The sequence below is a fragment of the Plodia interpunctella genome, chromosome 2 (assembly GCF_027563975.2).
Source record: "Plodia interpunctella isolate USDA-ARS_2022_Savannah chromosome 2, ilPloInte3.2, whole genome shotgun sequence".
Taxonomy (NCBI): Eukaryota; Metazoa; Arthropoda; class Insecta; order Lepidoptera; family Pyralidae; genus Plodia; species Plodia interpunctella.
Genome location: NC_071295.1, coordinates 8,103,979 through 8,225,874, shown reverse-complemented (window position 1 = coordinate 8,225,874; position 121,896 = coordinate 8,103,979). Strand labels below are relative to the sequence as shown.

General features: G+C 34.2%; 1 protein-coding gene and 1 non-coding gene across 3 annotated transcripts; one reads left to right on the top strand and one right to left on the bottom strand.

Moving 5' to 3' along the window:
* The first annotated feature begins 356 nt into the window (after positions 1-356).
* Positions 357-61,137, top strand: LOC128678173 (protein artichoke-like). Of its 2 annotated transcripts, XM_053759544.2 has the most exons (4): positions 357-561; positions 22,108-22,148; positions 38,737-38,822; positions 58,428-61,137. In XM_053759544.2, the coding sequence occupies exon 4, from the start codon at positions 58,456-58,458 to the stop codon at positions 60,184-60,186; it is 1,731 nt and encodes a 576-aa protein (XP_053615519.1). In that variant the 5' UTR covers positions 357-561; positions 22,108-22,148; positions 38,737-38,822; positions 58,428-58,455; the 3' UTR covers positions 60,187-61,137. The 2 variants fall into 2 exon arrangements, with proteins under 2 accessions (XP_053615519.1, XP_053615508.1); XM_053759533.2 differs by lacking the exon at positions 22,108-22,148 and having other exon boundaries at positions 411-561.
* A 50,000-nt stretch (positions 61,138-111,137) lies between these two features.
* On the bottom strand, positions 111,138-111,209 carry TRNAC-GCA (transfer RNA cysteine (anticodon GCA)). Its single transcript has one exon. It is a non-coding gene; the product is annotated as a tRNA-Cys (tRNA).
* Between the last annotated feature and the right edge of the window lie 10,687 nt (positions 111,210-121,896).

Here is a 121,896-nt window from a genome sequence, read left to right as displayed (position 1 = left end):
TTAACCTACGAACATTTAAGTACTATTTAAACTATTACCCAAGTATGTATACTACCCAAGTATGTATACTATATGTATAAATAACCCAAGTAAAATGAAAAAAATACTGGATAAAAATTATTATTATTTCTAACATTAATTAAAAAAGCGCGTCCATATTACAGATAATTCAATTACAGCGTGCGCGCGTAAAGTTTTCATTGAAAACCAGCTTTTGACAGTGCGATTTCAGAGCTTATGCGAAAATTTATAGAAAATTGCATGGGTACACGCGGCCGTAGGGTGCGCGAGGCGCTTTGAGGCTCGGGGGGTGTATATTTAGAAATACTAAAGCCAGCGGCCATCAGTTGCCGGCTGGCTCCCGACGAGAGTGCACGCGTGTCTTCCCCGCACCGGCCGTGACGTGAACGATCGCGTAATTAACATAAATTACAAAAAACAATTAACAATAACCAAGTGTTGTGCCAGAACTGGATTACAAGTGCTTTGTGGAAACTCTTATGTGACTGCCGCCATTTATATTGGACTATTATTATTTTATTAATTTCATGAGAATATAAGGTACGTATTCCAATAATTAACACTTTTATTTGTGTAATAATTTGGATAGAGAGGAGATACAAGACAATAATGGATGTAAACGGTCGACTATATCAATAATATTTGAATTATGACTTTCGATAAAGTCAGTTATTTTTTGTTTGTGTTATCGCTTCCCGGCTTTATAGATAGTTTACTTGTTGGGTTGTGTAAGTTGTACTTGAGTATTAACTTACACGTGCTTATTGTGAAATCGTAAGTCATAAATTAGAGTGTATATGACAACGACACCAGGAATATGTTAAAGTTTAACGTATTTGTATTTCAACATATTGAAAATATTAACGATATTTTATTATGCAATGTATGGAAAACGTATTTATAAATTATCGGTGACGGAAGCAATAAATTGCTGTTTAAACAGGAAATGAACAGTGGTATTTAATAGTAGAACATTGCAAATTTAAACAAACATTTTAAATATGTAAATATAAGTATTGGAGTTTAAGTAATCAAGTATTGGATTTGTTTATTAGAATAGATACCTACAAAATATCGGAAAATTATATGTTGTAAGATCAAAAATATATATTATAAATTAAATACAGTTATGTTATGATAATATGTTTTTGTTGCATTTATTTCTTTGGGGTTACGACTCGTAGCACAGAGCTATTTGCCTTTGTAGAGCCAATTTTTAATATTTTATAATCTTAACATAATGAAATTTATGAATAATAACGTAATGAATATATTTAAAATGAACGTAAGGAAAATAATTCTAAATATTTCATTTCAAGTTAATATACATTTTAATAGTTTAAATAGTTTTTTAACAAAATGCAAAATCATCATTACATTATATCCCGATGTGTAGAAAATAAAATAAAAATAGGTATTATATAAACAGAGATTTGTTGATTCTTTTAGGCAAAAGCTTCCAGTTACTTCCTTCTGAGAAATAGATAAATTAAATACTCGATAGGTGTTTATTATTTCGTATATATCAAATAAACGAGTTTCTAAGAAATTATCCCGAAAATCCCAAGGAAATGAAGCGTCTGTGTGCGGCTAGTTCCATCCAAAGTCCAATGATATTACTCCATCTGATTTATGTCTAGCTTTACATAAAATATACCCGAAAAAACTTCCCAACTTTAATGACTAACCATCCGTGGAATTGGTTTTTGTTCCATTTTCCCATTTTTTGTGATTTCTTTCTCACAAACTTTTTCATTTCAAGTAATTTATATCTTTCGCAAATGGTCTAGTTATGGAATTGATACCTTTATCATATTAACATGAGCAGAGTGGTGAAATGGTATACTTAGCTTCAAGGAAAATGGTTTTATGTACTGTAAAATGTCATAGCAAGATACGCACCCAGGGGGTAAGTGGTTACCTCAGCCTATATAATCAAAATATTATTTATGCCTCCTTTATTTTGTTACCTATAGGTACCATATATTACTGCAGATAATTGTTAACATGATTTGTGGCATAGCACGGATACCACTCCAATTTTGAGCAATAAATCTTAAAAGTTGATGGTTCATCATAAATCCTCCACCGCAATTTTACCAATTCTATGGTAAGAAATACTATTTGATAATTAAAGTTGTGGTAACAATTGGTTTCCATCAGACAGGAATAAACGTTTTAGGGTCAGTATTCCAGCCAGAGGCTTTATAATTATAAAACGATATTTCATGTTTTTGAAATAAGAATATCACTTAACTTTTTTTTAATCACCAGTATTTCCAAAAATTTGGTAAGATCTTATGTTGAACAGCTTATAAACAAGTTTAATTGTGAGACAAATTAAAAAATTCCCGACTTTCTAAATTCATTTCGCTACAACTTTTGAACGCCTGAACTGGTTTTCGTGAAACATGGCTAAGAACACTCGGGATAAAATAATCCATGACACAAAAAAAAATTGAACGAAAATCGGTTCATCCGTTTCGGAACAGATACTCAGACAGACACGTTAAACTTATTAACACCCCTCTTATTGCGTCGGGGGTTAACAATGGGACTAATGATTCGATTTTTGAATATTTACTTACTACATTATATTCCATTTTTCAATCAGCACAGTTTAAAAATAGAATACCAAGTTTAAGCTGCTCCATCCCTATATAAAACCCACTACCTGTATGTATAAACGTGGTCGTAACCTGATAGATAGCCTGTACAGAGCGTGTCGTCGAAACAGCTATGCTATAAGCCAGCGTCCGCATCAGGAATTCCACTTTGGTCGTGATCCTAGATATAGCACATACTGCCCTCTTACACGCTCCACTGAGCACTACGAAGATCCGTTATGTCATGTACTACGAGTTTTTGATGTCCTGCTCAAATTGTTTTAGCGATATTGTTGGCTATTGGAATTTTAAGCTAAGTATGACCAGAGATAGTTTTACGCACAGATACAAGATTTCAATTCAGAACTAATTTTCCAATTAAAATTTCAGCGAGTATGAATTAAGTGTTGCCGCTAAGTAGCAATAGAAAATAAAAAATTAAAAGAGACATTATATTATATTTATTATTGTTTGTAATCATGAGTAAATATGCACATTAGATAACAAGCCGGGATCAGAAAAATACATAACAAGGTCAGAATTACATGATCAAATTCAGCATAAATCTTCTAGCGTTCATGAATATTCAAGAAAACAATGTCGGGAAATGTGACCTGCGAACTTTGTCAGTGAGTCCATTTATTTGCAGGAAATATTGGTAACGGGTGTATCGAGGAGGCCGGGCCCCTCCGACCTTCCGTCTTGTTTTCCAAATTACTGCTGGGCGCTTTTCAAGAGAATTTCTCGAGCAAAAAATCTTCTGAAGTACCTATCTTTCCCGTATTATATTTGCTGCCGATGCGTACATAATTTAATTCAGAAATGATTTTGAGAGTATTTTTTTTACGATTTACCTAATTTTTGAAAGCAATTTCATGTTTTAGGTCATGCAGAAATGATAGGTGTGTAAATTAAACAAACGATATTGAAGAATATGACGAAAAGTGACGAAAGAGACCTTCCAAAGCGATTTTAAAGTTTGTATGGAATAATAAATCATTCAACCTCGGAAAAAAAGTTCGGTTCGATAGTTCTACTTATTCGGTCAGACGCGGTTTGATCACTCGTCCGCCTCCGTACGCAAATTACGAAGAAAAACATCTTAAACATGAAGTTTTGTTTTTAAGTAAAAGCGTGTTTCGTTTAAGAACATTTTTACCGTTGAGAAACTTTGTAAAACTACGGCAATACTCGGTTCCTACTCGCTGAAATTTTAATTGGAAAACTAGGTAGTTGTTGTGTTGACTTTACAGCAAAGTGAGACGCGGCAGCCGTAAACGTGGGGGATTTTGTATATGTGCTCGCACTGGACAGTAGCCGTTAAGTTTATAACGCAATGATTATTGAAAAAAAAAAGTTTTATACGAGCTCCTTCGTGCTTCGGAAAGAATTTTCCGTTGGTCCAACTTGCAGTCATTAAATGATGGCTCATGTCTCGCACACTTTGTCTATCATAAGGAAAGCCGTAGTGATATTCAAATAATTATGACAATTAAATATTATACAACACATTCGACACAAAGTTCCTAAGTGCATACTATGTGTATCATCAAAGGCGTACCTTTAATAAGTAGTTCATTATTACTTTGAAGTTTCAATTGCTCTAATTATCATTTATAAAATATGATCTAGAAGCAATGTGCATTAACTGGGTCATCATATTTTGATTTATAGTCGTTGTACAGTTCTTTTTCTATTCCTCAAAAGGAAAGTAAAAAAATATATGCCGTTGCGTCTACACCTAAGTCGATTTTTTGTTTTAAAATAGTTTAGGCGGAAACGATGTTTAATAATTTGACAAACTTCGTTAAGATACAACAATTTCGAGGTAGGGTTTGCTAGATACAGTTAAGCATCGAGTTGGAGCCGAATAATTTACATAGCTAATGGATAGATTTAGATCGATCATCGTCGAAGGAAGCTAATCAAGTTTACTAGCTACTAATTTGTCATCATTCAACTATAAAGTTTCAGCTATATATAGCAAAACGGTAAACTTTTGATTACAGGGACATTATTGACATATTGATTGACTGCTCAAATAAAATTTTGATTATAGGAAGGTATTCTTGATATATTGATTGTCAGGCCGAGAAGCGGCCAGGGCGGTCCGTCGTCAGATCAATGTTCTTTTATAACCAAGCCATCAAAGTCGGCCGACCGGTCTTCTAATTGGTGGTAATAGAAGACTAAAACCTTTGAGTGGCGTGCGTAAGATGGTAACGTTTTTGTACAACATGGCGTGGGTCGGCTTGGCTACAGAATTGAAATATGGTCAAATTTCTATTTTTTTTTCACTTTTGAGCTTATAGCTCCTTATATATAGCGCCTTCAAGTGGTCATCAGCGAAAAGCGTGTAGTTCATTTTAGCAATTACTAACTTATATTTGGCTACAAGCAATGTATTGTATAGTGAAAGAAAATACAAAATTGTAATAAAAATATATAAAAATGAGGTGAAAGCTTATTAAAAATGAATTTGATTAAAAATTAATAAGCTATCCTTAAAGAAAAATGTTGTAGGGCTGATAAAATAATTTTTGTTGCAGAATATAAATTACGTTGAGATTTTTGCGCGAATACTATTCAACGAAATGGTTTAAATGTAAAACACAGCTTAAATACATGTGGAATCTATTAAAATATTAAATTTAATTATTTCGACGATTCATATTTTATCGTAATTAACTACTGTACCAATAATGTATTGTTCTATAAGGCAAATACAATGTTATACGTACATTTATTTTAAATATATGTATCTCAACAGGATATTTTTTGTCCTAAATATAAATACACTTTAATAGCATATAACGGTATTAAAATGTAGGACAAATATTAATACATTTGTGACAAATTATATTGATTAGTAGATGGAATTATAAATAAATAAATATTTTTATAACAAAGATTAGGAATAATTTACAACGTTGATTTAGTGAATGATCCAGTGCAATAAACCAAGCCAGTAACGAAAAGTTCACTTTGTGCGATCTTAAAAGGTGAGTTGAATGACTAGTGTAATGGTTAGTTAAAGTAAAAAAAAAATATCTATCAATGTTAAATGCATCTTGACTGGTAATAAAATTGAATGCAGGCGCCAAAAAAGAAGGCGACATTAATAAATAGAATGCAATTGCAATATAGTATGTTTGAATACATAATGCCGTGACATTTTGCTAAAGATTACACTTTGTAAATGACGAAGCAAAGCCTATTTAGTAGGAACTTAAACACCACGGAAATATATCAGAATTAGATTTATCATAACATGTTTTTTATACACTAGCAACGTGTAGACCAACTCCAAAGTGAGACAAGTTACTAGTCACTATAGTAACTCGACTGGTCTCGTCAAATGTGAACGAATTAACATCTTTATGATGGCGTCACTGGACCAGAAACCGGAGTCGGTGGCCTGCGGCAGGTGAAACAAATACCAGCTATTTTTTACTGGCAAGTAGTTTTTAACCAACGTTTCCAATTATTACGATTAATTGGAACCCAGTCTGACGATCTATTTTTGTTAAATCCGTGTTCTAAGGGCTCGTGTATTAAAAATATATATTTTTTAAAATTTATCACTTAAATATGGAATGCTAGTTTTATAAATATTATGAACATAAAAAAAAACAAAAAAACAACAAAATTTATTTAAAAATAAGGATATTACTTGTTTTTAAAAGTACTATGAAAGCACAACAGCAGGAATATAATTATGCTGAATGATTCTAATGTGGATTTTGGTCCATGATTCAGATACATCATGTTGATAATGTATTTTCTTACATAATAAGTTGGTATAAACTTTTAAGTAGGCACTTGTGCCAAACCAAACCAAAACTGCCGGAAGCTGTTACTCTCGACTGAGAAAATGCGGTATTTCCGGCAAGCTACTCGTTTGGAAGATCCAATACTAATTATTTTTAGCCCCATACATGTAAATGAAACATGTTCTGGCTTTATGAAATTTAGCATGCAATTTTATTTGGTTTTGGTATTCGGAGATTTTCCGAAAAGAAAAGAAGTATTTGCTTATCATATATATAATTGAGATAAATGGTTAATTACAGTAGTAATTAACAATTTATCTCAATTCAATGAAATAAAATCATATAATGAGCTAGTGCTAAACAGTTAAACTCTAGTTATAATTATAATATCACTAATGTTGGTAATTCTCTCATTTTTCTCTCAAATTTGGTCATTAAATATGGCATAACAGATTAACCTTTTTCGTAATTGAATAGTCCTTAGCCTAATTGCTGCTTAAATATTTTGGTAGGTAAATCTGAAAACCTAAACCACGAAACAGTAAGTAATTTACTAAATGAAATTTATAAATATGAATCTTTTCAATCCTATTCAGAGTCAATATCGCATGAAGGAAAAATTATATCAAGGAAATTGCAACTTCATCACTATTCTATTCCGGTCACATGACGTCGGTGACACGAGCGATCGCTCAAAACGTCAAAAAATTAATGCCGCGTAAAAAGTTCACAATTTTATTCCATTATCGCTCATTCCGCTCACTTCGCTCAGTCTGAGCGGTTGACCTAACGCAGTTTCCGTGTAATCCCCGCTCCGGGGAAAGGCGTTAAAAGTTGGCGAACCCGAACTTTCTTATTACATTCATAAACATTTTACTTCAGAAGAAAGGAGTGTTATATATTTTGAATGTGAAAGAGGTATTGGTAGAAAAGTGAATAGGAGTATTTAAAAAAAACATATCTAAAACTTAAACTACAATACTTGTAGTATCATAAATATGACAGAAATACGAGTTTTGAACATTGGTAGTGGTATAATCTTCCCCGTTACAATTGCCGACAAGAACGTTTAGATATCACACAGCCACACAAATTAGCAGCTTGCAGGCAGTTACCGTATGACCTATTCGAGTCGCTAAACTATAAGAATTTTATGGAGTCACAAAATTAATTGTATGAAAAAAGTAATTATGATAAAAGCTCAGAAAGCTCAGCCGAAAAATACATTCATTCGTGGGATTGAGTCGAGACTATTTAAAAGTATTTACTTAGCAAAGGTCAAAACCACAATTAGTAATACATGCGTGAGAGTAGATTTACTAAAGTGTCGCATACCTACGTATTCGTTAATCTTAAATGAATTAGCGTCCATCGGCTCCCAGATCTCGAACTCGGATTAAAGTGTTTGACGTCTTCATGTCGCCTCAAGATGTTACGGCGAACAGCTGCATAAGTCAAAGCATACAAAGTATTAATAACAGAGGTTAGCTGTTACTTTGTTTAGAAAACTTCTAGTTTGTTGATACACATACCTATCTATATTGAATTTGAAATATACAATGTACTAAAATCGCTGGAAGTTGTCACTTCACTCAACTTTATGACACGTTTCAACTTCGGCACTTAAATCACGGTGCCAGTTTCGTTTAGTTTTATGTTTACTAAGAGCCACAATATAATTTTAATGATGCGTTTTACAACCGCTAATGTAAGACAATTTATACTTTCCTCGGCTACAACTTTCGAAACTTTTGTTTGGAATTCTTATAAAATATTTATTGAAAAGCATATTGTATTTCGGATAGGGGTGCGTAACACGCGGAGAAAAACAAGAGGCTTCAGGGGAAACGCAAGTCACGTACATACACATGGTAGATATGAATAAGTTATTTGCACACAGGCCTAGCCTAGTGCGCTTTGTAGGTTATGCTTACTTCCAAACAGATCTGAATAGTTAATAGTTTCCATAGGTTGGAGCCGCGGTAACGAACGCTCGACATTAACACGACCAAATGACAATCATTTTCGCTGTGGATCCTATTCTGTCGTTGTTATTTATTCATCCAATAAAATATGTAGTTTGACAATTCCTGAGAAATTACGATACAACGTGTTTAACTAATTGGCGTCGTAAACCGCATTTGGTTCGATCGAGATTGACATCGAATATCGAATTTTTAGGTCATTATCGAGCAATCGTCGGCGGTGAGAAAATTGGGATCTTCGGTGATGTTGTGTTTTTTACCGAACACAATTGAATAATCGGCAAATATCCCTTTATCGTCCCTGGAGGGCCGGTAACGACCGCCGATACATCAGGGTTAAGGGTGTGCGATCAATATTCAATATCCGGCTAGAATTCGCCTCTTCCGATCGCCGGGTATTCCGGATATACCAACTACTTCTACGGTCGGATTTATGACCGCAGCTTGTTTAAATTAAAACGGTTGATCAAATTGTTGATCGAATATTTCTTTACCGGTTTTGTTAGCAGCTCAACAATTTGAGCAAATAATAATAATAATAATCTATTTTTGTCATTTTTTAAATCTTCAAGAGTCATATTAAATACAATACCATGGTTATCCTTATCGTTATTTGTCAGGTTTGCAATTTACTCTTATTAAGGGCAACTAATTATATCGTTTCTCTCCAACCATCACAATCTGTAATAGCTTTTGTAATTTATCGTTTGAGAAAGATCGAGCGTGTATGAAATATGTCTGGAGAAACTTGACTGCCTATCTCCGTGGAGAGGACTATCAAACTGCAGGACAACGTTATTATGCTATAAAAGTGATTTTTAATTCGAAAACCACTCATTATTTTGTATAATATATGGGAAAATGTTTCATTTTTTATTTTTGTTTGATTGCATTTGACTTCATTTAGTCATTTAGTCTTTAGCTTTTTAAGTAATAAAGGGCCAAATAAAATGTGTTATAGGTTTAGTCTGGAAGTCTATATTTGGTTTTGTAGGAAAGATTAACGAGTTAAGCTGTAACAAACAAGCAATCAAATTATGCTCCTGGCGATCTTAGCTCACACAACATACGTCAGTTCTTGTAATTTATATCTATTCTGAAGAATAGTTTGTTGGCGTTAGGTCTTATTAATACTGCTAGGAATGCTCGACTTACAATAAAAGATCAAAGTATGCTCAACGCTCATCTATCTCTGTCATTTTATAAGATTCGACTCGTTAAAGCAATAAAATATATTTTTCTACAAGCGCGTTTCGTTATGCACCGATGAACACAAACGTCTATTCAAGTGTGATGTAATAAATTATAGATATTAATTGTTTCTCTTTATGATAAGTAAATTATGTATATGTAGATTTCTGCTTAAACTTTATATAACTAGGTACCAGCATACAATAAATTATGTTATTCATTCAATTCACATGAATATAGATTTGAAAAATTACAAATGGAGATGGGAGGATATCTGGCTACAAGTTGCAGTATGCATTTTGCGACTATAGTTTTTTAATGATCATTGAACCAATGACTGTGACAATGAGGTGTGTTCGTGGGCAACATTGTTTTAAAAAGCTATAATTCATATTATTTCAGGTTCAACACCCAAGAAACAAACATTACATATTGTATATTATTGAGTACAGCCACAGATTAAATAGTAATTCTGTAATCTAAGAATACTGCGTACCAAAACGTAATATTATTATTACAACAAACTATTAAGATTTCCTTAAAGTACTTTATACTTCGTACTTCCTTATCAATTCGTGCATGTTGTCAATTGCATGTTCTCAGGGCGATATCTTGTTTATGCAAATTTGCAAGAGAAATTGAACAGATACTATTGGCTACTATTAACAGGACTACTAGTCACTGTTCTAAATAATTGATTTGATAGCATGTTAACATAAGCATTTGGTAATAACAAGTCGCTAATAGAAATAGAAACGCAGCATTATTTAGTCGCATATTATTTCAATGACTAGACAATGGTTGACGCCCTAAAACAACTGGATGGAGTTTGAAATATTAATGATGATCAGATTAATGTAGACGCTATAATTCCCGGTTCTGCTTAGCATAATAATGGTACGTAGTGGGTTCGTTTAGATAGGGAATGGTGATTGATAGATAGACTTGTTTTAGTTGTATAAACCTTTACTGATGATAATGCTGCATCCGGCATTTCAAATGCTTTGTTTGGACTTTAATTAAAGAGAACGTTGCTCTGTGAATTGTCAGTGGACGTTAGATTTAGGAAGGTATTTAAATTCGGTACAAATTTGGATGCCTTATCTTGTTGAAAGAAGATTTAAAATATCAAAATAACGAATCGAAAAAACGTGTTAATAAACAACGTTCAACAAGAGAAAACATTGTAGTTCTTGTATAGATCAGCTATTACATACATGTTGTAAAGTCTCTACAAGCTTATTCGATTGTACATAATATCTTGAATTTTTATTTTATTACTGCACTCACTATAAACTGGGCAATAGATTCGCCGCAAAACTTCGTCACGATTTTCCAATCAGGACCACCGATCTAGAAATGTTAGGTCTACAAATAATCCCTTTTACATTTCCACATGGCCTATCACTGTTAATTTATGTAGTATTGGAAACAGAATTATGTGGACGGCTTTATCTATGTAGAGATACTCGTCCGGTCGTCGTACCCACGATCGCATCTTGCTCGACCGCGCCGCAGGTGGACGCATTGCACCTGCCCGTCTCGCCAACTTACCATAAAATGCGATTCAAACCTACCCTGACTGAAACAACATGCCCTCTCACTCCCACGCATCCCAACAAAAAGGGACAGTAGGACAATCACGACCGACATTAACTCAATATACGGCGGACAGAACGCGACCGAACGGAATATCGTTTTTACTGGCGCAAAAACTATCGGAATTCCAAGTCTGGGTTAGCTGCCGAGCCGTAATCACCCGCCCGGGACTTACTTTTAAAACAATATCTCCTCTTTATATTTCATCGAGGCAGGTGTAATTTATGGGTTATTCTCTTTTCTTTTTTGCTTGAAGTTTGATTTTAGTTCACCCTTAGTAGCGCTGATCGAGTCGCAAGTTTTGTTTTTCTTCTGTCTACGCTGCGTCTCGCTTCTTCCGCGGTGTTTGCTTAGGACTTTAGATTGAATTCCGCCCGTCTCTTTTTAACGCTATTTCGTATTTTGCTTACAGCTAATCTGGTAGTCGACAAATAAAAAATCAATTATATACAACAATGTAAAGTGCGAGATGGAAAACATGGCGCGGGTTCGGGAACGCTATTGTTGTGAGAATTAATAGGCATTCTAATGGATCGCAATATCACAACATCGAATCAATAAAAAAAGGTATCTGACTCTTTCATTCCGAGAATAACGGTATACTATTTTTAATCAAGCAAGTTAGTTAGTCCTGAGTTATATGAAAGTTGTGAAACAGCATTACAGGAATAAATATTTATTTACAATAAAATTTTGCATACCGCTTTTTTGACACTATTTTACTGACATGTACCTACTTGAAACTACTAAAATGTTACGTCACACATTCAATCAACGTTTACGGCTTTCCAATAGGTAGATAAACTGACATTCATTACATATAGGTATACATACAAACATTAATAATTGCATAAAAACTATAATTAAAACAGATTTTATTAGGAAAGTTCATGCATTACTTCGAGTTACTACAGACCTGCAAACCCAAAAAGTTAAAGAAACAAAAACAGAGCATATGCACGTTGGGTTGAGTGATTCTCGCTCGGAGGCCGACTTTTAAAAGCGAAGTCACGCTTGGGTTCAGCGGACAATACGTCTTAATTAAACCATTCGTTGGAAGAAAGTTACTCTTACAACGCATAATTGTTTAATTATATACAGCACAGGACAATATATTAAACTGGAGTTATTTATTCTATGGTTACGATATCAAGTTTTCCTTGAATGGAATATATTTGAGCGTTTATTTACTAAATGCTATTGCAAATAAAACTTGAAAAAAAGATTGGTCCTCTTCGCGTGTCACGACCCAACTCGCGTAGCCATTACTATCAGACAAAGCGTGGCCAATGATAAGCATTTAAATTAATTTGTTGTCGCTCCGCACGTAACTTTCCAATGTTTTCGGTCTAATTTCTGCGTAGAGGCTCTTATTTATTGCATAATTATATGAAATAATTATATTGCAGAGATGGAGAGCGTAGTTTGTGTGGAATTTACAGCGGTGTATCACGCCAACAATAGGCCGTGCAGAGACTGCTCGCATCGCATCTCACTGCGCTGTTGTTTTGCTCTAAAGACGTTCTTCCCAGTCTAGACGCAATATGTCTGATTCAAATATGTATCAAGTATAATGACGGTACGGAAGTAATTTATATGGCTCCGAATCATTATCTTTTGTGCTAGTATTTGGTGTCATCTCTATCTATCTAATGTAATTATCTAATATAGTAACATAGTTACTTTTAATTTTGATCTTAATTTTGATTTAATGTTGAATGTTGCCTTTATATTTTGGAGTTTATTACAGAATGTTCATGATGTTACAATGAACCTTTTCGTTGGAATTTGTTTTCGCCACAAATAAATAGGTAAACGGAAACAATCTGAATTGCTCCAATGCTTTGTTGGCCAATAAAAGGGCCAATTGTATTCAACGAGTATTTGAAACTCAAACCCAACTTTGCGTTTTGCGAATGGCAAACTTCCGACCCCTAATCGCTGTAACTGGAACTCGTTTGGGAGAACAAATCAAATAAAAAGCTCTTACTTTGAAGGAAAATATGTGAGTTTATTAAAATAAAACATAAACCGCACTCATTTCCAATTCCAGAGGGAGCGCGCCTTCTCTTAGAATTCAGCGGGCACCGGGGCCGGAGCAGGATGTATTTAATCTGAATTATTCCAAACTGACTGACAGAATGTCTAAGCGACACCCCGAAAAAGAAACAATATGCACCTAAAGGGAAAAGTTTCCAGAGAATTCTTTGTTTCGTGGAGAATATTAAAATGGCGGATGTCTTGAGCCGTGCCGTGGCGTGCGGTCGTGCCGCGTCGGGAACCTCGCGAATATTAACTGCTTGACTCACTTCTGATTAAAAAGCTATTTTGGACAGGATGAATGATGTCAACGTGATTCAAAATCCTAATGTTGTTATTAAATATAAGCGGATGTTGTAATTTCGTGATAGGATGGACTGCTCAGCTCCCTGCATACAAATTAAGACGTTTAAAAACCTATAAAATTTCCAATAAAATTATATTGAATTAATCCTTGAATATTGGATAGAGCTCGAAGAAAGTAAACAGTGCAGTATCCACTTTGAATAAATTCGATCGAAACATCGCGAACACATTTCAAAGTCTCAATAAATTTTGCTGGCCTACGTTCGCGTTTGTTGGAATTGTAATTATCTCGAATTAAGCCAGTCATTACCGAGGCGGCTAACGAAGTCGTCCTGCGATACAGATACTGCCTCATAACCGGAAGGTTCAGTTTCGCCCCCGAATGCGATCCACAATCATTAACGTTGTTTTGTAGTTAACAGTAGACGATTTAGTCTTTACGTCGTCGTACGTTTAATTTCGTTCACTCTCATAATGATATTGTTTTATTTCAGACTATTTACTAATTAGGTTCTTGGCGGGCCGTGAACACGTGAACACACATTTTCCTCGAAGCAGCCACACAGTAATCTGTATCGAATTAAAAATACAAATCTGAAGCGTGTGGACATCTTGCACCTTGCAACAATCCAGTTCTTGACTCTTCTAAATATAGAAAAGTTTGTATGTGTATAGAGATGATTGCTCTGCAAACGAGTTTGCGGTTTGGTCGCCTTTTCAGTGGTTGCACGTTTTTGTTCACACCTGCGGTTAACAGCAGTTATGAGGTCGGACGCCATTTGTACGTTGGAAAGTATCTGTTGATATAACTATGTACTTTATTTACACCCACCTCAGGAACGCCCAGTCTAGCTTCTGATTTGAAAGCTACGTGACAAGGGATAGGATAAAGGTGAATATTATTTATATTTTGTGATTCGACAAAGTCCTCGCATTTATCTTTCTTAGCATTAGCGCGTTAACATCGCGTCGTGCTTCTGTCGCCATAAATCATTATCATCAAACTGTTCTCGGGTGAACGTCGGCTTTCATCGGACGCTTTCAATCTGGTCGCTTTTATTTCATTACAATAAGTAATTCACTCGCCCCCTATTCACTCACTTTTTGGTAAACATTCCTTGAAATTGGCAATAAATTCACGTCTAAAATATCGCTTCGGCGACGGGAACGTAACCTTTTGTAACAATGGAGTAGACTGAGACGTCGTTTTATGAAGATGTTCACTTGAATGTTTTGTTAGGCGCAACAATAGTTTTATTTAGCTGCGAGCCCACTGCCCACACGCCTCGGTTAATGGCCAGGATTGTATGAAGATGTATAAAAATGAATGGCCTATCTTATGAAGGGCTAATAATAAGTTCTCATGCGGCTGCGATCGAACTATTGTTGGGATTTTTTTCTGTAGATGGGATAGGTGTCAATCGCGGCGAGGCGAACCGGGCCGGCAGGTGTAGCTGCGGCCGGCCTCGCCGGATAAAAATGCTCATAATTTCATTCTGCAGCTGCCCGTCGAGCGGCCATCGATTCGAGCCGCGACTCGTCCTTTTGTAGCTCCGAATTCCATAAAAATATTACACCGACAGTCATTATTTTTAATTTGTATTCGGTTACGCTCCACGTATTCTGATGGTTGGGTAATTAGAAGCCATTTTCTAAGATGTGTAAGATCGCTGGTTTTCATAAAATGAAGATTTATAACCTGTAATGTTTTGGTAAAGTTAAATGATACAAAACATTGAGTAAGTTTTGGTTATGAAGTAAGGGAAAGTAGCTATGAAATTGATATATTTACAATATGATAAATAATATTTGTCTTCTTCGAAGTGTGGTACGTTACTCATTTCTTTAGAAACAATAGGTAAACGACAGATATTAAACGCGCGTTTAATACCTGTCATTTAATATGATTCAATATCCGATTTAAAATTTCATCCATGTCAAAGATATCATCCCTATATGAAATAGATATAGATGTTTGAGTTAATTTGCAATATAAATATTATTGAATAAACAAATAATAAATTGAAGCGGTAAGAGGCGAATGCTCCCGAAATCAATTCAAGGTTTAATTAATCATCAGACACTTTAATAATTTTATTTCAAACAGTCGCGGCGGCCCGGCTTAGCAACCCCGCTGAGTTTGATTCGAGCCGATTTTTATATTGAAATACTTTTCGGATATTAACATTAAGACAAATCCTACGGCACGCACCCACCGCGCCCACCTCTAATCTTCTTTGAATAATACATAAGATGTTCGATAACGTGCTATTAGGGTTAAGGAACATTTAATACAGCTTATTCAGCTTTATATTCTGAGCAATATATGGCTTGTTCAACTCTGGCAACGTAATCCCAACGCGACTGACGCATTGCGCTCCTCGCTCACTTAATTATATTCTAATAAATATACTGCTACCGAAACCATGTGCATTGTGTGCTTATAATAAAAGGGTGAATGTTTAATCTTTTGATAAAGGAAAAGATATGCCCCCTCTCATTTCATGACTGGTGTTGAGAAAACGCTCTGGGCTACAACGAGATATGGGGAAGTAAGGAAATTACAACTCATTCACTGTTCAAACATGATTATATTGATTTTAAAGCAGATCTCAATGTTTAAGACAACAATGAATATTTGATACCGCTTGTGTGCATATATAATAGGAATTATTACTTAAGTATAATCAAACATTATCCTGCCCAGGTTTCATTGTTCCAACAACCTGTGCTCGGGCTTAACTGAATAATTATGCATTAGGCCTCTAAACAGTGATGTTAAATATTAATATATGAGCGGCGTCGTTCGCACAATCTCACCGTATCAATTAAACCCACCCACGTATCTCGTAAACCTTCCAAAACCCTGGTCTCTATTCCTCGATCAATTTGTTTTATATGAATATGGCTCTTATCGTCGAATAAAATATTTACAGCACAATAAAGGCGTCCCCCGAAATAATAAAGCTAATAACGATAACGTGAGTAAAGACACCAACGCAACTAAGATGGAACATTTTATTTTCTTTAGGGGTATCTATAGGAAAGGAGATTGTATAGAGTATCTGCTTTGTGTATTAACATAATTTAATAAATTTGAAACTTACCTATATCTATCAATGTTAAATTGATGATACATTACGTATGTATCAGATAGGTAAGTTATGTCAGATAACATCGAATAACTAAGATCAATGTGAAGTTGAGGAGCAATAATCAAATTCCGTAGCTGTATATCAACGTCAAAGATAGTGTAACAGTAATAAACATGTATTTCGTGAGTATTTCATTTCTAGTTTACACCTCTTATTGGTATTCAGTGCGCGTCGACTGAGATATCAGCGAGTGGGTATAAAACTTAGTGGGGATAAAGTTATGGCTAGAACAACAGCGAGTAGCTAACTGCGGAAATTGATATTGATCGCTTGCTAATACAAATATTTGTCAAATGAATCCTCTTGGATTTGTTCACAGATTTTCATCAGTTTAAATGGGCTTCTCTTATTTGAACTCATTAATATTTCAACAGTAAATATTAATTTAAATACATATTTAGATTTATTAAAACTAACTTAAAGGATAATAACCACGATTTAAATTTAAAATAAAATAATTTGAATGTTCACAGCGTTCATTGTTTTATATTTAGATGACATATTCGTGAAGTCATTACCATAGTTACGGGTCTTATTTTACGATTGTTAATTTATGCGTTGACTGGAGCCCCACGTTTTCTTGCAGTAGGCAGTGCCCATCACGACTCTGGCTGGGCGTAGCCCCGTCGACAAGGGTGGCCTACAACTATTGTTTGCCTAACATTTTCTGTTCGCGAACTTTACGTAACAAATGTATTATTTATATGGAAACTGTATTTTAATTAAATTATTGAATAGTATGTTATTTTTTTAGAAGAAGAAGTATATTTAAAACAAAAAAAAACTTGGTACCCACTTTAAATACATTTATGTTTCTATGACCAATCAATTTTTGCGCAAGGTAACCTAATATCAGCACGGTATAGGTTGATGACTAAAATTAATTAAAGATATTTATGTTAGGTATTAATAAAAGATAGCTTAATACGTATATTAAATATATTTTTATAACTTTGAATAACGTAATACGTATTACGTTACACACAGTGTCATATAGCAACTATTACTATGAACGACTCTCTACGAACCTAATAATACATATTTTACGAAGCTTTGCTTTTCCTATTATTTCTACACAAAGCTGACAAGTGAACAAAAGTTTAAGCGTGGGCTTCTCATCAATACTTGCTTGTTCTAGAACTATAACTGTCTTTTACAAAACGCGATGTTTGTAATTTAAACGATGTCTGGTTGGCATTAATTTGTTAGGTTCTCGTAGCTTTGCCTTTGTTCGTGCATTTCTTAAAATATTTTAAAAAATGTCTTACTTATCTTCTTTTCACAAGTTTTCAGGACAGCAGGTTAATGTAAAGATGAAGATAAAAGACATTTTATTTGCAGAACATGTAATTTATAGATTTCTAGTAAGTTATTAATTAGTTATATTATTACCCATAAAAGTTAATATCCTCCTATCGCAACAAGTATTTGCAGATATTGCTTGAGGTGGATATCCGGCGTCAGTGTCTATAAATAATGTACCTACCTAATGATGAACTGTTACTAAGAAAATTTACGGCTAAAAATAAAAATAATAATGAATCAATAAAACCGATCGCACCGGATCTAATGCTAAAGAAGGAGTTATTGTGTGTATGTCTCTGGAAATTGTATGTAAATAGGGGACACCTGTCGCATATATTTGTTGTGCGTTAGTCCACAAGGCGTGTTTGAGAATGTTCAATGGAGTGCACTTGACTATGTAAACCTATTAATATTGCCAGGCCACTATGGTGCATAGGTGTTATGTAAATTAATGCAACTAGTTATAAAACTTGTTTGCGTCCAAATCTTATGAGTTACCACGCCTCTGATGACGAAGGTTTTGAGCGTTCGTTACACAACAGTCCATTTTTTACAGTATGAGGAAATAGGGGAGGAATACATGATTGGTTCCAAACGGAGCATTTGGCGCCACCAATAACCAAAGAGGACAAAAAATAAGTCATTTAACATCTTTCGTCATCTTAGCGGATTTTTTTTTTCAAATCCTGGATATGGCTATGCGATAGTGTTGAGTTTAAAACGTTTTTGCATAATATTCATAATTAATAACATTTAACAGTTTATTTTAAAAGCATCTTATACAAATTGCTGTAAAGTAGCTCATAAGATATAGTTTAAAGAAAAAAGTTAAGCAAGGGGCATTAAGATATTTGAGCTATAAAACTAACATAAATGGATACTTAAGCGAACATAAAATAAAGGTGGATGAAAGTTTTAATTAAATTGTCTTCTTCTTGATTTCCAAATACGTTTGATACTAAAATAAGTCTGATAAGAAATGTTTATGTAACTTCAATAATAAACTGTAACTAAGTTAAACAATACTCATCATTAGTTTGAACGTTATTTTATAACTTTGTAGCGAACGGTCTGTTTGTGATTATCGTTACATAACTTCATTTATCTTTTTTAGTTTACTAACATATCTGCTGTCACAATTATATTCTGTTTCAAATTAATATCCATAAATGTATATATAGCTTGTTAAGTGGATTAAGCTTCACTTAGCTCACTAGAGTTGAAATAATGTCCTACTGTACTAACTATAATACCTACCATTGATTATATAATATTATAGTTATCCGATTGAAACGTATAATTATGTTTCCCTACAAGTTAACTATGCTTGAACAAGGCAATATGAAAGGAACAAATATCAATACAAATATTATTTAACAGAATTGGCTTATTGGAAATAACAGAAATGGGGTTGAGTAATAAGATAATATATATTTTGTAATCCCACCAACAGCAAAATCAATATTTATTAATATTAGGTATCCGAAATTAATCAGGAAAGCGTACTCCCAACAAACGAGTTACAAGACGCGTTCGTGTAAAACATCTACAGATAAAAACACTCATTACTCGAAAGTAGCTCGGCTTGTTAAGAGCCCGTGTTGGCCAGCCGTAATGATATTGACATGGCCTTATCACGCTCTCCCATCGGGCCGCGCGATTATAGTAATACAAGAAAAAAGTTTTAACTTATCGTTGCTGTCAATGTTCCTAATCTTCCATCTCACGGAATGTCCGTGTGGTGACGTTTCGAAATCGTCACCGACGAATTATTAGCCGTTAATGCACGTCGTAACGTTTTAGTGGTTTACAACCGCCAGTTAGGAGCAAAGCTCGAATTACCTCGGAAACGTCCAAACATTTGATTGTTTGAATTTTCGTTCTCAAGTTGTAGTGTTCTTTGGGATGGAACAATTTTATGATGATGCTTATTATTTGGATATCGTCGTTGATATTAATTCAGCTGTATTGTGGATCAATGACAATGACTAACCACACCATCAAAATTTTCAGGAAAGTCGACGTCGACGACGTGCACACGTACATACGTATGTAATGTCGACCACTTTGAAGAATAATGAAGAGGGATAAAAAGTACATGCTTTATTAAAGTATTTGTTAGATATTTCTTCGTATATTTTGTACGTACCGGACTATCACTTCGTTTAGTTCCTTGGTCATATATCGTACTAATTTACACAAATTAATTTAGATTTCTTACAAAAACGCTTGCATTAAGTACATACTATCATCATTAATATCAATTTCAAAAAGCAAACTTCGCGCGATACCTCATTTATATTCCTCATATCATATATGTTAATTTACTAAAAAAAAAATCAAATTGCCGGCTCTGTATAATCCGAAATAGCTTCGATATCAATCTTAACCATTAATTCTCTCATTAGTATCTAGTTCGTACAAAAAATACTATGTATAAAAACGTTACCGTCTAAGCTTGCTGTTGAGCTGCTACATATCGATATTTCAATGCGAGTCTCAATAATTTGTTACTCATATCATTGGGCCGACAAAATGACTGAGATTACCGTTACCAGATTCAGATGATGACCAGATAGAAATCTATTAATAACATTCGACCAACGCCGACGGACAGATCTATAAATGATGAGTTTCATTTCAGATAAGATCATATACGATATCTTGGATGATTGATGGAACTTGCTTAATATTACTTAGGGATTCTATTACCCACCGACTGGACTATTGTTTTTGACCCATTATAGTCACATTAGCATACTTTGCTACATATCTGTGCGATGCAACACGATTTTAGTTGTGTGTAATTTGCGTATGTTGTTTAATTTATCAGTTTGGCTTGTTTCATTTTGGCCCCATGCTAAGAGATGCTTTGACATTATTGATTTCTGACAATATGAAATTACATTTTTGCTATATCCGAATTGAAACGAAAGTATGTTCAAAATTAATTATTTTTTACATTTGTTCTTAATCGATCGATTCAGTCAATAATTATGTCATCTAAATATTATAGGTACAGAATATAAATCCAATTCTGTAACACTGTATTTCCACTAAACGTGCGAATACTCATTATATACCTACCCATTCAGTAAGCTCATAAATTTATTTAATAGCTGTTTTAAAAATGTGTATATTAACATTGTTTTTAATATTTTAGGTGTCAGTTATTCCAGTTTTAAAAAGTTTAACGTGTGTCCGAATGTCGTGTAAATGTTTACATTCACTCACGTCATGTTGGCGTGGAGCCAGGTGTACGAAATCAATGAACAATGCTCGTTCTAATCGTGAAACAGATATTGTTTAACCGCCAAGTCATTGCATCAGTATAGTCGCTGTTATTGTTAAAATTGTACTATATACTTACCTTCTATTATGCCAATGCAATTTGAACTCTCTGCATAAAATTTATTAAATATCATTTCAAGTGTCTTTTCTCTTTACTACTTTACTAAATTAGGAGGCTTTTTATTAAGTGTAAAATCATGTATTTATTTTATTGCAATAATGTTACGTTTCTGTCCCGGACTGATTAAATAAGATATTGTATTACAGTTACTTACTTTACATATCCACATTATGTAGAAAGTACGGTACGAATTTTGTTTTTTGTAATTAAAATTTTTTTAGAAGTTTTCTCTGGTAATTTAATCTATATTTACAGAAATAAAGCAATAAACACAGCAATGAAGTAAACTAATAACGTATAGGTATCATTTTCCATAAAAATAAAACTCGAAATAAGTAAAGCACAAAAAGCTTAATAACAACAATTTGGTTTAATAGCTTTTAATTAATTAGAGGTTCAAAACTCAACCTTCTAATGATCCAAATGACTCTAATGCTCTTACATGCGTTGAGGTTAAACCATTAATTGATACCAATAACTTTTTTTCATAAAAAAAAAAGAATGGCTTTTCTATGGACCACACTAGACGACTTGTTAGTGTAATGATATGCACATTTATTTGAAGGCTTATGTTTGAACGTGTTTGTGATACCGTATAAGGATGTATTATGTGATTTTATGTGTGGGTTTAATTTTTTTCTTGTATTTTTAGCAGAGATTGTCTTAACGATGCTGTAGGATCAACCTATTTAACAAAACTTTCATATGTTTCAGGTATACTATCAACGGTTTTGAAATCTCCTTACATTGATTCGGTAAGCGTTAAACATTAAAAATAAAATAAAAACCATAAACTTTTAAATTAATTAATGTTTATTTTGTATTGTCTTAATAGAGGACATGTTTTGAAGATCGACAGGTCTTACAATTTTGTAGTCGGAACACCAAATTCACCCTCATCATTATGCTAAACATTCCAGCGTAGCCCAAGTTTGCTGCTCGCTGCAAAACTCATATGTACATAGAAATTTCTACATTAGACTGTGCGTGTGTTCCGTAGGATGGCAGGGCGTAGACGGGGTATCCGTTGTCTAATCTGCATACTAAATACGCCAGACTTTACACTCATACGGCCAAATAAATCACTCTATATTAAACTCTATTCCGAGCCATTAAGGATTACTTAAGTCATACTTAGGCAACAATCCTGGTTTTCTTGTTAAACGCCCTTGTCGCTTGTTCTGATCTCCAGAAACAAAGACTGAGGCTCATATGCATAAACAATGGATTGTTTTATTCAGACATTTAAATTCAATAAAAAACTATGGTAAGAGTCGGGTTGGAGCACTGATATCGCGATTACATAGCTATCATGGGGAGTGTATCTCTTATAATACGTGTAAATGTAAAACGCTGTAATTGATTGTTATTTTACGCTAAAACATTTTTAGTAGGTAAGTAGGTATTCTAAATAATCATGATAATTCATGATCATACATTATGGCACAGTTTTTCTTTCTATTATATTTTGGATAAAAAAAAACGGTTTTGCTTATATTATTGTTCCCGAAAAATTAAATTCTTCCAAAAGGAAATAAAGTATTTTTTCGTCATTTGGTGTTGGTATTTCTATAAAATTTAAAGCCAAATGCTCTAAAGGTATGTGTCAGTTTGACTTTATTTACTCGCTGTAACACAATGTTTGCAAATAAAGTTATATTTTACAACGTTCCAGGAAGGCTAATAAAAACGGACAATAATTTCTCGTTATGACGCGTGATGGATGGTCTGCGATGCCAGGTAGACGGCTGTTTAGAACTTGGTAAAAAATAACCCAAACATAAACACTTCTATTATTCCCGATACAATAGCCTACTGCCGAACCGAATTCCAATCAGTTACGGCAGTTTAACACACTTAATCGTTATTTTTATTCACTGTGCCCACCGTTATTAACAATTTCATCTCATTAATAAGCAGTGGACCGAGAGAGAACACATTTTATAGCTGCCCGTATTACAGCAATGAGAGGCGTTTATAATGCTCAACGTATGTATACGTATTATGTCCCTTTCATATAATAACTGCTTGCGTAATACCCTTGATTTATTTTCCGAAGTATATTTATGATTTATTTTAACAGTCATATGGCTCTAATGATAATTTAGTTAACATAAATACTATTCCATGCTGTATGTACGAAGCCACTTTGGACCCCATCAACTTTCATATAACTTTCTGATCGCCTAAGGTTTATTTTTGGTATTCATTAATTGGACTAATTTTTGTTCTTTCTGTATCTTTCCCAATTATTTGGAGTCGGCCCTCCTTGATCTTTCATAAGTCCTCGGTCGAATTATTAAATTAATTAAAATTATAATTATAAACGTTCGTACTTTATTTTAGTAACCCTTTATTAAATATTTGCGTCTATATCACAGACATTCTCAAGGCCAGTTTTGATGGAACTGCCAAATAAATCAGAAGACAAATTAATTTTCCAAATTCAAAACCTCTCGTTCCATTGTCAGAACTATACCCCTGACCGGCAGCAAATATTTGTCGAACATTACACAGCTCTATGATTTCTATAGCACAATAGAATCACTTAAGCAATTACCTATATATTTTTACGAAATGTAGATGATGTTAATTCATTTGGATTGCAGGCAACCATCATTCGTTACCAGTGTGGAAAAATTAAGCAATTCATTCGAGTTGAAAGGGTACTGCGTCTGACGTTGAACAAAAAAAATGTTATAGAGCTATCAGTTGAAATGGTGCGCTTCGCTGCTTTCCGTAGCTCCCTGTGCTTCGTTTACTACTCGCCTACCGATGCTAGATAAACATTAATAACTCCCCTGCTATTCTCTATCGTATGTAATAGCGGTTAGCAAGTTAAATTGTTTCCGGAAAACGAGTTATGTATCACAGTTGAAGCTTAAACGATGTGAAAGAATGTTAATTCATTACGTTTGTATATGTATATTTTATTCCGTTTGTTTGTTTACGGGTGTATTTGTGAAATAAGTTTATGCTAATGCAACCATATTAATGCATAGCGCAGTATCCCAAATTTTTATATTCCATCAAAATTCAATTCGTGTTTAGGAATGGTAGAATGGCCAGTCCCGCATACATAGATTGTTGATTTGTGAGAAAGACCCTTTTGCGCATAACTTATAGCTCGCTATTGTAAAGCATAATCTTTATATTTCCTCGCTTTCCTCATTTTCCCAACTAAAGGTTTATAAATATAAACCTTTAGTTGGGAAAATGAGGAATTTGCTCGATTTTGTAATGTTCGAGTATCCAAGTATGCGATCGCCACATAAGTGTTGAGTAAGCACTGAGCGCTAAGTAGCTGCTTAGCCGTCGCTAATGAAGATATGCAAGTGCGCTCGACCGTTTAAACAACCCACTCCCAGGCTCTGCTTCTGTGTACTCCCGCGAGATTAGTAATTTAAAAGTCAATGCGGACACTCAAAAGGGTCAATCGCACATCGCCCTCAGTATTGAAAACAGATACCCTTTTCTGTATTCCGGTGGTAGCCCATGAAAGTTATAAGGGCTGAGTTGTTGAACTATGTAATTGACTTGGTTCTGCGGTCACAGGCTTTGTTCTCCGGAGGGCAGATAATCGAAAACGCCTCTGGTTAGCCCGAATGATGGGAGAGAAACAATGCGAAGTTGATATGTGAATTCGGCAGGCAGTCCCTTGTTTGATTTGCAAAGAGCTATTTGCTCGAAGACTGCGGGCCGGGCAGGAAATTGGACCTCGCCGCAGACTCGCTAACACTTGTCCAATTATCTCCCTTTCAGCTAATAAATGCGTTAAACTGTTTTTATTACTATGGAGCGCGAATTAGAAAATGTGCCCGAAATATTTTCGGGTGAATTTAACATCTGTCAGAAAAACTAATATGTAACTCGAATGGAGGAGAAGCGTTATAAAATAGACAAAAGCATTTAGCTGCAACACGAATAGTGTGCTATTTAAGTCCGGCTCCGTGCGCCATCAATTTTATTTTCTCGCACAAAACATGTCGGCTGTCGCTACGCGTTATGCCAGGAGCGCCACACACCGCCACGCCACGCAACATTCGTATACAGTTTTATTTCGGGCAAACGTGGACGTTTCCAATGATTGACTTATCCGGGGTAATTTGAGAGGCCCTCCTCGCCTACCAGTAACTCTATACTAGTCACTCTCACGGGACAAACATTACTCAGACCATGACAGGTATCTTAAGTCTTTTATGTGATACACACACCGCTTTCATAACTCAGAATAGATTGTAGTCGTCAGCTCTTTAAGTGTGTAAACTTGTTCTAACGTCGTCGTTTATTTTAAGCAGATATGTAATTTAGGGGTGGAACAAACATCATAACGTACTCGTACATATAAAATGGATGTTGAAATGCTCATGACATTTTTCTACGTTAACGGTCTTTGTTTTGTCATTAGAGTATGTACGAATCAGTTATAGATAATCGATACCTTAGGCATATATTACGAGCAATATCCCCTTGTTCGCCAGCAAAGCAAGCAAACAGGCCGTTTCTCAAACAGACTGGTACATAATCCGGCCGGTGTCGTGTTGTCCGCTGCTCAGCGATGCACTAATCTATCTTAGTTTAAAACCGCCCTCTCTAGACGCTTTTGTTTTACTTGGAAACGGAATATTGACGGTCCCTAGCGATTTAAATGTTTTCCGTTTTAAGAGAAAGACAATACCGAGGTGCCGCGTTTCTTTGAGAAGTAAGTTGTAAGTAACTTGATACTCAATTCCGTGAGCGTGTAACAGAATGGACTTGTACTGCATTGGTATGAGCCATTTCCGAGAATATTGAATGATACAAATGTAATATAATGGCACAGAGCGCGAAATGAAAAGGAAATAAAAAGGCTGATTCCCGAACCGTCTGCAGGCTTAGCGCATCACCATAATTCAATCCCGGATGGCCCGTTTCTTGCTACCAAAAGAGCATCGAATTTATTACAAAGCGCTTGGTTGGAACCCCTCTACCTATTATTTATGGCACTCTGTTGGTCTGTCACAAAAAACGGACGGGTGCCACGAATATCTCAGCGGGCGACTTCGAAACATAAGCTGCAATAACACGCACTTCCTCCACCGTGAAAGCACAATACTCGCACATTTAAAACTAATCCCCGATTAATTTTAGACTGTGCTACAAGGAAATAAAACTCAAATTCAGTATTGTAGTCCTCGTCACGATGTTGTGTACTCAAATAAATGATAATCCGGATTTATTGAAAGTAGCAGAGACATGTTTCAATGCGAGCCATGTGGTGGCAAATGTGGGAACCCCGCCAAGACTTTGTCCTACTAATGATTTCGTTACTTCATTGTTGTTAGAATACGTTGGTATAAATTTAGATACAAATTCTGTATTAATCTCAATCTACTGGTTACCAACATACATAAAATAAATATGTTTTAAAAAGCAATGAGAGCATCTTTAAAAATCTTTTTTTACTAAATGATTGCTAATGATTCTTTATATAAGTACTCACCTATCTTATAAAAAGAGGCTCTAAGACCTTTTAAGCTTTTCAATCTATTTAAAATCCATGTTGTGTAGTACCAATTTCTTTATCCTGTTTGCTAGTAATTCATCGGAATCTTCTTTTAATTGAACCGGATACGTATAAAAACTTTGCCTTGTTCAAAATGCAATATCGCTTGAGATGTCATTGAAGCGTTTTGGAATTAACCCAAGTTCCCTTCCTGCAGGCTGATATAAGGCCTCTTTTGTCATTCAAGAACACTTCAAACGCGGAGCCATTTTGAACCAGTCTAATTATACAAGATACTCCTTAAATCCATAAACCTACGATATTTATTGTAAAGACAGTCTCAACAAACTGAAGAGGTCGTTCCGCTGCGATCACATTTTAATCTCCAAAATGAGACAAATATCACGAACCGGGTCAAACTGCTCTCTTCTCACGTTTGTTGACGACTTACAGTGTGATAATATTTATTAAACGGTTCACTCAAAACGACCGACGACTATAAATAAGCTCTTAAGACCATTACGCGTCACGCGAGATTTACTATGTATGGTAACGATTTTTTTTAAAGTTGCCAACGAGGTATTGCCGCATTATAATGCTAAGAATTTTGGTTGCGATGTTATCGTGTTATTTTACCAGTAATTAGTATTTATTACTAACAGGTTTTCTGGTTTAACGAAGCCGGAGCGAACTTTGGTGTGAAAGCGGTCCCAGGTGAATTATGCGGCTACGCGACGGATGAGTTAAGCAATTAAAGCTGTTTTTATGTGAATAACACCGACTTTTAAGATGTGGCACGCGATAATCACAGAATTTATGGTTTTATAATAGCGCCAAGGAAAATTTGTATGTTAAAATCGTTCGGACACAGAACATGGGTAGTGTCGGTGACACTATATATTTTATGTGCTCGACTTCATTACCATATCAACGACTTGTTCTCGATGTGTCGATAGAAATCGATTTTATTATGCTAAGCTTTGAGTTCGTTCCACACGATTTGAAACACACCCAGGGAATTAGCAAGATTGTAGCTTTAAATATTCTGCGTCGTCAAAATTCCATCGCTGAGGTCCTCGGCCCACACAAATCGGTAGCGTGTCAAGTATGTGAGCAAAAAAAAAACATGTTGCTACCGTTTTCATGAGATGCCTGCCATCTGCCGGGAACGAGATCTTTTCGTAAATTAATGTGATAGTTAACGCTTAAATAAACTGCGCAACCCGCCGCCCCGCGCTCCGCACATCCGACCCTTCACTAAGAATAAATCATATGATAATTGAATCATATGCTGCATGTCAAAAGTAATTAACAAACGCTGCGATACACATCTCGGGCCACATGTGCTTTTTTAATAACGTCCCAGCTCGGTTTCCTCTCGCACACGCGACTCACGCTTCAGATAACATCAACATAGAATTTCTTTAATACTCATACATGAAAATTATTACTCTCCGACGACTTTATATTAAGGTCATTGTGAGAGTAAATTGATCCGTGGGTCTTTCTGATGGGCGCGGGCGCAGTCATTACACCGCAACGACATTTTTCTTCCAATATGACGCCATGATGATGACTTTAGATATTTCAAAAAGCTAGAGATTAGCGTAACTCAGACAGTTATTAATATTTACGATTAAAGATTACACAGTTGCCCGCTTATATGTTGCAAAGGATCGTAAATAGCGGCCTCTTCATTTAAATACACACATTCGGCAGTTTGTTGTTCTATAAATCTTGAAAGCCAATTTATCCGTGGGATACTTAAATTTGTTCCATTAACATCGTATCCCGTATTAAATTCAGCCGGCGGCAAAGACTGACAATGATTGGGCTAGCGTAGCCCCAAACGGCCGCCGCTATGGGCTATAAAACTGTTTCGCAGCCGTACACCAATTACCTAAATGTAACTACCATCAAAACAACCTTTTTAGCGAATCGCTCTTCCGCTAGTTCCCACGAAAGGTTTCCTACTAATGAAATGAAGAGTAAATATACAAAGAATGCCTTCGCGAAACACCATCAAGAATTTCAGGAAAATGAGAAAACTTGGAGGAATTTTGCATATCTTTTTAGCCGATGTTTCGCTGAGTAGCGTTTCGTCTTATCGTGGCCCTTCCTATAGGGATGAAATATTAGAGGTGTCGCGACTCGCCCTGTAATGAGGCCCATAGGAATACGAAGCAATATCTTAATACCTCGGCGCGGGTGACAAATACACAGCATTCGCGTGGAAACTGTAAATAATTTATAACTGCCTCGCTTTACGATATTTCCAGGCGGTGCGATGACAAGACGGGGGCACGGAATATTGCCAAAATATGCTGGAGTTAAGTAGAATTATTGCTGACGAGGTAGTGAGCCCTTCGGCTTTACAGTTACTTACAGGGCGCGTAAATAACGATATTTCGCCACTAAGTAAATAATTTACCTCTAAAGAGAAGTTTGCGTTCGCAAAATGTATTTCGGGTCGCATATCAGAGTTAATATCGGAAGGATCAAAGGTACGGAAAGCGGGAACTTCAAAGAACAATAACCGAGGATGTCGCTAGACAGTGTAAAATAAACACGAACCGGTATTAATTTTGTCGTGGAAACAATCGCTGGCACCCTCACTAGGTATTATGACGGAGAGTTGAATATGAAAGTGCTCGTAAAACGGTAATAAAACGGGAGGACGTGAAGTCTGTTGGAGTGGTGGTTCCTTTGATTTGTGTTGAACAGCTGTCTGGAGCGTTAATAACTTAATTCGTCAGAGTTGAGTTGGAGGGTTTGGTGGCGTGCGCGCAGGCGCCGCGGAAATGGCGGCTAATGCGCGGGAGTGTCGTAGATGTCGCTCTGTCGAGTGCCCTCGCTGAGCGATTTGTGGCCATCGACTTCTTAAGCCTCTTCAGTTAATCGACGGCTGGTCATGTTTACGAATAATCAACCCGTCAGCCGGTTATAGATGTTTTAATCTTTTGAAGTGATAATTTTAGACTTGACTTTTTGTATTTTGGAGTGTTTATTTTGTAAGACTACATTAGGTATTTAGTTTTGGTAGGATTACAAAATTATAAAATAATATAATATATAATGTAAATAAAAGGCAATTAAAGAATACCGGCACAACTGCATGCAAAATTTTGCAAATAATAAATTGAGAAATTCATAAAGTGATTTTAATATGCTCAAGATATCGTCTAAATTCTTATTTCAAAGTGTGTACATATACTATCACAATGTTGTATCAAAACGTTCAAACATTTCATAGACAAACATCGGCAAATTGTCTTCTGTCATTCGTTAGTTTGGGGGCCCTTAGCCCTCTATCTCCACAACTCACATATTAATTGTACTCTTGGCCGCCTCCGCACTTGTCAGGTACCCTCAGGTCAGGTTCCTGTGTGAGCTGTCGTAATTACAGTACACATGATCAAATAATATACAAATAATTACAGAATATTAAATTCATTGGTTTTTTATTTCAATATTTATCGTTGGTTTGAGCTTAGTGACCTTAAACTTCGTCTTATCAGTCTTATCAACTTCGTCTTGTCCATGAATCACGCAATTGGAAAAGTAGCCAGACGCTGGTATTGAGTCTACTTAAAGTGCAAAGAATTAGCAATCAGCAATAGATTCGATAATTGATTCGCACTAGCAATTGTGAAATCATTATAACATATAAGGATAAACCTCAGAGTTTAAACATTTGTTATTATGTTCTTAATTTGGTGTAATACTGTTGTATTTTTATCTGATAAATAAAAATTATATATATATATATATATGTATTTATTTACTTAATCCATTAAATGCTATAGACACATTTAGGCGTCCGTCGGAAACAATCCTGAAACGCCAAGCACTTCTTAAGTTTTAAGCGTTCCTAACGTATTCTGCCATTTAAGATAGAAGAAGTGTCACGGCGGCGTTCAGAGGGTTAAATTTGAAAGTTGCACTTCTGTTTCTCTACGCCTACTATAGTTGCATTTACACTATTCAGAGTGAAAACACTACAAGTTTAAGATATTCCTCACAATCATTTATACGTGGACGATGTGGTAGCCACTTCAGCGTTCGAGGACCGATGCGATGTTGTTTTAAAGTGACAGGTTCTTTCTAGTGCCCAAGATAAATAAATGTCTAGTGTGAAAGATTTGTGGGAATGTGAATAATGTTTGTTTTGTTGATATTCTTCTTATAACTTACTAACTTACATCACTACGTGGTATATAAAAACAATGTCGCTTCCCGCTGTCTGTCCTTATGTATGCTTAGATCTTTAAAACTACGCTCAGGATTTTGATGCAGGTCTTGTAATAGATAGTGTGATCTCTGGGGAAGGTTTAGGTATATAATTTATTACGTATCAGAACACTTGCGCTCAAAAAATTGCGCTCTCGTTGCGTTGCGTTGCGTTGCGTTGCAAAATTCTCAATTACGATAGGTACCTATTTATGGTACTCGTTAAATCAGAAATACTCTCTATGATCTATTTTTATTTTATTTTTTGTAACGAGGGTCAACGAATTGTAACTCCATTAAAACTTACCTTGTTTTCAAAGAAAACAACCGCCACTCAAAGGAAGTGCTTAAATATTAATGGGGATATCCTAATTACTATGAAAATCCAAAATTATACACCGTTTCTATTTTTACATCTGTTTCTGGCACGTTTACTTTAATCTTTTCAAATTTCTTAATATAACCAGTTTTTTATTTAAAAACCTCATACTTAATATCTATCTATGTAAGCGTAGAATTGGATAAATAATAAAAAAGCGATATTGTGACTGTCACTTATATTGTACAGTTTATATCTGAATCCAACAAAGGTGAATAAAGTGGCAATATTTAAAAAAAGGCCTATAAAGGTAGCGTGTCAGATTATGAGCATAAATTTATTGGGTTCTTTTGTTCAAGACGCGGCGCGGGGACTCAAGTCATTCAATTACTAAGCCCGGCCGTACAAGGAGTGTCGGTACCGACTCTTTTTCAGATGTTTGTGTAAGGGATTAGTTCGGGATATCTGTGTGCCGGTATCTTCGTGAGATAAGTACGAATATACGTCAACGTCGGACGGCTAAGCCGATTATTTTAAATGTATTCACTTCCTTAATGGCCGTCGTTTTTCACGGCAACCTGGCCCCTCTGACTTTCTGGAGATATTCGGGCATGATCCGGTCAGTGACTGGTATTACTTTCATCCAACGGTTGTTGTAGTCGACTCTGGATGGTGATGGATAAGTCCATGTCCTTGCTTCCGTAACGCTTTGTAGAATGCCGCAAATATGGGCGATCCATCATGTGACTGCTTGTTGGATTGTGATAAGTTCTTAAGAGATACTCGTATCATTCGTGTTATGAATTGCTTATTAATAGTCAGTTCTGAACCTCATTTTTAAACAGATAATCTATCAATATTCACATATTTGTAATCGTAAAAGGTTTGCAACCTTTTACATTGCATTCGATCATAAATATGGTAAACAATATACCTACGTCGAAAATTTCCGTACCACGTACAAGTGTTAAAAAATTACCAGACCACACACGCAAACGAGGTGTACGTAAGAAAAAATGGCTTCACATTCCCCACACATTCATAGGTAGCTGTTATAGAAATGAACCAAAAAATAGAGTAATAAGAGGGCCACAGGAGGCCGCCGCCCACCTGTTCAGTCACTCACAAATGTTGCTCTCACTTGAAGCTCCCAGGGCGCCTCGCTTTGGGACCCAAATTATATACATATCATTATTTCGCTTCAAGCTCACATAAATATTAGGAACAAATTCGCTCTTCCAACGAGGCAGCGAACGGCAGCCATTTTTCAAGGAAATAAAGCTAAAATGGAGCAGTTATGGCGACAACCCGCGAATAGGTCTCGACATGCAATGATGCATAATTTATTTCATTTGTTTGCTTTGTAAATGTTGAATTAAACGTGTTACGTTTCGAATAATTAATAATACTTACAAAGTTTAACAGACTTTAGCATGTTGAAATTGAGGGTTTCCAAGACAATTCTATGGTAATTGAGGTATCCTTCTTAATTAATAGTTCGTTTTTGTACATGTGGTGAGTTAATTTACATGCTCGCAATATGTAATTACCTTTTGTGTATCAACTTAACCGCAACTATTCTAGTACCTTAAAACTTACTGCTTTAGCAGATGCTTCATCGTTTCATGAAACGGAAGTTAGTGTCATTAAAATAATTTAATTGCATATCATAAATTGGTATTTACGGTCAGATCACACAACCACAGTTGGGTGGAAAATAGCGAGAGAACAAAATTGAAACTCCTGTGATAATGTAATTTTGGGCTTTGTATGTTTGTAATTGTAGATCTTAATCACTAATTTACATACAAAAGTCTTATGTCACTTTTATAAGTATAAATAAGTTACTTTACATGGGCGTCATTTCTTCTCAGCCATTTCCAGATTCCTTTTCAGTCATACATTTTCGGATCGTGAGTTACAGTTATTGTTATCCTTATATTAATTTATACAAGCTAATTAAGATAGCTATATCATATTACTTTAGCTTAAAGTAAAAATTTAAATTAATTTTTGGATTTTTTTGCTACTGTGTAAATGCATCTTCTGTGTCGTCAATACTTTATGACAAGGGTGTTTCGCGTCGCAGGTGATGTCTAATTAATTAGTGGGTACCAACCCCATTGGGGGCGAAACTATGTACTTTGCATTTTTACCAACAACCGCTGCGTGCCGTAATTAATAATAATCTAAAACGCTACCAGTAATGTCAACAAGAAAAACGTTTTAGTATAATTTGAGTGAAAATGATAAACCTAATTGTGACCTTTTTTATGTGGAGTTTGTTCTGTTTATGTTTTTAATATGTAACATTACTAAAAATGTATTTTTAACTAGCTATTGACCGCGGTTTCGCTACTATAAGTAGCATATAATGTTTTCACACTTCCAACTATCACCACACAAAATAAAGGAGGACAAACAAACAACTACACTTTCACATTATAATATCATCAGTTAAGCGCCAATATTAGCGCTTAAAAGTGTCAAAAATATTTACTATAAATTGGTAAAGTATGTTAATGTTAGAGAAATCATTGGTAATGGCTCAATATCAACAACAATAATACTACACAGCAAAAAAATTATTCCTCAATAGCATTTTATCTTTTTTACTTATTCCTAAAAACGCAACAGCTAACCTACTTAATCAGGTTAAGCAAATATTTCCGCCCTATTCCTCATCGGTGACCTCTTGGGAGTCCAAATGAATAGTTTATCAGTAAACACTTGACTACACAGTTGTACCGTCACGAATCGCGTGTGTGAACTATCGTAGAGGGTCGTTAGGTCACTTGTCCGCGTAACATTACCTCCTCGTTACATAAAATGTACAATATGGAAATGAGAATGAAGTCATTTAATAAATGAAGTAAGAAAATTAAAAATTAAAAGATCTTTTACTGTAAAAACTGATGAATAAGAAGCTTTAATTCATGTCTCAAATATTTTTAATTCACTCATAACAACAAACACTTTTCATAAGACGAAGAATCACCGAAACACACACAAACATAACCTATCGGAAGTTACTAATACTAATTATACTAAGTTACTAATTATCTTATCATTATAAAAATTCTGAAATTGTCGAGTGTCCGCTAAATATTTCAAGACTCTTGACGTACTAAACGACTACTTATACTCAGACATAATTAGATATATGCGAGCCAAATAATTAATCTAGCCACGATAATACCAGCCTCTGTATTCTAAAAAGAAAATGAGCTGTTAATATTAACAAAACAAGACCCGAGGCAGCTGTAGTCATTACACAATCAAATTGGTATGTACTGGCTACACCTGGTGATGCGAGCTCGTAAACATTGAAAAAATGGCAGTTTAGAAATTGGGTTCCGTATGCTGATTTGCGTATGCTTTCAGAATTGGTTATTCTCCAACTAGTCAAATCAAATACTTTTGTCTAATGTCAAAAACACAATTTTATATGGAGCTTGTGTGTATTGTGACGTCACGGATTTTGGAGTTATAAAGCATTTTTTAATGAGGCCGAAATATTGAAAATCTCATAATTAATAAACATGATCAATTAAACCGACATTTGATTATTTAAATACCTTCATACGTTTTATTTTTTACCCAGTTAAATAGCCAATTGGTGAATATGCATTACACTTTTTGATCTCCATTTGAGATTTCGTACAAAAAATAATATATTGGCTAGCCTGTGAAACATATTTGCCCATTCAAAAGTATGTATTATTTTTAAGAAAATTAAGCAATTTTGTATTCCATATTTAAAACGAATAAATATAAAACTGGAAGTATTTTAATGAAGAAAAAAAAATATTAAACTTTGTTCTTAAAAATTGCAAAATTTGTGTTGAGGTCTTGATATTCTCTTGAGCAATCCTAAAATATAAAGCTAGCAACAAAAATACAGGTGCGTAATTATACCGCATGCTCTGAGAGCCATCAACTTGACTTGAGACATGTTCTTAGAAGCCTAAGCTTATTCCGTCTTCCCGGAATAATCTGGATATTTTGATATATGTAAACGACTTTTTATGCTACCATTACACAGTGTTGCCGCGTGTAATTAATTTATTTTAAAATTTTCTGGAATTAATCTTCATTTCCTCTTGGTTAACTTGTTACACATGTTAAGATTTGAACTTAAAATTTGGGTAGAAACGCAAAGATAATAAAACTTAGGAATCGACATTTTCTTAAAGTATATGGCGGCCGTGATCAAGTAACAATTCAATATCGTATGCACTTATTAGGTACATATATAGTATATATATAGGCTATTTCTATTCCTTCTAAAGATAACACTATAATTCAATGTGGCATTATCTTATAAGTAATAATTTCGCATAAGGCTTTTTACTTACAGTTGGTTCCATATCCAGCCTTGAATACTGGTTAGCAACACCAATAAAAGTCACTTATCGTTGGTACACATCTTATTCTATTTGAACGTGTAAATATGTTCCATACGAGCAATAAAGCGAGTCTCGTCGATACAATCGGTGAAAAACAACCTGTTTCGAGTGGAACGACTGGACACAGGTCCGAACATAAACCCATCTTTAATCCGTGTGAATAAATAACTACCCACACCATCCCACGAACTACAAAACACTTAATACGACTAGATAAATCTGTAGAAATACAACCTAATATAAAGCTTTGAATACTACTAATACTATTTCCCCTGCTCAGTTAAAGCTCAAGGCTGTAACTTGGGTATTTAGTGAATTGTAAATATTCGGTTTATTGGATTTTCTATCTTAGCAAAATGTTAAGTACTCAATGCAGTAGTAATGGTGACTTTTAGATTTGAGTGAGTTGTCGTTTCAATCACTTTTAAATGTATTTGTTGAAGATTTGTATCACAACTTCCTCAAATGTATGATACGTACTAATTAATAATTGTTATACCTAATCGTTTTGGAGCACTGAAACATGATGTCGTTTAATGAAATCTCCAGCTACATCGTTTCTCAGAGCAAAGCATTTCACAGACACGAATCTTAAAGCGATGGGGAATTTAAATAGGTTTCAAAAGAAAATTAAGGAGCCTGCAGATTTTGAAACTCGTTGCATCGCAACTTTATTGGGCGCTTTACCTCGTTAACTCACGAAAATATCACAAAGTTGAACTAACTAATCTGCGATAATTTTTTACGATAGGGACAGGAATTTTCAACGTTAATGAGCTAGATTGTTAGAAGCGGAGCGCTTGCTTTGAGCGAGCACTGTACAAACTGTTTACCTCTCCCAGTGCCAGCTTGACGTTCTTTCTAGTTATAGTGATGTATCAATTTTACTCAACGCCCGTCAGTTACCCTTGGATGATTTATACTATTGTTACAGTGTAATAAAGACATAAAACCCCATGGCGGTCCCCTAACCGAGTTGAGCTTATCTAACGATCGATTGAGCAGCTGTATCGGCCCATACTAATGCAATTAATCGCGTGCTATGAGGGTGGTCGGTATATGGAATTTAAACTATCGTTTAGTAGTAGTCACCGCATATTTGTATGCAGGGCAGGTGTCTCACGTATTTTTTTCTAACTGTCACATCTATTCACCTTTAAAAATAAATTGTTCGTCCGAGCTAAATAAGTATAAGTTAAATTTAAAACAATGTATCAAAGGGTTTTGAGTCTTGATTTAAATTTAACTTTTTAGTTCTTTACGACAGGGTCCGTGCAAAATAGTATTACCTGGAGCGGAATGAAATAGAAACTATTTTTAAATACTTTTTTGATTTTTGATGGGTACTGCCTTCGTTTTAACCAGCGCTTGTATTAAAATAGATGCCCGTCGGCCGCCCCGCGCGATACACGGCTCAGATAAATTCCCCCCATTTTTCTCCCGCTCACGAGCCGTCACCGTATAAATGCTTCGAGTGTCTTTTTTGTACGCTCAACTGGAGGAATTACAACATTAATCAGCCGAAATGAACCTTTTAGCGAAACGTCAAAAGGTTTACGAAGATCTTTGTGGTAACGAGCCGCTGTTACACGTAATGAAAACAAAAGAATGTTCGGTGTTATCCGACCATCATCGGCTCGCGTTTTGCGCTTCCGACTGACTATAGCTGGCTTTCTCTCTGATAAGCTGGACGCTCTTTGTCTGCCCAGTACATTAATTTGAGATCATGATGCAATCCCGCATTGTTTAATTGATTGTAAGAGCGGAGTACTTTTTGTTACCTTTTGTTCTGTTTTATCTTATCTAGTTTTTAAGTAACCCGTCGGGTTGATATCGGGATAATAACAAAAATCTAAATTTCCCGTCGAGGGAATGTGAATTCGATTCAGATTCCGGATAGTCGCGTTCAGGTGCGTCGGACCTGGATCAGGTCCGGTCGGACGATCGGCCGGACCGGCAGAGCGCACATTTCCGCTTGATTAGGAGACGTGTAGTTGCTGAGGACACCTGCGCCATCTGGGACTATTTTCTGCGTTTTGTTTCAGAATTCAACCTGTTTCCGAAGTTTTATCGTTTACATCCGACTGATGCGGGCTTTTGCTATTCTGTCATGGTTCGATTCGATTCCCAGTCACATTTCTGAGTTACATGAAAAAATATTATACAAAAAAGATGCTTACGCATTTTTTTCGTGCAAACATTTTATGCAGTCTTTTCATTTAAAAGGAATGAAGAAGAAATCGAAATATGAGGACCTATAAAGAATACTGCTTTTTTATGTTTGAATATAGTAAGAGCAATACATTTTTATCGTAATTTTATAATGACGGTTATACTGACTGACTGATATGCAGTAAACTCCGTGGGTAAATTAAATATTTACATTAGCTTTCTTTATTACTTTACAGCCTTGGGAAGCTGGGTTTTATCTATGTTTTAAGACATACTTTTTATACTTACAACTGCAATTTTCTTGTACTGATTACTTGGTACTATAATCATTATTATACAGTATCTATGAATAAAATTTAATTATAGTAGTTTTAAGCTATTAAAATATTTTATTTTATTTTATTTTATTTTATTTTATTTTTAATAAGTTAGTCTTCCTCTTCTTCTTCTTGACCTTATTCCATTCATGTGGAGACGGCACAGTATTTAAGTTCCTTCCATTTCGTTGTGTCATTTGCCATATCCATTGATAAACCTTTCCTGTTCATACTATCCTTGACACACTCCATCCATTTCTTCTTAGGTCTTCCTCTATTCCTGGAACCCTTTACTTCCATCTTTAATGCCCTTAATAAGTTAGTAAGCTGTATAATTATAATAAAAAATACTAGATGTTTATTTTAAATGTCATTACACTTTGTCTTTAATTTTTGTTTCTCTTGTTTCAGGATTATTTTGTGGTGCATATAGAAACTGAATCACATGGTTGCCACTATAAGAAGATTATAACATCACGCTACCCGCCTATTATTAGGTATGTGCATATGTCAATTATTTTATTACCAGATAATAACTAATATTATAAATACGAAAGTTTGTTTGTTACCTCTTAAGGCGCTATTTACTCGATCAATCTTCTTGAAATTTTGTATATATATATATGTAGTTTGAAGTATGGAGTAGGGTTTTCATTGATATTTATGACTATTAATGTTAAATTCTTTTAGTTTCTCGTAAAAGGAACGAGGAACTAAATCTCCGTGTACGAAACATAACCTGTGTGTATAATTATTCCCACCGACCGGGTACCTCGCCAATCCTTTCGGAGCTTTGATCGTAAGGTGGAGACATAAATAGAATGTTCCATATAAACCGATATGGACGAAAATTCTCATGTACTGTAGATAATTACGGTCAATTTAAATTTAGATTTTAACCTCGTATGTGTATAAATGCTTGTAGCTGGTTTAATTTAGAAAGCGAAAATATTTTATAAAGTTATTCGCAATGTATTCTGAGTTATTTCGAAGTATGTTCAAAATACATCGTTGTATTGATGAATTCATACTCTTAATTTGAAACCTTAACTTTTTTTATACTATAAAAAGACGTGCGACCTACCTCATGCTTTCTCTTTCTTCTGTTATTAATTTTATATCTCTTAAACATAAGTAGTAAAAAGGCCCTAATCATAAAACATAATGTTTGGCACATATAAAACCTATATTTTCTTTTATTTATGCATTACGTACGTATTGTAAAACTACACATTTTTTATGGTGACTGCGCTCCGCAAATATGCAGTTTAGGAACAAAAGATTTTGCATGCAGATTTTTATGTCCTGCATTTAATATGAATTATTTTTACATGCGCACTCTTTTGTTTTTATGTTTACCAAAAGATGAAAGTAAATGTTGTGCATGGAGGCAAAATCGACATAATTTTTTTGAAACTACTTTTATTCTAATAATTTAAACAACTAGCGCCCACTCGTGACTTCCTTCGAGAATATATTACTAAAACATAACTTTGTTGCAAATATTCTCGAAGGATAATATAAGCTATGCAGGATTTCCTAGAAATAGATCCAGTAGTGTTTGGAGCTTATCCGTTACAAATATTAAAAAAAGTTTCTTTTTGTCTTTCTGTTTAATTGTTCATGAATTAATATTGAAATGAATAATATGTATTATAAACTTCGGAATAAATTACCTGATATTTATAGGTATCTAACTTTAAAATATAAAAATTGACGAGAAAAAGGTCTAATTTCTGAACAAATTATTTGAATTTAGTCACAATAATTGCAAGGATGTCGCAAATAATCTGTTTCCCATTGGTCCAGTAAATCCGCCATGAAATCATAGTGAAAGGGGGTAATTTGTATCTTTTTTCAATAAAACACCACCTGTGCCCCGCCATTTGTGCCCCGTTCCTCTAAGCCCGAGCTTTGTAAATGGGAAACATTTGTATGTTTCACCGAGATTGAAAAACAGTGCTTCCTGCAACAGTTTGTTTCACTATTTCACTGCTTTCAAGGAAACAAAACAAGCTGACGGGCAACAGAACTATTCATAATAATTAAATCTTATTTGATTTCAATTAACATGTGTGTCAGTATAAATTAATTGATCTGATTTGTAAGAAAACTGGCGGCCCGTCCCGGCTTCGCTCGGTTAAAATCATAATAAATCGTACACCTAAACCTTTCACCGTAATCACACTATCTGTTGGTGAAAACCGCATGAGAATCCGTGCAGTAGTTTTAAGTTTATCGCGAACAGACAGACAGACGCGGCAGAGAACTTTAATTTATATTATGTAAGGATAATAAAACAAGTTAGAAGTCTGAAAGAAGCTGTTCATAGCGATATGGTCGCATTTTGCGCGTATAGTTAAGATTGTAAATATAGTACATATATTTTTATTATATACTAAAAAGGGTTATTTATTGTACTATATTCCTAATTTTTTCTAGAATTTTAGAGATTCATATACATATATTTTTAAAGAGCTACAACATGTCCAGCTGCCAGGCAAAATTAAAAAAAAAACAAATAAAATATAATTTATTTTTAAATTATCCCCCAAACCCACATCACCAATGAATTTATTAACATCACCAGCTGTGTAAAAGATTTGAATATTTTATTTCGGAATAAAGATGTTCATATTCATTGCTCAAAAAAAAATCATCTGTTTCCATAAAAGGCAACAAATCATACGAATGAAAATAAATCAATCAGTAAATATCGCAATACAATGCTGGACGTAATGGCAGTACACATCGGGGTGGAAAAAATGACCAACAATTTTTCAATGACACTCCCCATGGACGTATTAAAGCGGTATGCGAGAGGCTTTCAATATGTCAATCATACGACGGAATGTTCGGGATGAGGCTAAGCTGCGATTTGATAAACATTCATTCCATGTAAAATGTATGATGCAAAATTCATCGAATTCGCTGTCTGGTATTGCCAAGTTATTGTTAGTATTATTATTTGATTAATAGTATTATTTAATATTCATGATAATAATTAATATACCTACTAATGAACATTATTTTACAACTATCAGAAAACAAAGTCCTTCGCCGCGCCTGTTCGCGATAAACTAGAAAAAAAAATGCGCCGTTGTTCATGCTGTTTTACCAATAGATAGTGTGATCTTGAGGAAGGTTAGGCGTATAATTTATTATGTTCCTACCCAACCAAAGCTGGGCAGGGCCCCTAGTCATTACATATTTAACACCAAAGCACAAAATAAAACTAGCTTTGTCCAGTAAAATAGTAACATTTTATCTCACTTAAAAATAATTACGCGTAATGGCTTCATAAAATATTTACTGAAAGAAATTTTGTACAATAAAAGTCTTTTAATTTCAAAGTCACAAATAAATGGCTCTATTGTAAAGGTCGATTTAACTTCAGAGGTTATTTATTTTCAGTTAATTTCATTAAATTAAAATCTAAAGTCATTTGAAACACAAAACAACAATTATATTAATGTAAATAAATATTTTAAGGCTTTTAATTTCATTGCAGACTTTAATCAATAAGTACATTCGCAATATTAGAAAGAAATACAGAAAAAATAGGGTACAATTTCATAAGAACGTAACAATCTTCTGTCAAATGTCAATCCGTCGATTGTATATCAAAATTGCATGGAAATGGCACGAAACCTCGCATGTAACACCTTCAGTCGGCATACTAGTTTTCACAGATTACTGAAAAGTTGAACTATGAAAATTATATATAATTGAGCAACAATGAAGCATTTTTCTTCAAAAAATAACCAAATCCATTTTCATATGTTGCAGAAACTGAAATAATAAAATTAAAACGAATAAAATTAATGCTAAATTGATCAACACATACAGTTTCATGTTGTTACTTATCACGAGGTCGAGAGCCAAAAATTTTATTTATGAAATGCGAAAATGAATTTGCTAATATAATTTTTATGACTTGATAAATGTCAAGTGTAATTTTTAGCCTTGTCAGGAAAATTAGTTATGCTATAGTATAAGGTACCTACTGGTATAATATTCTTTTTGATTATTTCCTTCCTACTATATGAGTACCCTCAACCTTGACGTTGGCAACAATTAGGCAAACGATGGAGCAACGAACACAAGAAAAGAAGTTATCTAGAAGAAAAAACACGAGCAACGCCGGCGCATATAAAATGTTAATTCTAATTGTGCTACGTTTACATAAAAAATCGAACAAATACGACCTTTTTTATAAAAGTCAACGTAACGTCTCTATTTGGGTCACCAAACATATATATACGGTTCAGAAACTCGTAGTTGTGCAGCAGATTGCAAATCTCCCACACTGGTGATTATAGGTCACTTGATATTCTCTGTGGTTTTATGCCCCTGTTGATACTAAGATAACTCCTAAAGGTCGTGTCATTTAATAAGATAGCGTGAAGTAAAACATCAAGAATATCAGCAACATAGAACATTGTTCCGTTGCGCACCGTCACGTTGACATTTGTTGACGGATTAACGCAGAACAAAGTAGAAATTGTATGAAGTTTCGATGTACGTCAAGTACGTCAATGTCAAAATCTATAGAAAACAACGGTGTGCAACGGAGCCATAATATGCTGCGTCGTCGTGCGCAACGGAGCACGATTGAGCAATGGGGCATGGCTCTAATTGTCAGTTGGTTTGTTTTTGATATGAACACAGAAACATTTACTTTGTATCTTAAAATGTTCCTTTGTGCTTTTTGTCCATTACGAACTCACTTTATTTTAAGCTTGTAAATTTCTGAAATGATGATATTGAATTTAGTTTAAAAACTTTCACAAAGTCAGTGTGAGTCCTTGGCTATTCTGTAAAAAAAAAAACTCAATTTTCAGGAATGCAAAGAATGTTTACGATGCAAAATCACCGTTCTTTTTACACGGAACCCTCGTAAATGCTACGTGCCAGTTACATTATCATACAAATTTTAGTTGAGCTCTATTACTTAGCAATTTCCCTGATTAGGGGTCTCGTATCGGTTCTATCCGAGGACCTACGAGTATGTGCAGTGGCGGCAACGCGGCAAATAGGACGATATCCGCAATGAATATTTATGCCCCTACCGAACTCAATAATTTGGATATGGTATGTTAATTACAATAAAATGTCTTTGCGCCTTAAGCGGGCACCCACACGGCATTTTATTACATTCAAATAATGTTATTAGCGTTGAAAACATCAAATTAGTATTCGAAAGCTTATGATCCGTATAATTATGAAGCAATCGTTTGAATAAAATAATACAAATTGGGTCAATGAGAGCAGAGCATTCCAAGTAAGATTACAAAACGCTTTTATCGTATTCTATAATCGTTTTATATTTTTTTGAACTGTTAGAATCGTATCTAGAAAGTGCAGTGCAATTATCGTGTATATTCTTTTAAATTCCGTTATAGCGATATTTATTATTAAAATGTTCGAACTGCGGCGCTAGTACGCGGTAACATAAAATGTTATGGGTCGTTCTAAGAATCGCTGGACGTAATTGGTTAACAGTTAGGTCATCCAGGCCACTCTAGATAATACACCATTCTTGCTTCGTTGTTTCTGGACTAGAACGGCCTGATGCGGGTCGTAAAATAAAAATTGCACAGATTTATATCTTTGTAAAATATGCAAGTTACATCAATACACGTTATCAAGTTACTAATATCACAATTTAACATCTCAAACACCGAGGAGACGTGAATAAATTTATTTAGACTATGAATTTTATTTTATATGAAAATCATAATAGTTGTATAATGTGCATGCCATGAAATTTTGAGAGACTGTAAATGAAAATATTAGTTTGATAGTAATGCCGATAAAGTAATGTTCTAAAATAGTTTTTTAATTTTTTAATATTTTTTTAAATAATTAGGCAGATAATATAGAATACATAGGTAATCTAATTTATTACGCTACGTAAGACATATTTAATTTTATATGCATAAATAGTGCACATAATAGTTAGGCAAGTTATACTTCTGTAAAACGTTAATTTATCACTATATTGAGGCTTGCCCGGCAGACATAATGTTCTAGCATCGACATGCTTTTGTCAGCCCATTCAATGGTGGTTATTCGAAAGTGGGTCAACTGGGATTTTGGACGTGTATTGGGTTCCCTAAAGCACTGTCGATATTGTTGCTAAAATTCAGTTTTGGCTGAAGGCCATTTTGAATCTGACATGGAGTGTTTGCTATACAAACGGAGAGGTCATAAAATAACCACGCTATAAACTACCTATTGAAGGAAAAAAACCGGTATTGAAATAAAATAAGTTTATTTATAAATATAGCTAAAATACTTCGTACTTTGTACAATGTATATGTGTAATTTTTTTCGAGCTATTGTGTCCCACAGGTGGGCAAAAGCTTCCTCTAACGTGTTTGGCATTTTACGTTAATTTCTTGACAAAATATTATTAATGGAGCTGGGAGAACAAAAAAAATAACTCTGAATATTTCAACAAAATCTGGCAGGTTAATGTAATATCGCTTCATAACAAGAACAATATTAACGAACGAGCTCATCCAAGTAACAAAAGAAAGTGGAATATCATATTCCAAAATTGAATGCGTGGGTGATAAAAAAGTTAATTTGATCATATATAATATTGAAATATGTGATGGCGAACGCAAAATTGGATAACGTTTCAAAGATCATAGCATAGATATCCAATTTTTGTTTATAGCAATAAAATTAGGCAATATACTTCATTCCATTTTGTAGGTTACACAGAGCGTTAACATAAATATATTTTGTAAATTATAAGAAATATTACGATCGTTAGGACTCAGGTACACTTGGATGGATGGGATGTGCTTGCTGTTATTTATTATTACTTCAATATTTAAAAAAATAAAACAAGTCCGTTGAAAATCCGCACCGTGCCGTCAAAACGAACGAGCGAAAACAGTGGCACATAAACAAAGCTTGTTTGGCATAGGACAGACTCATTTCTAGCGGATAAGCACCGGCGTAATCTGCCTGGGCCCGTGTAAATGCAAATTGTCCTATAAAGCCGGCCCTGTTCTAACACGTCCCCTTCGTAATGAACAGAACCTCTGAAACATTCGTCATCTTCGTAAAGAAAGGATTTATCTTACAGCTGATTTAGTTTAACCGCGCGCCGCATATCGACTAAAAATATCAGTTTTATTGTTCGCCGACACTGGCAGCTGATAAAAACTTTTATAAGAAAAAAAGTAAATGCAATGCGTGTACTATTTTGAAACATTATGTGGATTAAATAATCGAAAAATTTAAAGCTATTAAAAATGATATTTTTGACAATATAATTATGATCACAAATATAATTTTACCCATACTTTGTGTTTCAAAGTTTGTATAACCTTAATTTTTTTAGGTACTTACAACCGAGAGCGTTTTGAAGGTGATACTGTTGTTGTTATTGATTATTCTAAATTTGAAACAACAGTAATTGAGGGTAAAATCGTTACCAATTATCACAATTATTTTCAGTTATTTCAACCACAGAACTGTGTGCAAGAAAAATGTAAAATTTTCATAACCATTGCGCCTAGACTCCTGGATATAATGTCTGGATATAATGTGTTGTGTAAATTGTATAATTACTCTAATTTTGATCTAAAATTTTTTTTCACCTTCTAGCGTGTTGTCGCGTCTACATTAAATTTGTGAGTTAAAAACATCAATACACATTTTCTAATTTTTGAATTGATAATATTAGAAAGAAATTCATGTCAGTTTTAAATAACCAAATATAGCCTGACATTTATCGGGACGTAGTGAGCCAAAGTTTAGTACTCATTTTTATTTCATACCAATTGTTTCCAATTCCTGCCTCTGAGCGAATATATCAAAGGTTAAATTGATTTCGAACAGGACAATGGTACACATTTCAGTTTTCTGTCAACGCCCATTTGCTAGACATTCGCCTTTATTTAAAGGCGAAGTTACCTGACTCTGTTAAGAAAGTGATGACAATAAATTAGGGCACTGTCTACTGTGTTTATGAATCAGTCTTGACCATTCTATTTGGTATTGCAATGGCAAAAAAATGTAAAATCCGTTTTGTAAATATACTTTTTTTGTATACGTACAAATCTTGTTCAAACTTTCTTTTCAAACTTTCATTAATTTTAAAAACGATTTGTTTTAGTATATATTACCCGTGTCATATTCAATTATTTTGATAATAATTGCAATTTCTTTTGAAAATTGACAGTTTAAAAATTATGATTCAAATTAACAGTTGTCACTATCACACCAAAGCATTTCCGTGGACACCAATTCTGTCCCGATTGCTTTGGTTAAAACATTGAATATTTCCTTTTGCGTTGAGCGCTGAAAGGCAAATAATTAAGTTTGGACGAAATTATATATCAACATTTTGAATATTGACCAATCGACATGTCGTAACCGCACAATCTGAACTCAATTTTTTTCAAAATTGGGTCAATATTTACACTCAATAAATGATCTTGAAAATAATATATATATATTTTTTTTCTCCTACCTACGTTAAGGTTTCTTTTGTAAAATTTATTTCATAAGGTGCTAACGTTTTTATCTTTTATCCATCGTCTCATTTAAAATTAAAATGACACTTCAGACAAAAGCTTATAAATTCCAGCACATAAAACAAATATTTCAAACATGCACACAGGAAAGGTTCAAAGTGCAAAGGCGTAACTGCATAAACTTAAAGATGAAGGCACAAAGCGCTTGCCCTTAAGCAGTTGGTGAAACAATACGTGGGTATGGGACTTCGCGTTGAATTACAAATACGTTGACTTGACGTGAATTCGAATAGGGCGGGGCATTAGGGACGTCTAGTTACTTTGTTGTATGAATGCAGCGTGGTTGTAGCCTGTATTTGTACTAGTCATAGCCTGTTGTGAGCTTAGTAGCTACTAAGCTCATAACCTAAGACTGTGACTAGTAATTAGCTTGTGAAGAATTCTTTAAAACGTTGTGAATTATATACTCATTGGAGTTCATTGTTATATTAATAGCCCTAATTAATAGCATCAGTTAAATCGAATGCTATAGTTACCTAATATTATTTCTTCATTAACTAAATAGTTCACGTATGTCAATCAAGAAATAAATTTGGAACCAAATTAATATTAAATGGCTAATAAGTAAAGTGAAAGTGGAATGGGAACTGAAGGGTCAAGCTAAAGTATGTTTTGTCTTATTCTGTCAATATCAAATTATGTGTGACATGCACACTTTAGCTTAAAGTATTCTTTAACTATTTTATAAATAACACAGGACATGAGTCATTTTACATTTCGAGTTGTTAAATGTACTGTGAATTTAAAACTTGACCCAATTTATAAACCAGTGTTATAACTGAGCAGATTTACAACTACGGCCCATACATTAGCAATAAATAATGCTTCCACTGAAGACTGTTGTTCAAGACAGTTTGGGTCCGAATTTTCCGCATGGAGCTATCACTTTATCCTTAGCGACCTGCCCTAAATTCCCACAACACTGGCCGCAAAACAAAAAACATACGACAAAAAACTCAACCTCAAATAAACTTTTTGTTTTGTTTTCATAGTGTCCCGCGTTTATTGAAAGTTCAATCTCGTATTTTATATGAAACGGTTTGGTAAACCCATTACACGCTTTATTTGATATTTTGTCTGGATCTTACATTATTATTTAAAGATAATATTGGTGAGAATCTTAGTAGTTAGCATTTGTTGACGTAAAAAAAGTTATTTGTTTGTTTTGATGTGTTTTTGTTTGAAACTCTTACGTAGCCGCTATTTGAAGAACAAGAGTAGAGACTTATCAGCATAATTAAGAAAATATTTCATAATATAATATAACAGTCTATTCTAATTTTAATTTACTAGTTAGTAGTTGAATCTGTTTATTACAAGTAAGGGTGTGCGAGAATAACGAAATAATTTTATTTCCATCAAAAAGGCCAGTTGAAGCGATTTACCTGTTTTGATCAATTATATAGTAATAAAATCTTTCGTGCTCGTAATTAAATATCTATAGTTGATCGACCAGAGTCGTATCGAATCTCAAAACGATTATATTGGTAGTGTATGGGTATTCTTCATCGGCAATGAAGCGAGACGCTGAGAACTTTGTGTAATCTACATTTGAAACCGGACGCGTGTGGTGGTTTGCCGCAAGGTACGTTGTTAGAACCACCCTTTGTTTTGCGATTTCTGTTCTCATCAGTTTATTTTACACTAGCTGTTGCCCGCGGCTTCGCCCGCGTAAATTTTCCTTGATGATATGTCCTACTCCATATTTCAAACTACTTACCTATATGCAAAATTTCAAGAAGAATGTTTGAGTATATAAATCGTGAAGAGGTAACAAACAAACTTACTTTTGCATTTATAATATTAGTTAGGTCTATACACCATTTCATGTATTGGTACAGTTGGAATAAATGTCATTGATAGGAAATAAGTCGAGATTGTGGAACGATAGGATGATCCTCGCGCGAAATTGAATTAATTTCTAACAAATAAAATACAAAGACTTGTTTTTAAAACAGATGAGTTAACTAAAATGTCAAGAAAAACTTGTAAGGCCTACAATTCCATGAACTATATATAAATTGACATAACAATTTTAGATGCGGCATTTATTCACTGTATGGATCATCACACGCACCGAAACCGCACTTTCATGGTTGGGTTAACCTACCGGCATCTATTTAGAATACACTATGATGACGCTGGATATCCGATATTAGCGTGGGGCAATGCATCCCAAAGATTATATCGAATAACGGCCTGTGGCCACTGAAGTAGACATATTTCGTGGGAGTCTACAATTGGTGTTAGAATCACGTACAGTAATACTACTTTCTACTAATATTATTCAAAATTTTTGATGTGTCTATGTTTGTTACTCCATATGGAAAAATCTGCTAGATGTGCTGTGATGGAATTTGAAATGAGAATTGAATTAACTTATTAACCCTAAAAATATCAAGGCAATGGAGTTCTGGGCGCAGATGATTCATAAGTTACGAAGTAATGTTGATTTACATTTTGAAATAAAATGTTTGTTGTATTCTTTGCGTATTGAATTCAAAAGTCCTAATATAGCACAAAAATATATATCACATCCATTCATAATTAGATAAGGCATAGAATTAAAAATTGGCAGTGTATTGATTGAAAACCAGTCATCCTGATTCTGCATTCTGTCTATCTCATAAAATATTGTTTTATCAATATAAATGGTAGATGGGAGTAATAAAATAATTGCTTTACTTTATTATCCCAGCTCCAGATATGGACATGTATTGTGTTTACTATAAATCCGTGGGAAAGAGGTTTCGATTTCGACCGTGGTAATTCGAATCGGATCGTTTAATGTGTTTTACTACTGATAGTCACGGAATATTGTACTCCGTAGCTGCTAGAGATGGGTTTACGCCGGGAAAAAATGTTAACGCCTGGCGTAAATAGCTATAAGATGAGTTTAACACCAGACCGAATAGTTTAACGCCCGGCCGTCCGTTGCTCATTTCTCCTAAATAGAACTTCATTCCAACATTCGTTATTTACTTATTGCGTCTTGAGATTGCTGACCGTCTATTAATTTCCCATCTAGTTCTTCGCTCAGATTGAAATCGATGGCTATTAATGATTTTTCACATTATTAAACACCTGTATTAAGTATACCTACACAATTTCTGTCACTTTTCACTTTATATCTTGTTTCTTACTAAATGGAATAAATCCTGGTCGTAATTCATAGTCTGAGATTCCATTTATATTAAAATAATATTTAACATTTGCCGAACTTAACCCATAGTATATCACTTGTGATAACTCTGCTTGCTCACTTTCGGTTGTAAAACTTTTTTACTGGAATTTGCTATTTATTGTTTTTGTCTACTTGCTTGTAGTTTTGATTTTGATTGTTTTTTTTATGGGGTTGTTTTTTTTCCACAATAAACGTTCGTTCATTATTTTTTTCACAATTAAAAGTACAAGATTATGAAAGCATCCGCAGGAAACAGCTGTCAAGTACGCATCGTAAACATACTACACACTCGTGTTACGGTACTTGCGCAGACGCAGCATTCATCAGCAGAAAAACGGAAACCGTCAGTGATTTAAAGAATGTCTGAATGACAAGAATGCTATTCTTTGTCCTTTTCTATTAAAAGTTGAAGACATGGATTCATGCTTCTGTTTATATTGCGTAATAACTTAAGACAGAAGGTAGGTTAGGTCCCTTTAAGTAGGGTACAGAGGTACTAAATAAATTAATCGACTTGGTAACATGGATCTCACAACTTTTTACGGTAGAAAAACTGAGCTGACTTGGGTTTTGTACAGCATGTTTTTAATGGCATAAATTTTATTACTGCACATACAATCCTACATACAATCTTAAAAATATTTTTGAGGATACATGTACAATAAACAGCATTTTAATTACCTTACATACATATCATATTTTATGGTCTAATCCTTTGTTAATAGCGAAAAATTGAATTTACTATTAATCTGCTCACTTTACAAAATAGAAACATGCAGAATTAATTTCTTACCTGATAATGCATTGATTGTACATTAAAAAAATCAATAATTTGTTAATTACCTATTATTATATCTCTCAAATAAAATAGTTTAAATAAAATATTATAATTGAAACATTTCTGCCGTCGCCTGTCCAGATCTTATCAATAAATTAGAACGCGCAGAGAAAACACTTTTGGTCTTGCAATCGCAACGCAATCAAAGCGTCCATCCCAATCGAATTAATCTACTCGTCTAGCCTTTGACCATCTCGTTTGAAGGCCCACTGATTAATAAATGCCCAATACATTCAGCCTAAAACGGTTTGATTTCACATGAGCCCATTAAACCTTTAGTTTGTTTGGGTCGACTTTGGAGTTTCAGCTAGCATTCAATTTTAAATTAAAACGGTCACAATTCTGAACTCCTTTTCCTCCTCAAGTATTAGATAATAGATGTTAGAATTATTAATTCAATTTTGGACATGAAAAAGTACGTGAAGATGTATTTTTTGTAAACGGTATTTTATTTTCAGTAAATAACAACCTTTTCTGTTTTAGTATTTACTTGACTAGTACATTTTACAAGCTTATCAAGTTTATGAAGATAGCTGCTAGAAAGTTTTATAACCTGAAATAAAAGTGCAACAAAACAAATGATTCCTTGACACCACGCGAATTTCAACTACGAGACTACACGCTATATTCACATCAGCTTGCAGACGAAATGTTTTCTGCTTCTAGAATAATCTTCTAAAAGAATCATCATGAAACATCCAGTAAAACAACATTAACTTATAAGTTTAATCAAAACAACGGGATAAAATTGCTGAGGTGAGCACAACACTAAAGAAGGGATAAAGTTATCGCGCGCCGCAGTCAAAAGAGTTCTTTCAAAACGTCAGAGTGTAAAAAGAAACCGAATGCGCTTTTGCTCAAACCAATGGTTAGTCGGAAGTGAAATCCTCCCTTTCATTCGCTCATTCATTCATAAAACGCATTACGTCGCGGCGTAACCCCCGGTTCAAACCGGCTAGTGATGTGAAATATTGTCTCAAGTTTTAGCTCGTGCCTGAATTTCGCAGATTCTTCACGGAAGCATATTACAGTTACATCTGTTGCCTCCAAATCAGCAGCCATCTTTTGGATTGATAGTAAATTTACTAATAAATTAAGATATTGTTCTACTTTTCATGTGCTCGATAAAAACTAATATACTACTAGATTGCAATCTGCAAAGTATTATTAATAAAAAAATATCAAAGGATAATTAAAGATTATTCGCTGTGAAAGAACACAAACTATTAGATCTTATAATGCAATAATTTATAATTCTATATATATTTTTAATTCAACTCAAAAAGTCCAATTTTACTGACAGTCTTTTGCAATCACTATCGTTGCTCAGAATACGTTACGGCAGGCGAATCCCCGGCATGATGCAATATGGAATAAGAACGCAACGCAGGATTTGCTGCAAGTTGCACTTGCAGTCTCTACTGAGCTTAAATCTATATACTTCTGCACCGGGCTTTGTGCAAACGGATAAAGCCTGTGTTTTAGTTTTCTATAATATTTTATGCTCGTGTAATTTCATGAAACGTTGATTCTGAAATAAAAATGTTCTATTTACATTGAACGAGTTTTATAAAGCCTGGTAAATCCGGTTGGATTTAACACGCAACAAAACAAATTTATTTACCATTGTGTTATTACCAATTCGTTCTAGTGCTACAGTATACATTCAAGAAACCGTTCGGCATTATTAACTACTCTACCACAATTTCCCCTTATTGGCAATTCGTAAGAGCATGGATTTTATCTGTCCGAATAACGGTTCCGAGCTCACAACGCCTCAATGAAGACAATATATGAGCCCATATTACTTATCTACGGGTACTTTTTACTTACGAAAACAGATTTTTTTATCCCCGCGTGAATAATAGATTTATTCACCGACTCATTTCCCTAAAACCACTCCATCTAATAACCCTAAAAGAGCCTGTAGATATCTGAAGGAAGCCGTGGGATTTTCGCTTGGGCTGGCTGTTGAGTTCTAGTGGGCGCGGCCTCGATAGCGCCTATCCGCAGTTTCGACGAGCAATTTCATTATTCAGCCTCACCAACTTCGCAGGAGATTGCTGGGATAGGATTGACTAATTTCGCCGTATTCCTTAGACGAGCGCCGTCTTCATTTGCGCGGAGACCGTTCTGTGGGCTTAGCGGGCGATCCGCACGATATCACCGACGTAAGCACCTCATTTGCAGCTTTGCGACAATTTATCCGAAATAGAACGCCTCTTAACCTTATCCAGCCAAACTTAACTTACTCAGATGCAAATATCCCACTTTAAATATCATTATCGACCCCATTTCTCAAAGGATCTTAATACGGAAACAATTCACAGCAGCTGCTTACTTTTATTTTAGAGTAAAATCGGCGAAGTTTCAAACCCGTCTACAGCAAACCGTAGACGTGTGGTCTAGACTACGGCACGGAAAACTAACGTGTATTGCTGAAAGCTCTTGGGATAAAGCAACTTCATAAAGCGAATTTACCACTACATGTCGCTCCAGACTGGGCCGTCTGGATCGTAAAATATTATTAAAACAAAAAGTAACATTTCGCTATGAGCTTTTAATATTTACTTGTTACTTTGTTCTGTTGCCCTTAATCGTATAGTAGGTCACATTTACATCAAAAGGTTCAAAGTTAAAGCTGTCTTCTGCATTATTGAAAACCTTAATATTAACTAAAAACAAAGTGATATTTGTTTTTGACGTTCTGTAACGTATTACAGAACAAGAATATTCGTAAATATTTATTATTTCTGTACAGTCTGGCTTGAAATTTATTTGTAGGTCACATTACAAAAGTTACAACGAATACGATCGAATTTTAACTAAGCCTATATTTTTAATACATCAGGAATAATCCAACCGTTGCCTTGCTCAGAGCCCTTTGAAGGCGCGCCATATCGCGTTCACCATTAGAAGCCAAGTGGCAAGTTTTGTATCCAGCTCATGGCAATTCATCGACGCTCTCGTTAGCCAGGGCTCGCCTGAATGCCGCCTTAGCACTCCTCATTATTGCGTTTATAAAGGCGCCCATACAGAACCCTGATTCACTAAGACCCGCTCTGTCGGTGAAAGAGAAAATGGAATTGTGTAGACGTTTTGTACGATAAACTTCTTTTTTTATTTTCCCCGCTGTAAGCCAGTGTTGGGGAACTCTGAACGGAGATATTTTGTGGCGACGCCACGTATTGTGAACGTAACGACCTGACATTTCGAGTTCTTTAGTTAACGTTACACATTAAGGTAATAGGAAGACATAAATAGCCGAGTCGTCTGAAACATGTCTTTGAATATTTAAATAATATTTAAAGGTGTTAAAATAGTGAGTCAAACAGCTGAGCTTACAAAGACTATTTTGGACTATGATGTTACCACTACAAAAATACTTTTTTCGTCACACTAAAGTTGACAGGCATTTCAAGCTTTTACTCTAAGTTATGTATGTATATATATATATACGTATTAAAACAGATAAATTTGCAAAATCAATCTTTATGAATTTATTAATAATAATCAGATTACAATCGAGAAGTTGGCAACGTCTAATCGGCATTTGATTGCAAAATCAATAGCTGAACTATCGACAGGCGCGGTGATATTAAATTTGTTTGGGCGCGGACACGTTGCTAATCATTCCTTAATGTTCGCTTAATTAAAACCCGGATAATTGCCCATTTAGCTGTTATAACTGCTGCTAATGAAAAGTATTCACGAACAGTCGGACTTGTTCGTGGGTGCAATATGCTGAATGATCTATTCTAGGTGCCAGCCATATTTGTGTTTGTTGAATTTTATGTAGAGTGAACTGATATTAACTTACTCAAATTAATTGCAAATTTGGATGAATTTACGCGCATGCATATTGTAATATATACAGATATTACAATACCTCTATTATGTAATTATAATTAATGTTGAAATTTACTCATGTAGTTAAAAAACCAATAACTGAAGTGTTAAACTGTAGAGCAATATCTAAAAGTAAAGATTTTTATAGCAGTAAATGCGGATGTCTAAGATATGTGAGTGAATAAAAACTAATCCAGTTCAGCCAATACATTGAAGAGGGCTTGGAATTGAACGCCAGTCCGTTTACTTTTTGCTGCCCTCCCGTTACTCCTCCGACCAAGTTTTCTCATTATAGTCACTCACACACCCACATCAAATACATAGTGTATTAGAGTGAGTAAATAAACAAAATTCGCATTGAATTAAGATAAATTAAAAATAATAATTGTATAGAAGAAATGAAAAAAAAATGAAATTCAAGATATCTCGTTGAGAATGACAGTCTTTGATAAATTATGTGGATGGCGATGACAACATTTTCAGAAACAATTTAATAACGATATTATTGGTAGGTTACAAGACCCAAAAAGCATCCATATTGTACATATATAATACATAGACTTTTATAATAGTGTAAGAACGTATAGTGAGCAAAATAGCGTGATACTTTCAGTTCAAATTGTGGTTGTAAAAATACAGTTGTTCAAACTCTAAGGACCAAGAGCAAAAGCATCTATTCAATACGTTGAGTAAAGTTTCGGTTAAACCGTGGTTACTGTTTTAAAAACGGCATCGCGACTCACACAACTCATAAAACTGAAGAGAACTGGGTATTTTCTTGGGGAGCGAGAGAGCGGTTAGCCGACTTTTACACTGCTTTTATTGTCTCGGCTCCCCCTCGTAAACCCTCCTTAGAGCAGTAACATCTCAAGTTGTATTAACACCGTGATAACTTTAGTGGAACCGTTCGTCCTAACTACGCCGCCCACAATTAGCCCGCCCCGAAACGATAGTTTCTCTAATAATTTAAATGGATTCGATGACTACCATCGACATTAATACGAAAGGATTCGTGTGCCAGGACCTTTAATATTGAATTGAGAGAGGACGGAAACTGTAATAATAAATTATTAGGAGCGCCCGCCGCGCGCTTTCAATGGTGTTTAGATGTTATGGCATAATTATGAAGGTCGGTTTACACCCAGGATCGGCGTTCCCGAAGTCATTCACCCCGAACTGGATTCAAATGTGAAACCGATAGCGGCAAGTATAATGGAATGGAACAGAAAAATAAATTCGATCATGAAACTTCTGTTATTCAAAATAAAATTAGCCGAGCAGTAGCAAACCAAAAGAAAAGTCCGGTACAATTTGTTAAAATCCGGATTCTAAATGCTGTTATACTCTAATTTTTCGACAAGGAAATATTTAATTTACATCTTGAGCTCGAGCTTTAACAGAAAAATCCGCAAAACAAAAACTTGAAAACATACGGTGAATACTGCGAAAGGAAAATGAGAGTTCGCCAAGTCACTTGTTCATTTGACAAAAATTTTCCAACGAATTTACCGGTTTCAATCGATGACGTCGGTAATGGAAAAGTTCAATAGGCAACAACAAAGGCTGATACAAGTTAACGAAGCCCACGAAAGCGAAATTCACGATGGGAGCGCACTCCGGACAGGAAATTAAAAGACAAAAGAGTACGGGCAGAGCAGTTTAGGCTCGGAAATGGAGGGCGTGCCCTCGATTTGCCATCTTTTGTACGAGACTTTACTTTTTTATTAGGTGTTCAGTCAATTTTTACAACAAACTAGCGACCCTCTGAACTCAAAAAATGTTATCATTCAACAGACCACCTAAAATTTGAAACTATTGAAAGTGTACAAAATTCAAAAGTAGTCATAATGAACGTCATTAATATACTTAAGATATTAATGACGTAGGTATTTACAATATATTATTATTGTTATACTTTCTATAAGCAAAAATATTAAAAGAGGTTTAAGAAAATTCAATGAATTCTTACAACTCCCTGATCTTGGAAATAAATCTACAGGTGCCATTAAACCTTATTGAGAAGGGAGAACCGCCAAAACGATGATTAAACTTGCATCTTTTCGGTTCACCTGATCTAGAATACATTTGAATGTAACAGAATTAAACCGGTCTAATACGGGTTGTCTACTGTATCGAATGTGCGTACGTCCATATGGTTTCTCTAATTCTGACGGTCCGGGTAATCCCCTCAGCCGACGGTATTGGGTTACCGAGGGATAGACGTCTTCTCGCGCTGTTAATTGAAACGCTTTCTGAGACACAAAAAGACAACTCCAATAGAAGTTAATTCCAGAAGGTGCTGCGAACAAAGCGTTTGAATCACTAACTCGATTTCTTTTTCTTCGTCTACTTGCTTCAAAATTACATCGCTCTTTATTATTCCTATTACGTACTTTACAAATTCAGCTCCTCTCGTTTACTGCCTTGTATTTATGTTGTTAAAATGGGTGTTGTTTGTTAATCACTTAGCATAATACAGCCGACAATAAATGATAAAGCGGGAACCATCTCAACTCACAACTTTGTTTCCTAATTTAATTTGCATTTCGAACCAAAAACTTTCCGTGACACTGTTTTGCATTATTAATACTTTAGCATGGCGTGATCTCACGGGAGGCGCACTAGAAGCCATAAATTGAATTCCGACCTTCGCAATTAGTTATTCCTGCGCGTGAAAACTTTCGAGATCGTTCGCCTTCGTTAACAGATGTTACGGCGCTATTCATTATACATTCCATCGAATTGTAAAGCCGAACATTTAATTTAAAGTACCAAATGCTCCTTTGTTAAATCGACGAACATTTTAGGAGGCATTGTAGAGTTGCTCGGGCGAAGGAGGATTAGCGGCGGGTGCTAGCCGCTAGTTTCCCGTTCACCGGGAACGTCTTAAATGCGGGACAATTAATAATGATACTCTCCGTTGTAAACCGTACAATTTGATACTGTATATGTTATATCTACGAAAATCTTCATAGCTATATTATTAATGAAAATCTTTATAGATCTCGAAAGAAAAGTATAAAATTGTCTATAAATCATTCACAGACGATCGTTGAGTATGGCTACAATGTAATACAGCTAAATAATGAAACTTATGTCGTTCTATGTGATGGAATAACAAAAGATAATAAAAAAGTTTCCGTTCCTCGCCTAGGCGACCACCGTTTCGCCAGCGTGGCACGTCTCTTATCGGCCTAATTTGGATCAAACAATTCCATTCCCCCTCATACAAATTGCGGAGAGGCACATTTGTTATCTGCAGTTTTCGCCAGAAATTATATTAAGATTTCGGCGTGTGATAATGTTGTATATTTTTACTTTTCTCTCGCAGTGTGGTGAGGGTATGCGTCCTTAGGGAGAAGCCGGATTTTATGATAACAATAAATTACGCGAAAAATAAACTAGATTTCATGTACTTTGTAGAACCAAGATATTCGTTTCATGCTCATAATATTTTGTTTGAAAATTACGGTCTTTGTTTAGAATAAAGTAGTTTTCAGTAGATGCGTTTGTAATTTTAATTTATTTATGCTATTTTATAAATATAAATATTCTTAGTTCTCATTAACATTTTGAATTCATATATTACTATTATGATACTTTTTTGTTTGTTAGAAACTAAAATAAATATTCTTAAATAAAACTAATTCTTGTTTTTCTTCTATTTCAGGTTCCCAGTGGTACTTACATGAGATGTTATGGGCTCACGCGGCGTAGCGAAGTGGCGCTGGTGGGTGGTAGTGGTGGCATGGTCGTGGGGCGCGGCGGCACGCACGCTGTGCCCAGCGCGATGCGCATGCGACGACGCGCTACGTGCTGCATCCTGCGCGAACGCAGGCCTCGAAATAGTCCCCATACAACTCAATCCAGAAGCCACTCATATAAACTTAACGCACAATGTCATCAACAATCTTCTCTACACCTTCGCGTTCTACACACAACTCACTGTCTTAGACATGTCATACAACAAAATACAAGACTTAGGTAGTAAAAACTTCGAGAATAACATGGAAATGACTCATCTTAACTTGAGTCACAATCTCCTGAAACATCTAGATAAGGACACATTCATCGGACTGAGGAAGCTGGTCGATTTAGATTTATCCAACAATATGATATCAAATGTCCATGCGCAGACTTTCAAAGATTTATCAGTACTAGAGAGGCTTGATCTATCAAACAATAAGCTAGTGAGTTTCCAACCGGATTCATTCGAGCCCCTGTCGACGTTGAAGATTTTATCGCTTCGGAACAATTCCATATTGGACATACCGTCTGCAAACCTTTTCTTCGTTGTTCACTTAGAGATTCTAGATTTATCAGAAAATTTAATACAACGAGTTCCCAGACATGGTATGCCGTATTTAAAGGAATTGAAGCACTTAGATTTAAATAGCAATATCATTGAAGAAATAGACCAATTAGGATTCCACAATTTGCCATCATTACGACATTTGGATCTCAGTGACAACAATATGACAACAATACCTACATCAGCTATATCGAAGCTTTCAAATTTGTCACATCTCTACCTCAGTGGCAACTTTTTCCAAAACATAACAGCTTTATCTTTTCAAAGTCTGTTCCATTTAAAACATTTACATCTTAGCAGACTTTATGATCTTGATAAAATTGACTCGAGAGCATTTGTCGACAATATAAATCTACAAAAGATATGGATGAATGAAAACTTGAAAGTGGGGGAGGTCCCTTCGAGATTGTTCCATGGAAATCCTAAACTAACCCACATTTACATGAGAAATAACGCTTTGGAGACTCTTGAAGCTTCTCATTTCCCAATCGACCGGCTGCAAGAGTTGGAAATATCTGGAAATCCCTTCATCTGTAATTGTTCATTGTTATGGCTGTGGAAACTTGGAAGAGAAAGTGAAATCAATAGCAAGAGAGCTGGAAATGACAGTTTAACGCTCAAGATTGATGAAGAAGACGTGAAATGTGCTGGACCTGCTCATTTAAATGGAGTTCTGTTTGTTCAAATTCCGGAATCAGAATTCGGGTGCTCAAGTGGGTGGGTGATTGTGGCGGTAGTGGTGCTAACAGTGAGTATTGTAATAAGCGTGGTGGGAGGTGTTTTGTACTTTATGGGACCTTTGAAAAAGTGCAAAGGGGACAAGTCAAAACAAGTAATGACAAGTGTCATGTTAAATGGTGATGTGTCAAAATTAGGTAATGGTTTAGGTTACTCAACGCGGAGTCGAGAACAGGAAAATAAACGAGAAGTAGATCGGTATCTAATGATTGGGTCATCTGTTACGAATAACTTCCATTCGCTCAATCCTCCTTGGCACAGTGTCGATAAGAATCCTTACTATCAAGAGGACAGTGAGGAACACATTTATCAACAGTTCGCGTATGAGACTATTCCTCCTCATCGGACACCAGAAAAGCCACACATAGTGTACGTCTAACATAAGGTTTGCGCAAAGGACAATATGGCGAATATATTTTCTTTGCAGCATTACATGACTAAACTAGTGTATCGTCAAATAGACAATGAACATTGAACAATTGAATATGCAATAATGTAAATAGTGATACGATTGAAATTGTAATATGTGATAGCTTTGTATATAGTGGTGTAAATATACGAACCAGTGCGAGAAGACATTAATTAGATATATAACTCTCCATTTTGTACTTATGTTACAGATAGAATCGAGTTCTTTGGACTGTATAGTAGGGATGTTTTTTGTATCCAAGTATTATTTTGTTTACTAGTTCCTCTGAAATATGGGTACTCAAATACGATTAAGTGCTTTGTAAAAAGAAGTTCAGTACTAATGAATATTATTAGAACTCATGTGTAATTATATAGTATATTATATATTTTCTGAATTAGAACACCAATACTTGATGAAAACTTTGTACAAATATGAGCAATATAGATACTAATTTCAAATAATTATATGTCGTTAATTTTATTCGGGATATTGTTATAGTATACCAATAGTTATTTAGATGAAAAACATTTTCCCACTAATAATATACATTGCTTAAATCATTAACCTTTATACATATACCTGCATATAACTTCATATATAACCATTATATAAACCAGCTGCTCTGATGGTGAGGGGTACAAATAGATACAATTTTATTGGCTATTTTTGTAAATTGATTTCACGAGAATTACTTCAATTCATTGATTTTCATAGATATTTTGAAATTCATATTTTTATACGTAGTGAATATGTATTGGTTCAAAAGTTTTTGATCTGACTGAAAATAGAATTAAAAGCCTAATTTAAATTATTGTTTTTTAAAACTACTTGAACAAAAGTTGACTGGTAAATCAACCAGATCCAAATCGCATATTAAACTTATTAACTTTGTCATACAATAGCAACAACCTTTAGCACGAATTTCATATTTGTTTATAATATATTTTATAGAAATATATTCATTCATGCGATATGTAATATTGCCACAATATTAGCTTTTCCTGCAATGATTTATTATGATAACAATTTATGGAGAACTCATATTCAAAAAATTTTAATACGTCAATGAGCTTACGCATTTCATAAAAATACCATTTTTTTCTTCGTATCCATCCAGTGAACAACATTGGGGGCGATTAAATGGTTGATTAGATGATGGTTATAATTTTCATATAATAACTGATGTTATACTATGTCTACACCGAACCAATGAAGGGTAGTCAGTGGCTACATCTGTCTCCTTTTGTTTCAGAATTTCACCGTCTGCTAAAATAATAAATAAAATTCGATAAGACTTTCATTCATTTAAATTCGTTTGCTCCCTGTAAACATAGCATTAAAGACAAAGATACAAAATCTATTGAACCAAATCAGTTCTTCTAGTTGATATAAAATTTTATGGACGCTAATTTTTATAAAAAATATAACGTAAAATAAAGTTATATCGCATAGCAGTCACAATACCTAACCATTGGATGATACCTACAGTCGTAATGATAGCGTAAGCCTATTTATACTTACTACTTTTAACTTTTGTTATGAAACTTATTTAAATATATAACGCATTAAAACAAACGACAAATAAACAATCAATAAAAAAATCCTGTATTTTCTTTTTCCATCATTGTTAAAAATTATTAAGAGAAATGTGGAACATAAAGAAGAAAACAAATGCATCAGAATATTATACATTCAGTTATAATCAAATTGAGGTAATTTTTTTTGGAAAATTCAAAACTGATAATAGTTTAAATTGATGACAAAATCAATGGGTTTATTTGTACAAGTTTTCTAATAAAATGTATTATATAAAGTTTAATCAACACTATGAAGATAAATTAAACTTATTGAATTTACAGATAGGTAAGTAGATAGTTAAGTATATACATTTACAAATGCTAGTACCTAAATTTTTTCATTATTTGAACTACTAAACAACAGACTATAAAGATTCCTGAATTTTAAAAACTAACATAACACATTGACAATCATGAATCTCGTTACATTAATGAATCGAAATAAAATGAAATCACTCATCAACTTGATTATGAGCAATTTAATCGGATTCATAAGTATCATTGGATGTCAGTGATTTGGCATTCGTTGAGAATATCTCCATTTTGGAATGTATTTCATTATTCACAAATTATCCGATCGTCGGACACGTATTAATGGAGAATTAAATTCGATTCTGGAATCGTGTGTTTATTAAGAGGCAGTCAATTGCGATTGAAGTAAGTATTTGTTTATGTGAGCTTAAATATACGTATATAATGTATACAGTTCTGAGATTAAACTTGCCAGTTAACTGAATAAAATAATTTGAGTACTTATTAAGACTGAAAGCGGATTGCAAAAAGAGAAAAGTGGAGGGGACAAAGCAGGAAAGCGAATGGGGTCTGTGGAATGGAAAGTAACTGGGAGATCTTCAAGACTCGGCATTATCCAGATTAGATTTAGGATATGATTATGTTATGAAATCTTCCAGGCTTCCAATCTTGTCAATGACTTCAGTTGCAGTGAAACCTCGACCATTGTATGACTAAAGTAGTTTGACAGATTCTTGGATAAAAATCGAACGTTAGCGTTATCTAAACAACAAAGTACCAAAGAGAAATTTGTAACCGAAACAGTTAGAAAATATGCCGAAACCTTCATTCAACTGTGATTTCGTTGAAGTTATAGCGCTATTATATAGGCCCATTATTTTATAGGATTTTGCGACCAAAATTTCAAAATTTTCAAATTTCATTTTACCACCAAGGTAAGTAATAATGTAAAAATACAACATATTAACAATACTCAATGACCCAGACCAAGCACAAAGATTATATCGCGTGCTCTACTAACACAAACACATAGAAACGAATAGAACACAACCAGAATCGCAGATTCGAACCCTACTATTTACAACCCTACGGGATGACAACTAGGCCACTACGAAGGTTGAGGAAGTAATTTTAAAAAAGAACAAAACGACTACAACAAACGAATATAAATTACTTTCGTACTGATAAAAGTCACGTGGTCGGCAGTCCACGCTACCCCACTTATTCATTATCTCATCTACTAGTAAAGGGGAATATTCACTAGGGACTCGTTGGTGCCTCCACAGATCTATAAACAGAGATAAATGAATGTCAAAGCAACCGTCCCGGTGAGGAGTAAAATTGCACGGGTTACTTCCATTTAATGGAGTAAACGTGTAGGATATTCATTTCACAATTAGGCCTCGTTTAAATGACTCGTTATGAGTGTTATTAAACCGTATGCAGAGTGGACTCTTTATTCCGTACGGTGTGATAAACAAAATGTCTGAAATTAACGTTAATTTTGCTTTATTGTAATTACTGGCAGGGATCTTAGTCTCAAATAAGTATAATAACTAATTGTAAATACTACACTATAATCGTAGAATTTTGAGTTCTTTAAAAAGCTGCTGACAATAATGATCAGTGATTTGGAGTCAAAATACTGCACGACTACAGCGTTTTACGCCCTTGTTCGTTGAATGGTGTTTAAACTTATATATGAGCAAGATGTCAATTATATTAGTCTGACATGAAGGTCAAGTGATGTATTTAGGTATTTCTTAACTAGATTGCCCTCAACAACCTGAGTAATGGTAATTAATGGAAATATAATTAACATAAATACTAAGTTAGACAAGGTAAATAATGGTCTGTTCAATGCTTAACATAATTTACTTCGAGTAATAGGTATTTAACTTTTAGGGAAAAAAAATGCATACACTTCGAAACGGAAAAGTGACTTTTTTATTTAGCGTGTTGTTGCTAGTCGATTATAAATTTTATGAAAGTCGCCTAAAGGGTCCTGACAGTAGACGCTTACCCACGCGAAGCAAATGGTGGTTTATGAAAACTATACATGAGTCAAATTGGCAGTCATGCTCATGTGACCAAGACTATACCGCTTCAGTGACTAATTCACCAAAACTCATTAACGATCTAGGTTTCTATAGGCACGAAACATTCGTGACTATGAAATTGAAAGTAAATTATATCAGGATGGAAAAGGTACGATCAAAATGTTACGAAAATAAAGCCATTACCGTATGGTCACCTTTAATGTTCAGGGTGAAATGTGATTAGAATCGCTCATAAAATGAATGAACTTACTTGAATGCCGGCTTAATTATGGTTGATATAATTTCTTTCCTTATAATTATAAGGAAATTTTCATAAATATACGATTATTACTGTTAACTTGTGCCCAGGCGAGGTGCCTATGCTATTCATTAGATTTTTCGGCGAATACTAAACGAGATTATCTGTACACGATATGTGTCCCTGATGCATTACTACTAATCTAGGTTTCATCGAATCGACTGTTTAACAGCCTGACGTCTCTTTAGAAATACTGTTGTTGCCTTTGAACGCTTTTTATTCTTTAATCGCCTCTTACGACCATCATGAGAGAGTGTGGTTCAGTCCTATTCTAAGGTGGGAGCTACATACGAGTATGTATTATTATATAGCACATCACCATTCATCCCATTGGAAAGGTTTCAGGGGGATGTGAGATAAAACGAATTTCACGCGTTCATAGCCGCAGGCTACAGCCAGCACACATAGAAGTAAGTATATCATATTGATATATAGGTAATCTGACAAAAAACTCATTGAGAATGATTCCTGTAATAATTTAAAATAAATATATGCAATAACTGCTGTTGATTATATTAATAAAAGAACTCATCGCAAAAAGGTTAAAAATGGAAGTTAGAGGTATCAATGATAGAGAAGAAAAAAATCAAAGAAAAGGTCGTTTCGTAAGGGATAGAGCTAAGTAGAAGGAGTTAAGAAAACAAACATACACATACATCCTCGCAAACTTTCGCAAATAAACGGATTATTATGAAATTTGGTATACGGGTAGAATATTAGCTGGAATAACTCATAAGGTACTTTTTATCCCGAAATTCCCATGGGAGAGTTGTCCCAGAGCGTAGCTAGTACCTCATCAATAAGAATCCGAAGTCCATCTTGGTAAGTAAAAGATTAAATTCACTACTATAAATCAATTTTTATTACGTCAAACGGACAAATTAAGACTAAAAATATAAATGTAATTATTTCTGTCTAGACTTCTTCCTTATTTTTATGAATATCGTTTACATCATTATATTTATACGTTAATTTTACTTCAGGTCGGCTACATCCGGACACGCAAACTCATTTCACATGTTTTATAGGAGTATAGAAACCCTAACTTTTGCATTTTGGCATTTATTACCCAGACATAAAGGTCAATGTGGAGAATCGGGAAAAGTGTTGTATGTACCCTAAACAATGATGCATGAAACACTCTGAAACACGCTCGATGTCTGGTAAGCGGAAAAATGAGAGTGATAAATGTTTTTTAGATTCGTGACGGCGGATCGTTTGGGTTAAATCTGCAAACGGACGGACGGACAGTTTTAATGGTCTATGTAAGGGAACGGGATTGTAGCAAACATTTTGGTAGCCTTTTCCGCCGGCCATTCCAATTTTTCGGAACACTCCTATTGGTGGACATGCTCGCTCTATTGGCTTTTAATTTATTTGTCTGTGCCAAATTCGTGCGTCGATTCCGCTTGATTGACTCTCAGTGTGGCTCTCGATTGATAAAACATTCCATTTTTCGTGTGGTCGGTAGTACTTTTCATATTTATTTTTAAAAAAGAAGTGGCAACCGTTTTCATCAAATTTTCAGGTTTAAATTTTTATGGTGAAAGTTCGCGAAAAAATATTTTTCAAATTACAACGCATTTGGTTTTCTACATTTTGCTAAATAATTATTTGTTTGATCAAACAATTCCACCCTCCAACCCATAACACGAGAGTTCAAATGAAATCAGATAATAAGCACACCTTCGTACAGCAATCAACTCGATATGAAATCCAACCAATCAAAACACAGCGCCATAAAGGGGCTACAGCGGGAAAAAATAAAGACCTTTTATCCCCGTCCTGAAAGAAGGCTTTTGGGGAGAGAAGATTTATTTCACAATGAAAGTCGTTATGGCAGCCGTGGGACCATCGGGCGGATGCAAACTGCACCCGTAAGATGGTAGTTTCAGGGTATAGGACAGTTATGCTCCCCTTTGTGCGTCATTATTTTGACCACATCATTTGAGTATATTTATTCAAAAGTAGAATTGCCGAGGGATTATTCGTTATATAATTATGATTTAAATACTTGAAACAGTCGATATCAATGTATATTTTAAAATTATCATTATTCAAATAACAAATCGTTCATTGGTAGACCTAAGCAGATTTCCAATTGTAGGTACTTGTATTATCATTGCATATTTAGTACATTTGACTTTTTGGCTCAAACGGCAGCATTATCGAGCATGATTGCAGTCTTTCGACATGAATGGCTTAGTTTTAACCCTAGAAGCCTAATATTATTCAGACATACACGAAGGCTAAACATACGCCTCGGAGACGTGTATGTAATAAAACAAGAAAAGGTGTAACTTCCGTTAACATCCGTTACATAAAGTGATCAAATATTCGATTTTGTTTACACCTCGCAGATAGATAAGGCTTCTAGGGTTAATCTGATCTGTGTATCAAATCATGCATGGCCATGGTCAATGAGTAGAGGAGCTATAAATACATTACAACGTTTCCCATTGGTTCATCAAGTTCAATTAAGAGAATTGAGCTCAAGAGGGAAAAAATAGAAAATGATAACCTTATATAGGATCGCTGATCGGAAATCATAGGGATTGTGGATAATTGGGTTATTGTTAATTAAAATCGCGGTCGGGAAAGACGTGGCGTGTTGCTACATCATCAGTATTAAGAGCGAAAACATTAATTAACGTTCGTATTGCTCAATAATTGGCTGGTGAGTGGTTTTATTGTTTTAAAATTGATTCGTGTTCAAATTAAATTGAAAATACACGTTAATTAGGGTGTCTCTTTTTATTTTCTTTTGTGGCTGTCCTGGTTTTATTCTGCTGATTGTGTTGTTATATTGGTATAGTAATTGTAATTACTGCTATTATAAGAACAGCAGGTATTAATATAGTAGCGTGTTTGAGATCACTTAGGAAAAATTTACGTACAGCCTTTAATAGTTCCAGATCAACTCAGTTTTTAATTTTATTGAAAATATTAAAAATATTTTTTGCCTTAAAAAATACAAAGAAACGAACGGCGATGACATGATTCTGTTCTCTAATAAACTACTGTTATGTATAGAAACTGCAGAGAACAACTCTAACTAATTTTGCTACATAAATGGAATAATTTTAAAACTTATATTGCCATGCGAATAATTTCCTTGCAATAATACATTACGGAATGAAGTCCTGATAATATACTAGAAGTGTAAATAAATTTTACAGTCCCAGATAAAACCATTACGACTGGTTTACGAGTACCACTCCCCTAATGACGGTATGCAGGGGAGTTGATTGTACTATGCTATACATATAAACTGCTCTTGCAATCTACCACGCAAATAAAAATAAATCTATGGAAAAGTAGGTTTTTGTCCTGAGTAAACAGCCGTTGTTTTCAACATCGGAAATGAAAAAATAATATTGTTTTTACCACATACCCATCTCATCCTATTCTCGGTACCATTTGTGGCTATGGCGCCCCGATACCCAGGGTTCTTATACCGCATCAAAATCTGATCGAAAGTGGTAGCTTTTTGTATCACAATTCAAGACAATTTTGTGTTCTATAAATTAGTTTTGTAAATAGAAAATCAAATATCATCATGCAAATATTTTAATGAAATACTTTTATTGGGCTATTGTCTGCTATTTGCATGTCCTAGGTTCGATTCCCAAGCGCAGGCTAATATTTACACTTATAATCACAGATGTATGAGGTTATGGGTGTGTTGTGTCCTTTTCTGTGTTTGTGTCCATCTCATCAGCGATACAAGCTCAGTACATAGTGTGGGTCGTTAAGTGTTGTTAATTAATTAATTATGAAACGTAAAATCTCCTGTCAAAATTTTCGCAACTCTGATTCAATTTGTATTCAAAAACAAAACACCGAATCAACTGCTATTCCAACACCTACACTTGTGTGGACTCATGTCAAGGTAATACCACCCAAAACGAATACTTACAAAGCTATTAGTCTATTTTCGGGCCAAAATAAGCAGTCTTTCTGTGGAAAGAAAAACAAAGGGCATTTTTGAGCTTCACATTGTTTTAAAAAGTATAGCGAAAAATGCGAGCGTGTTTTAAGCTTTCAACGTTGGATCAGTAAGGGTTTCCGACTAAAACTTGGCTTCGAATGGCAAAGCTTCTAAAAGCTATGGAGGAGATGTATATACTACTTTTATTGTAGTTAGCTTACGATTGGGGTTAAATATGGGGAATTGGGGAATTCTATTTTATTTATGGTTGGTTTATTTATCTTATATAATATAATTTCTTCCGTTAAGGATAGTGTTAGCATTAAGTATGCATGTAAAAGTATGTATCATGTGTAGTGATTCGTATGTGTATTTTTATTTTTTAGAAAAGGTATTCTGTATCCCGTATTCTAAGTTAATGATGGAGACTTTCGTGTAGCAGTTGAAGTTTGATGTCATTTTTAAACCACATTTTTAAGACCATTTTACTTTTCAATAAAGTCTTTTTTGCCCTATATAATAAATAAATAAAATTCTTAGGACAAATCATACAGATTGAGCTAGCCCCAAACTAAGTTCGAGACTTGTGTTATGGGATACTAACTCAACGATACTATATTTTATAACAAATACATATATAGATAAACATCAAAACCCGAGCCAACCAGAAAAAGATTATTTTCCATAATGACCCGACAGGTGATCGAACCCGGGACCTCTCGGTTCAGTGGAAAGAATCTTACCACTGCGCCACCGAGTTCGTCGATACACATACATATTAGAATTAACCAATTTTATTTCATTACTCTAAACCATATAAGTGTTATTAAATAACTGAGAAACTCCAATGTGGAGTGAAACTAAACTGGAACTTACACTAAAGAAAATTGCAAGTTTCCGCTGAAAGCACTTTTGGTTTGCCCCTAATCAGAATCATACAATGTAACACCTGAGGAGAACACGATCCATTACCTCAGGACATAAAATAACGAATGTACAGAACATAAGTAGCCTACTAAACATGTTGCAGAAAGTACGAAATGGTGAAGAAAATGTAAGAAAGCGGATTCTGGTCTCCGACGAAAGAACTGGAAAAGCATTAAGATTAGAGTGATAACAAATTTGATTTTTCGGATATTAAATGAAAATATACTTGATATACATATTGACCACTTACGCAATCTTCATCTGTATTCTATGTATGCTATTATGTGTGAAAAGTGATTTGTTTATTTTGGTTTGTATCTTCTATTATGTGAGTTATACTCGTGATTAATTCTGTGCATATCTATAAAAAAAACTCTGTGATTTTGTCCACTTATCGCTACCTTACTCCAGAGTTATCAACATGGCAGACTGTATTTTAGTTCGAATTCTGCACTACAGTTAGTTTGATTTCAGAGCTCCGAAATTTATTAATTATGCACTATGCTTAATTTGACGAGACAACAGAATTGCTATGTATATAACATCGTTTGTATGCGACTCTGTAATTTGAATGTATGTGCTTAAACATTGATGAAGCATTTCCTAGACTAGTCTGTGCATTAGTCGGTGAAATGTGACATTTAATATTACGTTGTATCAATAGCAAATTATTGAGCTAGTCGTTATAAATATTTTCACGTTTTTAATACTTTGTTTATGTTTCGACATTGGGGCTTTTATGAAAAGAGTCTATCGCTTTCTCAAACCGGTGACCCGTGTTGTGTTGCAGTTTATACAATAAATTAATATGATTATTTGTATAGTCAATATTATTTTTAAATTGTGTAGTTTTCATAAGGCTGTGTCGATGGCGAGGTTAATGTATGTAATTTATGTTATTAAATATTTAACTAATTATCCATACCTCTTAAATAGCTAAACATGAATTATAGTTTTGTTTATTATACAAAGTACATTTTACCCGAAACTTCGTCTACGTTTATTTCGTGCATCTGCTCATAACTTATTATTATCGATATCTCGTCTTCTAAGCAACGTGTCGCGATGAAATCTATGTTTTTAAGTTAGCAACTGTAAAAATCAAATTCTATCCAGTAGTTTCTGCATGATGAGCGAACAATTTTTTTTAAAAAGAAAAAAACTAGTAATTAAATAAAAGATAAAAGTTGGCGGTATCTAAAATTTCATCAAATTTTTATTTATTTATCAAAATTATTTGCTCTATCATGTGCTATGTATTTATGGAGAAAATAAAATAAATTTTAATGTCAAAAACTTGCTACAGCGAAAACGGAGCGTCCTTAAATCTTTAGTTCAATATTAATTTTCTACAGACTTATTCAATTTACATTTGACAGTAATATGATGGAAGACAATCTTGTTAGCCATTTCCCTGGTGAATTAAAGCCGCTTATTTGACGTCAGTGTGATATAAAATGCATTTTAGACATTGGTTTTAATGCGCCTACACACGGCTACTTAGTTTGTAATTTTAGTTATAGCTAGGTAAACTTGAGAACCTACTAAATTCATTGCAAAATCGTCCTTGTTACGGTGTGCTGTACTTACTCGGTCGGGACTTATTTAATTGTATATTACTTCATGTATATACCTATAATATAAATAAGGATTTATTTACTGTTTAACATCAGTAAAAAAGCTTAGTAGGTACATTATTTCTGCTGGCGTAAATGACTGGCTTCCGAAAAGAATGCTGTCACAAAATGTTGTTCCAAAATCACAAGTAATAAATATAGCAATAAATAATCTCAAGTAAATAATAAGTATGTCATACCTGTGTATTTATATTCCCTATATATTTATATTAATGTATTTATATTCCATCAATGTCACCAATTTAATCTAAATTACGATTTGACGTGTAAGTGTGTATTTCAAATGTTTGAGACACGTAACGTCTATTGCACTAATGCAGGAGAATAATGAGTTCCAACTCGGTTGAACCCACAAATTGGATTATAATGTTAATATTCGCCGGGGCCCGCTCCCGAACAATTTTAACACTTCTTAGGGGCTTCTATTATCCTCATTTCAATAAGAAATAAATTACGATTTCTTATTACGTTTTCCATTACGGGGGAAAATTTATCAAGTTTCATTCAGCGGTGCGTGTTATCAAATATTTTAATGAAATTGCGCGCTGTTATTATGTACTTGTAGGTTTTCTTTCGTGAATTGATAAAGACACGTATTCTAATTAAACAAAAAATAGTATTTATACATTTTGTTTTATATACTGTTAACTGTGATGATTCTTATTTGTTACACATGCGTTCACTTTGTTTCAACAACTTTATTTGTAAACAATGACAACAAATTGTAGTCAGTGTTGCCAATTTAATAAAACATCAGTCCTTACTGGTGTGGTCTGATGGTCCAATCAAAGACCATCATATCACACGTTCGACCATAACGTCGAACATAGTCCAATGAATAATTGAATGATTAAAATGGCAACACTATCGAATGAACGATAGAACTGTAAAACCGTTACCGACCCTTGAGGATCTTATTATTATTGACTCTTGAGGAATAAACTCACTTCTCGTTATTTCCTGATATTTTATTTTCGTTGATAATACTGACAACTACTATATTATGACGTGTGTAACGTTTAAGGCAAGTTGCATCAGTCAAGCATTGATTTTAACCTGAGCACCGTCGACGCGTAGTCAAAATGTATTCTTTGTGTTTTTCTGCGTAGGTTAAAGTTAACCACAAATTGACGGTGCAACCAAGTCTTTGAAACAACGAGTATATGTACATAGTGCCTAATAGAAAGTAACATTAATGCGTGAGGCTTTATATAAAAAAAATATGGCCATTGTGATTGAAAATCCCAGTTTGAAAGTGGAACAATAGGGGATAGTGGACGACAAGCTCATAGCGGTAATAGCGAGCTTATTCCGAGCTTTTAGCATAAACAATGGCATGATGTGTGTAATAAAAATAAATAATTGCTATGCATCCTTATTTTGAAAATATATAAGCAACAATGCAATATTTACAATAAAATTTATTTTCACTACATAGTCCCTATGTATGCTTGGAACTTTAAAACTACGAAACGGATTTTGATGCGATTTTTTTCAATAGATAGAGTGATTCAATAGGAATGAATGTATCGCCGGGTATTCGCCGGCCATTGGCCTTGGCCCCACGTTGGGCGCCATTGTCGGGGTTTTATCGTGGGTTGGATAATAGGCACTAGGCACTAGGCAGTAGGTAGTAGGTAGTAAAGTAAGTATATTATAAAACTTAAGGTAAGACCAATTAAATATACATTAAAAATCTAAAATAGAGATTAGGTGATACGTTATATATATTCACAATAAATGGAGCACTTACCCTTATTGGGTCTGTTCTTATTATTTTATTTAATGTTTATAAATTTATCACGGCCACCCTCTTGCCTCGCTAGCTTGATCGTAATGTTGTAGATCCAAATGTGCCAGCGCAAGCGAAATACATCGAAAGAGATTCCAAACAAAGCGTAGCTGCGTTACAATTGATTACAGGAAAGCTGGGATGGTGCTAGCTAGTTATTAAAGTGCTTTATTTAAATCGATTAGAAAAATATCTGATTCAAAACGAGTATACATCTCCTGTTTCTATTGTCACCAGTCAACATATACCCAAAGGAAAACAAAAGAATCACACTGCATTATAATGATATTTAAACCATTGCCCCGAATATCAGATAACAAAGAGTAGTAAAATTCTTTGACACAAGATTTATCACTGAAACAAATGTTAGCCGCGCTAACACAGCCCGCTAGTCTGTGAAAATTTGTAAATGAGTTTGCAGAATCGTACTGCTTTATTCAGATTGGTTGAGTTGACAAGGGTAACCTACGTTGCAGGTTCATATTTATGGCGCCGTGTGGTTTCCGCTTATAGGACTGCACGAGGTTGTATTGTGTATGTTGTTATATATCCTGAGCTGAGCTGCTGATAGGCAACAATAACAATCCCAAAGAGGGTAGACGTCAGGCCAGTGATCAAAAATAATTTGAACGTTTATTATATACGCAGTACTCGGGCTTCGGGTGGCAAAAATGTTTGCAAAATTATGTATTATGTAAAATAGAAATTTTACATTGTATCTTGGCTTTGCGACATGCATCAAATGATGAGACAGAGAGAGACTTGAGTAAACAATTAGAGCTAGGATTTTCAAATACGGAACTTATGAATCAGTGAGCTCGAAGCTCGCCTTCGACTCGCCTCACAATCGACTAGTCTGACTTTGTCCATCTATGGTGCAATACCGGGTGCAGGGCACTGAGAGAGATTTATAATCTGTAGTTAATGTCGGACAACAATGAGATACAATTTAACTTCTCCGCGACGATATTTACAAAGCTGTAGTCGACCGTATTCTGGGAATGTTTATGGATAAGCTTCTTAATTTACTCATTATTTGAAATACACAATTAGAATTAGATCAATAGCTTTGACTCTGAATTAAGTTATTGGAACGAAATACGAAAATTCGTTGAATACGAGAAAGCTCCAGACTTTTATTGTGAAAATATATATTAAGACAACACTTAAAGTTAATGTGCGTAACATTTTCCATTACGTGGAGTTTAGTATTAAGATGAGATATTGTAGACTAGGTTAGGCGCCTTCGCTCGCGTGAAATTAACGCGGGAAGAGGAATATTTTTCCTGCATCAATGAATGTACGCTTGACACTAAATGTGCACAAAATTTAGAAAGGATTTGTCGAGTAAATAATGCGTACAATAGAGGCAACAAACAAAAAAATAAACAATCAAATTATCTTTTGCATTTCTAATATTATATAGGATAGCATTACACAAATGTAATAATGTAATAACAATAGGTAAGCACTTGAAAGTTTCACTGTGTTTTCCCTAGAGTTAATAATGTTATCGCCAGCGCGGCATGCAACTAACGTTTTTAATTTATTAATGGCACACGCTTGGCCTAATTTCGGAATTATTTCGCGCTGCAAATTGTTAGTAGACTTTGGCTAACGTCGTTATCGCTAACTGTACAAGTTAATGTTTGAAAATGCATGTTTTATGGTTAGGTTATATTGTGTGATATATGTTATCATTAAGTAAGTTAAAAAAAGCGAAAAAAAAAGTGGAAAATTGGTGGAAAACATATATTTCAATCTACAATGTATTTAAGTTCGATCCCCGGTCGGGTCATGATGGAAAATGATCTTTTTCTGATTGGCCCGGGTCGTGGATGTTTATCTATATATGTATTTGTTATAAAATATAGTATTATTTAGTTAGTATCCCATAACACAAGTCTCGAACTTACTTTGGTGCTAGCTCAATCTGTGTGATTTGTCCTAATATATTTATTTATTCTATTTATTTATCTAAATCATGATGTCATACTATGTGTGATTAACAATTTTCTACTTATGTATACTATGTAATTAATTTGTGAAATTATTATAGTATTTTATATTTTATTTCTTTATTTGTATTATTATTTTATTTTACTGATCAATAACAGTAGCAATGTGTAGTTCAATTTAAATAATGTTTAATGTGGCCTTAAACTAAAACGAAAAAAGGGTAAAGGTAGAACAATTTTTTTTATAAAGATCGCAAAAAGTGTTGAAGTTGGTTTAAAAAATTTAATATTTCAAATAATTTTATACTAAAAAAATCTGGTTTCAATCTCTGTCAAAAAAAATTAGATCAGAATAAATCAAAAAGATTATGACGTTAATTAAATCGACTTAAACAAGAGACCTTTTCTACCTCCAGAGACGCAATAACCGAGCATTTTATTTTTATAATCCTTTGCCTTTCTGGAGGACAATGTGTTAATTTCCATTTGGCCCTGGAGAAAATGTTTTGAATTATTTATTATTTTAATAAAAAGATGTTTTAAAATGTTAAATACACTTTTAAGTCTACTCATGGTTTTAGCTATAAAGATTATAAGTTTATACTTTACCTCTTATAATTTAGCGTTGCATCTTAGGTCACTATTAAGTAGGTCTATGAATATATACCTACTTAATAGTGTTTATTATTAGAATAATACACACGTTTCAAAATAATTTGGATTTTAGCACTAACTAGATTTGAATGAACGATCTTTCGATTAACATTTCACTGAAACAAGCTCAAAATTGTAGGCTCAAAAATATAATATTTATTACTCATTATAGAACAAAGGAAGACTTATTATACAGTCATTAATTTGATATGGAAATTAACAAGTTCATACGAGTATTGGTACTTAGAGTTGGTTGCACCAGTCAACTTTGACGTTAACTTTAACCTGCGCAGAAAAGCGCCAAGTTCGTCAGATTTCACTAATGTCAGCGGCGCGCAGGTTAAAGTCAACTTCAAAGTTGACTGGTGCAACTCTCCCTTAATTGGCAAGGCGGTTATAGATTGTGACAACGAAATTCCATCAGCATTATGTCGGTAATAAGCCGCCGGTAAAATTTGCTTCTGCCTCCGGCTACAAAATGACCAATTTATAGAATAAATAAATGATCAATAACTTGTTTTATAATCGACTTCCATTTAAGTTAAAGACTTAACGCTCACCTGTTGAACACTCTCTCTTCAGATTTATTGGTAAAAAAATGTATTATTTTTTCCCCATTTTTTGTATGTACTCATCTAGGTATATATATCCCCTATATAGGTAGTATATAGCATATTTAATTTATCATTGATTTTGTGATGAAATTGAAAAGTCTTTCATATTAATATCATCTGTTTATGCTATTTATCACACCAATCACCCACATTTATGTCTATATCGTATTGCGAATAGGTAAAACATTAACTTGCTATATATATTGTGGGTGCTTCCAGTAAATGACATAAAAAATCACTATTATATTACATATGAACGTCGTACATATGTATATACTTAACTATATATTTACATACAAACCTTTCATTCAACATACACACTTTCCTTTCATACATTAAGTATATTCGCACTCGTTGCTTTGCCCGATCGCTTGTTTGACCTAATGTTTTATTCTTTCTATTTCTTGTGACTTGTTATTTATCTTGTGTTACTGTCTTCTATCGCTTGCTGTATTTTACCTTCAAGATTAATAAATACTTTGTTGAGACCAGCCGTATTATCGTTGCTCCTATAGAATATTCCTACACCCATAATAATAACAAAGTAAAGATAAATTATATTATGTTGGAACTTCTAATTATCTTTTCATTTTGTATTATTTATTTTATATTTATTATATTTATTTTCAATATCGTTTGAATGATAGCATAGCGCCATCGTTTAGGATGTCGTGTAGCGTCCTCAAGTTTCCTTCTGTTTTTTCAACATTTTGTCTTCGGACGGTTAATTCATTAACTTGGGATGGAGTTTGTTGTCGGTGCAGCGCGATTATAAATCGTGCAAAATGTATGAAACAACGACCCAGGTTCGTGGCTAATTCGAAAAGCTTAAGTTTACGTGTGAGGTGTCGAGAAAAGCGAAAAAGTCTAAAGTAGAAAATAAATTGGTAAAATTTACCCAGTATTTCACGGACACACGACTGTTAGTTGATAAAACAAATGCTTCTTTTGTGTCTCAGCATGCGTTCTAATTGTTGTAATTTTATGGGTTTTGTTTTTTAGTTTCATTTATCCTGTGTGTCTGTAATTTTTCACGTCGCTTCAGTTTTCATGTGAATGTATTATTATGATCAGTATTACCTGATGGTACATCCAAGATCAGCTTCTAACAAGGAAACTCGGTTTGTTGTATGGATATGATTTTTTGTAACGTGTTAAACAGAACAAGATCTTTCTGATGAAAACAAAAGATTGAGTCTTATTTAAAAACTTATTTTGAAACTATCTTAAAATAATTTCGTTTTCATGTAATTTGTTCTGGGTTAAATTGTGGATATTATAAGAAAACAAAGTTCCCGTTTTAATGAATACCAAGAAAACAATACAAACATTAAAAATTAAATATTAGTAAATATTATAAATTAGCAAGTTTGTAAAGATATACGTGTGTATGATTGTTTCTCTTTCACGCAAAATCTACTAGACGAATTATTATGATATTTGGTACACGGGTAGAATATAACCTGGAATAACACATAGGGTACTTTTTATCCCGGGATTCTCACGGGAGCCAAGCTCCGGTGCGCAGTTAGTCTATTTCTACTTTCACATTCCAAATTGAGTTTTACATCCTATTAAGACTAATTGTATCGATTTATTAATCTCGTCTCCAAATTAAATGGTGAAACTTATCAATTTAGCAGTAAGAAAAAATTATGGCTAAGTATCTTTTGTGAAAAATTAAGGTTCTACCAAAGTTAAACAGTCACTTAGAAGCGTTATTAGTCCTTGTCAAGAATTTATGATAAGAATTGAACAAAATTAAATGTAAGTGCCTAATTTTTAAATGCTTTAAGCTCCGAATATTTCGACAATCATTTTATTAAATTTTTAACTACTTAGCTTCACTTTGTTAATCGTATATAATTTTATTAGCATATTATTTTTCATTCATGAATAGTTCGAAAGGTCTCATGTTCGTACCTACTCGTGCCATATGAGTTCGTATACTAATCGGACTCATATATAGTTGTTTTCATAGACCATCACTTGCTTCCGGCAAAGGAAAATATCGTGAGGATAGCTAAGTAGTCGTAAAAGTTATGTCAGATGCCTTTAGGCGACTGGAAAAAAATCTGCAATAACACACTCGATATGATGATGATGATTTAATTGGTGCAAAAAATAATTGTATAATTATTGAAAATGACATTTTACATTTGATCCTTGTATTTCATCAATATTTTTAACGTAGATACGGTGAAAGTTAAATTTTTAACGCGTTTGCCATTACTATCATTATAATACTCCTACGCATGAATATAAATTTATTATTACCTTTGACGACGAGATGAATGACCCCAGCTTTCAATAAAGAAAACCATTTTCTGTTTTTCAATAACTTTTGGAGTGCCACCACAAGGGACTATTATTACATAATATATTGAACTAAAATAAATAAGTAGGTACCTAATTCTACTCTCAATCGTAGCTTGAAACTTGAACTTACAAACTTCTCTATCGGGCTACGTCTTGCTAATTCTGTTTCGAGTAGGTGCCGAGTTGTGATAAGAAAATAGTCAAAGGTCAGAGGTCTGCGCCAATTTGAACTCCAGGATATTGGATCTTTGTTTCCGACAAAAGTTAAGAGATTTATAAGGTACACATTAGTGAAGCTATGGCTGTACGTTTTTAAAAAAGGACCTATCTCAATTTTGACATCTATGTAAAGAAAGTGTGTTTTTTCCTGTGATTTAGTCGTAAAATCGGAACAGACTTTCGCATTTATAATATTAGTATGTGTAATGCGATTAAGGCATATCATTACGAAAATACTTAACTGTATTTGTTAAAGTATGTTATTTTTTAACAAATGACACCTTTTGGGGGTATACTCTTAACACGTCAAACGGTGCAAACTAAAGAATTAACTAAAAACATCTTGTTCAATGTATAATTGTCTTGTAATGACTGCCAGATTATATTATATTACGATTATTATGACTCCGAATAAGCTGGCGACGGTATGAAATATTACAATTTGTACGTACGCTTGATCGGGCGAATGGCGAGCGGGCGGAGTGATGAATCTTTCTTCTTCTTCTTTCTATTTATACGCTAACTTTATTTTACAAAAAATATTAAATATAGGCATATTTAATAATTTTTTGACATCTTACTAGTATTAAATTATGTTACCTACATTTATTGTCTTGTTTCTTAATGCATTTCAGATAGTTTCTTATTTTATAGCACAGAAGTCAATCGAAAAGTTTTGTGTTTTACAGCTTTAATAATATGCAACTTTGGGGTAATGGAGCATTTTTAAAAGGCTAATTATTATATACCTCTTAAATTAATTTCTTGCGTACTTAAACGAAACGTATTTCGTCGTACTGAAGGTAATGCCCCAGACTCGAGTCGGTAAAATGCCAAAGTGGTATCAATTTGCATGCCCTTTACTTAAGGGCCTGGAGTGTTGTCCCTTTGAAACAATCGTTTTTGCCACTTGCTTGACTACCTTTCAATATTCAAATATTTGAATATGAATTATCTTCGAGTGATTTAACAGGTGTTACTTTTTTGGTAAATTAATTCGTGATTTTACTTTCTGTGCGTTGTTTCGAAAGACTGATATTAGTAAAGAATTATACACATATATATTTTTTTTTCATTAAAATTTAAAAAGCATTTATTACCGTTATATAGGTACATCCACATTATTTATTTCTATGGTATTATTTATTGAGTTTAAAAAAAGATTATTGTTATTTATTTATGTAAAGTTTATTGCTCAAACTATAATATGTAAAGTACAAGAAGCCAACCTGTCGCCGGTTGAAGAGATCTCCACATGGGATATGTCCGCCGTTATACATGTATCATTCATATATAAATATTAATTCTTATATAAATATCATTTTATTACAATCAAACAATCAAGATGTGGATTTAATGATATATGTTTTCTTTATATATTGGATGCTATGAAGTGTAGAAAAATAGGAAAGCTGAGCTCCGACATCGAAAGCACCGAAAATACGCTCAAATGCAAGAGTTTTCAGAAAAAATCGGGACGGATTATTTTAGTTAGTGTGGGTTGAACAGTCAAGTTTGACGTTAACTTTGACGTGCGCAGAAAAACGCTAAGTACGCGATTTTGTCTAAACGTCAGCGGAACGCCGGTTAATATCAACGTGAAATTTGATGGTGCAACTCGCCCTTAGTAATATTGTTTAATCAGTTGTATTATATTTCACTGTCCAAGTAGCAGTCAGGTTACAATGCTTGTTCCAACTAAGCCGACTGGTTTTCAGCTTAGATTCAGATATCGTGCAAAATACCACAATATTAAATGGAGTATTAGCAAGCTTGCGCATGTCATTTCGATGGAATGACTTAGATTAGCTGCTTGAATCTTGAGCTTGTATTTTATTGAAAACTAGTTACATTTTGTAAGTACAGCCAGGGGCAGATAAACCTGACTCAACTATGTCAATAAGTTATTTAGGTGGTTAGTTATATCTGCTCTCGACTGTACCTGAATCTCAAAAATATTTAGAAATAGTAACCATCAAAAATATGCTTTAAAAAAATTGGTTTTTACAGCATATTTTTGATGGTACGGTAAAAAGTTGTGAGATCCATGTAATACCAAGTCGGTTAGTTATTTAGTCCCTACTTAAGGGATCTTCTGTCTTAAGTTATTACGTAAGTTATTATCATATCAATATTAAAAATCTTTTACGATTTAATTAAATAGATCGACTTTGCCATCGCATGAAAACATAAGGTATCTTACAAGTAATACTTAATATATTATATTCGATTATTTAGTCCACGGCGCCCCACGCGCCTAATAATAATTTCTGTAAATTCTGAATTTTAAGATTTTTTATAGGCTATATATGAAATAATAACTGCGCACCGAGGCTTCGCTCACGCGGAATTTTCGGGATAAAAAGTAATTAAGTTATTTAATACCTATTAGTTTCCAGAATTCGACTACGAAATACTTTTATCAGTGTCTGTAGATATTACAGCTCAAAAAGGGATTTTATGTTTAAAAATGCCAAGTCAATATTTTACTTTTACACTTAATTATAAAATCTGTGCGAATTCGTTACTCTATAAAAGATACACGGGCAGGATCCATTAAAATATTACTGAGATTAACATATGGGACGGAAAGCGCTGGGAACAAAATCTTTAATGAATTAATATTGACATACAATGTTAAACGAATCGTCATTTTCAGATTACATTTCAGACTTAAAATTTTGAAATTGTACGTGTATATTATAAGGATTAGGTGATTAATTAAAATTGCTAATAATGTCCGGGAACTTTGAAAATGGACAAGCCATTTCGGGTAATATAGATTGAATTATTGAATTTATAACATTGCTTGAACATTATGAATATTGTCGTGTGGCTGTTGGGCAATCATATTCACTCCTAAAAATATCAATCATCATGACGTATGCGAAAAAAGAAAATACAAAAAAAAAATAACCAAAACATTTTAAAACTCAAAATTTAGGCGGCCAGTAACCACTTTTTACCAATCATTTAATACAATGTTAGTCAATTCGTATTATACAGCACTCGAAAGTAACCCAGAAAACTTCTTACACTTATTCACACATCATACAAACCAAGCATAAAACGTCGCCTGGCACTGCTCCAGTATTACTGCCAAATAGATATCTTTTATTCAGTAAAACTCAAACTTTTCTCGGCATAAATTCACAACTGGAGGGTACCTTCATGAAAATGTAATGAGGAAGAACTATTTATGGCTAATCCTTTTGAAATAAACTGCGCGAATGTCCGTCTGAATTTCTACGCATCTCTTGCAAGAAAGTGTCTAGGCGCCGCCGTTGACATGTATTGTGATATAAGGATGCTAGATATAATTAAACAAGTTCATTACTTTTCAATACATAACACGTATCATTTATTTTCAAAATATACTTATCATTTGTACACACAACAATTAATAATAAAAATAATAAGCCCCGGAGTAAATTCGCGATTTTTGTTATGGGTTACTAAGGCATCAACACTATATTTTATAACAAAAAAATATATTTTCCCTTCTTGACGTAATTTATCGGAATCGAACTCGGAACCTTCAGTGTAGCAGTCCGGCGTGATGGCCATTAGGCTACAGAGGTCGTCAAAAAGGTCCTGTGTCTTTTACTTACTTAATTATCTTGAAGGCCAAAAGGGCTTTTTAAATGATTTATTTTTATTTTCTTTCTCCCAATTGAATATTGTTTTCCCACTCAAAATAATTAATACAAGCTATTAATTGAATAATTAAATGAAAATAAATGCAATTTTTTACTTATAAAACTTACAAAAACATTTCAACTTCAATTTAAATATTTTAATGTAAAATTTTTAAATCGTAGTCTAGTGTCATAAAGTTAATAGAAATCTTTCAGCTCTCTGAAATGTTTGTAGTAAAAACTAGTGAGTAGGATAGATTTAGTGGCGGCCGTCGGGTACGAAAGGGATGGAGTGATAGACAGACGAATGAGTAAGGACTTTTGCATTGCAAATAGGTAGGGTTGCCATACGTCGTAAATGGTACTGACACAGTACAGTCAGTATTACATCGAGCAACCCAAATTCATTGCGAATTCGCCTTTAATACCGCGGCATAAAACATCCAACAAAAGATCTATGCTGGATTACCTTAACGTTTATTTGTTTTACTTTAAAATATTGGAAACATCTGTACATTTATATACAATAGACTACACTGTACTGTGATTATGAGTAAATGAAATATAAGTCAAGGACACGACACAAAAATGCTCATTTACAAAACTAGCGACCATAAAGTATTTAAATTAAGAATTTTGGAAAATTCAGTTGTTAGAATTTATAGAAATACGAAGTGCGAGCCAAAAGGTCTTTCTAAAAATTTGTACATTTTACAAAATAATCTCTTATTACCACATATGGCAACCCTACAAATAGGGGAAATGGCGCTGCCTCGGCCGGCACCCTCCGCGGCTCACGGTGTTGTAATCATGGTTATTAACGCATTGCTTTAATGAATTTATCTTGCGATCAAAGCTGATATTGTATGTGCTTTTGTAGTGTCACATTACAATGGTTTAAAATATAGAGTTTTTTTTAAATAGCTATAACATTTCCCACTGCTGGGCAAAAGCCTCCTGTCTCTCTCTTTCCACGTGTCCTTTTCTTTGGTCTTCTCCATCCAATGTCTGTCGAATGCCCTAAGGTCATCCAACCATCTAGTCCTAGGTCTACCTCGCTTTCTGTACTCATCAATTGGAATCCACGTTGTAAGAATGTGGGCCTATCTCTCTCAGACTGCATTCGGCAAACGTGACCCGTGACGTGAAACGTGACGTGATAATTATCTTTCTTTAATATCTCTTATGTGCAGACATAGCACACTTAAAGTTTTATTATATGTATATATTGACCCAATAAAAATAAATAGTAAAGTATAATAATACTCATAGGAACATCTGTTAACTTCTTACTTCAAGATTACAATTTGGAATTTAATATTAATTAACATTGGCCTTTGGTTGTACCTAACATGGTATCTATTTCTAAATGGAATTACATAGCGTTTAATTACTCCTAATTTTCGTTGGATTGATATATTGATAACATATCCAAACCCATCTCGACAAGATGACAAGAAATGATAAGGTTAGTGATGATGAAAGTGAAATGAAAGTGTTAATGATTTAAATTACTTGTCACAAAAAAATGCAGTCACTATTTACTTTTGAAAAAGAAATATGTATAGAGTTAAGCATTATATTTTAAAAAAAGCTTGTAGGTGATTTAATCTCTTTAGGTATACACGTCAAAACGCCGCCAAGTTCTAAAAGTTTATCTCGGGCTAAACAGACCCATAATATGCTCAGTAAATAAGCCTTAGTGATGATGTCTTCTGTTCGATTATAATGAAAAAACGACAAAAAAGAAGTTTGGAAATGATCAATTACGGCGCTTCTGAATAAACATTACTACTAAATAGTGTTTAGGTGAAAAAAATGCTTTTTCATAAGCCAAAGCCATATAGATAATAAATTAAACAGTTAACAAAACAATATTTTTATAGTTGAATAAAAACCATTTTCCAATTTGCAATTTTATACGTATTCGAATATACATTATGATAACATTACAGAGAATTCAAAATATTATTTACCTATTTTCGTGTTTTGGTGAATAAATATAGTATTTGTTATTATTTATTTAAATGTATTTTATTCTGAACAGTATTCAAAAGTATTCACATACTTTTAAAAACATATTGTACAATTTTTATAATAGCGAGTATATTATCTATATGTGCGTTAGGTTTTTGACATTTGGCTTTAAGTAAAAGGGTTTTCATGTTTTCGTAATATAGATAAATAAATAATTATTATATAGGTATACTTAGTAAATAAATGAATACATAAAATAAGACTTGGCGTTTCAACAACAGTGCAGCCATGGGGCTAAAATTTAATTCCAGGGAGGCATACCACCGCAGATTGCATTCCTTTGGCACTGGTATACCGGCTAATACCGTGATGGCGACTATGCTTTATGTAAAGCTCTTTTTATCACACGGCTGCCATAAAGCGATTCCTCTGAAATTGTTTATGTTAATTAGTTTTTACCCTTTACAGTGGTAAGAGCTATACCCGCCATAATTTCGCAAATTACATACGTTACCCAAATATTTGCATATGAAATTGCTGTTGTGTTTATATTATTTTTTGACCACTAACTATATATAGTACTTACTTAGGATGGGTTGCACCGTCAAATTTGACTTTAACTTTAACATGCGCAGAGAAACTTAAAGTCATTTTGTTTAAACGTCAGCGGTGCTTCGGTTGTAATCAACGTGTAATGTTGTGATGTAACTCACATTTAAAAGTTTATGGGATAGGTGGAACTATTTTCTAATTATTTTTTTTTCTTAAACTGCTGACCGTATTCAAGATACGTAACAGTAAGTTGTAATGTAGGTAAATACATTGAATTCGACAGATACAAGGAATTTATCTTTTTTAAACTATTAGTTATTACTACTAAAACTGGTATATTTCGTAGTTGTTTTAAATCCCCTTTTCTCGACCGTACTACATTGAAACATACGTTACGCTAGGAATTTTAGGACAAAATCTCAATGGACAGGCAGGTGATATAACTAAATCGCTTTCTTGTTTTTAGGACTAAATAATCAATACGACTAAACAGGGCTTGTTTTAAGACTAACATCCTGTATATGTGTATGGACACATATACAGGATGTTAGCCTTAAAACAAGCAATGTTTAGTCATATTGATACCGTAGCACCGTTTTTTCATATCACTAGCTCCATATCTAGTATTAATGATCGTGTTTATTGCTATACGATATATCGCGTTGCTCATATGGGGATAACAAATGTGACCACGCTCGCGGCATTTTCCCTAACTAAGGTTTTTGCACAGTGAGGGCTGGTCTTTAGAGCAGAGAGGCAAGGAGATGTGTCAAGCGAGAAGAAAAAATATGTATTTAGATAATTTTAGTCCACATTGAACACGCTCATACATTTATCAGATAAAGACAGAGGCGCTGGTTCGATTCCCGCTCGATTCCAGATTTTTTTCATTTCATTGTCATTTTCAAAAATACAAGATAAATGATCCCTGGGCGTAATAGCCATTATTCTCTTCAATAATCCTGCGTTATATGTACATAATTTCGGTCCACATTGTTGTTACATTTATCAGATAAATTAGAAGAAAATTGACATTAATTAATAATACAGCTCACATGTCTAAAGTAATAAACAAAAGGTGATGTTTGTTTGGCAATTTATATAAAAGTTGTAGCTGTGTGTGTTGCTTCAAAAACATAATATGTGCTAATTGACCCGGTATCGCACAACTGCACGCCACACGCCACGCACACTACCTTCTGATTGCTTGCAAGATACACCTTCTCTGATCTGGTTGACATATAAAAATATATGGTTTGTTATTGCGCTAACCCTGAAACTGGCACCCCAGCAACCGTACGTAAAGATGAGAGAGATTGAAATAAAAATGGAATAAAATAGTATTGCTTATTTAAAACATATCTCTTTTACTCTCTGGTCTAGCAGAGACGCTCCATAAATACGAACGCTTATCTCATTTACGATATTGTTCCCTCCGCCCGGCAAACTTTGGACATCTATTACGAGTTATAGGTGTATATCTTTTAATCGGAAGCGAGTGTACGTTATTTTAAACTACGTGGAGCACTTGTGTAAAATGGCAATGAGGTGGCTAGAGTAGTATAGGTAATAACGCTGGTATAAAAATAAAGAATTTTCATATTTCAAAGCATTCTTACAAAGCGGATAGAAATAATATTTTAGAGCAAATATATAATGTGACATTTTTATCGCATTGTAATTTATAAATTTAAAATATTTTCTTTACGTAGGCAATTTTCATATAACTTTTAAAATGTAATAATTGTATGGCTTATAACTATTTGACGACAAAACTAAGTTTATCGCTGCTATAAATATTAAACCGATTAAAACTACGAATTACAGGCACTGTGTCCAAAGCATCATAACATTAAAACTTGTACCTACCACTTTTACGATTGTTCACCTATTTTTTTCGAAATTTAAAGATCGTGTCACGAATGGTGACATTAGAAATACGTACTAGAGTAAAATATTAAGGCGTATCTAAAATTATGTACATATATTCTGCCACCAATTGACACTACCAGATACCTGGTGGAGATGACGTCAACTCCACCTTCGCTAGACTAACCCAAGTATTAGCATATCGCATCGAATTAGAGTTCCCGTGGGAATCGCCACGAACAGGATTCCATTGTTTTGCATACCTAATTGCTATTAACATCTAATTTTGTGTGCAAAGCAAACCGACAGATGTTGTAGTGTAGATGTAGGGAGATTACGCATTCACTTTGCAGTATAACTAAGCAATGACAAACTTGATGTCGTCAAGAATATGCTTGCCAGAATGTCGAAGATCGTGCGAAGTGGAGAAGAAATTGTAGAAAATAGATTCTACGACGAAGTACAGTTAACAACACATCAATCTACCCTAATTCATTTCAAACTCGTGTTATATACACGGTAAGGGTTGTTGTTGACTGTACAGTGTACAGTCGCCGAACTCCCCGGTACAAGTAGGAAAGATGGTCAAAATCAAAAATCTTTAATTCAACTTAGGATCACACAACATAAATACATTACTTATTAGGTATATTAAAATGACTTAATACTAAATCCTCAGCCAATATCCAAAGCGCAAATGACGAAGCGGCGCAAAGACATCGACATGTAATTATTTGTTCTATGATACTGGATGAAATTGAATGAGCTTCTGAGCTCAGTTCAGGTTGTGAATGTGGAATATAAATCACATTAAGTAGTTGTACCTTTAATGTGTACCAAAATTCATGAAAATGAAATTGAGGCGTGTAGCTACGATGTTAACCCTCTTAGACAAAGCTTTTTTATTGTTCTATTCTTAGTTTTTCAGCCAGTAGTGTTAAAAATCCCACAGGGGTTCAATCTTACTATAAACAAATATATTATGCGCCGACAATACCTCTATAAGGATATTTGGCAAATGAAAAGTGTTGAATTTCGCGTGTGTGCCGTACGTGACGGTGAGAGAAAAGGTCGCGGTAGTGACATGAATTTCTAATGAAGATATACTTATAGCCAAGGCTTTTATTTCAGTGTTATTCTGAAATGTTTCTTGAAAGTATTTTTTTGTTGCCAGACTATCTGATAAAAATTTTGATCACTGTTTTTTTTATTTTATTTAAAGACTTTTAATTCAAAGAGATTCCTGTCAACAGCGGTCATTTCGAATTGTAGTCATTTAGCATGACGCAATTTTTTTTGCTAAAGTCATTTTAAATATGACTATAAATTCATATTCCACAAATAAAAATATTCTATTTAGCTTGTATAAAATCGTTTAGCAGACTGTGGTAACCACGCTGAAATAAAAAGAAGAGACGGCAAACTTTATTCGGTCTTAATTTAATTAATTATAGTCTCCCTCGTTTGTCGCTAGCGTTTCTTTGTTCTATATCTTTCCGATTATTTATTAACGAACGTTCTTGTTTCCCACTGGGAGAGGGTATAGTCTTCGTATTTTTATTTCATGAAAATATTTTAAAAAACATGGAAAATATTCTGTCTCATATGAGCGCAGTCTTGCAGTCGGAGTCCCAGGGTTCGCTTTTCTAATTTTTCTTCTCCAATACTACTACAACTAAAAGTTGCTTAGAAAATTTATCGTGGATAACACTTTAACATTTTCTTTACTTTCATTATACTTTACACTACATATATTAAATGTATTTTGTAAATGTGGAAACGAAAAATATAAAGAATTACTAAAATTTGCCCCATCGATCCTTTGGTCCCGGTAACAAACAATATAATCATCATTGTTTGTTTGTAATAATTTTATTGTACAAAGAATACAATAGGTGGACAATACAACGGCGGATTTATCCCAAAAAGGGATCTCTTCTAGTTAACCTTAATTGTAATGTTAATAAAAAATCACCTCTATTTCCTCAAGTCAGTCAAGTCAGTAAAGTGCATAGTTCTCGAGGATGATACCGTAAATACCACCTGCTATGGTCACTTGGGAGAAGCTGGTCATTCTTGGCACTGATTCAGCCTGGTAGCCAAAGCCGCAATTGATGATATTGAATTTGTTTAAGCATATTTTTCCATGAACTACACAAGTTTTTTTTTAATACAAGTCCTATAATATTTATTACGCTTAGTAAAAATCAATTATTAGGGTGTGGGTTCAATTAACAGTCGAGTAGATTTTGCGTGAAAGAGTGACAAATAAATATACACATATATATTCTCACAAACTTTCGCATTTATAATATTAGTAGGATTAGTAAGATATCTAAATATCTATTTACCCTTTGGAATAAATTGTCTAAATCTCAGTGAAAACTGCATCAAAATCTGTTGTGGCTGATCGATCAGCAATCATTTGTTTTATTATTGTTTTTGTTACAAAGATCCTTGGAAATTGTGTTAAGTTAAAACTTTTAAATATCCTCTGAGCTTTAAAAATGTTTGACGTAGTATTCACAAACACATGAGTGATTTCGTTACATATTACATTTCAATCATCAAGAGAGCTTATTTTAAACATATTCCCAACTTAATTTCATTAAGTGGTTGAAGTTGAAGGCTGTTGGTTGAAATAAAAAATAATGTTTAATTACTCAACTTTCTAAGTGATTACAATCCCATTTTTAATGAATAAATCCTTTCATATTTTTCAATTGCAGGAGGGTTGTTATTGAAAAGGTCCTTTATATAAATCGAAAGAAATCGAGCGTAAGGCGGCAGTTAGAAAAATACCAAGGGGATATTCACAAAATCTTTTTTACGCCATTAGGTTGTTGAGTTTCTTTTGACCAGGTTCTTGCGAAGGTTGTTTTTCAGACTAATTCATAAAATCACTGTTGATACGAGTATAATCGATATTTACCTTTCGTTGTCTATTTGGATGAATAATGAACGATATTTTTTTACCAAAAACACGCAGTGCAAAATGTGGTCATCTCTAAAAACAGAGTAAGTACTTGCAATATTTAACTAACTAGGAAAAATAAAAGATAGTCGACAGATATTGTTTGATGACATGAAGAAATTCTTTTAGAATTAGTAAGTAGCATCTAAGAGTCTAAAGGAAATAAACTATTGAGATGATGAGATGCTCTTGAACATAAGGGTTATCAAGAATATTTTTTCTCTAGTCATTTTGTCTGGCTGATATGAAGTCTAGCGTGAAAATGCGATAAAACAAGTTACGTTATACCTTACTATTTGTGCGTTTTCTCGGCTTCTTTCTCAGTCGTCAAACGTCGGAGTTTTGTCTTCTCTAGTTCGTACGATCTCCGGCATCTTCAGTAGTAAAGTCATTGACACGCATATTTTCCTTGAAGATGTCAAACCTTTTGGGATGTCGCGCTTTTTGGGATTCTCTTTTCTCTCAGATGTTTTGTTTCCTACGTAATATTTTGTCGGTATACGCTAAACGTTTATAAGGTTATCTCTGTCAAAGTTGTTAATATATTAAGTGATGTAACTAGTATTCATTTAATTATTGAAATATTAAATTAGTAAACTGATTTTGGGATGCAGCGACCAATGATTTGCCAGGGTTCGTTAAAGGAACAAAACACATGCAAAGCGAAAGGGTGAGAGTGATATTGAAAATTATTCAATCAAAATTGAAAATCATTAAATGATTTAAAAACTTTTTGTTTTCTAGTTTGTATTTTATAGTAACAGATTGTTCAATTAGCTTAAAATAAATTGGCCCGAAATTCCAAACATCTATTGTCGATAGGACAAAACCGCAAATTCTCGTATAAACAATAATTGCGCCGGCTGAATAATGTTGCCATTAGGCAGGATCTACACGTGGGAAGTTCATCTGAAGCTGTATTAACGGAGCCTTAAGTACCGTCTCGCGGCCCCAGATGTTTTAGGCCAGGAACACACCTATATCATTTCAAAAGTAGTTTTTTTTTTCGTTGAAAATAAATGGCCAGTGTGTCGTGACAAGATGAATATTAATTTTCTGATTATGGTCCAATATATGAATGAGTTTTAAGTAACTAGTATAAGTTTTCATAAAGTGTTTTCTAAATATTGCCAGATATGTCACGCATCCTTATCAAGGATGCGTGACATATCTGGCAATATTTAGGTGCCAAAGATCGTGCGAAATGGCGAAAAAAGTAAAAAATCCTGAGAATAAAACTGGAAAAACTGCAGCTATAAGCTTTTGCTCTCATATTCGCGTGTTTCTAGTTATATTCGATGCTGTGACGCCGTGAATCCTGAGCTAGATTGTTTGACTGCTACGATCTAAAAAAATTAACCTTCACTTTTTAAAATACCGTCGTGACTTTTCATCCAGCCGCTTGCATTGCATTGCAAGTCATCAGGACTAATAATTCCGTATATTTTTTCTAATAATACATTTTGTACATTTATTAAACGGGTAAAATTTTCTAGTGTGCTCCCTTGCTTCACTTGAGTACTGTGTGTTATACGGCGCTGTGTACATTATACATTTAATTAAATTATGTTGCGTGCTTCTCCGCCGCAAAGAGTACACATTTTTACGTGAAAAATGTAAGTATAATATGTTAATGTTTATTCCACTGTGTAATTAAAATGACTCGCTTTGTAACCTTCGTGACACGCAGATTTAAATATATGATGTGGTTAGGTGATGAAAAGTTGTTTATAGTGGAACAAAAATATTTTGCGAGTAGCACATATAATTAATAGGTATTCCAAGAAATATTGTAAACACATATTTTGCAGTGCGAGAAAACTAAAGTAAAATTAGTAAATCACTTGAAAATATTTTTACTTATTACAAAGAAAAATAATATTAGTGTTGCCTAAAGTTTTTAATACATGCTAAAGTTTTTATTGTAGGTTGTATGGTTGAGTGACATAGTTCTTTCATAAGACCACCATCACCAAATTGTTTCATTATGAAAGTATAAATATTATATTACGTAAGCTATATTAGCATACTTATTCTGATTATAATGTCGTAATCTTATCTTTACAGAAGAAAAAAAAACCTTGATAGAGTGAGCGTTTCAATTTTCCTTAGAAAAAATATAAAATGGAGATTAACAAAAGTGTTTACAGCTATGACCGTGCAGATTCGCCCCCATAACACACCCTCGACCCCAATCCTGAAATAATGGACACCATAGACCGATATTGGACTCACATACAATCGAATTAATTAATCATGGTAAGCAAGTCGGAGTTTAAAAACTTATAGCGGACCAAGTTTTAAGGGGAAGCTAACGACGAATGAGATGAGAAATTAAGTTGGATTCCTTTTGACACCTAGTTAAAACCAACACATACAATTATTTAATTTGAGTTTAAAATTGTCTCTGCAACAGTCATTTAAACCACCTATTAAAAAAAACACCGAAAGATTTGCGATACAGTATCCTTATTCTTACATATTATAAAACAAATTCCTCTGTCTGTTTGTTCGCGAGAAACTCAAAAACTACTGCACAGATTTTCATACGGTTACCAATAGATAGAATGATTCCTGGAAATGGTTTATGTGTATAATTTTTTGTGTTTTTACCCAAGCGAAGCCGGGATGGGCCGCTAGGTTAGATATATTTAGTTAGCCGATATAGATATATTTAATTATTAATAAAGAAAGAAACAGTATCTGTTTTCTTGTTCACGAATTTTTAATAAATTTCCTTTTTAAAATTATCGCATTTGTTTGGCAAGAACTTATTAGTTCTTGCTAAAGTTTTCTTGTGAGAAACCCTGTAAAGGTCTGAGCAAACTCAGCAAACTCCTATGGGTACTTCGGGATCTAATGTACCTTTTATGCTATTTTCGATCCAATTTAGTGTCTTACTTGTTTTTTCAAAAATCAACCCACAAATCTCCTAAAATTCAATTTATATTTAGAACGAGAAAGGGTACGAAAATTTTGCGATTATAATATATAGTAAAAAGGTATAAGCATGTTTTCTATAGGTACCTACGAGTAATTTTATCATGTAGGTATAATTTGTATTAAAGAAATCATATCATAATACAGAATTTGTGCTATTTGGGAGTGTAAAACACGTAAAATTTACGACACGACGTCTTACGAGGTGACTAAGGCACTCAGGCCAGTTGATGGGCGAAAATAACATTCCCAACGATGGTTGACGTCACGCAAGAGGCCGGTTGCAAAATCACAACTCTGTATTTTTTTATTTAACGCTAGGCATCGGGCTTCACGCCTTCAATGCCGTCACACGTAATGCAATTGGGAACCCATAAAGATGAGGGAGAGGTGTGGTGGTGCCAACGGGAATACATCGAATTGAAAGTTTAGGAGTCCGCAGCGCACCAGACAAGAATTGCAGCAATTTAAAACTCGATTAGAATTTGAACATTGAGTCGGCGTGGTTATTAAAAAGCCGACGGACGTGGAACGGCGCGGATTTTAAAGCGGAACTGCAGTTAAGTAGTTCCAAACTTAATTACAAGCTTAAGTTTTAAAAGTAAGGTTATGGTGACCTATTTCCTGAATTTTAATATTAAGATTTACGACCGAAACTCTAGCCACTATTTTAGGTGTACACCAAATTGCAGAAGGCAGATTTTTGTAGGAAAAATATATGTTTTTGTGTTAAGGTTCTGTAACGTCATTAAGTACCTATTGCTTTTCATTTTTGTATATTGTTTCTGTTTCTTAATTCGTGTATTTCGAAATTTCAAAATTAGAATGGAAATTAATATTTCAATGACAAATACATTTCATATTAAGTATGATTTAAAAGTATTATTGTAAATTTGTTATATTACTTAAATTATTAAAAAATATTCGTCACACACATCTAGGTATGCGATAGGTATGGAGAAATATGATTCAGAGAAAGCTAGTCATATATGAAAATTCACATACATAGTACCTAAGACTGAACTACTAAAATCGTAAGCATAACAAAGTCGCAAAACGAACAGTTTAAAACTGTGTTTACGCTTCGCTCCGTGTCTGCAAATAGCGACTAAAGGCGTGGCATCTATAAAGAGCCTTCGTCGAAGGTATGGTAAATTCGCGTTACCATAAAATCTTATTCACCATAAACTGTCAAACGAGAGTGGCAGGAGTTACTAGCTTTGTTTACGGGCTATAAAATAAATCGAATGAAACAGTGACTTCAATGGTACTGCCAATATGGGATTGGAATCTCAAACTTACGGTTTTTAATATAGTATTACTTGTTGCTTTTACTTTGTTGGAATATATTTATACTTATTGCAGCATATGTTTAAAAAATACTTACTTATGCTCATCGATCTAACATCTAACAAACATCAATTATGGAAGTTCTTAAAATACAATGGATCTTAGAAATAAAGTAAAGATTTCTTTTATTGTTTGTAATAATTTCACTGTAACTACAAAATAAATAAAGAGCACGATATTACAATACTTTGTAAAATCAACGTTATTTCAGAATTGAATTGAAAATAAAAGCAGTGTTATCTCGAAATAGCTTTATTTTCAGCGTCCGAAATCGAATATAGCTATTAACAACATTCAGAATTGAATAAAGTTTTATTTGCGCGTGTTATGAGTGCAAAGGTTATCGAATTATAATTCGACAATCAGTTCTAACTGAAACAACCAATCAGAATTGCAAATGGCTTCGTTAACGTTGGCGTTAAAACGATAAAAATGCATCTGACTGCATTTTTGTTAATTTCCATAATGTTACAAACTTTTGTTTATATTTGTTATTTTATTGAGGTTATGCAGTTACATTATTAGCGAACGGAAACTGATGCACGTGCAAATCATCGTACACTGCTCACTTTGAATATGATTCTTGTATCAACATCTTGCGTTGTTGAATGGAAACACCAGCAATGTACTTTACGAACTTTTATAACTGGCATAAAGCTATGTATATTGTATATTCGAGTATATATTATATTCTTGATAATAACACAGAATACCATAATAAAAGTCTTTATTGGTAAAACAAAATAAACTAAATCTCTGCAAAATATTTTTTAAAGATAATTTTCTATGTACGTACTTCTTTAAATAATCTCACAAAAATTTTTAATATTTAGCTCATTTCTCTAAAATACGGGATGAAATTTTGCCTAAATAGCGTCTATAACTTTATAGCCATTGTTTATTATTCATACTTGCGTTAAGTGTCATTACTTTGAAATATCCAACGAGGAAGTGAGAATTTAGTTAATATGCCTTTCATTCCTTTCTTACGATCCTGTTTTATTATTATTTATGGGTATTTATTAGGTGAATTATTATAAATCGTGCTCAGAATTAATGAAACATTTTGTGTTTTAGAAGCATGAATTTTCTGAAAATGTAAGCTTTCAGTCAGTCATAAATGTACATACAGATATTTCATAAATATTTTTTTCTTTTCGATCGAATGGTTCATAAAATTGGTACCTAAATAAATAAAGTATAAATATATTAGGACAAATCACACAGATTGAGAAAGACCCAAAGTAAGTTAAAATACATATATGGATAAACATCCAAGATCCGGGCCAATCAGAAAAAGATCATTTTCCATCATTCCAAGCGGTTTTCATCAATTGATAATGTAAATCCTGATTCCTCAGGTATAAACCTGTTTAAACCAAGCGAAGCCGGTACGGGCCTCTAGTTTACGATATTTATCTAGTCAGAGACTTATAATGATATATAATATTATGTTGACTTAGGTGTAACACGAAATATATTTTTTTAATTTTTCACTATTTTTTAACTCAATTCGGGCAGTCCTTTTATAACGCCGTTCATGATGAATAATGACCAATAAAAGCGGCCTGTGAGCGCGCTTAACCAATTAAAGTCGAGCTATTTTGCTTATAGGAGTAAATGGATTTACGAGTACTTATTGCATAACGCTGTTATTTTTAGCTATCACGAAGGCAGAATTTATTCGTAATTTTCTGGACATACAACTTAGATGAATTTATGTAACAAATACTTAACATAAAAGGAAAAACAATGGAAAGGAGAATATACAACAAATATCAAATAAGTATAAAGGAATTATTTATTCGCCAACCAAGTGTTACAATGATTTTAAAGCAATTATAATTAGCGCTTATGACTTAGTCACCTTTTACAGGTATTACAATTGTAACAAGCAAAAGTAACGAACAAAATTAAAAAAAAAATATGGGATTTCCGGAGGGATTTCGGGAATAAACAATAATATTTAAAAAGTATTATTATAGTTCTGTAACCTCACAAACTTTCTCAATTACAATATATTAAGAAGCAAGATTATACACGCGTCCGTTTGATCCCAGTCATATACTTCCCCGACTTGAAATAATATTTAGCGGAATGGACGAAGGGAGCTTAATTAATTAAATTAAGTTGGGAATTCGTAAGGACAAAGTTGGACCATAGACTTGTTAATAGCTGGGGAGCTGATCCCTTGCATGGTCCCTGGAGGCCGTCACACCCTCATGCTAATAGCCAATCATATTCTGTTTACATTCCATCGTCGAGTATGAATAATTTGTTATTGTCTGTCTGTACAAACACATCGCGTCACTAGCATTGTCCGTAGGATTAATTTGCCGTGCGGTGGTCGATTCTGTAACTGTCGAGACCGCATATCAAAAATTATTTTCTTATTAATTTTTGTTGTTACGGGTTGCTTTTTTTAACACCAGCAATCTCCCTCTTCTACTTCTAGTAGGTAGTATTTTTTTGGAATTTTTTAGTTAGATCTGACAAGGATCGCTTTCGGTAGAGCGCGGACCCATTACTCAGTCGCGCTCCGTTGTTTTGACGTCCGTCGACAACAACGCAGATATTGTATGAAGATTCGATGTACGTCAACGCACGTCAATGTTTAAATCTAAGAAAAACCTGGTTACAGCTCTCTGTCATACGAGTGGTATGGTATGTTGGTTTTGTCGTCAGCCATAAAGCCTTGTAGCCCAGCGTGATGGATAGTAGTTCAATTGATTTTGTTTAATTAATTTTATTTACATAGTTGGAAAATTTTAATAATATTAATATAACAGTTGTCTGAAAATGAGCGTGAATTACAGTTGTGAATTTTAACATGTGGCCGTCCAAATCAAAAGGGACCTTATGGCGGCTGGTCTTTACTGCCGTTGTTCGAATACAAAACAACGGCAATAATGGCCTAAGTGCCGGGTGCCATAAGGTCCCTTTTGATTTGGACGGCCACATATTTTCCAAATAGTCATAACAAAATCAATGCAATTTTAATTTAGTTATATTATAATAGTAGACAAACATATATTATATTGTTATTATTGAAAAGATAATTAACACAATAAATGACGATAAATAACCGCTTATAACTTATAAGATTTTAGAATCGACCATGAAATGTGTTCGAATGATTCAGTCAACGCTTCCGAAATCATAGAACAGACTTTCCTGATACCGGCAGATTAAAAAACATATCAATTTTGGTGCTTTTGTAACAAAATTCATTGTTTCAGCCTTTATTGCGAGCGATCCACTTTATTATTGGCTTCTGATGTGCGTATTGTTTACTTTCAATACGATTGTATTTTGTAACTAGCTTTTGCCCGCGGCTTAGCCTGCGTTTGTTTGTCGTGCGTTCGCTTGTAACTTTACATTATATAATATTATTGTCAATATCTCGGGTTCTAAGCAACGTATCGCGATGAAACCTATACCAAATTTTAAGTTAGACTATACGCTATACCACTGTGAAAACCGCATCCAATTCCCAGCATGCAGTAGTTTTTGCATGATGCTTGAATAAACATACAGACAGACAGACAAAAACGTAAAAACCATTTGCCTTCTAATAGTCCCGTAAAAGCCAGCATAATTATTTTTCTTTAATATATTTTATATACAGACATAGCCCACTTAGCCCACTTACTAATAAAACTCTTCTCTAGATTGAAAGTACCGCATAATTTAAATATAAAGTATAGTAATATTCGCTTAATACTGTGTAAAGTACTACATAGTATGGAGTGAATGAAAATTTGTTGACATATGCAGAGTAAGTTAAACGTAAGTTTCAATACCTCCAACTTAATCTGACAAAAGCGGAAGCGGTGGTTGTCTAGTGGTTCAGACCGTCCGCCTGCGATCGAAAGTCCCAGGTCCGAATGGTGCTCGTGCCACGTGAGTTTGTATACCAATTTGGTTTATATAGTTTACATTAACCAATACATACTTCCGGCGAAGGAAAACCTTGTGAGGAAACCCGAGGAAGTTATTTCACTTGTTTGTGTGCATGCGATTATAGCTTATCATTACTAGTTTTGATCGCCGCAAAATCAAGCCAATTCAATTTCTTTTTTCATATTTAATACTATACAAAAATCGGAAAAGGTTTTTACTGTGCAAAGCTTGCATTTTCACAATGTTATTATTGAACTTTGTGGCTTGTCGATTTATAGACAAACAAAGCTCCCGGCAAACAGGAAGCTTTCCTGTAAGGATGAAGTATAGCCACCGCCGTTCAATTCCTTTCAGACAATATTGGGTTTTAATTAACTGTACTGTAAGGTCAGAACCGCACGGTGTCACGGTTATTGTGGCCACTTCCATTTGTTTAGTAGCTCCTTTATTGACAATATTAATAGCTGAATAGCGTTTTGATTGAATTTGCTCCTGATTTAGTGGTATTTTAGTTAATCGTGGTTTTGTAGTAAATATTGGATTTATTTGTTAGTTAGTTTCTTTTAGAATAGTATGTTTATTCTCAAAAAAATATTAATAAGAATATAAAGATTACAAAACAAGGTTTTTTAATTTTAAACATAATTAATTACCTATATTTATATTATTAACCCCCCCCTCCCCAGACGCAAAAATCTGTCTGTGTATCTGTTTATCTGTGTGTGGCATCGTAGCTCTTAAACGGATAAACGTATTTTCATTTATTTTTGTTTGTGTTATAGATATATTTATCTCGAGTGTTCTTAGCCATGTTTCATGAATATCGGTTCAGCCGTTCAAATGTTGTAGCGAAATGAGTATTGAAAGTCGCGCGTTTTTTGTCTAACAAATAAATTTGTTTGTTTAACTTAATTACAAAAACATTAAAATCAGGCAAAGTGATGAATTTTCATTTTAATGCATTAGCGCGGCCAAGATTCTTTCTAGACACATCGTCCCTTTTCACTTATTTCACGAATAGCGACTAAAAAATATTACCCAATGATCTGAACATTATCGCCCTTATAAATAAAAACATTATACTCTGATTAGCATCGGAATAGTTATTATTTGTATTGTCACGTCCTTTCAATGCCAAATATTGAAAAAAGCGAAGGACAACTCAAAGAAAAATCACTCCAAACATGACTTGGAGGCAAGCCGAGAACTAAATTTTTATTAATAAAGCGGTATGTGCAATTCAGATTGTTGCCTAGAACGACATACATCTACAATGACGGATAGTCTGTTTGCGAAACGTCGACGTCACAAAAGCGGTCAGTTGGCTGATTAAAAAAAAAAAAACTTTTATAACACACAAAACGTCAGAACGCTCGCTGCAATAGTGTTATGGGAAATAAAACGATGACGGTCGATCGTGCGTCGACAATAAAACAAAACTGGCTTGTTCGTATGAGCACAAAAGAGAGAGAATTCAGATATGAAATACCCACAAAATATGCCGAAAACAATGGACTAGTTGGTTAGTCACTGAAAATATTTACGCTACACTTAATCTAGCTTCAAAAAAAATATTCAAAAAGAAAAAGAAAGATTAGAGAAAAATTGCACATGAAGCAAGAAAAAAAGCAAAACAACTTACTGATAGTGAAAATGCTTGCTTATGAGGGCGTCGTTAAGATATTGTATGTCTTTTTAGGTTAAATGTAAAAAAACAAACACTTTGTTCTTCTACAATTCCTTCAACGAACGAATCATCCAATTTATATCCATGGCCATATCGTAATGACAACCTTTATAAATAATGGTTCTGTGCTCGTAACATTTTGGCGCGTGACGCCGCGCGCCGAACTGAATTAACTATTGTTAACGTTACAAAACGAGTACGTGGTTAGTTTTGTCCCGGGCGAGCTGACGAATCGCAACGCTATTTTATTAGAGTCGACACTGTTTCCAGTATTTTATCATTTAGTAATAAAAAACAATTAACAAAATAGTAGGATCTTCCGAACGAAATTATGTTATCAAATACCGGCAATGTAACGTATTTTTAAAAATTGATAGTTTAACGATGTGTTAGGTAGTAGTAAAATTCTACTTCAGGACATCACATATTATGATCTCTATTATCTATCATATTACTCTATAATAAATAAATAATAAATAAATATATTAGGACAAAATTACACAGATTGAGCTAGCCTCAAAGTAAGTTCGAGACTTGTGTTATGGGACACTAACTCAACGATACGATTTTATAACAAATACATATATAGATAAACATCCAAGACTCGGGCCAATCAGAAGAAGATCATTTTCCATCATGACCCGACCGGGGATCGCACCCGGGACCTCTCGGTTCAGTGCCAAGAACCTTACCACTGCGCCACCGAGGTCGTCTATCATTTATAATATTATAATAAAAAAATACACATACTTACCAATATACATGTTACATTGGTAGCACTCAATTGCTTGGACTTGGGAAAGTAGTTACAAATACATATAGTATAATCAATGAAGATTTTATCCACTAAGAGCTAGGCCCCATTGTTACATTGCGCTCCGTTGTTCTCCGAACTGTAGATGTCCGTCGACGGATCAACGTAGATGTACTGTGAAGTTCCCACGTACCTACATTGACGCACGTCAATGTCAAAACATATAGAAAACAAATTAGCAGCGGAGCCATAACACGCTGCATGGTTGCAATGGAGAAAGAAGCCTTACTTAATGCGCAGCTAAGGTACAAAATGTACGTACAGGTGGTCGATATTTAAAAAAATATCTACATTTTGCGTGAATTTTGTGGACGTAAGCCCAACAAGCCATGTGTCTTCCTAAGCTCTTATAAATAAATCATGTATAAATATGTCAAAATAAACAGTTACCTACATTTTAGATTCAGCTCGTAAAACAAGGTTGTCAGAAAATCCCATGGGAGAGGAAGTGCTTCGCATCACATAAAAATCATTTTACGATTCTATCAGGTAGGGAAAGATCGAAGTTTTTATGAATAAATTGTATATAACAATGATTGTAAATAATACGTTGAATTGTTTATTGTTCGATTGATAGAATAACGATGTTAAGTTTTCCATTTTTATGTTTCATAAAACGTGGCCGTAAAAATGCTTGCATATTTTTGAGGAAATTTAAAAAGTCATATTTAATTATCGTGAAGGTGTCCTCGCGATGTTTTCCTTGATCCGAAACAAATATATAAGTGGAACTAGTCTATGAAAACTACTGCGCAAAATTCAGTAGAAAAACTAGGATTAGAAGTTATTATATTCAATTAAATATTTATTTACAAAATTACAAATATATTTTTTTACACAAATGGTAATGTTAATAAAAATATATGTACTAAAAATGCACGTAATTTACACTTAATTTTATGTATTTCTTCGTCTTAGCGTGTGAAGATCAATAACATTTACCTATGTACTAGCCATCAGATCGATTCAGTCCAAAAATGCACTTGCTCTGTATGCTGCGGTGGTGGTGTATTGGTTTCCGAAAACCGAAAAATCCCAGGTTTCAATCCTTCTCACGCTACGTGAGTTTTTATGTCAATCAGACTCATGTATAGACCACCACCTGTTGAAGGAAAATATCGATATATTATATTCACTCTAGTCGATAATGTTTCATCTAGTGTGTAAAATGGAGAAGGCAAGGGCAAACTACTCCATAAATATTCCTAAGAAAGTCGTTAATCAATCGTGTGATTTATTCCACTTAATGACCCTCAGCCATGAGGAATATGACTGAACGAGGAGCAAACTGAACTTGTTACGCATAATTTGGTTAATCACAATAATTAATTACAGATTATGGATTCCTGGTTGATTGTGGAGACTGAATTAATAATCAACATGCAATTCGTCTAATTTGTAGCTATCGATCAAATTGTTATAATTCTAATACAAAATTCATTATTTTTAAATAACAGTTTTAATGATAAAATTACAATCTAGAAGTTGTACTGTCGAGGTTCAATCTCTGGTTTAGGTCTCTGGGTATTTACCTATTATATAATTAATTTACTGTTTACCATCTGTAGTTTCTCTGCTTATAGGAATATTACTTGATATTCAATAGTCTAATTATGATTTGTGTGCGTTAGTAACTAAGTACATAATAAGTTTGCATTACAGGAACATTATTTTCCTTTTTTCAAAGTAAAAGTCCTTAGTTCAAACTAGAAGAAAGTATTTCTCATAAAGTTATTGCGTTCACAAAAAAACTTCATTATCCAAAAATTCATGACTGTTTTATATGGAAATGCAAAAGCTCACGCCGCACCGAGCTTTTACCCCGATTTCCACGTAGCCAAAAGCACATATTAACGTTTAAGTGTTATGGCGGGGAGTTTTTGCATTTTTAACTGGCAGCACTCATATGAATGTACTTGTACAATGCAGGTACATACAAACAGTCCCAATCGAAATTGCAAATTTGTGCAGGGGCGCATCGGTTCGTTAGCGACTTGTGTTTACGTGTTACCGGCAGCTGTAGGGCTGTCTCCCGTTAATTTGTGATATTATATATGTACTTCACACTAGCTTTTGTTCTCGGCTTTGCTGCTTTCTGTTTTCCATATCAGAGAAATCGTTAAGATGGGATTGAATAAACCATAGTACCTAACTTTCATTTTAGCATTATTTAATAGGAGTAAGATAAAAAAATTAGATTGAAGTTATAATGAAGTGAAACATCAGAGACTAGTACGAGTGTGACAAATATTAGATAGTTTAGAAGCTTAAAAATTGTAAAATACAATATGTATTGTAAAATAAAATCAAATCAAATTTAATTTGATTCTAGTATAATCACGTATTTATTTCGTTTAATTTGACAATTACATTCGCTTTTATCAATTAATTCTATTATTGTTATCTTAATTTGAATATATTTTATTTGTATTATTATTTAACAATCGGTGTGTGCATGATAATTCAGTAATATAATTTACTTACCTAAACTTTGTTCTAATGTTGTATTGCTATTCCCAAAGGGTTCACGTTTGAGCTAAATATATCTTTGAAACCGTTGTTAACATAATTACGATACGCGGCAAATTATTGTGTTTGAGTTTTTTAACATCAGTCTAACCTCGTAATTTCTAACCTCTCATATCCCGTGATTTCAATAAATTGATTGTGGCAAATAAACTTGTAAGGCAAACGCAGCTTTGTGGCCTTAACTGACTAGGATTGTCAAACGTTAATTGTGTGTTTAATTAGCTTGTTTGAACAGTTTCAATTGTAAAACAGGCCACATCGTCACAAGGGTTGTGATTCATAAATTTAATTTAATCCTTGACTTAATTATGTTCATTATGTGAAATCGATACTTAATAGACTACTCTATTTTTGAATACGATATTACATAATATTACGCTCAAATTAGAGAGACAATATTAACCAAAAACAATTTTTTCTTTGTAAGTGTAATTTTATTACAGAAAAAAGTGTAGGCGACGAAAATGTGCCTTTGTTATTTATATTCGTGAACGTCTTAATAATAGTGAATTATGTGATTTGCATATTGTGTAGCAATACGTTACTCGTTGGTATTTATTTGCATGTTCAAGATAAGCGTTTTTAGGACATTTTTTGTTTTCTCGATCTAGTTAAATGATATTGTGTATTTTTCACGCCATATGTTCGTTTTTATTGTCTATTACATGTTAATTAAATTGCTAATAATCTTCTATTAACAAGACATTTCTAGTGTTACTAGCTACGCCCCAGGGTTTCGCGCGATGGGTATAAAATTTAATACATAATATCTACAGCAACCTGTCCCCTGCGGAAAGATGACGTTCACTGTAAATTGTGCTTTGAAACATCTTCTATAGATGTATATTGACAACAAATTAGTGGACTGCTTGCTACCGAGTTGCGTCTTGTCCTTGTCAATGCAAAGTGTGGCTACAGTAGGCGCTCTACAGCTAATTTTTCAATGAACGTCATCTTGCCGGGTGGAAGCGGTGCCGAAGAGTGTACTATAATTTTTATACCGGCTATACATTATCGCCAGATTCAGATAGATGTCGATGACAATGTATGAAAATTGCGAACTTTAAGAGCATTGAAAAACCAGTAATGTATGCCAAATCTGCAAAAGTTTGGCGAACTGATTGCCGATAATATAGGGTGACTTTTTATACATTGGCAATATTTTGTCTACATGCTCCGTCCATGATTTTGAACAACTTTTAGTATGGGAGTAAATCCGGAAAGAAAATCAGCTGTTCTATACAACATTAAATACCTAAATTGTATGGAACAGCAGATATTTTTTCGCGGTTTCAAGGTTGCTTCCATACGAAAAGTTGTTCAGTATCATCGACTGAGTATGTAGATAAAATAATCCCAATGTATAAGAAGTCACCCTGTATAGCCTGCATAGACTAGGCCGACGTAACGGCGACCTGCAATTTACATGAGCGACTGAAACCTTGGAGAATAAAATTCTACAGATTTCCGTTCCGTATAATGGAACAGCTGTTACAAGGTAGGAAATACACGTGATTTACTTACGGTTTTATTAAGGAGACTTATTTTCAGCTCGAGTTATTGAACTTGAGAATGTGTGTGTAATAGGTACATAAGCGTTATGTATTATGCCGTATTCACACTATTGGCAAACAGTTTTCCTAACTTGGTGGTTTTGATGTGCATTGCTGGTTTTTCTAAAAAAGACTCTTTATACAATAACGACGTTAATTTACTTGGCATCAGTCGAGTTTGCCGATAGTGTGTAGCCGGCATTATTGGATATATCCAACAGAGGTTTAGCAGTAAAAGTGCGGCCTCACTGCTCCGTTGAACTATGTTGCGTCGACAAAAAGCGTTGCTACATAGGTTTTCATGTATGTGGCAGTGGCTAGCGCGCTTGGGTTACTTAAGAACTTGCTTGGTTTAAGCCTTAAGTAGTGTGGCGGAAAGTTTGTATGGTTGATGATGATGAGGTCGACCTGGCCAGGGGCGTAACACGCAAATTAGTTTAATGGAGTTGTTGATTGAAAATAATTTAATACATATTTATAGGTCATTTACACAACATATCAAACCGTTAGCCACTGATATATTGTAATTTAGACATAAGAAAAACCCTGAAGGGATACTTAGAATTCAGGTCTCACACGACCTATAAGGTGGCACCGTTATTTTCGCCCTGAGACTTGGGCCAGCTCAAAGCAAACCGGTCTAACTGCCGGCTAGACACACTGAATAAATTTAGCACAACACGTGTGACCCGAATATCTTGCCTGCAAGTGTATTGCGATGTTTCTTGCACATGAGTAGGTAACAGACTAGAGGCAAAGCCTAATAAGGAGCGTCCGAAATGTTTACCTATTTTAGTAGGGTTGGCAAAGGAGATATAAATATAATAAACAAAACATTTATTGAATTTACACTTCCGAATCTAGCTATTTACACTATTTTGACACCTATTTACACTTTAGTCGATTAAAACCAATTTAAAATTATTTTTTTTCTGAGCAGGCCCTCAGCTTGTCTAATGGCCGAGCGCTCGCAAACCGGTTTTATCCAGTTGCGGCTTGCGGCGCGTATGCGAATCGACAAGCGACTAGTGGACATGCAAACAAGCTTACATGCTTGTAGTAGTGTACCTACGAAAACGTAGTTGTACGAACCTTAGCCTCTGTTCTGATTCTCTACTCCTGTGGTTTCTTGCAAGATTCAAAGAGGTGGTCAACTTGAGTATGTAATTTTAACGGAGTTTCATCATAGTCAACTGTATCTACTATAGGTACTACAACGAATTTCCAATGTTATGTACAGGAATTTAAATTTTTTAAATGATTTGCCTTTTCGGAAATTTAAGTTGCTCTTATAATAGTTAAAGCAAAGAAAAAATATATATTTAAATCCGATTTATGTATTTACAACATACATAACTGATAAAACATTATTTTTTCCGAAATAATGTAAATAAGTTTAAAGATTTTACCGTGTCCAGTGTTCGTTCAGTAAGTCACTTAAAATAGAAATTTTATTTTACTCATTTTATTCTAAACTCTGAAATATATAAATTTATTCTACTCTTAATTTGTAAAACACTATACGTATTTGTAAATACTATACGTTCAAATTGAAAATATGTATATATGTACAAACCTTCCCATATTTTTGAAACAGCAGTACGCCGTGGAAGCGAGCGTTTTTAACTGAATAACCTCGTTGTTATATTTCATTAAATGCTTTTTGAAGCGTATTTTCACATGTAAGCATCTGGATATTCATACGAAAGTATTTCAGTTGCAAATATAATGAAATGCATTTTAAAATGTAGGATATTCAGGTACTTAACTATATATACATTCGACAGCACATAAAGAGATTTAAAATTGAAAAATTCCTCTATTGCCGTGGCATATAATTTTAAAGCTGGGTTCTATATACCACATCTTTCTAACATCATCACCTTTGAAAGTCTGAGCCCAGGGTCCGCTTTCCTACTTTTTGTCTTCCCTCCGCAAGGTCGTCGACATCCCTAATTGTATGAATATTAGCACACATATCATCTTTGACGACTTTGTATACATGTAACAATGTATTTTTCAAATACGCATATTAGCGTCTACAATACGCACATAATTAGTTGAAACTGAATAATTTGCCCTCATTTTTGAGACCGCCATCCCATCTTATATTCCATGCCGAAGCCCCAACGAGATAGGCAAAACTATTTGCACAATAGAAATGGCATTGCAAGACAACTGCAGAGCAGGCGCCAAGGGGCTGATATCTCATAACAAACACAAATAAGCTGACGTGATCCTCTTACTGAAGTAGATTAGGTACAGCCAGTGAATATTGCTGATGTTTTTCTTGCCTTGCATTGTTTTGAGTTGTTCTTGTGACGTAATAAAGAGATTTGCTTTCTAGAAACTCTTAGAGAATAAAGGTATATTTTTATAATTTGAGTTTGATCCCAATCTAGCCTGATGATATTTCGAGACATTATGTTTTTGTGTACTACTAATGTCTGTTCGTGTACAGGCATGCGGCCCACCTGATGGGAAGGGTTAACCGCAATATATAGAAGCTTGCAATACCAAGGGTCTATACTCGTATCTAGTCTATTCTCGTATATATCTATATATTATTTTTTACATTCTTGTCCTTACCATTTTTCTATTTTTTTTGTAGCTGGGAACTGAGTCTCAGAGTTTTTGTTTCCATGCACTTCTTACGTCATCTATAATATAGATTCTATATTCAAAACGCAAAGTAAAACAGCTTATGGCACTAAATATTCTAAATCTTTGGTAGAACATAATTTTGAGATCGAATTTTATTTATTTAAGGAGATATAATAATGTCCCCTGCTCACTTGAAACGTATGTCATGAATTGTATGCTACAATGCACATTATGCCTGGAACTATATGAAACCCGAACGGAGCCTAAGTAATGATGCAATTTTATGTAAGTATAAATCTATCTAGTCGCGTCACACCCACAGTTGCTAATTAGGCGCCTACTATGATACCGATATCAGGTTATACGTGACCCAATATATCAATGTTCTGCTCCAGAAAATAATGCTACACTTCCACGCAGTGTCACGGTGGAATAATTCATGATTTCTAAGCATTATCTTATCTCTGTGAAGGATACTTTATAACGTGTAGGACTGGACGTTGCTGCAAAACAGTGATAATAAGGAACTGAGGCAATTCAATTAATCAGTAGTTTATTATTGGTTATTCACCTAATTTGGGAAAGGATTCGAGCTATTCTGTTGATTCGGAATCTGTTTCCGACTCGAGCCCATTTTTGGAGATTTTTCTATATTTCTTTATTATAAAGTCACTCCCTGTGCATGTACTACACGAAACTATAGTTGGTTGCAATATTTTATTTCCTTGTTTGTGTTATCTCTCAAGTACCAGTTCCTTCCTCAGCTACAGAGTATGAGAAGGCAATGAGAAGACTTAATTCCCAATATGAACACAAACCACAAGACTGATTTGGACCGTACTTTCAGGATAAAGTACCCTATGTGGTAATCCAAGGTACCAGCTACTTTAATACCAAATTTCATAAAAATTAAGTAAATAACAAATCACACAGATTGAGTTAGCCCCAAAGCAAGTTCGAGACTTGTGTTATGGGATACTATATTTTATAACATATACATATATAGATAGATCCAAGACCCGAGCCAATCAGAAAAAGATCATTTTCCGTCATGACCCGACCGGGGATCGAACCCGGGAGTTCTCGGTTCAAAGGTAAGGCGCTTACCTTTTACCACTGCGCCACTGAGGTCGTCATTGTCAGTGACCCAGTCATTTGAGCGTGAAGACGTAACGAACCATGGATTTAATAATTTAATAAGTACTTCGGAGTACCTACTAATTCCATGTAACGAATATAGTCACAATATTTCGCAAATCCTAGTTTAAAACATTAATGAGATATAATGTCTATAATAGTTAATTTATTTATCTTCACGTCTTTTCTTCTGTTCTTATTGTATTTTGTGCCGCAGGCGTTAGATATTTTGCTGATATTATGTAAAGTTGCTGCGACGGAGAAATGGCGCTCCTTGTATTGAATAATGTTTATTTTGTATTCATGTGAATGTATTGATATGATACTGCGTGCAAATTGTGTACTGAATAAAGAATACTTTTCATGTATTCTCAATGGCTATAATCAAGACGACTTAATAATCATATTAGCTCGATTTAGATAGTTTTTATGGGATAAGGCGAGGTCATATGATGGTAAGTAACCACCACTACTCAAGACCAACTGCAATACGTATCCTGATGATGATGTTCTTGAAGAATTCATAAAAGGCTAAGAACAGATTTCAGCCTTGCAAGAAATTACTTGTTTCTTGAAAAAGTAGTAAAGATATTAATGTTTTTCATTTTGAACGTTACAAGCCCTTACAAGCAGTTCGGTTAAGTCAGGTTGGTAATAAGTCAAGTTTTTACAATTTCAGTAAAAAAAATCAGTTATCGTAACCATTCAAAACTGACAACAGCTGTCCCAAAATAGTAAAAAACCATTGTGAAAAAAACAAACAAATGTTTTATTTGCTTCGAACGGAAAAATAAAGCCATTGGCAGTCAATAAAGCACCGGACCGGACTGTCAAATTGGCTATCTTCCGTCGTTAAAATTCAGTACGGCCGGATGAAAATAACAGATTATCGAAATGTAATAAATTTTGTAAAATGAATTCGGCGACCGCAGACTGCTGCGGTGGCGCGGTTGTTTTTCATCTGGCAGTACCTACAGCACTGGATCATAGATACTTGAAGATAATATTTACGGCTGGTCATATTGGGGTAATATGGGAGGTGGGGTAATATTGGTGGTTTCTGGAGTGTGGTGATGTCATATGAGGCGACAGGGACACATGCACGCACACTACTACAATAAAAGCTGATAGGCAAAAATCCCCAAAGAGGGTTGAAGTCAGGCAGGCGACTAATAAATCTGACATCAGTGTTAGCAATTCACACACTCGAAATTAAGAAAATCAGAGTTAAGTCGAAAACTGCGCCCAGACCCATTTGCTTAGCGATGGCATCTCTGGTGACTTATGTTTATTTCTAATATACCTACTTGTTTTCTAGTAATGACTATCCACTCCGAACATTACGACTACTGTCGGTAAAACAATCAAGCGATTGTATTTAATGTAAATTTAATGTAATAAATACTGTGATCACGAAGTATCATAAAACATAAAAATATATTATACGATAGCTGGCTGCTGGTTTGTAAAGTAAATTTTAATTTTCACTCAAGAATCAATGTTTAGTCTATCTTGTTCTGTGATCGCAGTGACTACAACAAACTCATTTTCATGGTTTGCCATAAAATTGCAGAATATTTATTTTAATTGCAACTCACACTTATCGCTGTCATTGAATGTATTGTTTCATATATTTTAATACAATCTGGTTGCAATTCAACGCTAATATTATTGGTTTGGACTGAATGAACAATCTCATATGTGTATACACATAATTAAGAATAAATCTAAGCCCCATCATAAGTGCTAAGTAAGCAGTCGAAATTAATTTACCCTCGAAAATTCTAAAAAAAATATCAAATTATTTTTTACAAACCACTTCCTAGACAATACATTGACGTTTACATTGACGCGACATTCCAATTCGTTTATTCGGACATCTTCGGCAAAATTTGACCAATTCGAAAATAGATAAAAAATAGCTTTTGGTTAAAGGTACCTTACATATATATAATATATATTAGATTTAGGATTGAAGTGGACAAATAACCAGCATCTAGTCATTCCAAAGTCAATAGCGGACCAAATTTTGTTGAAAATTAATAAAATAAATACAGCAAATTCAGCATCAAGCAATCGTGATCGAGGATCGACCCTTGTGATGATGGAGACTATTTCTTATCGTTCATAGAACGTGGTTTTTGTTACCATGCCGTAAAGTCTAGATTGCAATAGTATTGTAAAATTGGTGACAGGGGCGCCCAACTAGAACCTGAATAAACTGTGAGACGACACGAACGGCATACGTTAAAAAGGTCACTTTAATTCATAGATAACTTACCTCATACGTCTATAAATGTAATTTATATTTTTATTCTAAGCAGATTTTTTTCTGTTATCTGCCTGACAACCTGTAAAGTACATCCACTTAATATAAGTTTAATAATTATTATGAGTTTAACCGATTCCAGTCACGGCGACAGGGTCAAGAAATTCGAACTAGCTCGCGTACTCAAAAATGTTGAAGTTTTGGCTCCAGCTGCCTGCCTGGCATGACATATTATTGTTGACAATCTGTTACCAGAGCTAATTGTCCCTTAGTCGCCTCGTACGACAATCACTGTAGGTTAATGAGTGTTACTTTTCTAGGGTAATTCTAAACACCACTCGGGGCAGCCAATGTTATCTTTATAATGAGTTAGCGCAGGACCTTTAATTAATTCGCCTTAGTGTCGTGTTATGGTCGTCATCATCATAATAACGTTTTAAATCCCAGTCTATTTCTTATATCATCATTCTTATAGATAAAGGATTGCTGAATCTGCAAGGCCACCCGGGGTTACGAAGACAAGCCCTTGTTGACATAGGTACTTGAGTGTACTTTCTTTGTTATAGCGATAGTTTACTTTAGATCAAGAAAGAATGACGAAACTTGCAAAAGAAGACCGATTGATTTTTTACTAAATAATTCCTCAAGGATTTTAATGTCAACTAAAGCAGTCTCAAATATGTATGCAGTCGATGTACGAAACTTTTCATTCCATGCTTTATATAAATACATTCGCTCTCAGGAATGTTATCAAAATTTTGTTGAAGCAAAATTATATGTTTTCAAAAATTTGATTTTTTTAAATAAAAACATTTTTAGTTTAAGATATTTAAATTTTTTATATTATTCGCAATTGATAAAAGAGAATTTAAGAATATTAATTTAGGGGACACCCGGATTTGAACCGGGGACCTATCGATCTGCAGTCGATTGCTCTGCCACTGAGCTATATCCCCGCTCAAATGTGTAGCGAAAATGCACAGTCACACTGCAAAGGATGCATGTTACATACGTAAACCATATTTAAATAATAATATGAGTATGTTAATATGGGTATTTTCATCTTGTTATTTTTTTTAACAATAAAATTAGTAAAAGTGCCCGATATTCTAAAGTCCTCCATTTTGTATAGAGACTGTATGTATATTAGTATACTCGTAGCTGTTACAGCGCGGCGTAGCGACTACGACGTAGCACATTCAAACTACAGTAGCGCGATTTGATAATGTTTAAAATATTTTTTATCATAAAAAATAAAGGCATTGTGGATTGCATTGGAATCATAAGAGACAACTTTAAAAAAATCAATATTTCAGGGGAAAGGGATACATTTAAAACTATTTTCTCAAAATACTATTCACAAAGAAGAAGCCAGAATCTGCTCGGTATGTCCTAAGCCCACAGTCGAGATAGCTATTGGTTAACGTAATGTTTGTAGCCACTATCTCGAGGAACGAGGCCCTGGCATGCTGAATACTTATTCTGCTTTGGCTTTTAAATCTGCCTTTATCGAGTGTGTTATTATTGAGACGTGCATAGAAGTTGTATTGTTGATCGAGTTGTTACAGGCACTGATATGACTTTTGTAAATATAGCCATCAAGTGAAAGAATCTAACATTTAAATTGTAATGTAGAACATTAAAATGTAGAACATTTATTTTGATTAAATTGTAGGTTGTATAGAACATTTATAGTAAGGCACTGGATATTAGATTTGAAAAAAACGTTAAGATAAATTATTAAGCTTCCAGAATAAGCCATTCTAGCTGAGCTAGATCGAATCCGTTTGATAGTGACGCAATTTCACTAAGAGTAGCTTTATTTTGGAGTCCTAGACTAAAGTCTACAATTTTTTAAAGTAGAAGTCAAGTGAGACTCATGGTCAGTATAAAAATATAAACGTTACTTGTATTTTTTAACGTTAAATTCAAATTATATGTAAAATAAAAATACATTACAAGTTTTAATCTGGTAACCAGATTAATTCATAATATTATCAAGTGCTAATAATGTCCACGATTATTTAACAATTACTAATAAATAATAGAAACAAATCAAAATTGTAATTAAATATCAGTAAGGCAATATGAAAAATCAATTCATTATAAAATAAAGTGCCAATCAACTGTATAACCCCCCGTTGCTTGTTTTAATATTCCGTCCTTAATTACACCATTTCCTGGCGCATTCACCTTTACGTACCGTATTATCCTAAATCAAGTTAATGTGACATTTCCACCTTCCTACTACAGGAATAATTCGTTTAACGTATGCCCAGATTATCATTTGAATGTGCCCTGAGACGGCTGTGCGATATCGTGACAGTTTCACAATTCCAACAATGGGAGGACGAAGAAGCAAAAAAATATTTTTAAAGAGCATTGTTCTTTGTACGAAATTACGTTTTTATCAAGAGTTATATGTGTTTTATTTTTCCTGTCATATTTTGGAAATACAACTTTCTGTTTTGCGAAAGAAGAAAATGCACAGATAAATTAACTTTTTAAACTCGTAATGGATTAGGTAATATAACTGTACAATAAAATTAAAATTTATAAAAATTTATTGGTAAGTCTACCAAATATTGATAAAAATTGAATGGTAGACTTCATACGTTTAATATTGAGCGACCATATTACAGTGCTCCAAAAGCTAATGAGATTACCCTCTTAAAATATTTTATTTCATGTGATAGAATGCTAAAAAAGCTAATGGGAAATTCTTAGAAACGTGCATAACTATTTCAAGCGATAACTATTTTTTCATTAGATAAGAAAATCGCAGTGATCATAATGAGGAGAAATTTAAGGAATACACAATATACATATAGTCGATTATTATTTTCAATAAAAATAAATTACCTACATTACATATTAAAGTTAAATTAAAATTCACTATCATTACCACCATCTTTCTGATATTGCCATCACTGGTATCAGATTTATTCAAGTCGCCTAAAGGCATACAATGCAACTTGATAGGTTGACTCTGCAATGTAAATGCGATACGTAGTCTACACGATAAAATTAAAATCTATCACAGTCGCCTCTTGAACCGAACGAAAAATAATTTTCCGTCTGTAGATACGAGTGCGATCCCATTAAAGCATCTATGGCACCACGTCCAAAAACTTGCACTCATAAATTTTACGGCTTTTAATATTAAAGTCGTAAAGTTCAAAATGTTGTGATGTTTTTAGACGTGTCTGTTTGCCATTAAATATACATCCCCGCAGCATCCCGGTAGTTATTAGCGCCCTACTCGAGGCGTGCTGATACGGCACGCAGGAAGGGGGCAAAATCAATTTGATTTTTCGACACGTGCTAATGTTATGGTTATAACCGCAGACCTTAGATGCAAGTGCAGGCGCTTGCCCCAATTTTGATTATTATCATTATATAATGATACTAACGTCGTGAAGTTGATTTCAAATTGATATCGAGAATGCAATTTTGGTCTTGATTGACAAATACAAATACATGGTCTAGATTTTGGGATGTGTAAAGCAAAAAGTTACTTAGCAAATTCTAACTATCAAGTATCAGAAGTTAATTTTTGCGGGAAAGTGAATGGAAAAGAAATAGGTTTGCATGCAGAATTCATTTACGTGAAACATATCGTTTAGCCCATAGAGAGTTCTGTAATCCAAACTGATATCCTCGTTTTCGTTCAAAGTCCTTTCGTTTCGTGTCATTACAGCAATGCGAACAGATATACACATTTCCCAAGTTACTTCTGTCTGTTCACAAACTAATGCAACCTTTATTGCTTTAACTTTATGGTTTAAAATCAAAGGGTATTTGTAATTGAATCCGCAGATTTAGTGGCCTCCCGAACCATGTTTTACTGCGATTGATTCTGTCCGCAAGACGGACGAAAGGTTGGACTCGTTTGTAACTTTTTAATTTGTTAATAAAAAATGTGTGGACCTATTAAAGAGAACCTTTGAAAAGGTTTCGAGCGACAAAGTCAACTGTTTCGAATTACTGGTAGAAATTTTCAAACAAATATTGAAAAGTTATCCTTTTCAATATTTGTTTTGAAAACACGTTGTTTTGGAGAAAGCGTTTTAGACTGACATCATCAAGTTACAGATCATATCTAAGATACCTAATAAATGATACATCCCTCTACACTATTGAGTACATATCAATGAGGCCAATAACAAAACAGTTGGTGTGAGCACTTATTGCTTAAAACCTATACGATTTTGACAGCCTTTCGATTCGTAAAGAAGAAAATCTTATATAATATACCTATGTATATTTTTTGTTTTTAATGTAACAAGATAAACATTAACATTTTTAATTTGTCCTTAAATCTTCACAAAAGTGTTATCTCAATTTTCAGTAACGAATTGAAAAAGATTATAAAAAAGTGACACCAAACGGTACCAACCCAACCGGACTGTGGTGAGACGAGACTATCCCCCACTTATCTAATTTTATTGTCACTCGGTCGTCCGACCCTCTGCTACGGAGATCGTCGAAGAAAACTAGAAAATTCTTCTCCTCTTCTATTTTATCTAAGAAGGACATCTTTATTCGCGAGCAGTTAAACTCAATTTAACATCTAAGTCGTAAGATAAATGATGCCTTGAGGCTGAACGAGATATAAAATTGGTGGCTTAAAAATTTGGGCACGCTACCTTTGCATTCGAAAGTATGATATGAACTGAGCTAAGTACCTGATCTGAATTGAAGACATGCTTTTATGATTATAAGACATAAGTTACTTTATTGTCGTAAAAAAATATATTTTATATGTGGCATTTTACGTGACATATTTATGATTTCTTAATTCACTTACGATGAATAAAGATCTTAGATCTAATTGAAGAACACAATAAGAACAATTCAATAGGGAGATTCCAATAAACTGATATTTATTGGAATCTCCCTATTGAATTGTTCTTATTGTGTTAGTTCAAGATATATATTTAAACCATTACCCGTTCCAATTTAATTATTTCTTGAGCTATTTTTTATTTTTTTTTGTTTACCCAGGGGAATGCTTGTTACGCACTGAGTGTGGGACTCCTGGGCCGCTAGTCGGCCCAGCCTACCCACTAAACCCCTGGGGCGTTTTCACGCTGCCGTTATGGGGGACGTCACGGGGTCGCTAGGCATTCGACCGCGACGCCCCCCCGGCCGGCCTTTCGGCCCCGACCTGGGCGGGCAGCAAGCACAAGTGCTAACCACCCGCCCCTTACGCCACGCGAGCGTGGCGCGGACCATCAAGCCCACTCCGCACACCAGTCAGAAAGCTGACGGGGGGAGCGGGCATCACCGACCGCTGGTCCTGAAGGGACCAGCGATCACAACACACACACAAAATCTTGGGTGCCACAGGGCACCCAAGTCTGCCTCTGTACGGGCGCAAGAGGTGATAGGCAGGTGACACCCACACATTGCACCCGATACAGAGGCAGCCACCCTTCGGCCGCAGAGGACAGGGGGATCGTCGAGAGACATACCGACTCTCCTCTTCCCCTGCGGCCCCACCGCACCGTGTTCAGCGCCACGGCCGCGCTGTGGTCGCGGAGGACAAACCCCCGCGACCCCACCTCTGGTCCCCTCTAGTTTCCACATCCAAAGGCTGGGTGGCGGGTCACCAGCCAATGGCAGTACTACTGAGGGGACCGTCCACCAGGCCCAGAGCACCCACCAAAGTCTCTGGGCCTTGGGTTCCTCTTGGTTCACCGGGGTGGCTGGTTGTGTCAGACCAGCCCCCCCGGTTACTAAGCCCCACCATCGCGACAAGATGGGAACCCGTCGGGGGGTTCTTGAGCTATACCCCTACATTTATCAAGTTATTTTACATGACTGCAGATTTATTTAATTGAAATCATACAGTATAAGTTCTATACATATTTACTATAATTAAAAAATATATGTACAGATATTTTGGACATAAATTTTATCCTAGTCAAGTCATCATTAAAATTGTAGAAGTGTCGTTATTACACAATACATATTCAACAATGTTAGAGTTTTTAATATTACAGTTTCGTCACTCACCGTAGCGTCACCATAGATTCTTAAACAGCATATAAAAATGAAGTACGCGCACATGCGCTCATCACTAATATTAATATTGCTTTGGACATAAACATCATTCTATACCATGCAGGACCAGTAGCGGTGAATTCAACTGGGTTAGCTTTCATTCGAATTGACGTAGTTTCGCTATAAGGTAGGACATATTAACTTTGATAATATGATACACTGAATAAATGTTTTTATAGCTACCCTGTCTCTCATGAAGTTGCTTCAGAACGTTATAATTAAAATGACAGGTATATGCAAATACGCGCACTCAGAACTCATCACTCCGGTGCGTTAGTTATGATAATTGGTACATTTGCTCTGTGGATTGTCTGAAATCGGGTACTCTAATAATAATGGGTTTCGAACGCACAGTGCTGTTTGTGTTTACGCTTCCAGTGTAATTTGATGCTCTCATTGTTACTCATTGTGATTTTACTCAGGCTTTATTTTAATCAGTGTATAGGACTTAATTGATAATCACAATTATTTTATTTATTTGTTTTTCTTTAACATTTATTTTCTTTGCTCTATTCCGGTATTTGGGGTCGGCATAATCAGTCCCAGTTTCTAAATTTATCAGCATAATCACTTTCCTGTAGTAGGCCTAAATAACCCATGCTCTAAAGTTTAAAATGCAGTTCGAATTAGGAACCTGAAATAAATTATTATTATTAAAAAATTAAATTGATGGTTCGAATTTGCGATTCTGTTTAATTTAGGTGCTTAACTGGATCGCAATAAGAGAAGAGAGTAAGCTCATTGTTAACTTTATTGCTATTGTTTAACAATCTAAATAGATTTATCTTATATAATCCATTACAAAATCCACTCATTTTTACATTTATTTGTGTTTTTGGTATTCGATTTAGCTATTACTTTTATTTTTAAAGATAAATGGGTTACATTTAGCATTTCACAACGCTTCAAAACCGCACAGTGGATAATACGTACACTTAGTCAGTCTTAAACTCCGACACATTTCTTCCAAATCTCGGTACTATATCTAACGGGATATGAGTTTTAGACGGGAAAATCAGACTTTGCACTTGTATCAAAACAAGGTGAGCACGGAAAATAGATCGAATCGTCATCTTCTGCATTGAAATCCTGATTAATACCTACATGATCTCATTCAAAGCTACAATTAAACCTACTATTTTTAAGAAGTATCATAATGATGTTTTTAAAGCGACAAATTAAATTTAAATTATTGTAAAATAATTATAGGTATATAAATCAAACTATTAAGATTGAGTTAGCTCCAAAGTAAGTTTGAAACGTGTTAAATTATACTATGTTTTATATGTATGTTTTGTACATACACAGATATAAATAAATAAAAACATACAAGACCTTGGTCAATCTGAAAAAGATATTTACCTGACCGGGGATCGAACCAAGAACTTCATCAGGCTGGCATAGTGAACATTTGTCTACAAAGTCAAGTCATCAATGCAAGGTATCTTTTCAAACTATATTTTGTCCGTAGTACTTGGAGCCACAATGAAAGCGGAATTTTCCACATCGTGCACTAGTCATCAGTCAGATGAAGTGGCTCTCTCCTTAGCGCTGACAAAGAGGTGAAATCCATTCAGTACTGCACTAGCTTCTGAGCTATCCCATTTGTTCCTGACTTTTGCACAACTGTCCTAAGAAGGAGTGTTATATTTTATAACATTCGTTCCGAAATGCCATGTATTTATGTCTATGCATGTCATAAATACATGGCATATTAGATTCATTAGATGATGCTGTCTCCATGTAGTGAAACACGTACATTTGGTTTGACACCATAGATAAAAGAAATATATTTTGACACTGATCGATGGTATGGTAATTCAGATTTTAGATTAATAAAATTAATATGATAATACCAACAATGGCACTCATAAACGTAGTTTTTTTTAATTGAAATTCAAAAAATTCAACTGGATAATGGTCTCTTATTTTAAGAGGTTTTGGAGTTTAGGGTTTTTTTTACAGAATTTCAAGCTTTTTAGTTTAGCAAATGTCTCGAACAGCTGTCGAAAGGCGTCTAATTCATGTTGAGTTAAGATCGTCTAAAATGAAGTTCAAGAATTTCAAAGAAACAGAATTATTTGAATTTACTTAAATATAAGAAAACCACAAAGTACGTAAATACAAGTTATCGATTTCAAGTCTAGATAAATTATTGAAATAATTAGATTGGTAAACAGTTAATAAACTTATTAATTAATAACTATATCAACCATGTGACCCAATTTGAGTCGATATCAGCCGGATAGAGATCTTACGGGATTTTACCAAAATCTACCATTTAATATTTAACATATTATGTATACATATAGGTACGCATAATATAAATAATAATACGCATAATATAAAAAAAATACGCAAATTTTGATCTATTATATAAAATTTTGATGTTTTGTTGGTTATCATTAGTTAAATTGTAGCATTTCTAATGAAATATATTTTTCTATGAAAAAAAAAAAAACGGGTTGCACTCCGGGAGTGCCAGCAGAGGTGAAAACTTGATTAACGTTGTCCACACGGACTTATCGTCTTACGAAGTTTCGATCATGTCACGTGTCCTGACGCGATTTTAACATTTTTTACCCATCACAAAAAGTGCGCAACGCCGCTAAAGAAGTTTTCACTTCAAAAAGCCCAGTAAAAAATCGAGAGAAAAAGTATTGCAAAGCGTCAAACTATTATTACAAACTAAAGGGCATTGTAAAACTTAAATCCACCTACGAACTCCACATTAAATAGCAATGAAACAGTCGTAAACTGTTGCGTTGGCAAAACTTGGTATATCTTCTCTATTGCTTCGGACGTAGCAGTTTGACAGCGGTATGACAAACGAGAGGGTGAAACGGAACGTGGCCAATTATAGACTTGTAATAGGCTAGACCTACCACGTAACTTCAAAATAATAGAACAGTCTCATTGTATTCATTCATTGAATTGATCGATTACTGTCTAATTCTGAATGTTATTGTAATTACGCAATAAGTTGCGTGACAAAATAAGAGAAACTTATTTGCAAAAAACATAAGTGGTTGTTAAAAGAAAAAGCTAAGATGAATTGTGTAGATATGATTTTTGATTACTCGAAAAATAACGAGCTGCAGTAAACTAACTACAAAGTACAAATATAGTATTATCTTTCTATCTTTATTTGAAGTGGATACGGTTTAACGGCCAATACGGAATCTAGCATAATATAAATCTGTGGTTGTCGACTACAAATTCATAAAGTAAAAGTGCATTGAACACCACAATCCCCTTGTGTCGCTCCAGTAGCCACTCGGTTTGACTGATGACCCAACGTTTCTGCGGGAAGCGATTGTTCCCGGCAAAAAGAAAAAAGTTTAAGACTTTTTAATTCCCTCTTCTTGTTTTCACTACGCCGGCGTCCGGAACATGAATTTTAGATTATGGTTTCATAAAGTTTTTCTCTTCGTAATCCAAATTTTCTGCTTAGTGGTTTGATTTAACTTGCCCATAGCCAATATATGTATGGTTTTTTCAGACTTTATATGTAGTAAATTATTAAATATATTTAAGGAATATGTTTTTTGAAACAAACAAATAGGTATTTTTTAATTTGTTTTGATAACTTTTCATATCAAAATCTACGTCAACACAGTCTTCAGAGAGCGAGCTACTTGGAGGTAAAATTTAGTTTATTGTTTATTTACGCACTTATAAGCGTTATATTGGAACGAGCCTGTTTATAAATGTTTCGATGAGACTTCAATTTTAATATATCACTTACTACAAAAGATCTTCCATTTGTATTTCTGTCTAAAATCTATTATTTCCATATAAAAAAATTACTGTTTTCCAAGCAATATTTTGTGGCAAATAGGTATAGTCAAAGTGAAATAAAGCGAATAATTAAGGAAAATAATGAGGTCTCTTAGGTGAGCTAGAACTCCCATCTGAGAATAGATTTCTGGGGCATAGGATGCCGCACAGGCAATGCTTATAATGTCAAATTTTACTAAACAATCATAACTTTCGAATATATTCTGTCAGGGGTGTGATTTCCGCCCTAGAATAGGATAACTTGATCTCTTTCCGTGTATATCGTACGAGGCTAATAAGGGTTTCATATAATTAAAATCCACAGCAATCGGTTGATTTTTGCTAAATATTTGTCGTAAGTGATAAGTAGTACCTATAGATAAAAGTTCTCTTCCATACTCATCACTCCCAACCGCACTTTCACAAAACAGCCTGAGGCGCACCCACAAAAAGAATACTGAAATTGCCAAGAATAACATTCATCACGGGCAATTCAGCATCTAGATAAAAATATTTACAGTGTTCGAGGGGTGCTGGCTGAGCCTTTGTTATAACAATGTAAGTAGTCAGTGAGGGGCTCCGTCGAGGCTCCCGTCACGCCCGCGGCTGTCTACCAGCCCTCGTTGATTTGCATCCAGCCAGCTTGGCACACATGAGTTGATATACTTTTAGACAGTGAATACTCCAAAACTTTCGTAAATTATACAACGTATATATCTAAAGTTCTAATAGTAATGCTTTGTAATGTAATGGATAGTTGTATCAAAGAATTTCGAGTGACATTATCACGTTGATACAGAAAAAGGGACTGGTATTTTGAGATAAATGTTTTTTCAACATATTTTGTAGATACTATTTTAGGGCTGAAAGATAAAGCTAAGCTAAGCTAAGAGAAATAAATGAGTTGAGTAGATAAAATATAAAAGGTAAGACAGTTATTTAAAGTGTATGTTAAGATTTTAATTTCAATTATAGCAGAAAGAGCTAAGGATCTGCACAATGCAGATTAAAACGACATACTCGTACCTCTAAAAAATTCTACGTTTGACTAATGACCTCTTGTCTAGATCACTGTATTATTACTCTCTTGTCGTCTGTATTGATTCATGTACTGACAGCAAGCGACACATAAGACAAATGAAATACAGCGTGCTCAAAATTATTCGCTACAACTACAACCCACTACTTTACAAGGCAGCCTTTGAATTTATGTACTAATTCTATTTTGAATTGTAATCTTTGTGAAATACTGTCTCTGAGATGCCTAACTTTAACATAACAACATAGGGCATTCAGCCTTATTTTTATTATTTTATCACATTATTCAGCCTCTGAGATGCCAAATAACGAGATGATTTGGCATTTTGTGACTTCATTTGTCTCATTTTCTTCACCGAAACATGACATTTTGACAATGATTTGGTATTTTGGCACGAAGATTGATCATATGAAAATAAAATATTGCATCCATCGAAAATCCACAGGTAAAGTCATAGCAAAACTTCCGCACATTATTAACAGATATACACGTGCCAGTATATCTATACACAAGCACGTGATTACATTAATTATACTGCTTATAATAATCTAGCTTTTCACTTGCAAAAGTAAATTTTGTTTTTGTGAAGAATTACCATAATGACGGCATTTGGTCCCACCTTAGGACCACTCCATGTTTTCCCTGTCTTACAAAGAGTCTAAGCTTCAAATATCTTTGAGAGAGAGATAGCAATAGCAGCATTCCCAAAGAGAGTTGACGTCAGGCAGCCGCTTGGTAGGTTCTATGAGAATTCC

Bases quoted from the DNA above. Each gene is read 5' to 3' on its own strand.
- LOC128678173 (XM_053759544.2), top strand. From the start codon at position 58,456: ATGGGCTCACGCGGCGTAGCGAAGTGGCGCTGGTGGGTGGTAGTGGTG.